This window comes from Symphalangus syndactylus, chromosome 18 (assembly GCF_028878055.3).
Source record: "Symphalangus syndactylus isolate Jambi chromosome 18, NHGRI_mSymSyn1-v2.1_pri, whole genome shotgun sequence".
Classification (NCBI taxonomy): Eukaryota; Metazoa; Chordata; class Mammalia; order Primates; family Hylobatidae; genus Symphalangus; species Symphalangus syndactylus.
Window position 1 is genome coordinate 60,740,577 of NC_072440.2, and position 113,872 is coordinate 60,854,448.

A 113,872-nucleotide genomic window follows, 5' to 3' on the forward strand; every position below is an offset into this window, starting at 1 on the left:
GCTGGGCATTTGATCCCAGAAATCCTGAAAAACCATGGATTTTTGAGACTGAAAGGGGTATGACATTGGGTTTTTAAAAATGAAGGCTGGAGCACTGGCTCACGCCTGTAATCCCAGCATTTTGGGAGGCCAAGGCAGGTGGATCACGAGGTCAGGAGTTCAAAACCAGCCTGGCCAACATGTTGAAACCCCATCTCTAATAAAAATACAAAAAGTAGCCAGGCGTGGTGGCGCACACCTGTAATCCCAGCTACTCTGGAGGCTGAGGCAGGAGAATTGCTTGAACCCAGGAAGCATATGTTGCAGTGAGCTGAGATCATGCCACTGCACTCCAGCCTGGGTGACACAGTGAGACTCTATCTGGGGGAAAAAAAAAATTAAAACAAATAAAAAAACAAAAATTAGCTGGGCGTGGTGGCGTAATGCCAGCTACTTGAGAGGCTGAGGCATGAGAATCACTACAGCTGCACCTGTAATGACAGCTACTTGGGAGGCTGAGGCATGAGAATCACTTGAATCTGGGAGGTAGAGGTTGCAAGTGAGCCAAGATTGTGCCACTGCACTGTGGCCTGGGCGACAGAGTGAGACTCTGTCTCAATAAATAAATAAATAAGAATATAGCCACATTTAGAAAGCTCTTACCATGCCAGGAGCTTTACATGCACTAATTATCACTTTCTGTGTTTTTCTGAAAACAACTCTCTTAGAGCAGTACTGTGATTATCCCCAATCTACAGATGGAAAAACTGAGGTGCAGAGAGGTGAAACAACCTGCCCTTGGGCCCACATCTAAGAAGTAGCAAAGTGGAGATTTGGATCTTTGAAGTTTTTACTCCAGAGCTTTCATTTTAAGAAATTACAAAAAAGTTATAAGTACAGACAGAAACATTTTCCCCGTAATAATTTGAGATTAAGGTGACCATTTGACACCTTATCCCCTGCCAAACACGCTGATTTACTTTCCAACAAACAAGGATATCCTTTGATGTAACTTAACAGGCAACCACGAAAATCAGGAAATTAACATGGACCCATCATTACCATGGCATCATAGGCCCCATTTAAACTTTTCCAACTGTCTCTGTAACTTCAGGCAAAAAGATCCAGTTCAGAATCATGTGTTTAGTTGTCATGCCTCTTTGGTACCCTTCAGTTTGGAACAGTTCCAGGGTCTGTCTTTGATTTTCATGACCTTGGCACTTTCTAAGATTACAGTTTTGTATACAGCGTGTCTCTTTATGTGAGTTTGTCTGATGTATCCTCATGATTACATCCAGGTTATGGATCTTTAGCAGGAATATCACAGGGATGATGTTGCAATCTTCTCAGGGCATCCTATCAAGTGCCACATAACTTCACTTTGTCCCATTCCTGACAATGGAGACTTTGATCACTAAATCAGAGCCTGCACTCTTAACTACCCCATGACAGTCCACAAAGGTCCCTTCTTCAGAAGCCACAGAGTGAGTTCCATTTGGTGAAGTAAATCCACTAGCATCAGGCCCTCATGATCAAAGTAATTGCAGCTCCATAAAATCTGCTGTAAAGCCATAAACATAGCTACAAAAAAGCCAAGCTTATGTATGCTTTTGGCTTTTGGGCTACAAACAGATGTAAATACATTCAGGCACAGACTAAAAACACTTTTTTCTCCTTTGTTTCCCTTACTCTGCTCCTGGCGGGGCTTGTAGTCTGTTAGACCCTCTCTCCCGGCCTTCAATGCTAAAACCACATTTTCTATTTCTTTCCTGAGTACATACTATGTGTCAGGCACAATGATTCTACATGTCACTAGGAATACAGAGATCATTAAGACACAGTCGTCATTCCTAAGCAGCCCATATTTAACTGGGTACACAAAAATTATTGTTTAATTCTTAACAACTACTTGATGGTAGACTTAAGTATTTGACTCCAAGTCCCGTGCTCTTTTTACATTCCAACAATTGCCTCTTGAATCTTTTCATCACATAGAGCAGAGAGAGAAAAATTAAGCAAAAATTAATAGCTAACACTTCTTCAGCACCTACTGTTACCAGGTACGGTTTTCATTGCCTACAGTTTTATCTTATTGAATCCTTAACCATTTTGCAGAAGAGAAAACAGGCTTAGATGTAATGACTTGCCCAAGGTCCACAGCTGCTAAATTGCTGAGTCAAGGTTGGAACTCCAGAGCCTGTGGACACTTAAACGTCTACAAGCAGTCCTTGGGCTAGTGAGGGCTTCCCAGGGAGGGCCCATGACTGTTCTGCTCATTGTATCACATTGGCCTAGCACAGGTGAGGGGCACTCAGTATATTTTAATTAGATCAATGAATAAATGAATGAATTTACCAACCTGCTGGAAACGAAAAGAATGCAAACAGCTCCTGGATAGAATACTTGGGAACTCTAGAGTTTGCCCATTCATTCCTTCATTCCCTCTTAAACTCCTGCATACAGGCCACTGCCCTGTGCCCACGACGGTGCTTACACCGACAGCGTCAAAGATACAGGAATCAGAGTCTTGACCTTCATTATTCCCATTTGAATGCTGTGTCCTAGGCCCCCTATTGCCTCACAGTATTTACCACAACTACCCTATGGGCTAATCCTACATCTCTATTTTACGGATTTACAATCTCAGAGTGGCAAAGTCTCCTTAGGCCAAGGTGGCTCAGCGGATTCCACACCAGTCATCACAGGCTGAGCGTCACAGTACAAAGCGGGCGCGGCAGGGAGGCCGATTCCGCGGGGAAACCACTCCCCAGCTATTCTAGGCCTTGCAAATCCACCCTTCCTATGTAAGACCCCAACCAGCCGCTCTACAGCCATATCAGCCGTAGCGTACCACGCTGCCCTGGCAGCCAGCAGGACATCCGCTGCCGACCAACGTCATTTCCGGCGCGCCGGCCACGATGCATCCGGGTTCTGGTGTAGGAACGGCGGTCTTCTCGCGCAGATTGTGAAGCTGAATTTGGTTCGCTGGACCCTCGGAGAGGTGAGCAAGGCTGGCCACAAGGGGACTCAGCGCCAGTGAGAATAGGGACGCAGGCTCAGGGAAGGCGAGCTTCGGTCCCAGCCTTTGGGGTGTGGGGAGGGGAATCCATTTCGTAGACAGCTCTGCCGAGGCACGGAGAGGGGCGGTGCTGCTTGGAGTCAACTGGGATTTAGGGCGTGGGTTCAGTTAAGAACCTGAGCCTCCTTCGCCAAACCTAGACGAGCCCGAGGCCTGACTTGTAGCACTCCTGAGTTTGAGCCCTATGAGCAGTGGAACCTAGGGTAAGTTACTAACTTCTCTGAACCTCCTTTTTCTTATCTAAAGCATGAAAACTAACGGTACCTACTTTGCAGAAGTGTGTTGATGCAGACGGTTGATAATCGGTCTCAAGCGACCAGCATGTACCTAGCTAGCATCTGCTGATGAGGGCTTCATAACTTGTGACTACTCAGGGCTTATTACCACTTACTATGCCCATAGAGACAGTGGTATTATTTAACCATATGTATTTGAGATTCCCCACCTTTTCTGAAAACCCTTCTGTCCTGAACACTCCTGGAAGAGGTTGGGACCCGCTGCACCCAACCAGTGCACCAGTGAGTAGAAGAAGGCAGAGATAACGTTTTGCCTGAGGTGACCAGAGTTTGACACTGCCTGTGGAAGTAGTGAACTCTGTGTGCCTTAAGGCTGCTTTCAGCAAGACAAGAATCACAATTGCTGTCACCTGTTGAGTGTATTATTGTGTAGTGCACCATGCTTGGCGCTTCACGTACATTTAATTCTCATACACTGGGTATCTGATAGAGTTGAATTTGAACTCAGGCTTCGATTTTAGCGTGCCTGATTTTGCAGTCACTTTGCTAAGTTTACTCCCTAGTCCCATAATAATAATGATGATTGTGATGGTAAATACTGAACGTCGACTTGATTGGATTGAAGGATACGCAGTATTGATCCTGGGTGTGACTATGTGGGTGTTGCCAAAGGAGATTAACATTTGAGTCTGTCGGTGAGGAAGGGCAGACCCACCCTTAATCTGTGTGGGCATAATCTAATCAGCTGCCAGCACGGCAAGAATATAAGCAGGCAGAAAAATGTGAAAAGAGAGACTGGCCTAGCCTCCCAGCCTACATCTTTCTCCCGTGCTGGATGCTTCCTGCCCTCGAACATTGAACTTCAAGTTCTTCAGCTTTGGAACTTGACTGGCTCTCCTTGCTCCTCAGCCTGCAGACAGCCTATTGTGGGACCTTTTGATCGTGTGAGTTAATACTTAATAAGCTCCCCTTTATATATATTATGTCTATTCCATTAGTTCTTTCCCTCTAGAGAACCCTAATACAATGATTAACCTAATCATGGGACTAAAGTAGAAGCTATCGTTTCTTGAGCACTTATTTTGAACTCATTGAATTTGCCTTATAAGCCTTCTCTAAGGTTGGTATAGTAGTTTATTCCAATTTAAGAAAGACAACTGAATCTGGTCACCCAGCTACCGTGAGGTAGATTCTATATATCAATCCCTGGACATCTGACTATTAAAATAGTGTTCATAATTACTATAGTCTTTCAGCTCATCAGAAGAAATTTATGTTTTGTGAGGAAAACTGAAAATTTTGTTTCATCAAGTAATGTATTTCAAAAAGCATATTCTAAAAAAATCACTCTCCTAGGACCACCAAGGATCCAGATATAATTCTTTCCTCAGTAATATAAAAAAGAATCTGGGATCTAAGAAGATATCTACTCATTTTCTAAGGTAATAATGTACAAAATAACCTACTTAGTTATTTTTGTGTGGTTTGTGTATGTGTGAATATGTGTGATATTTATGACTAGGACAAGGAAATATGTACTTTTAAAGAATCATAGACTGTTGGGAGTAGTATTTTGTTCACCTGTTTTAGTACTGATTGTTATCTAAAAGTAGGTTTTTAATATCTTCTTTATTGAATAGTAATGCCGATTTTAATGGACTTTGAATTTGGAGAAAGTTCTGAAGGCAGCAAGGAATAGAGACTCACAAGGAATCCTCCTACTGCTGCCCCCAGGACTTACAGCCTGTGCTCTTTTTGTCTCTTCCTTTAGTGACTGGCCATGTCATTGTCCCACTTATACCGGGATGGGGAAGGCCGCATTGATGATGATGATGACGAGCGGGAGAACTTTGAGATCACTGACTGGGATCTCCAGAATGAGTTCAACCCCAACCGACAGCGCCACTGGCAGACCAAGGAAGAAGCCACCTACGGGGTGTGGGCAGAGCGAGACTCGGATGATGAGAGGCCCAGCTTTGGAGGCAAACGGTATTGCCTGGCATGGGGGCTGCTTCACCTTGCTTTAGGGAAGAGGGGGAAGATGGACAGGAAGTGGAGGAGATACCCTGATAAGTATACTTCTCACCTGGCCTTGTTGAGACTGTTAGCTGTGACATCATCTCGAGAGGTCTGGTTTCCTCTTTAGGCTAGAGTGCTGCTCTTTCACTGATTTATTTTATTCTATTTATTTATTTTTTTTTTTTGAGACACAGTTTCACTCTGTTGCCCAGGCTGGAGTGCAGTGACATGATCTTGGCTTGCTGCAACCTCCACCTTCCGAGTTTAAGTGATTCCCATGCCTCAGCCTCCCAAGTAGCTGGGATTACAGGCACACGCCACCACCTCCAGCTAATGTTTGTATTATTAGTAGAGACGGAGTTTTGCCATGTTGGCCAGGCTGGTCTTGAACTCCTGGCCTCAAGTGATCCACCTGCCTCAGCCTCCCAAAGTGCTGGGATTACAGGTGTGAGCCACCACGCCTGGCCTCACTGATTTAATTATCAGTGTTTATTGAGCGATTACTATGTATTAGGCCTGTGCTTTAATAAACCCATTCTTGCCTTCCTGGAGCCCAGACTCTAGAAGATGGAAATAGGCATTAACAATTCAGACAATCAAACTTGTAACTATGATGTAGGACACGAGGGACATGAGGACATGAGGGAGAACACATTTTGGGGCATTTCACCTATTCTGAGAGGTCAAGGAAGGTTTCTGTGGAGAAAAGTGACCCTTAAGCTGATATGACTGACAGTAGAAGGTAACTAGGGTGGTAGAAGAGGTTCCAATATGCAAAGGCCTTTGATGGGAAGCATCACGGTATCCACAAGGATATGAAAGGCTTGGGGGCTGGAGCAGAGAGGGGGAAGGGTAGCATAGTGTGTGTGATAGAGGGTGTGATGTGGGGCTGGGTTATGTTTTGAGAAGACCCTTTTGCTGGTGTGCTCAATAGTCATGGAGCCACAGTGGAAGACTGTAAGGAGCCCAAGCCAGTGGTCCCTGCACAGGTAGTGGAGGCCTGGTCTAGGATAGTGGTGGGCGATGAGGATTCAGGCTGCACGTCTCCTCCCCAGCACAAGGTTATGTGTGCCCTGGCTGAACCTCACTCGACCAGGGTGTGCCGGCTTGGGGGTTTTTTCCTCCATGGCCCCCCCGTGGCCTCTAGGCTCCATCCTATTGAGAGTGTGCCTTTTTCTTTTTCCTTTTCTTTTTTTTTTTGAGATGAAGTCTTGCTCTGTTGCCAGGCTGGGGTACAGTGGTGTGATCTTGGCTCACTGCAACCTCTGCCTCCTGGGTTCAAGCGAATCTCCTGCCTCAGCCTCCCGAGTAGCTGGGACTACAGGCACGTGCCATCACACTCAGCTAATTTTTGTATTTTTAGTAGAGATGGGGTTTCATCATGTTGGCCAGGATGGTCTCGATCTCTTGACCTTGTCATCCGCCTGCCTTGGCCTCCAAAAGTGCTGGGATTACAGGTGTAAGCCACCACACCCAGCTGAGAATGTGCCTTTTTCAAAGGAGGCTGGGGGAGAAAGAGTATAGAGATTAGTCCAAACTTCTCATCCACAAGGAAGTCTGAAAGTGGATGACAAATAGATCAGGGAATAAGAATTCCATAATCATAAGATAATAATAATAGCTAACATCTCTTGGCTGCTTACTTGTTCTGGCTATTTCACAAGTCTGGATTAATTTTCCTTATGAGAAAGGCACCATTATTGTCCCCATTTTACAGATTAAGAGACTGAGGCTAATGGTCATACAACTAGGCAGAGACTTAAGCTAGAATCGGAACCTGGACCTATCTGACTTTAGAGTTTGGGATCTAAATCACAAAGTTTTATTACATTTTTAGGAAAAAAACTCCCTAAATTCTGTTGGTGCCCTGAGGATGTTAAATTACTAGGTTGGTCGTTTTACAAGGCATCACTTTATTTGCTGTGTTCCCAGGTTTTCTTTTTTTCTTTGAAACACAGTCTCTGTTGCCCAAGCTGGAGTGTGCAGTGGCGTGACCTCAGCTCACTGCAACTTCTGTCTCCTGGGTTCAAGTGTTTCTCATGCGTCAGCCTCCTGAGTGGCATGGGATTACAGACGTGTGCCACCACACCCAGCTAATTTTTTTTTTTTTTTTTTTTTTTTTGAGACAGAGTCTCGCTCTGTCGCCCGAGCTGGAGTGCAGTGGCACAATCTCGGCTCACTGCAAGCTCCGCCTCCCGGGTTCACGCCATTCTCCTGCCTCAGCCTCCGAGTAGCTGGGACTATAGGCGCCCGCCACCGCGCCCGGCTGATTTTTTGTATTTTTTTAGTAGAGACGGGGTTTCACCGTGGTCTCGATCTCCTGACCTCGTGATCCGCCCGCCTCGGCCTCCCAAAGTGCTGGGATTACAAGCGTGAGCCACCGCGCCCGGCCCCAGCTAATTTTTTTTATTTTTATTAGAGATGGGATTTTGCCATGTTGGCCAGGCTGGTCTCGAACTCCTGGCCTCAAGCCTCCCAAAGTGCTGAGATTATGGGCGTGAGCTGCTGTACCCGGCTCCAGGGTTTTTTATTGTAATTTTTTCTTTTTTAAACCACACAGTACAAATATATCAATTTTATTTTATACAAAAAGGACCTGAGGTTAATGGCTTAATGTAAGTGCTTGAAGCAGTTAGAGTTTAAATCAATATATTTCATTTTATAGAGTTAATTTCTTATTTCTTAGGGGACTGTAGTGTAATTTTCTTTCTTTCTTTTCTTTTTTTTTTTTTTTGGAGACAAGGTCTCACTCTTTTGCCCAGGCTGGGGCACAGTGACATGATTATAGCTCACCGCAGCTTCAGCTTCCTGGGCTCAAGCAATCCTCCCATCTCAGCTTCCCATGTAGTTGGGACCACAGGCTTGCACAACCATGCCTGGCTAATTTTTATTTATTTATTTTTTATCGAGACGAGGTCTCACCATGTTGCCCTGGCTGGAAATTTTCACATTCAAATAAATTTAATGGCTAGGAGCTTTTTCTAAGTTGGATTAATATAATTGTTACATGCTTTACATTCATATAATCTTTCAATGGGTTTTATTTATGATTATCCATCAAAATTTCTGCTCCTGTTGGATTTTTGTACTTGAAATAGTTTTCAAAACAAATGCTTTTTATGATAAATTAATTTTTAAAATGTAGGAAAATTGTATTATCACATCATATTTTGAATTTGTAATCAACGCTACGTTGATCTGGTAACTCTTCAGCCGTAGAGGAATATGTCAGGTAAAATGTTAAGTGTGACTACAGGAAGCCAAATCTGGGGTCCTTTGGATTTTCTGACACATTAAAAAATGTGTTACTTTTTTAAAAAACCTCCCATGAGATTCACTCTAAGGAGTTTTCAAGCATGTAGTTTCTGCAAAGGGATCGCTGCAGAGAAAAGAGTTCTTTACCGACCCCGTGGGGCTTTGTTTCTGTGCCTACAGGGCCCGTGACTACTCCGCGCCAGTCAACTTCATCAGCGCAGGGCTCAAGAAAGGGGCAGCGGAGGAGGCAGAGTTGGAAGATTCTGATGACGAAGAGAAACCTGTTAAGCAGGACGACTTTCCTAAGGATTTTGGACCAAAGAAGTTAAAAACGGTAGAGTCTTTATTGCAGGATTGTGACCTTAGTAATATCCTTCAAAGGTCATTGTGGCCCAAGCATTTTCTAGCCAGGGAGAAACTCATCTGGAATGCATTTTGTGAGTGTCTCCTTTTGGTGGCAGGTTTCTGTGAGTTGTGAAGTGTGTAGTGCAGTCTCTTCCTTCCTGACACACATTTTTGGTTCATATGACACTTTTCGTAGTGCTGTATAACTTAGGCCATTTTCCTGTTGGCCAAGCTTTCTTAGATTTTTCTTCTTTTTGTTTTCCATTAACTAAGCTTTGATTTTTCTTTGCAGGGTGGCAATTTTAAGCCCAGCCAGAAAGGTTTTGCAGGAGGAACCAAATCTTTCATGGACTTCGGCAGCTGGGAAAGACACACAAAAGGAATTGGACAGAAGCTTCTTCAGAAGATGGGCTACGTCCCTGGACGGGGCCTCGGGAAGAATGCACAAGGTATTGCACCTTTGTCGTCTTGCATGATGGAGGAGGGCAGGCAGAGGGAAGGAGAGGGGCATTGGGAGAGGAGGTTTGCTTTTCCCTTTTAAAAGCACTTTATCTCTCCAGCCTGGTTTGCCAGCACAAGACATTTGCGTTCCTAAGCTACCTTGCTTTATCAAAGCTCAAGTTAAATAAGTAATTGTTTCAACAGGAAGAAAAGGGTTAGGGCCTAAAACAGGCTGCAAACAGGTTGAAGACAGGCTTTTTTTCTGGTCCTGACCAGTGCTTCTAAAAACAAAAATGAGGCTGGGTGTGGTGGCTCACGCCTGTAATCCCAGCACTTTGGGAGGCCAAAGCAGGTGGATCGCTTGAGGTTAGGAGTTCAAGACCAGCCTGACGAACGTGGCGAAACCCTGTCTCTACTAAAAATATAAAAATCTGCTGGGTGCGGTGGCATGCGCCTGTAATCCCAGCTACTCAGGAGGCTGAGGCAGGAGAATCACTTGAACCCAGGAGGTGGGGGTTGCAGTAAGCTGAGATCATGCCACTGCACTCCAGCCTGGGCAACAGAGCAAGACTCTGTCTCTGAATAAATAAATAAATAAATAAATAAATAAATAAATAAATAAATAAATAGAATAAATAAAAACAAAAATGAATTCATTGCTAATATTTAAAAAACAGACAATTTCACCTAAAATTCCAGATTTTGCCTGGCAGTAGTTAGTTGAGGCAAATGAGAGCTGCTCCTGGGACGATGGACATGGTCTTCTCTTGGAGGCAGTCTCCACGGCCTCCTGTTGTCTTCCACCCCAACCCACAGGAACTTTTCTTGGTCCCACAGTCATTTGAGTTCGCCATCCCTACTCACAAGGGTTATAGTTTTGCGGAAATGGTTATTTGTCCTTCAGGAATATCAGTAAAACATTGTGCATAGCTTTTTTTAATAGCTAGAGCCATATGGCTGTAAAACTGGCTGAGCAAATCCTCCATTGGTTCCTTCCATCTTCCTCTAGTAGCCCAGTCTCCTCCTGTCTTCTCATGGCCAGCCCCACTGAGACACAGCCCCTGTCACACTCTTACCTTCTTGAGACCAAAGCCTCTCAAACCAAACAGTTGGATTCTTCCTACAGAACATTTCCCCTCTTCTTGAGCTATTTCCTATGCATGACTGCCAGGTAGATATAATCAAATATATCCTCCATATTCAGATTCCAGTCTCTAAATAATAATAATAACATTATTATTTTTTGAGACAGAATTTCACGCTTGTCGCCCAGACTGGAGTGCAATGGCACGATCTCAACTCATCTGCAACCTCCGCCTCCTGGGTTCAAGTGATTCTCCTGCCTCATCCTCCCGAGTAGCAGGGATTACAGGCATCTGCCACCATGCCCAGCTAACTTTTGTATTTTTCGTAGAGACGGGGTTTTACTGTGTTGGCCAGGCTGGTCTCGAACTCCTGACCTCAAGTGATCCACCCTCCTCGGCCTCCCAAAGTGCTGGGATTGTAGGCGTGAGCCACTGTGCCCAGCCTCTAAATAATTATTAAAGTGAAATCCAGTTTATGTGTTGAAAACATTAGGTACATGAAAAATACATGAACGTGAGTAAAGATACACTGAATGAGAATGAGGGGATAGTGTTTTTGCTTTTTGTTTTTTTTTGATAATAATGTCTCACTCTGTTACCTAGGGTGGAGTGCAATGGCATGGCATGATCATAGCCCACTGCAGCCTCAACCTCCTGGGCTCAAGCCTGCCAAGTAGCTGGGACCACAGGCACACTCTGCCGTGCCTGGCTAATTTTTTCTTTTTTTGTAGATGGGGTCCTACTATGTTGCCCAGGCTGGTTCAAGACCTTGGCCTGCCAAAGTGCTAGGATTACAAGCATGAGTCACCACGCCTGGCCCAGGGATAGCTCTTATTTAAGACTTCAGTGGAACTAAATGGAAGGGAGGCAGGGATGGAAAATTTGGAGTCGGCGGAACATCTTCATTGAAATGTTGTGGTCCTATTCGTAAACTCTTTTATGAGAAAAATAACATTTATAAAACAAGAGTTATAAAAAAGTTAAACATAGGAGATAGGAACTCCTAAGTAAAATATGTAAGGAGTCTTATATTAAATTGCAGCTTCAGTTCAGTCAGAATCAATATAATATCGGAATTATTGCATTTTCCCTAATAGAGGCTTCCAAAGAAGTGAAGCGTAGAATTTAGTATGCTGGAGTTCTCAGTTATCAATGTAGTGTTCTGTTTTCTTCCTGTCCACTAAACAATCCAAGTGGAAATGGAAATCTATTTGGGATATAAATAAACTAGTCAGCAGACTGTTCTGTGGTAGCATAAATGCTCATAAGTTTCAAATCACAAGGGACAAGAGTAGTGTTCTGAGGGCAGAGAATAGCTCTCCTTCCTGTGTAGCATGTTATTTTGTGGAAGGAGCAAGAAACTGTCATTTCACTGAGTGGCTGATTCACATACATGAATTGCTGTGATCGTAAGACTCTCTTTTTATCTTTTGCTGAAATTCCTCAGGTATCATTAACCCAATCGAAGCCAAGCAGAGAAAGGGAAAAGGTGCTGTGGGGGCTTATGGATCCGAGCGCACCACTCAGTCCATGCAAGACTTCCCTGTGGTTGACTCAGAGGAAGAAGCTGAAGAGGTAACTGGAAGTCAGGAGACATGGGTGGATGGTGTCCTGTCCATTTCCAATGGCTGTTCATTTATCCCTTCATTCTGTTAGTCCTCAGATGTTTATTGTACACGTACCATATGCCAGGTACTGGGCTGAAGGCTAGGTGCACCATGATGAGAGGGCTAGGGTGGCCAGAGAGTAAACCAGCAGCTACGGTGTGGAAGTGGCAGTTGAAATGGCAGAAGGTGCTAGGAGCTGCCTAGACAGAAAATAAGGTTGGGGGTTGGGAGGTGGTGTTGACCTACTTTTATAAATAGGCTGGTCAGGGAAACCTTTTAGGAAAGGAAACATTTCAGTTGAGACTTGGTAGAAGGGTGAGCTGAGAAGCCAGAGGACACTGAGAGGCTCTGAGCTTGGTGGTTAAGAAACCATAAAGGAAGCTCTTGTGGTGGAAGGGTGGTACACAAAGCAGAGGGGAAGGAAGTGCATTCAGAGGGGTGGGTGGTCCACATGACAGCCATTTTTAGGTGCTCGGGTTTCATCCCAAGTGCAGCAGGGAGCCATCTGCTGGCAGCTGTGCGTCCCTTTTCCCCAGTGATAGAAGGGGCCAGCTCTCTTGATTGAAGTATTACTCTTTTCCCATTTGAATTTATGGGGGAAAGCAGGATGCTGCAAAGAAACATGTTACTGTTCATGTCACTGACCTTTTGATGAAAGAGTCATTTGATAAATGTGGGATTGACCACTCTGAGTCAGGGGTTCTCAGACTTAGAAGCCTACAGGTGCCAGGCACACCGCAGAAGCAAGTAAGATGAGCTAGGTGCTAGACAATAAAGAGTGGTGGGGACTGTGGCACAGGTGAGGCTGTAGTCTGTCTAGAAGGTAAATCTTTATTCAGCTCTAAGTGATTGTTGCTTATGAGGATGTGGGCTCAGTATTGCCTGGTCCTCTGATTTTCCCAAAGTAGCCAGATGTCTAGATACTTTTAGAGAAAAAATGACAAGTCTTAACCAGTGTGAGAAAAACATGACAACCCCAAAACCAACTTCTGTGGGCTGGACTCTACTACTGTCACACTAAGAAAGTTTACGAATTTGTGTTGGGCCGCATTCAGAGCCGTCCTGGGCTGCGGGTTGGACAAGCTTGCCTTAGCTCCTCCTGTAGAAAGGTTTTGCGGAACCTGATTATAAGAGATACCTTTGCTTTGAGAGTTAGGGCCTGCTTATTTATCTTCATTTTAAAGTTAGAAACGAGGATTTGTGTACTTAGAAAATCCTTTACATTGCATTTCTAAGTTTTACATGAGGTACATTTAATAGTATAGTGCCTGCCCATAGTAGATGCTCAATAAATGTTGTTTCCTTTATTTTTGTTTCTCCCTCCCATCATCTGGTGCACCTGCCTTCTGAACCGCATTATTTGTAAGAGGGCGAAGGGGGTCAAGGAGTATCATTAGATAGTTTTGGTGTCTTGCAGGTGCATCCTTTCCTTCCTTCATACAGAGCTTGTAAATAAATCTAAGACAGTGAATGGTAATATCTGCTAATGGTCTCAGCTACCTCACCTGTTGTAAAAAGTGGTTGTTCCTTGCTGCATCTAACTGTATTCTTCTGGTTCAGGAGTTTCAAAAGGAGCTGAGCCAGTGGAGGAAAGACCCAAGTGGAAGCAAGAAGAAGCCCAAATACTCTTACAAGACTGTGGAAGAGTTGAAGGCCAAGGGCAGGATTAGCAAGAAGCTCACTGCTCCCCAGAAAGAACTTTCTCAAGTCAAGGTACAGGGGCCCTTGGACACCTGGTACAGGATCCACACCCCAGAATTAATCACTGAACATGTTCTAGGGTTTTTTGGATCTTTTAGCTAGGCTTTTTCTTTCTTTCTTTCTGTTTTTTTTTTTTTTTTTGGTACCTTTTCTCACTTATTTATGGAAGTGTAATGAATAGGAACATGCTCACATAGTATTAATATGTTCCTATTCATTACACTCCCATATTTAGTAATAGTTACAAGTTCCTTCTGTGCCAGGCACTCTTCACGGCACTACACTGGTAAACCAAATGATGTTCCTGTGTTTCTGGAGCTTACATCAGTGAATTTAATAACATTCTTGTTATTAAAAACTCAGTGCAAAGTGTTTATAATGAGCACGTAATTCCAGAGAGTGGCTGTACTGTATTATTTGATCCTACCTCCGTTGTTAGACGTTTAGCTTTTATCTGGTTTAGTTTGGGTTTTTGGCTGATTAGTTTGTATATGAAACTTTGTCTTTGTTTCAGACATTTTTTTTTTTTTTTTTTTTTTTTTTTTTTGAGACGGAGTCTCGCTCTGTCACCCAGGCTGGAGTGCAGTGGCGCGATCTCGGCTCACTGCAAGCTCCGCCTCCCGGGTTCACACCATTCTCCTGCCTCAGCTTCTCCAAGTAGCTGGGACTACAGGCACCCGCCACCACGCCCGGCTAATTTTTTTGTATTTTTAGTAGAGACGGGGTTTCACCATAGTCTCGATCTCCTGACCTTGTGATCCACCCGCCTCGGCCTCCCAAAGTGCTGGGATTACAAGCGTGAACCACCGCGCCCGGCCCAGACATTTTTTAAGAATAGACATGTACATGTGCAATCACCATGTTGAATACAAAAGTACTTAAGGCATTTAAATACTCAGAAGGTTGTATTAACTCTCTCTGAACAGGAGGGCAGGAGAGAGTCCCCAGGGCTCCTTAGCCAGCATTAAGTCTTTTCTTTTTTTAAGATAGATTAAATTTTTAGCTACTGTTACGTGCATATAGTGTATTAAGTTTTCCATTACTTGGCTGGGCATGGTGGCTCACGCCTGTAATCCCAGTACTTTGGGAGACCTAGGCGGGCGGATCACGAGGTCAGGAGATTGAGACCATCCTGTAACATGGTGAAACCCCGTCTCTACTAAAAATACAATAAATTAGCCGGATGTGGTGGCAGGCGCCTGTAGTCCCAGCTACTCGGGAGGCTGAGGCAGGAGAATGGCATTTACCCAGGAGGCGAAGCTTGCAGTGAGCGGAAATTGTGCCACTGCACTCCAGCCTGGGGGACAGAGCGAGACTCTGTCTCAAAAAAAAAAAAAAAAAGTTTTCCATTACTTTTCCAAGTAGTCAAAGAACAGTGGTGACAGTTGCCTGTTGTCATTTGCTGTAGGATATGTAGTGTGTCATAGACCTCAAAGAAAGCCTTTAGTGGGGTTCTCCAACATGTGCTGTTATCTGGACGACCTGATAAGAAATATGGGTGTCTAGGTGCCTCCCAGGAATCTTGAGTCTAGACTGAACCTCAGGACTCTTTTTTTTCCTCCAGTGATTCTAAAGCTGGTGGTTCATGGATCACACTCTTACTTAAAAAGTGGTGATGAATCATTCTGTTTCACAAGTGCAGTCCGTATTCACATTTCCTGTTTTCCTAAAATATTGGAATTAGCTCATTGTCTAGGTTGCCTTTGTTCAATTAGCCTTTTGTATATTTTATTTTGTTTTAAAATTAAAAGGCCGGGCGCAGTGGCTCACGCCTGTAATCCCAGCACTTTGGGAGGCCGAGGCAGGCAGATCACAAGGTCAGGAGATTGAGACCTTCCTGGCTAACACAGTAAAACCCCATCCCTACTAAAAATACAAAAAATTAGCCAGGTGTGGTGATGAGTGCCTGTAGTCCCAGCTACTCTGGAGGCTGAGGCAGGAGAATGGCGCAAACCCAGGAGGCAGAGCTTACAGTGAGCTGAGATCGCGCCACTGCACTCCAGCCTGGGCAACGGAGTGAGACTTCCGTCTCAAAAAAAAAAAAAATTAATTAATTTAATTTAATTAAAAAAACTTTGTTATTACAATAGCAGTGTGTAGTACATTTTAGAAAATTAGGAAATAGGCGAAAATGTAGAAAATATTTTCCATCCTTCCAAGATTACCAAATGTTAACATCTTGTTATACATCCTAGATCTTTTTCTATGCTTATGTGCATTTTTTTAATCAAAATATGATATTCTGATTGTATGTTACCTTCTTTGATCAGTACAGCTTCTACCTTTCCATTAAAATAAATTTTCACATCTACTCATACTCAGTCCCTATTTAAATTTCATGTTTCCCTAAAAAGTCTTCTCCATCTGGCTTGTTCACAGTGATCCAACCTAGAACTGCTTGCTGCATCTGATTTTGTCCCTGGAGTCTCCTTTAGGCTAGGACAGTGTGGTTCCCACTTTACAACACTGCCCTTCTCCAGCTATGTTGAATAATGTGGTTTCTACACACTTCCCCTGTCATGGGGCCTTCCCCTGGGCTTAGCTGTGTGTTTAACAGGGCTGCAGCGGTGTTAACCTTCGTCCCTCTACGTTTTCCAAGGTCATAGACATGACAGGCCGGGAGCAGAAGGTCTACTACAGCTACAGTCAGATCAGCCACAAGCACAATGTTCCCGATGATGGGCTGCCACTGCAGTCCCAACAGCTGCCACAGTCTGGCAAAGAGGCCAAGGCCCCGGGCTTTGCGCTGCCCGAGCTAGAGCACAACCTGCAGCTGCTCATTGACCTCACGGAGCAGGAGATCATCCAGAATGACCGGCAGCTACAGTATGAGCGGGACATGGTGGTCAACCTCTTCCACGAGTTGGAGAAGATGACCGAGGTCCTGGACCACGAGGAGCGGGTCATCTCCAACCTCAGCAAGGTCCTGGAGATGGTGGAGGAGTGCGAGCGGCGGATGCAGCCGGACTGCAGCAACCCCCTCACCCTGGACGAGTGTGCCCGCATCTTTGAAACCTTGCAGGACAAGTACTATGAGGAGTACAGGATGTCCGACCGTGTGGACCTCGCTGTGGCCATCGTCTATCCACTCATGAAGGAGTACTTCAAGGAGTGGGATCCCCTCAAAGTGAGTTGTTGGGAAAATCAACCTATCCCTGCCTCGGTTGGGCTTACCCTTGCTTGATGAGTTGGTCCAATGGGCAGGGAGGGCTGGAGAGCCCGCTGCCCCTCAGCTGCTCGCCTTTCTCCTCAGGACTGCACTTACGGCACCGAGATCATCTCCAAGTGGAAAAGCCTCCTGGAGAATGACCAGCTCTTGTCCCATGGCGGACAGGACCTCTCGGCAGATGCCTTTCACAGGTACCACAGAGCAGGGCTCTGCACCCCAGCTCCCTTCTCCTGGGGGGTTGGGAAGGATTGCTGAAGGTGGGGGAAGGCAGCAGTGCTGGCCTTGATTAATTCTCTGCTCATGCTGACACTGCTTTAGGAATTTAAATTCATTTGGGTATGAATTCTTTTTATTTTATTTTTTTGAAATGTTTTATTTCCATAGGGTTTTGGGGAACAGGTAGTATTTGGTTACATGAGTAAGTTCTTTAGTGAGATTTTGGTGTACCCATCTCCTGAGCAGTATACATTGAACCCAATTTGTAGTCTTTTTTTTTTTTTTTTTTTGAGACGGAGTCTCACTCTGTCGCCAGGCTAGAGTGCAGTGGCATGATCTCAGCTCACTGCAGCCTCCAACTGCCTGGTTCAAGCGATTCTCCTGCCTCAGCCTCCCAAGTAGCTGGTATCACAGGCACGCGCCACCATGCCCAGCTAATTTTTGTATTTTTAGTAGAGACAGGGTTTCACCATGTTGGCCAGGATGATCTCAATCTCCTGACCTTGTGATCCACCTGCCTCGGCCTCCAAAAAAGTGCTGGGATTACAGGCGTGAGCCACCGTGCCTGGTTCAATTTGTAGTCTTTTATCCCTCACCCCCTTCCCACCCTTTCCCCGAGTCCCCAAAGTCCATTGTGTCATTCTTACGCCTTTGCATCCTCATAGCTTAGCTTCCACTCATAAGTGAGAACATAAGATGTTTGGTTTTCCATTCTCGAGTTACTTCACTTAGAATAATAGTCTCCAATTCCAACCAGGTTGTTGCGAATGCTATTAATTCATTCCTTTTTATGGCTGAGTCATATTCCATTATATTTATACCACAGTTTCTTTATCCACTCGTTGATTGGTGGGCATTTGGGTTGGTTCCACATTTTTGCAATTGCAAATTGTGCTGCTGTAAATTTGTGTGAGCAAGTATCTTTTTCGTATATGACTTTTTTTTTTTTTTTGAGATGAAGTCTTGCTTTGTTGCCAGGCTGGAGTGCAGTGGTGCGATCTTGGCTTACTGCAACCTCTGCCTCCCGGGTTCAAGCGATTCTCCTGCCTCAGCCTCCCGAGTATCTGGGACTACAGGCGCTCGCCACCATGCCCGGCTAATTTTTGTATTTTTAGTAGAGACAGGGTTTCACCATGTTGGCCAGGATGGTCTCGATCTCTTGACCTCGTGATCCACCCGCCTTGGCCTCCCAAAGTGCTGGAATTACAGGCGTGAGCCACCATGCCCAGCCATGACTTCTTTTCCTCTTGGTAGATACCCAGTAGTGGGATTGCTGGATCAAATGGTAGTTGTACTTTTAGTTCTCTAAGGAATCTCCACACTTTTCCATAGTGGTTGTACCATTACATTTGGCCATGAATTCAGCTGACACTTGTCAAATGTCTGTTGCGTATCATGCTTGTACTAGGTGCTGGGCTTACCCTAGGTGTACAGCAGACAGCCTCTGTCTACAGTACAGCAAAAAAGGCAGATGGGAAATACGGTAGTGAACAAATAAAGGCAGGATGCACACCAAGTACAGCGATAGAGAACTGCAGGAGTGACCTACTTGGAATGGGGGTTGGCACAGAGGTCTTAGGGGAGGTGACGTTGAAATTGTGATAAGAGGGTGAGAGGCGTCAGCTCATGAATAGAAGCCCATAGGTGGGAAAGCACTTGATACCTGGGAAGAGGCCCCTGTGACCCTAAAGCAGCTCTGCCAGGTGGTTGGGCACTACCTAGGAGACCAAGGCCTCAGATTGAGAGGAGAGTCACGAGAACAAGGAAGAGGCAGGCTCAGGTCTGGCCAGTATGGTGACTGGCCTGATGGTTTCCTCTGATTGGATTTTCATGCTGTTGTATTTTTATTCCTGATTCTAGAGAGACGGGTGGTGGTGGTGTACTTTGAAACCAATCAGTGTAATTAACCAGCATGTCCTCTGCCTTTCTCCCATAGGTTGATATGGGAAGTCTGGATGCCTTTTGTTCGAAATATTGTCACCCAGTGGCAGCCAAGGAACTGTGACCCGATGGTGGACTTTTTGGATAGTTGGGTGCACATTATTCCTGTGTGGATCTTAGATAACATACTGGACCAACTCATCTTCCCCAAGCTGCAAAAGGAGGTGGGATGGGAGTCATGGGAAACAGCTGTCATCACTAACCACAGGGATTGTTCAGTCTATGTCTCATTATCTCAGTGCTGTTAAAATGCCTGGAATTAACAGAATTTGTCAACACCACTATTGACCTATAGTGTTAATTCCAGCCTTTTTCTCAGCACTTTTTCCCCCAAGCCACCCTCAGGAGGGAATTCGTTTTCTTGACTTCGTCACTAAAATTAGAATTGTGCTATTTCTGAGATGTAATCAAATGAATGGGCATATTTGTTTGGCAATGTACAAAGGACCGTGGGCCTCGGAGAGCGTGGGGCCTCCTCCAGGGGCAGCTCTTGCCTTTAGCCACACAGGGGTGTTATGTGACTGCCCCACAGGCGACATGAACTGTTTCTTCTCCCCACTTTGCAGGTGGAAAACTGGAACCCGCTCACAGACACTGTTCCCATCCACTCTTGGATCCACCCATGGCTGCCCCTTATGCAGGCACGGCTGGAGCCACTCTATTCCCCCATCCGTAGCAAGCTGTCCAGCGCCCTGCAGAAGTGGCACCCCAGTGACTCCTCTGCCAAGCTCATCCTCCAGCCCTGGAAAGATGTCTTCACTCCTGGCTCCTGGGAAGCATTCATGGTCAAAAACATAGTGCCCAAGCTGGGTAAGGATATGGGGAAAATGCATTCCAAGCCCAGCGGCTTCGGTGCCCTGGTTTCTTTGGTCAGCGGGGATGACTTAAAGCGTAGCGTTTGTGTTCATGAAAGTGCTGGGTACACAATATTCCTTGCTGTGAAAAAGGCACCATTTTGTTCAGAGGCTGAACATAAATGTAACTTGGGTCCTTTCCACTGTTTATTTACAACAGTGACTAATAGTCGACAGTGACAATATTGGACTCTGTGCCTTGTGGTTTTCCCAATTGGTTTTGGCTTCTGGTAATAGGACAGCCATTGGAGTTCTGAAATTTTTGTGGTATTTTACTCTAAATTATCAGGGAGTTATTTCCGGGTTAGCAAAAAAAAAATTTTTTTTAAGAATTGCTATGTCGGGAGCTTAAATTTGACCTTTAAAAGCAGATTAAAGCCTGAGCAACATGGCGAAACCCCATCTCTACCAAAAATACAAACTAGCCAGGTGTGGTGGTGGGTGCCTGTGGTCCCAGCTACTAGGGAGACTGAGGGGGGAGGATGGCTTGAACCTGGGAGGCAGAGGTTGCAGTGAGCCAAGATCTGCCATTGCACTCCAGCCTGGGCAACAGTGAGACCCTGTCTCAAAAAAAAAATAAAAAGCCAGGAGCCGTGACTTATGCCTGTAATCCCAGCACTTTGGGAGGCTGAAGTGGGCAGATCACCTGAGACCAGGCATTTGAGACCAGCCTGGGCAACATGCCAAAGCCCTGTCTCTAATAAAAACACAAAAATTAGCCAGCCACGGTGGTGCACAACTGTACTCCCAGCTACTCGGGAGGCTGAGGCACAAGAGTGACTTGAACCCGGGAGGCGGAGGTTGCTGTGAGCTGAGATGAAAACGGACATTGTCTTTGCTCTTTGTGCTTCTGTGGCTTTGCCAGTACTAAAGCTGTGCCTTTACAGACCGGTTTTCTCTTCCAGGGATGTGTCTTGGTGAGCTAGTCATTAACCCCCACCAGCAGCACATGGATGCATTCTATTGGGTGATTGACTGGGAAGGGATGATCTCTGTCTCTAGCCTGGTGGGACTTCTTGAAAAGCACTTCTTCCCCAAGTGGCTTCAGGTACACTTTGTTTTGCTTGGCTTTCTAGGGGAGGGATCTGGGTGGGGATTAAGTTAATTTTCTGCCAAGGCCTGACTGTAGGTGCAATTCCATAATGAAAATAAATTACATGGTGGGGTAGGAATGAGTTAGGTCATCTTCATAGTGGGCACCATTTATTGGACATTTGCCATGTATCAGAAGCTGTTCCAAGCACTTTATTTGCTTTATCTCAGCTCCTCTCAGCAACCCTATGGGGTAGGGGATATGGTATCCCTGTTGTGTAGACATGGAAGCTGAGGCTCAGAGATTTTACATGCAAGGGCACTTTAGCTACCAGGCTGACTCCAAAATCCATATTCATAAGTGCTAGACTGTTTAGCTACTATAAATCCCTGTAAAGTGGTGTCACTAGCCTGCAGGACCAGGATCAAAACAAAACAAATGGCCCCTTCAGAAATCTTGCCTTCATTTGTTGCCACCATGGGTGCAAGTAATTTTTCTTTTTGGCAGGTGCTGTGCTCTTGGCTCAGTAACAGCCCAAATTATGAGGAGATCACCAAGTGGTACCTGGGTTGGAAGTCTATGTTCTCAGACCAAGTGCTGGCACATCCATCTGTCAAGGACAAATTTAATGAGGCACTTGATATCATGAACCGGGCGGTGTCCTCCAACGTTGGTAAGTGAGAATTCCCATTTTGGATGTCCTGGCCTTGAGTTTCAGATTTTACACATGTAAATGACACAGAATCAGAGTTTTCTGGTTCCTGTAGGCAGCCTAAACCTTGGGTCACACTTTTGCACATAGCAACAGACTCTCACCCTGCTGACTGCGGTCCATGGTCGGCTGGCACCCACTGCCCAGGTCTACAATGACTGAGAGGGGCATCTTCCCTGAGTGGAGACTGACTTCAGCTGGATTCAGATGATGCTGGTCTAACCCCAGGCCCCGCCCTCTTAACCACTGTGCTGTGTGGCCTTTTAAGGCTCATTCAGGCCTGAGCATGCTGCTCAGGTGACGCATCTTACAGTGTGGAGTTCGGCACATGGTCTGACACTTGGTGATTGCTCAGCCTTAATCAGCCCCATTTTACCTGTTAAACAGTAAGATCTACTTCATAGGCTAAAAGGGAGATTGAGTTCATGCTTGTGTATAGCCTTCAATAGGTAGTGTCTGTGTTGTCAAAAACAGGCAGTTCACTGTTCGTGTACTATATCTATTTCCAAGTTCTAGGTTAAAGTCATTCTGCCTAGATCATAAGTGAGAATGTTTATGTTGTTTCTACATTTGGGAGCCTATTTCAACCAGTCCTGTGCTCCAGTGTTGCTCATTAGCCGATTCACAGCATTGAAACGGGATCGTCTAGTCTGTGTTTTACAGATAAGCCCAGCGAGGCTAAGAGCCTGTTCAACGTCACATAGTTAAAGGGTGGCAGTTAGAACTGGAATTTCTATTTCCTGAATCTTTAATTTTTGTTATTTAATAGCCTAAGCCAGGCGCGGTGGCTCACGCCTGTAATCCCAGCACTTTGGGAGGCCGAGGCGGGTAGATCATGAGGTCAGGAGTTCGAGACCAGCCTGACCAACATGGTGAAACTCTGTCTCTACTAAAAATGCAAAAATTAGCTGGGCATGGTGGCACATGCCTGTAATGCCAGCTACTCAGGAGGCTGAGGCAGAAGAATCGCTTAAACCTGGGAGGTGGAGGTTGTAGTGAGCCGAGATTGCAAGCACTGCACTCCAGCCTAGGTGACAAGCGCAAGACTCGGTCTCAAAAAAAAAAAAAGAAAAAATAGCCTATTCTGTGAAAACAGAGATTAAGTAATAAGGCAAATATACTTCTTTGCTTCTGTAATTATCAAGTTCTTTCTAAAAACTCTTCCTTAGCTACCCTTGGCCTCATGTTTCCAAAACTGTTCCCTGAATATACCCCTCAATTAGCACTTAGCATTTATGGTCTTGGTATTATCCTTTAAACACCCATTTCAGCTCCCTAAATATATGTGAACTTCTTTCAGGATGGGGGGCCTGTGTGGGTAGGTTAAAAATAAAGCCAGTGTGGGCCCTATGTTTTCAAGGTACTAAAATCTGCCTCTTTGGTGGTGTGAAGTGGAAACTCTACAGAGCAAGGTGGGAACAGAAGAGTGGCTGAGGACTCTCTGTTAATGTTTCCAGCTCTGAAGGAAGAAATCACTTGCAGATACTTCATTTTAAAATGTTGAATATTAATAATCTGGTTACTAGATACTAGCCAGGAACCTTCTGAACAGTTTTTATGTGATACTGGACAGTTGTCTAAACTTCCTCCAAAGTTGTATCTTTGAGGCAGAGCTGCCCTTCAGTGAGTGACAAGCATTCTGGCACACCCAAGACTTGAGCCAAGTCACAGTGTCAACTTCCATACACCTAGAAACACCTCTCCTCACCGCCCTGTCCTCCTGTATCTCTTAGGTGCCTACATGCAGCCAGGAGCGCGGGAGAACATTGCCTATCTCACCCACACGGAGCGGAGGAAGGACTTCCAGTACGAGGCCATGCAGGAGAGGCGGGAGGCTGAGAACATGGCTCAGAGGGGCATTGGCGTGGCCGCTAGCTCTGTGCCCATGAACTTTAAGGACCTCATTGAGACCAAGGCTGAGGAGCACAACATTGTCTTCATGCCCGTCATTGGGAAGCGACACGAAGGGAAACAGCTCTACACCTTTGGCCGCATTGTGATCTACATCGACCGGGGAGTGGTCTTTGTCCAGGGCGAGAAGACGTGGGTGCCCACCTCACTGCAGAGCCTGATCGACATGGCCAAGTGAACTGTGGCAGGTGCAGAACCAGCCAGAGACTTGCCCCTGAGAGGGATGTATTGTAAATAAATAGTATTTTAGATCACCTTCAAAAGGGTAACTTCTTTACTCAGGAGCTACTCCACATCAGGCCAGGTCACGAGGGAAGGATGTAAAATGGGACGATGCCACTTAGTGCAGGAATCTTTATACCAAGTCCTCATGTGGGGTATCGTCCTCAAAACAGGACAGCCAAGTTGATGTTCTTTCCTGGCAAAGGAGTTCTCTGTAGTTCCTCCATGGCAGCCTTCCCTTTAGTCTCCGGTGGCAGCTTCTACTTCAGCCAACACTGAGTACCTCATAGCAAGTTCAGTCAGTAGCAGAAGGATCTTCTCTCCTGTTCCTGATGATTTCTAGGTCCTCACAGTCCTGATAATCTGGTTCTTCCTGAAATTCCCAAATATCTGTGGAGAGCTGTTCTAGCTTTTGCACAGGGAACCAGTGGACAGAAGTATCATTAAATATGTCCATGTATTGTGAAGTCTGAGGAAACTCAAGCTCCTCCAGTCCTTTTAAAATCTGAGCAGAAAAATTCAAGTATAAAAACTTTAGATAGTCACAGTAATCCCCTCTTCTGGGATAAATTTCCATTTTACTTGTCATCCCCACTTTCCTTTTTAAAAAAATAACACATAGGGTATTTTGATTTAAATGCTTTTGCACAATGAATTGGGTGCCCCAAGGACAGTGGATATCATGGACTGTGATACTGAGAATAAAGGAAATAAGGAAAAAACCAAGAGATGCATTAAAGAGTCATAGCCTTCTGGAACACAGACCCATGGAGAGAGCTGACAGTACACTAGCGCCATTTAGCCCGTGAGTTTCCTCCTAACGCCTGTAAAGATAGAATTCTTCACAGTTTCACATCCTTTTCCATCCCAGCCCCTTTATTCAGATAGATACCTTTGCAATGTAGGGATAATTTTTCTGCAGAATCCTTGCCAACAACCTAGAAATTAAAAAAAAAAAAATGATTAGGAGGTATGAGGATAGTTTCATTCAACTTAAGACACATAGAAGAGCAAGATGATTGAAGCATAGTAAGAATTCAGGAAAAAACTCAAGATGTGAAGTAAACCAGTTAAATAGTTGAAAACGTGGGCCAGGCGCGGGTAATCCCAGCACTTTGGGAGACTGAGGCGGGCGGATCATGTGAGGTCAGGAGTTCAAGACCAGCCTGGCCAACATGGTAAAACCCCATCACTACTAAAAATACAAAAATCAGCCAGGCGTCCTGGTGCGCATCTGTAATCCCAGCTACTCATTAGGCTGAGGTAGGAGAATCGCTTGAACCCGGGAGAGGGAGGTTGCAGTGAGCTGAGATCATACCACTGCACTCCAGCCAGAGGGACAGAGAGAGACTCCATCTCAAAAAAAAAAAAACAAAAAACAGCAAATACTCCAGTAATTGTGCCCATTTCATCAAGAGAAATGACTGAGCAGACTCCTAAGCACGTGAAACAGAATGAGGATATGGAGCTGTAGGCAGAGGAATCAAATAGCTTTTCCCTGTTTTCAAAACCATTTCTGTGTATCATAATGGAAGGGAGGAATTCGTGGCAAAAAGACTCCTTAACTTGCTTCATAGTTCGAATCAAGGTTTGACATCTCCTGTCTTTAAGCCTTCATCCAGTTCCCTATGGAAAAGCATTTCCCCAGTATGGAATCGTCAAGGAAACATTTTCTGCATGTGGGTCAATCTGAGGTACGGGCTTCACCTCAGGGCCCGACACAATCTCAGCATTCTCAGACTTACCTCTCCTCAAGTCCTTTGAAACTGTTCCCAATGATGACCATCTTAGAAAGGGCATCTACTGACCAGTTACTCCATAAAAGATTGTTGTACAAGGCCGTCCCACAATGGAGCATGTAAAAGATGGTAGGCTCCCCGCGAATACTCCGTTTCCCTTCCTGGGGATATGATATACACAGGTGTAAACATGCCCACAACCTATTCTTTACAGAAGGTGAGGGAGAGGTAAGGATGAGGATAATCATGAGACAAACTAAAGGATCAAATGGAGAAAAGCTCATTTTGTGGAACAGTTACACTCGTATATGAAATCTATACAGTTACAGGACTAAAGAGTCAGGAAATCATGATGTCCTGAAAGAACTCATGTTTACTTAACAAATGTGTGTCTCATGAACACAAAGCCCTGCACTGACGGAGGGGCTTCCTGGGTCTATGACGGCAAGAACAGGAGGGATAGTGATGTTACTTACCCCACATATTTCCCCTATGTTCAGTAATCCACACTTCCTGTGTCACTTCCTGCAGATGTGCATAACTAAGTCCTCTTCCAATGTCCCTGAGGCACAATCACCCCTCCTGAGAACCACTGCTCTACAGCCAAACTCTAGCAGGGAACATAAGGCCCTCTGTCTGACCCTTGCCCACCTCTGGCCTGCCTCTCCTCTCCTTGCAGCTTCCCTTGTGTTAATAACAAACTGGCAGTGGTTTCCTGAACAGCCAGCACTACACAGCTACCTGCAATCCTGGTTCTGTCCCACTAGCAAACTCCTGGTAGACCTTCAAAGCCTAGCTCAGACCCAAGAATCCTTCCTCCATCCCTCCAAACACCTCTCTTGTCTCAGCTCCTAGTACAAGGTTCTGCCTCACTATTTCATTCCTCATTCACTTGTTTACAGGTCACATGCCCTGATGTGACCATGGGCTCCCTGAACACAGGGACTGGCTCCCACTTTTCTTGGTCTCCCCAAAGCTCCCTGCCTAGCACAGAGCAGGCACCCAGAAAGATGATCTGAACTGAGTGACAGTGTTAGGACCTTGCCAATATCAGGGAATGACTCTTCTCTCAACTGAGCCAAATTTTCATACATAATAAGCAATAAGATGGCAGTTTCAGCACACACACAGGAATCAAATGATTCTAATCCCCAAGACAATACAAAACCGAAATCGGAGGGATTTGCTCATACTGGCTTTGGCCCTGTGCTTGAGGGATTCATTTCTTTATTCCACAGGTCTCAGAAATGTCAAATCCCAGCTATTTTGGGGGGTGCAAATGTGGGCAGAGAATTAATCCACAACTCACAGCCAGGTGCTAGGGTCTGACTAGGTTATAGCATCAAAGAGGAATGCTGCATCCCCTTTTATTACCTCCCTGGGACAGGGTAAAAACCAACCACAAAGACCTTGCTTGAGGCACCTAGACTTTTATGTTTCAGTAGCAACAGCAAATACCAAGTTAGCATAATTTCCAGACAAGTAATTCTCACAAAAGCGGTGCAGACCTAACATGTTCTGGTTCATGCTATCTGTGTAATTTTTTTCTGATGGGTACAACACAAGCCAAAATTTAGGTAACTGATTGACTGGTTACATCGTTCAGGCACTACAAAAGTGAGCAGGCGGTAAGAGAGGAATGGCTGCCACTGCAAAGAATGCTGGTGTCCACAGGCAGAGCCTGGGGTGAGTCTGGTCAGGATTTTTACAGTTCTGTCTTCTCCCCTTTACACCACTTACCTCGTTCTCACTGAGAACAGTCACACCAAGGGTGTTAAGTACTTCAATTTCAAGTTGGCTAAACAGAGGGTCATATACCCAACAGTGACTTCTGGGAATCTAGAAGGGAAGAATGAGTTGTTTACTTCAACCCAAACATCTGTGTGCACCCATGTATAGGACCAGAGGAGGAGGAGATGAAAATGAATCCAAAAATGTACCTGGCACTTTTCCAACAAAAGCAGCAAAAACGTTAGCTGGTTTCTAGCTATGATGCAGGTGGCAAAGTTCCCAATGCCGTAACACACACACTTCAAATGGCAGGTTCCTGTGACCAGGGTCTCTCTTGGGATAGAATCAGGGGCCACATCTGACTCCTCTGGCAATGAGTCAAGATGCAGGTTTCCAAAGATGTCCGAAAGAGTCCCCATAGGGGCCTTCAGTTGTTCCAGATGTTTTGTGAGACATCTATTGATGGTTTCTGAAAGAGCAGGCCCCCAAATGCAGTTAGAGGTCATGCTCTGACCCTGTGAACCAAATCATCCACAAAAGAAGTTCACACATTTGGGGAGAAAGAGATCAGGGCAGTAAAAGGTTTCAATTCTTCAGAGGGAGAGAAGCTGCCGGCCTCATTCCCAAACATGCCTGGACATACAGTCACATTCACCACCAACTGACAAACTGTCCCAGTCCCTGGACTCCCATGGTCCAAAACCCAAGAGCATGTTGCAAGCAGAAATTGGGTTTCACTCAAGGGCAGTTTCCATCTAAACCTCTAATGTGAACTCATTCTAATTTAACAAGAGGCTCCTAGTAAATGTCGACTATGCTCTGAAATGCATACTTTTAAAGTTGTAACCAACCAGGTGCGGTGGCTTACGCCTGTAATCCTAGCACTTTGGGAGGCCAAGGTGGGTGGATCGCCTGAGGTCAGGAATTCAAGACCAGCCTGGCCAACATGGCAAAACCCCGTCTCTACTAAAAATACAAAAAATTAGTCGGGCGTACTGGCGCACGCCTGTAGTCCCAGCTACTTGGGAGGCTGAAGCAGAAGAATCACTTGAACCAGGGAGGTGGAGGTTGCAGTGAGCCGAGATCACACCGCTGCATTCCAGCCTGGGCAACAGAGCAAGACTCCATCTCAAAAAAATAAAATAAAGTTATACTCTGTTTAAGTCTTCTCATGTAGAGGTAGGTTCTCTTGTCTCTCCTTTTATTGTACTGGTACTGAATTTAGCAAAACAAAAAAACCATGCATTCCAATAAGATACCAATTTTTCACTTAAGAAACCAGCAAAGGGCCAGGCGTGGTGGCTCACACCTGTAATCCCAGTACCTTGGGAGGCCTAGGCAGGCAGATCACTTGAGGTCAGGAGTTTGAGACCAGTCTGGCCAACATGGTGAAACCCCATCTCCACAAAAATTAGCCAGGGGTAGTGGCGCACACCTGTAGTCCCAGCTACTCAGGAGGCTGAGGCAGGAGGATTGTTTGAACTCAGGAGGTGGAGATTGCAATGAGCAGAGATCACACCCCTGCACTTCAGCCTGGGTGACACAGTGAGACTCTGTCTCAAAAAAAAAAAAGAAAAAAAAAAAAAGAAAGCAGCAAAGACATCTTTAAACAAGACCCCAGGCCAGGAAAAATTGGCTCTTCAGGTCAATTTTGATAAAAGAATTGGTGAAAATTTTCTGGATAACTTGACAATAGATATCAAGTTGGTCACCGCCTTTCATTTAATTCCACTTTGGGGACTATATCCTAAGAAGATCATCCTAAGTTTGGTAAAAGCTTTATGCATAAAGTTGCTCATTGCAAAATTATGTATAATAACTTAAAAAGGCTGGTTGTGGTGGCTCATGCCTATAATCCCAGCACTTTGGGAAGCTGTAGGCAGGAGGATCACTTGAGCTCAGGAGGTACAGGCTGCAGTGAACTATGATTGCACCATTGTACTCCAGCCTAGGTGAAGAGTAAGACCCTGTCCTAAAATAATAACTGAAAAACAACGGAAGAAAACTAAATGTCCCACAATAAAAATGATACCTATGGTACGTCCACTCCATGCATAAATATTATGTTGCCACCCACACGCTATGTTCAGGAAGAGATTATCACTGCATGAGGAAAAGGCTACATTGTAATATCATGGAAAAGGAACAGGACAAATATAAATTTCAGCAATAATAATCACAACATTTATTGCCTTGTATACAGCATGCAAGAATTTAACTAAACAGTTTCAATTCTCAAAACTACAGGATATACACATCCCCATTTCACAGATAAAGAAACTGAGGGTCAGAATTAAGTGCCAAAAGACACACAGCTGTAAGAGGCAGGGGGCGTTAGAACCCAGCAAGTTATCCCACTGTGAAGCAAAATGTCCTCAAATGAGGACTGATTCTCTTTCCTGCCCCGCGATCCCTACCCTTGGCCAGGTGGTACCCACCTAGTGCTGAACTCCAGAAATCAGAGATAAACAGGTCCTTCCTGTTGAGAAAAAAAATGTCACAGTCATGTCCCACTCATTTCAGGGCTGCCCCAACAGTAACTTTCCTGATCATGATCCGAATGCATAGAGAATGAGGTGCCCTGCAATGCAGGGCCCACCCTTACCAAGTGATAGGAGGGGGATATATGTTGAATATGTCCAGAGCCAGAGCACATACTACTGGGGCTCAGAGACTGCAGGAGAGAGGATGCTGGAGGAGGTCCTTGATTCCCAGAGAGAGGTCTAGGTCTATTCTCGGTCTACAACAGAGCCTAGTATAGAATTGCAGCTCAATAAATGGTTAAGTGCTCAGAATTAGCCTTTCTGAGCTTTAGTTTCCTCATCTCTAAAATGGGGATAAAAATCATTCCCAACACGGAGGAGTTTAGAGGCATAAAATGGGTTAACATTCTTAGCACAGTGTCTGGCACATAGCAGGTACTCAATAAATGGTATTTGTTATTATAAATAGTTCTAAGGGGAAAGCAAAGAGACAAAACCAAGTGTCTGGGCTTTCTTTATTCAAGTCAACTGGTTTTACAGACCCAGAGCAAAACAAAGTCAACAGTGAATTAAAATGAACTGGATTTGAACTGACAAGCCACGGCCAGAGACAGTGATTATGGGGTTTAGAAAGGAGTACAGAGAATTGAAAGTCGGCCCAGAGGCTGCGGCACGTTTCTCACAGAGGTTAAAGGAGAGAGTTCTGATGTACACAGGAATGCTTTATGAACTGGCAAATGCATACATAGATAAGCGTGTAAAATGCTGGCCCAATCTCTACTCAGAGTGATGGTGACTGCACCACACTTGGGTGTTGGGAGAAGCAAGTAGCTCCTGGGGAATACTGAAGCAGTTGAGGAAATCGTGACAATGTCAAGGGATACGAAAAATGCCTTGAGTTTTCCAAACACCCAGGCACATTCACTCTCACTGGCACCCTCTGAGAGCTTAAAAAGAATCGCAAGTGCTTTTTATTTAGGCTCAGCCAATTGATCAGCAACTTTCTCTTCAGAGGTAAACTCTTGGGACATTACTGCCTCTTGACCCTAATTCTAGAGGAGAGGAGCACACAAAATTAATCTAATTTCTCCCCTTGTGATGGCCCTTCAGATGCTGATCTTAAGTGCTAACTAAAGCTGTTATTTATTAAGCCTAAACAGAACTGCAAATAAAGATAATAATACTAAATAACAATAATAGGTAACATTTATTGAGTGCTTCCTCTGTATTAGGCACTCTCTACGTACTTTCTAAGGTACGGAGCAAGGTATGGGAGAATCTGGGCTGGGATAAGCAACCAGCATAATGGAGAGCTGGAAGCACTGGTTTTTGTCACAAAGACCTGGGTTTGAAATCTGGTTCCATACATTTTCTTTGTCTCTTTGAGAATCAGTGAGCTACCAGGGTCCTAGCGTGCCTGCAATGTTTAACATAAAGTGTGTAGAATGATTAAGCTAATGTCAGGCACATAGCAACTGCCTGATGATAGCAATCACCTGTTCATGTTGCTGCCCTCGTGTTACCACCACCAATAATACCAACATCGGCATAATATTAATAGCAAACATTGGCACAGTGCTTTTCACGTGCCAGAAAATGGTTTCCGTTTCCTAATTCATTGAATCCTCAAAACAAACCTATGTATGTACTATTTTCATCCCCATCTCACAGATGAGAAAACTGAGGCACAGAGATTATAAATTGTTCAAGGTCATGCAGCTGTAAACGTAATAACAGGGAAGACAACCTTTAACTGAGCGCTTACTATAATCCAGATCTTTAATGAGCTCGTTACCTACGTTAAATCTTCACAATAACACCTGAAAGTGTGTGCATTATATCGCCACTCTACAGATGCGGAGACTGTGGCTCAGAATTGCCCACGGGCGCAAAGATTCCATCAGGGCCGACCCCGCACTCACTCAGCCTCCCAGATGCGACGAAGCACGACTCCGCTGTCAGACTCGAACTCCGCCTCGGGGCTTCGGGTCGCCGCCTCCCTCCGCCGCGGCCGTCTAGCCGCCGAGCGCCTCTTCCGCGGAGCCGCCGCCTGCCAGGATTCCAGCGCCGCAGCTGTGGCCGCAGCCATTGGTCTCTGACGTCAGCGGCGCGCGGCGCCCTCGGCACATCATCGCCGCGCGCCGGCTCGCCAAGAGCAGGAGGGGTAGGCAGGGCGGCGCGTGATTTGGGGCCTCTCTGCCGCGCGCGCAGGTACGGGGCCGAAGTCGCAGGTGCACAGCTGCCGCCCACATTTCTGGTCCAGAGTCCCGAACCCCGAGCACTGGGATACCTGGCTACTCCGGTGGGTGGGCGGTGCTCGGAGCGTGGGGATACCGAGGGGCGGGCCCCCAGCTTAGAGCGTGACCCGACCCTGCCTGATCCTTAGGCCTACGCCCACCATTTCCCAGTCCCCTAGAGCTGGGGCCAGACACCGCACAGCCCTAGTGCTGTTACCAATCGCTGCGTGCGCCCCGGGGGCTGTGCCCAGCAGCTTCCTGGCCCTTCTCCAGCCATTAGCGTCCGTTTTCCAGCCCTGCTGCCTCACTGAGGCCCCTTCCCCAGGTTGTTACTGTTACTTCCCAGGCTATCAGATCCTTTTCTGCTCACGTTCCGACGTCTGTCCCTACGCCAGGGCCATTATTGGTCTCTTCTGGACCTTTCAGAGATAAGAGAGGACCTCGGTAGTGTAGGGCCCAGTCCTCTGGGAACAAGGGATGGGGAGTTTTAGGCTGCTGTCCTTGGTTCCAGGAACAGAGATACCCCCTCCACAGGCACCCAAATATGCTCCATAGAATACAATGAGTATGCTCCTATGGAGGCCCAATCCAAAATATCTAGAGCTGAGAAGAGATAGAGATTTTACAGGCCGTCAAATATTCAATGGGAGTCGTCTCTAGAGACTTTTAACAAACCGTTTTTGTGTACCCACAGATTGCAGAATGGTGAGCAAGCATTTGAGACCATGTTGCTAGAGCATTAAGCTTGGAGAAAGTGACAGTAAGAATTAGACAGTAGTTTTGAAGTGACCAAGAGGTTGTCACATGGAAGAATTAGACCTTGTTTTGTGTTTTCCTGCAGAGCGTTAACCAGACTAGCCAGTGGGAGGCAGATGTAAAATCTGGAACGCAGATTTTAGTTTGTTTGAAGGAGAAATGTAACATAGTGAACCACGTATCTCTGGAGGGTGTAAAGCAGAGACAGCCAAGGTAATTTTTGGAAAAGAGTGCGGGAGAGTACAGTAAATGATGCCAGAGTTCCTTCCGACTCTGAAATTCCATGATACACTGAGCTGTCTTTCTCTCGTGGAAGTTCGGAAGCCATTTGATAAAGTTCTCTTGATTTTTTAGAAACTTGCCCCCCTCTGGAATTCTGCATGTTCGGGTTACTTTTGGACTGTCAAGATGACAGTTCCTTAATTTGGGTTCCATTATTACCACAGCAACTGGTTTATTTGTATAGCTGTCCACACCTAGAGCATTTTCACCCTGTCATTTGATTTTATCTTCCATGAAGCTTGTGGTGTGTTTCCCTTAACTGTTCGAGAAACTAAAGCCCTTACTCTGAAGTCTCTGCAAGCCTCCCTCTTTGATTTTGAAGCATGATTGTCACCCTCACAGAAAGCTCTTTTGAAATATACCATTGGTTTAATCCTGCTGGGTCACATGCTCTCTCACGAGTTTCTGAAATATCTATTCCTTGTGTTTATTTCAGAGCCAAGGCACTGATGTTTGAACTGGAAACTTCAAAACTTTTAATAAGAGTCTTCAGGATGGGTTTGAACTAGACAAGCTAGAAATTTCTTTAGAACACCAGCTCCAGCATGCATCTCCTATTTTTGGCTTTCCTGGAGAGGAGCTTGAAGAGGTGGTTCTGCAGACAGCCACAGTGACACTCAGGAAACCAGAGGAATGGATTTGAGTTTTCTGCTAAGATTCTCTTTGTTATGGTTTCTCCCTGAGTTGTAAGAGGCATAGAAATATACATGAAACTGAAGAACCTGCAAGGAAGGGAAGTGGCACTTTCCATGCTGAGTGAAAACTAACCAAGTGGCAGTTGTGACTGAAAACACTGAAACCTACCACGTCCAGATTCACTGGATTGGGGAATAGAGGAACGGTCACAGCTAGGAAGAAAGAAGTGATACTGGAAAAGAAAACCTAAATGAAGAGAATGAGGATGACTGCAAAGTAGATGGCCACCTCTACCTCCACAGAGACAAAGTCAGCCTCGTGGTGAGTAGCAAGGCCTGCCATGGCATAGCTTTTGCTGGGCTGTTGGATAGAGTTTTGGGGTTAATTGAAAATCCCCAGCCAGATTGTGTTAATTTTATTAACGTAACAATAAAAATGCCATTTTCCTCAGAGCAGCTGAATCAAGCATGTGAGCCATTTCTCTCTAAAGCTAACGTGTTTTAACCTTGTAAGCCTCTCCCAGTGTTTGAATAACTCTGGCATTGCTGGGAGATTGTAGAAAAGATAGCCACAGCCTGATCATGCAGCCAGCTTTGATGATAATGTGACTATTGTAGTCTTCAATTTGCAGAGATGAGGTATGCTTGCATTTGAGAATTACACCATGAGGAGAGGTTTGGCCAGACTGGGTATTGAAGGACATTACTCAATGTCTGTCTGAAACCCAGTTCCCTTCTCAACCCTAAATGCGTTGATCCTTTCCCATAATTAGGTTTAGCAAACATCAGTCATGGAGGAGATGAAGGTGAAAAGCAGGTTTAGCTAGAATTAGCAGGATTTAGTGACTGATTATTTATGTGGAAGTCAGAAAGATGGAGGGAGCAGTTCAAAATGACACCCAAGTTTTCTTTCGTGTGCCTGCACAAGCAGGGATGCTTTCACCAAGAGAACGTGGGGACAGGGGAGGATGGGGTGCACTTGGAGTTTCTGAGTTGGCTTTGAAACTTTTTTGAGGCTTTTTGATCTGAGCTTACCCTGCAGCCAGTTGTACATCCAGCCTTAGGTATTGGGAAAGTGGACAGTGCCAGAGACCAAGTTGGTGCTTTATTTATTTATTTATTTATTTATTTTTGAGACAGGGTCTTGCTCTATCCTCCAGGCCAGAGTGCAGTGGCATGATCTCAGGTCACTGTAGCCTTAATCCCCCAGGCTCAAGTGATCCTCCTACCTCAGCATCCCAAGTAACTGGGACCACAGGCACACCCCACCTTGCCTGGCTAATTTTGTCTATTTTTTGTGGAGATGGGGTTTCACCGTGTTGCCCAGGCTAGTCTCGAACTCCTGAGCTCAAGCAGTCCTCCTGCCTAGGCCTCTCAAAGTGCTGGAATTATAGGTATGAGCCACTGTGCCCAGCCAAGTTGGTACTTTTTCATCAGGAAGGCAGGGTGGGAGCCATGGAGGGAGGCCTCAGAGAGGGCATAGATCCAGGGAAGAGAGCAGATGACACATTGGTCCCATTGCTGCTTTATGCTGTAGCCTCATAAATGTGTTCTCAGAGACTTAGAAGTAAAACCGGTCCAGCCGGGCGCAGTGGCTCACGCCTGTAATTCCAGCACTTTGGGAGGCCAAGGCAGGATTGTTTGAGTCCAGAAATTTGAGACCAGCCTGGGCAATATAGTGAGACTCATTTCTACAAAAAATTTTTAAAAAAATAGCCGAGCATGGTAGCACACTCCTGTAGTCTCATCTACTTGGGAGGCTGAGGCGGGAGGATGGCTTGAGCCTGGGAGGTCGAGTTTGCACTGAACCGCAATTGCACCACTGCACTCCAGCCTACAGGGCTACAAAGTGAGACCCTGTAAAAACAAAACAAAACCGAGGCCTGGCCTTTGAGGTGTTTGTTTTATGGTCTTAAAGAGCTAATCAGATAATAACATTATGTAATATAGTTATACTGCAGTGTAGTTTGTAAGAGTCTTTGGGGAAGAACAGAGGGTCATGGAAATTCAGAACAAAGATATCTCTGGGCCGAGGGAATCAGGAGATGGTTAATGAGGAAGTGTGCTTGAGTGATACTTGGTGAGGTTTGGCATGGTAGAGAGGAGTTCAGAGTTTCTCTGTAAATTCTCATAGGCCCCTGTTTTTTCTCTGTTACGGACTTATGGACTCACTATCGTGCATTGAAACTGTGTTTGCTCAGCAACCGCGGAGCACATTGTGGGCCCTCAGTAAATGTTTAAGTGAATGCATGAATTCCTGGTAGAAGGGCTGTTTCTGGAAATCTTTGTGCTCAGCACTTATGAGGAGTGCATCTAATACATCTCTAATTTATTTTGTTATCAGAGCCTTAAAAGACAGTGTATCAGACCATGTGGTTGTATAGTTAAGGTTCAGTGTTTCAAATAAGAGCAGTCATTGTGGGCGCCTCGTTTTTTTTTTTTTCTATCTACTCATGTCTTCTCCAGCAGATGGTCTAACGGCTGGATAGAGGCATATTTTTAGTTTGAATTTCCTGCGCTTACAGAACGGTTTTATCTAATTTGTAGCTACTGGGGTTCGTTCTTCTCTGGGGCCACCTGAAGGCTTTCAAACACAGTAATGAGCCCTCCTTGGGCTGGGAAATAGGAAGCTGTGTTTTAAATGCCGTGATCACCGGATTAAAGGAAACATGGCTCCATTCTGTTCTCTTGCCAGGTGGAATTATTTTTTTCTTTATGATGGTTCCAAGGTAAAGGAAGAAGGCGATCCAACAAGAGCTGGCATTTGTTACTTTTATCCTTCCCAGGTAAGCCACACAACATTTTATTGTTCAGTGAGGATCCCAGTGCCTCCAAGTGGTGACTTTTCAAAAGTATAGGGTTTACATTAGGACAGTTTGGCTAATCCAGACAATGACACTTCTACTGTCTTATTCTTAGTTGTACTATTTCTTGTTGTTCTGGTCTTAAAATTTCCAGGCAGCTCAGCATTTTCATCGTCTTTAGCTTTCTATTTCCATCATGATTTTTGTCTGCCTCCCTCTACCCCCGATTTTTTGATCAGCTCGGTTTTTAAAAGTTAGCGTTCGACTGGGCACGGTGGCTTACGCCTGCAATCCCAGCTCTTTGGGAGGCTGAGGTGGATGGGTCACCTGAGGTCAGGAGTTCAAGACCAGCCTGGCCAGCATGATGAAACCCTGTCTCTACTAAAAATCCCAAAATTAGCTGGGCGTGGTGGCATGCTCCTGTAATCCCAGCTACTTGGGAGGCTGAGGCACGAGAATAGCTTGAATCCGGGAGGCAGAGGTTGCAGTGAGCAGAGACCGCACCATTGCACTCCAGCCTGGGCAACAAGAGTGAAACTCCATCTCAAAAAAAATAAATAAATAAGTTTGTATTCAAACATATACAAAAACAGAGGCAAGTATCATGAACCCTCATATGCCATCAGTAGCTTCAACAATTATCAATACTTTGCCAATTTTTTTTTTTTTTTTTTTTGAGACGGAGTCTCACTCTGTCGCCCAGGGTGGAGTGCAGTGGTGTGATCTCTGCTCACTGCATGCTCCACCTCCCAGGTTCATGCCATTCTCCTGCCTCAACCTCCCGAGTAGTTGGCACTACAGGCGCCCGCTACCACGCCCAGCTAATTTTTGTGTTTTTTGTAGAGACGGGGTTTTACCATGTTAGCCAGGATGGTCTCGATCTCCTGACCTCGTGATCCACCCGCCTCAGCCTCCCAAAGTGCTGGGATTACAGGCGTGAGCCACCGCGCCCAGCAATACTTTGCCAGTTTTATATGACCTGTCTGAACCTCCTCTTCTCTCTCTTTTTTTTTTCCTGGAGCAAATTCTAGATGTTGCGTCATCTCACCAGTATCAAGCAACATCTGTAACTGAAAAGGGCATTATTTTGAACATTACCACACCTAACGAAAGTTACAGTAATTAGTAACAGTAATTCCTTAATACTACCTGATACCCAGACTGTATTCAAATTTTGCCTTAGTGTCTTGGATTTTACTTATTCTGCTCTTCCTTCCATGCACCCATACTTCCATCCTTCTATTTCTTTTTCTTTTTCTTAATAAGGATCCAAACAGCATCCACACATTCTATCTGGTTATTTTGTATTTTAAGTCCTTTTCATAACAGTCCTCACCCAGCCACTCATCTTTTCCCCCCTCCTCTATGCCATTGAATTATTGAAGAAACCAGGTCATATGTGTGGTAGAGTGTTAGAATGTCCCACACTCTAGATTTGGCTGATTTGTTCCTCATGGTGGTGTCATTTAATGTCTCCTATCCACTGTATTTCCTTTACATTAGTAGTAAGATCTAGAGTCTTGGTTAGGTTCAAGCTCAGTTTTCTAGGTAAGAATTCTTCATGGGTGGTGTGTACATTTCCTGTGCATCCCATACTGTCTGGCTGTCCTGTGCTTTAGTTAAGGCTAAGGTTGATTAGGAGATTCTGTATATTCCCTCCTGTGACTGTGCTCTGACATGGATAGTTGGGGTTAATCTGCGTCACTCTGGCCACTCTGTGTGGGGGATTTGAGTAGGAGTGACAGGCTCATGCTTCTGCTAAGCATATGCCTATAATCCTAGCAACAGAAATGCAGTTCTGTGCAATCATCTCATGTGTTCCTGCTGGGTGTTCTCTTAGGGTTCAGTCCTCTCAGATAGGGGTTGGCAAACTTTGTAAAGGGCCAGACGGTAAATATTTTAGGCTTTGCAAGGCACGTAAGGTCTCAATCACGTGTTCTTCTTTATTGTAACCTTTAAAAAGTGTAGAAACCATTCTTAGCTTACAGGCCATAGGAAAACAGGCAACAGACTGGATTTGGCTTGCAGGCTTTAGTATGCTGTAAGAAATGACTTAAGAGTTCAGGAATTTCAGCTTCCTACCTGGAATGTGCTCCTTTCCCACAGACCGTGCTTGACCAACAGGAGTTGCTTTGTGGACAGATTGCTGGAGTTGTCCGCTGCGTTTCTGACATTTCTGACTCTCCTCCTACTCTTGTTCGTCTGAGAAAACTGAAGTTTGCCATAAAAGTTGATGGAGATTACCTTTGGGTAAGTTGAATGACGGAATCAGTGCTGAAGTGTTGCAATGATAAGTTTAGGAAGTTATGTTGTTTCTGAGTCTTGAATTTAGAATTATCTGCACCCCCCAACCTCATCCATGTACTGTGTTTAGTAATCACCCTCGCTTCCTGTGGTACTCTCTGCAGGTTCTCATCATCGAGTGCTTTCCAAAACATTTCTAACATATCCTGCATTGCACACAGCTGGTTTCTCCTTTCCTTTCAAAGACTTAGGCCAACTTATGGAAATTCTGTTTACTCTGTGTTGTAAATTGAGTTTTTATCATCATCTTTTCTTCTCCATGCTCTCTACACTTACTGGGTAAGTGACCCAGAGAAAACACTGATAGATATGTGTTAGGTTTCAGAGAACCCATTTTAAAAAAAAAAAAAAGAATATTGCTTGAGTCCAGGAGTTTGATATCAGCCTGGGCAACATAGTAACACCCCCGTCTCTACAAAAAAAATTAAAAAATTAACCAGGTGTGGTGGCTCATGCCTGTGGTCTTAGCTACTGGGGAGGCTGAGGGGAGGATTGCTTGAGCTTAGGAGTTTTAGGCTGCAGGGAGCCATGATTGCCACTGCACTCTAGCCTAGGCAACAGAGTGAGACCCTGTCTTAAAAAAAAAAAAAAAAAGAATAAAAATCATTCCTTTACATTCTAATAGTAGCATATAATCTAAAGTGCTATTTCCCATGGCTACATTTATTTTAAGGCTTCCTGAGGTAAAGGGATGCTTAAGTGTGGGATGCTATATTCACCTTTGTAGTATTATTTCCAACATTTTATTATGAAAATTTTTAAAAGTACTGAAGAGTTGAATTTTACAGTGAATACTCATATACCTCCTCAATTCTACAATTAGCATTTTATTATAGTTGTTTTATTACCTATCTATTCATTCCTTTATGCCCCCCATTAATTCAAATTATTTTTATTTTATTTTATTGAGACAGGGTCTCAATCTGTTGCCCAGGCTACAGTGCCGAGGTGTGACCTTGGTTTACTGCAACCTCCACCTCCCAGGCTCAAACGATCCTCCCACCTCAGCCTCCTGAGTTGCTGGGACCACAGGCATGCACCACCATGCCCAGCTAATTTTTAAAATTTTTTCTAGAGGCAGAGTTTCACCATGCTGCCCAGGCTGGTTTTGAACTCCTCAGCTCAAGGAATTCTCCCGCCTTGGCCTCCCAAAGTGCTGGGATTACAGGCGCGAAACACTGTAACCCAGCCCCAGATTATTTTGTTACAATTTTCAAAGTAAGTTGCACACATTAGTGTACTCTCCATGCAGATACTCTATCATGCATATCATCAACTAAAATTTAATGTTTGGGGCCGAGCGCTGTGGCTCAGGCCTGTAATCCCAGCACTTTGGGAGGCCAAGATGGTCGGATCACCTGAGGTCAGGAGTTCAAGACCAGCCTGACCAACATAGATAAACCCTGTCTGTACTAAAAATACAAAATTAGCCGGGTGTGGTGGCACGTGCCTGTAATCCCAGCTACTTGGGAGGCTGAGGCAGGGGACTCGCTTGAACCCAGGAGGCAGAGGTTGCAGTGAGCTGAGATCGCGCCATTGCACTCATTCCATCCTGGGCAACAAAAGCGAAACCATCTCAAAAAAAAAAAAGTTTAATGTTTGTTTGTGGTTACATGCCTTACAGGCGTCTGTCTTGCCACTTAACACTTGTGAAATTCGTTCATATTGTTGCATCTATCAGCGTTCATTCCATTTTATTATCAAACAGTATTCTGTTGTCTGAATATATCACAATCTGTTCTTCTTTTAATGGACATCTGAACTGTGTCCAGTTGGGGATATTAAGGATAAGGCTTCTGGAAACATTCCTATACAAGTATTTTGGTGAACACATGTTTTCATCTCTCCTGGGTAAATATCCAGTCCTGGAACTGCTGGGTCATAGAGTAGGTGTATGTTGGATTTTATAGGAAACTGTTAGACCTTTTCCTTTAGTGGTTGTACCATTTTACATTCCTACCAAGAATGTATGAGAATTCCAGTTACTCCACATCCTCATCAGCATTGAGATTGACAGTCTGTTCATCTTAGCCATTCTGCTGGATGTGCAGTGGTATGTTATTGTGGTTTTAGTCTTCACTTCCCTGATGACTAATGATAGTGAGGCCTTTTCATGTGCTTAATGACCACTTGAATATCTTCCTTTGTGAAGTGTCCATTCAAAGCCCTGCCCATTTTTTAAATTGGGTTTTATTTTTTTAATTGAATTGTAGTTCATTTTATGTCCTAGATACCAGTTCTTTGTCAGATACATCTTTTTAAAATAATTTCTCCCAGTTTGTAGCATGCCTATTAATTTTCTTGTTGTCTTTTGATGAGCAGAAATTTTTCATTTTAATGAAGTCTAACTTATCAATTTTATCTTTTTATGGTTATTGCTGTCTGTGTCTCACCTGAAAAAACCACTGCCTACTCTATTGGAGGAGATAGTCTCCCTTTTTAATTTTTGTAAGAATTTGATAGTTTTAGCTTTTAAATTTAGATCTGTAATCCACTTTGGGTTAATATTCGTGAATGGTGTGAATAGAGGTCAAGGATCTTTTTTTTTTTTTTTCCCACCTGGATAACCAGTTCTTCCAGCATCATTGTTGAAAACATTTTCCTTTCCCTATTGGATTTCCCTTTGGTTCTTTTGCCAAAGATCAGATGACCATTTAAGCGTGGGTCTATTTCTGGACTCTCTTCGGCTTTTCCACAGATCTGTTTGAAGATTCTGTGTGAGTACCACACTGTCTTGATTTCTATAGCTTTATAGTAAGTCTTGAAACCAGATAGTATAAGTCCTCCAACCTTATTCTTTCTCAAGATAGCTTTGGATATTTCAGGTTCTTTGTGTTTTCATTGTACAATCAGTTTGTCGGTTTCTGAAGAAAAGCTGGTGGGATTATTATTGGAATTGCATTCGGTCTGTTCATCAATTGGAAGAATTGAACACTTCTTACATGCCAGACTGTTGTAAGCTCTTGGATTACATGTGAGAACAAAGCAAAGATCCTTGTGCTACTGTAGCTTACATTCAGAGGGAATTTTTGTTTATTTGTTTTCTGTCAGGGTTTACTAGTTTAAATATCTGATGATTCCCTTGGGACAGATTCCTAGAGGCAGAATTACTACATCAAGTAATAGGAACTTTTTCAGGCTCTTTAAACATATGACCAGATTACTTTCTAACTCAGCAAGTACTTTTTTTTTTGAGACAGAGTCTCGCTCTTTTGCCAGGCTAGAGTGCAGTGGCACAATCTCGGCTCACTGCAACCTCTGCCTTCCAGGTTCAAGCGATTCTCCTGCCTCAGCCTCCTGAGTAGCTGGGACTACAGGCATCCGCCACCACGCTCAGTATTTTTAGTAGAGATGGGGTTTCACCATGTTAGTCAGGATGGTCTCGATCTCTTGACCTCGTGATCCACTTGTCTCAACCTCCCAAAGTGGTGGGATTACAGGCGTGAGCCACCGCGCCCGGCCAAGTATTAATCTTCTGTGGAACTAACCACTAGGCTCAGCATTTTGGAGATCTAGGACTGGGAAGATCGCGGTCAGTTCTTGCTCTCAAAGCACTCTATCCAGCTGGAGAGACATGATGGCCATTCATGAAGGAGTTTGAGTCCTGTCTGTTGTTTGTAATGGAATCCAGATTAAACATCCACTGTCCAAATAACAGTCCTAACAATGCAAGGGTCAGAAAAAAGGTCAGCATTATTGGCTCGAGGTAATAGAACAGACCTCATGGAGATACTGAAATCGGTGGTGGGCACTGAAGGTTATGAGTAAGTTCTGGGGAAATGAACAATAAGGAATAGGACATTTGGGATTGGACAACATGAACTGAGGTACAGAACTTACTTGTCCGTGGAGATTAACTTGGCCAGAATGGAGGGTGTGGACTCACGGACAATAGAAGATCAATTTCGATGGGCCAGTGAAGTCAGATAATTGAGAGCCCTGGATGCCAGGATTCTGGGCTTGGACTCAAAGAGAAGGAAAATGCTTGTCTTCCTGGTTTCTCTCTTTACAGGTGCTGGGCTGTGCTGTGGAGCTCCCTGATGTCAGCTGCAATCGGTTTCTGGATCAGCTAATTGGATTCTTTAGTTTTTACAATGGACCTGTTTCCTTAGCTTATGAGGTACGAGTATGGGATTGAGGAGTCTTACATTGGGCCTCTTTATAAAAACCGATATTGCCAGAATGCAGCACTTACTCTGGGGTCTTGTATACTTCATATAAACACATTGTGTCTGGGGACAAGGTCAGGAGCTCTTGGAGCCCCCTCATATGCCTTTGGGCCTAGTGGCATAGGTCACATTTATTCCAAATGTTTATCCCCATCTCCTTCCTGGGATGTTTAGAAAGCGCAGGCCCTGCTTGCCACCCCCATGCGGCAGGCGACGTGGATCTGTGATAGGGTAGGTTTAAAACAGGTCCTCCCTTCCGGTCAGTTTCCTGTGTGAGGAGCAATTTTTGAGGTAGTTGGGACTCTGGCCAAAGAGTCTGTCCCTCAAAATCTCAGATATTGACCTGAGGCTCTTTCTGTTTTAGAACTGTTCTCAGGAAGAACTGAGCACGGAGTGGGACACCTTCATCGAACAAATTCTGAAAAACACCAGTGATCTGCATAAGATTTTCAATTCCCTCTGGAACTTGGACCAAACTAAAGTAACATTTTCATCCTCCTCATTCATTTTGTATGTAAGACTAGGGCTTCTGGATACTTATTTTAATATTCCTGAAGTGAACTATATCTGGAAAAGTGAGTAGAATGTCACTTCTGAGGCAGGGCCATGACACAGCAGGTCACCTCTCAGCCTCATTTCCCTCATCCAAAGAATGGTGTCAGCATACCTGCCTTCTAGAACCAGTTTTTTTTGTTTGTTTGTTTGTTTGTTTTTTTGTTTTTTTTTTTTGAGACGGAGTCTCGCTCTGTCGCCCAGGCTGGAGTGCAGTGGCGCAATCTCAGCTCACTGCAAGCTCCTCCTCCCGAGTTCACGCCATTCTCCCGCCTCAGCCTCCGAGTAGCTGGGACTACAGGCGCCCGCCACCACGCCCGGCTAATTTTTTGTATTTTTAGTAGAGACAGGGTTTCACCGTGGTCTCGATCTCCTGACCTCGTGATCCGCCCGTCTCGGCCTCCCAAAGTGCTGGGATTACAAGCGTGAGCCACCGCGCCCGGCCCTCTTCTAGAACTGTTTTGATGATCAAGTGAAGCAGTACCTCAAATGATACCAAGTAAATGCTCAGTAAAGGGAATTATTATTTTATTCATGCCTCTGGAGTGTTGAACTCAGTAATCTGAAGGCCGCCTCTCTTGATATTCATATCATATGATCTGGTTATTCTCAGCATCAAAAATGCCCAGCATGAACATTTCAAAAACAAGGTTGCTGTCTTTGAGAGAGAATGGTTGGCAACTGTTTTTGTATCTCTGAGCCGCTCCGTTTGCGGTTGGCACTCAGTGAAACCTAGGTTGCTTGTGTGGCTGGCCTGACCACCTGTGCTGCCCCATTAAGAGCCAGCTACCTGAGCCCTGACTCACAGCCCTCTCCTGTGTCTCACTGTGATAGTAAATAGTGTCCCTATAGCAGGGGTGTGGTGCTGTGACTCAGCCTTCACAGAGCATGACTCCACCAGACATGGGGAAGGGTTTTCCCTGCTCCAGTCTGGAAAACTTCCTGTAGCTGGCCCCAAAGCTTTATAGAATGGCTGGCTGGGACGGCACAGTCTTGAGGCTATGAAGAATAAACTTCTTAATGTGTCAGCAGCTCCGGAGGCTCCATTAACACTAGTTCTAACAGCTGGTGGATACTTGCTGGTTCTAGCTGGCAGGTGGAAGTCTGAGGAGGCTGCTGGTTATTGCTGGCTCTTCCTGACCAGGTCCAGATGCTTTTGTTGTATTTTTAGGGACTTCTAGGCCCCTGACTCCATACAAGGAATTTGGAACTGAGGCATATTTCCCCGAGTGAAAGAGCATGATGTTTTCATTTTATGTGATGGAATAGAGTCATGGAACCTGGTTCAGACATCAAGCCACCTGTATCACCATGGGGATTGTGCTTCAGAAGGAAGGTGGAGGATAGGGTAGGTGGGTTTGACCTGGTACCATGACATGTATTTATAGGATACACCCTCCTCTTCTGCTGCCGTCAGGTCTTAGCATTCTCAGGGTAGATAGGGTCTCCCAGGCCATCTACTCTGACCCCTTTGAATAGCCATATGCCGTATTTGCTGCACCTTCTAGCTTCTGGACAGGCCTCCTTGTTCTAAGAATTTGGCATTTAGTGGTGTCAGCAGTTCTGAGTATAGAGAGGTAGAATAGTCCCAAGCCGTGGCACAGCTTTCGCTGTGTGACGCATTCTCCTTTTCCAGGCTTTGAGCTACACCCTGTCCAGCTGTTCTGTACAGCCCTTTCCCCTTTTCTCCCTTCCTGATTGTGAGCATGCTGATGGGTGGGCATGATGCCTCTTGCCCTGCACAGGTAGAGCCCCTGTTGTTGCTGAAGGCAGCCCGCATTCTGCAGACCTGCCAGCGCTCGCCTCACATTCTCGCTGGCTGCATCCTCTATAAAGGACTGTGAGTAACTCCAGACCCCTCTCCTCCAGCCCCATTCCCCTGCTGCACAACTGACCATCAGCCACCTCCAGATCACAGTGGGGAGCCCAATCTCTGGCCAGTTCCAAGTGGGCTGGTTTGGCAAGTATCAGGTAGTTTAGATTTGACTTAGTTTAGAAAGACAGGTGTGTACCTGTCTTTGAGCAAAGCGGAGAAATTGGAAATAGTTGTGTTCAGAAAAGAGTTAAGAATGTACAAGGAATCCCTATAATTCTCAGTATGGGGCATGCTGGAATAGTTGTCAGTTTGCAAAATGCTAATGCAGAGTCCCCAGCATTGCCAGCAGCCAGCACTGTAAGTCAAGAGGCATGGAAGGGGCCTGCTGTGGCCCTCCTCCTGCTGCCCAGAGACCCTGGTGTGCTTGCCTCAGCTCAGCTCTGCAAAGCAGCCTTACAGGCCCTTATCCAGCTGCCTTCCAGCCTCTTGGCTGGGCCTGTGTCTTGGTTGGCCTCTGAGAATTCACTGCACTTCTTCATGTAGTTGGAGGGCTTCTTCGTGAATCTGAGTGCCCAAGAGCCACTCTAGGTCATCTAAGGCCTCTCTCCTCATGGAGGGTTTGCTGTCACAGCCCAGGGCAGGCAGGGCCATTGTGCTGTGCCGGGAGCTTCCTGAGGAGCAGGTGACTACTGTGCAACTGGAGAAGCACTCAGGCTCTTGCAGGGGCCCTTGGGCCAGACAGGCTGGGCCCCAGATCCTACCTTCTTTTGCCAGCCATGTGGCCTTGGGCAAGTTGCTTAGCCTCAATTTTCTCTTCTGGGAAATAGACCTCCCTTGTGAAGAATGAAATGAGATGACGGATGCGGAAGAACCGAGCATAGACCCTGGTGGGCTTTGCACTCTTCTTCCTTGCCCCGGTTCTTATCATGGTGGTTCTGAATCAGCTGTGGGACTTCCAAGTTCGTCAGCGACATACCCACCAAAGAGAGTATTTTTTTCCCCTTTTCTCATTTTGCATTTCTTGAATGTATATATATATATATATATATTTTTCTTTTCTTTTTTGTAGGGACGAGGTCTTGCTATGTTGCCCAGGCTGGTCTCAAACACCTGGCTTCAAGGCGATCCTCAGCTTCCCAAACTGCTTGGATTATAGGCATGAGCCACTGCACCCAGCCTGTATTTAAATTATACAGCTAATACATGAATACATTTTCACTGTAAACAAATCAATCAATAGAGGAACACACAGAGCACAATTTAAAAGCCCCCCTTCTTTCTTCACTGTTTTTTTTCTTTGTTTGTTTGTTTGTTTTTGAGACACAGTCTTGCTTTGTTGCCCAGGCTGTAGTGCAGTGGCATAAACACAGCTTACTATAGCCTTGACCTCTTGGACTCAAGTGATCCTCCCACCTCAGCCTCCCATGTAGCTGGGACAACAAGCACTTGCTACTACACCTGGCCAAGTGTTTGATTTTTTTTTTTTTTTTTTTTTTGTGGAAATGGGGTCTCACTATGTTGTTCATGGAGGTCTCAAACTCCTAAGCTCAAGTTATTCTCCCACCTCAGCCTCCCAAAGTGCTGTGATTATAGGAGTAAGCCACTGTGCCCAGCCTCTCCCCTCACTCTTAACCTGTCCTCACCACTGGCAGTTTGGTGGGCATCTTGCTCTTTCTGTGTGTTTGTCCCCACCGGTACATGTATGCATATATTGATTTTGTTTATTTTGGTATCTCCTTAAATAGGATCACATGGTTTCTCAGTGCATACAGTGAAGATTTCTTTACCAGTTCATATGGGTCCACCTCATTCTTATGAGGGCTGCACACATTTTGGGATTCTGGCTGTGTTGTGCTTTACTCTCTTGTTGATGAACATTTTGATGGTTTACTCATTTTTTAATTGTTTTTACCATTCTCCCTGTAATGAATATTCTTACGCACACATCTTGGTACAAGCTGAGTCAAAGGGTTTGGATATTTTAAATGTTGGTAGGAACTGCCAGAGTGCCCTCTGTAAGGGTTTTACCAGTTGAAACTCTCACCAGCCAAGTCCCCAAGATCCTCGTCAACACGGGCTGTTAGGCACCTTTAAAATTCAGAGTGTTTTGGTGTATTTCTTCTCATGGTGTTCTTGTTCTGTGTGTGACCTCCTAGGATTGTCAGTACCCAGCTCCCGCCCTCCCTCACCGCCAAGGTCCTGCTTCACCGAACAGCACCTCAGGAGCAGGTATTGTAAAGTCCACCCACCTGGCTGGACGGCATGCCCCAGAGCACCGGTCACCAAGCCTGTGGCTGGAGGGATCAGGAGCAGAGGCCGCGGAGCAGTTGTTTCACTTGGTCTTGTCAGGACCCCGAGTCCTCCAGTGTCATTCTCCTCAATAGTGAAGCCATTGGCCAGGCTGAAAGAAAATGTTTTCTTCCACAAGCTAGGCCTGGATAGTTGTTTTTTCTTCAAACCAAGTAAATCTGTGAGAATTCGACTTCCCATAAGAATTCGATGTCTCTTTATGTCAAAGAGATGTTAGACTTTTCAGAGACAGACTGTAAAGGATGTGTCTTTAGAAAGATTTAGGGGGTCGGGCACAGTGGTTCACACCTGTAATCCCAGCACTTTGGGTGGCTGAGGCGGGCAGATCACTTGAGGTCAGAAGTTCAAGACCAGCCTGGCCAACATGATGAAACCCCATCTGTATTTAAAGTACAAAAATTAGCTGGGTGTGGTGGTGCACACCTGTAAATCCCAGCTACTTGGGAGGCTGAGGCAGGAGAATTGCTTGAACCTGGCAGGCAGAGGTTGAGGTGAGCCGAGATCGCGCCACTGCACTCCAGCCTGGGTAGCAAGAGTGAGACTCTGTCTCAAAAAATAAAAATTAAAATAAGGAAAACAAACTCTTCTAAAATACTTCCATTTTATATTTATTTAATTGTTTTTATATTGAAAAAAAAGTCATGCATACTCATTGAGAATAAAATTGCCCATCTTTGAACTGTACAGGGATAACCACTGCCAGCATCTGGCATATCTCCTTCTAGTCCTTTTTTTGTTTTGTGTATGAAGCTGTGGTTTCCAGTGGCTCTCTTTTTACACGTATTAGATAAGCAGGCATGTAAAATGCTGGTGGGGCTCTATTCAGCCTCCTCAGCCACTGTTGCTATAGGTGTCAATTTGAGCAGCCTTTCTGGGAAACACTTGGATAATGAGAACGTTAAGGATGCCCTTTATTTTTTTCCTAATAATTTGACTTCTAGGAATGTATCTTAAGGAAATAATGTAATTGCTGCAAAAAATTTATACTCAAAACTTGATCACAACAAGCTTTATGAAGGTGAAAAATCAGACAAAACTTGAATGCTTAAGGTAGGAGGTGGCAAATTATGGCCTGTGGGCCACCTGCCTACAAATGAAGTCTTATTTGGCTGCTTTTGAGCTATAATAACAGAGCCGAGTAGGTGGGACAGAGACCATATGCCCTGCAAACCCAAAAATATTTACTGTCTCGTCTTTGGCACAGAAAGTTTACTAATTACTGGTCTAAGGTAAGTAAATGATTAATTTACTCAGATCATTTAAACCTTCATAAAATTTTAATCAGCCGTTTAAAATGGCGAAAGATGTTTTAATGGCAGGAATTGCGTGTTACTGTTTTAAGCAGAAATATGGAATTTTATATAGTGTGGTCTGAAAAGTATAAAAAATGCATAGGCTTAAGGAAAAAATACCCAATATTAATAGCACTAGCTTGGGGGTGAGGGATTGTATGTGATTTTTTTTTTTCAATGCTTTGTCTAGGGTAAATTGAGGTTAGGCTTAGTAATCTAAAACATGAATTTTTAAAAAATCATCAAAAAAGAAAGAACACCATATCATTCTAAGATTGAAAGTCATTTTGGCTAGAAGAGCAGTTCTTGTTTGGTTTTGTTTTGTTTTGGTGGGTTCTTTTGGAACCCTCAGATTGAGATAAGAGATGTTTTCATTTTTGAGAAAATAATCAGGTTTCAGGCCCTGATTGTGAACCAGAACAAACAAGAGATCTGGTATAGCATTTTGTTTAGGTCAAATCCTTTATAGTGAGAGTCACAGTACTTTGACATTTTTATTATAATGGAATTTATGTGAATTCTACATCGGGGCTGTGGCAGATGTGACTGTATTCTAGAATACGAGTTCCCCAAAGGTGTAAAAGAGAACACGAATCCTCAGTTTTGTTCCCAGAAGGGAGAGAGACTGAGAAAATCAGAACGTAGAGTGTGACGTGAGTTTGGGTGGAGCTGCTGCCTTGCAGCCTGTGTGGGCCCAGGTTCTTGCTTCATCCCAGCCATAGTGGGAGCCAGCAGCTTGGGGGAGCTTCTGTTCCATCTGCTTGGCTCTTAGCATGTGGTTGGGACAAGCTTTCTGGGCCTGGCTAAGTTTCATGAACAGATGGCACAGCAAATTCCTGATGGTTAGGTCAAGAGGAGAATGTGGTGCCCAGCGCCAACTTCTGTGTGTGTTTGTTTCCAGAGACTCCCAACGGGAGGGGATGCCCCACAGGAACATGGTAAGTAGTGAGGCACATGGTTGCCTCTTGAGAATGGCAGTCTTTTGTGCCACCTATCCCTGTACAAGTTATGTGAAGGGCCGAGCCATCTGCATGTTTATTTCCTCTGCTCATAATAGGAAAATGGATGTCATGGAGCTTCAAGAATCGAGTTACCCACCAGAACCCTAATGGTAAAGCTATGATTTTAGGCATGCTGTCACATCCCTGCTTTCAGACCCTCCTTAACTTCATACTGTGAGACTGCTCGGTCAAGTGCCAGGAGATTGTGATTGGGAGAGGGTAAGACAAACAGCGACTGCCAGAAAGACCTTTTGCAGGATGTGGAGGCGTCCTCAGGAGAGTTATTTCGATTTATTCTGAAGCCTGAGTTGGAGCAGATCCCTTTCTTAGCTTATATCTTCTTCTTGTAAAAGTGCTTTTCAACTTTTCTCTCCCGAACATCTTCCTTCTCCAAAGCTAGGAGTCATGTTGCCTGCAGGGACTCTTTCCTTACTGGGCCCAGGAGTTCAAGCTGCAGTTTGGCAACCTGTGTCCTGGCTGAGGAATGCACTCACAGCACCCCTTTCCGAGCCCGCATGTGGGTTGGATGCATCACGCCAGTGCAACTATTGCCCGTCTGCCCTCTCTGGCTCGGGGGAAAGCCCTGTTCATGTTGCTTTGCAATTCCAGGAGCGGCATTGCCCCCGAATGTCCAGATTATCCCTGTTTTTGTGACCAAAGAGGAAGCCATTAGTCTCCACGAGTTCCCAGTGGAACAGATGACAAGGTAAGGGAGTGCACAGAGAGTTAACCTTACACCACACCTGAGGGACCCCATCGCGTGATTGGTTGAAAAACAAATCTCTGATACATCCCATCCTTCCTTAATTCCATCTTCGCCACGCCCTGCCTTGTAAGGGAGCATCTGGATCTTGAGTTCGTTAAGAAACAGAGTGGCATAGTGAGATGACATTGGCTTTCACATCCCAGATCTCTTACTTATACCAGTATGGGACCTTGGGCAAGTCCATTCCCTGCCTGAGCCTCAGTTTTTTCATCTGAAAAGTAGACACAATAGTATCCCTTTCATGAGTTCATTGTGACACTTGAAAATAGTATATGTACAGCACCTAGTACAGGGCCTGATGGCGTAGGAGACCTTCCAAATGTGGGTCAGTCTTATTCAGTGGGCTCTGCCATTTTCAGTAGGTGAGCCTGGTGTCACTACGTGAAGCTGTGAAGGCCAGATGTTGCTGTATTTTTACTCCTGTGATTTAACTCTGGTGGCCTCTTAGGCTCTGTGGCCTCAGGCACCCCCTTGTCCTTGATGCCTGTGCTTTACTCCTCACTGTGGAAGGGCACTTGCCCTGCAGTCTGTCGACGTGCCCCTTCCTCACATCTCTCTTGTTTGCCAGGTCTCTAGCATCTCCAGCAGGACTCCAGGATGGTTCAGCCCAGCACCATCCAAAGGGTGGGAGCACATCTGCCCTGAAAGAAAACGCCACTGGCCATGTGGAATCCATGGCCTGGACCACCCCAGAGCCCACATCCCCTGATGAAGCTTGTCCAGATGGCAGGAAGGCGAACGGATGCTTGTCTGGCCATGATCTGGAGAGCATCAGGCCCGCAGGACTGCACAACACTGCCAGGGGTGAGGTTCTTGGCCTCAGCTGCTCCCTGGGGAAGGAACTAGTCTTTCTCCAAGAAGAACTCGACTTGTCTGAAATCCACATTCCAGAGGCTCAGGAAGTGGGAACGGCCTCAGGTCATTTTGCCTTCCTACATGTGCCTGTTCCAGATGGCAGGGCTCCTTACTGCAAGCCATCTCTCAGCACCTCCAGCAGCCTGGAACCCACGCCTCCTGAGGACACAGCCGTCAGCAGCCTGCGCCGTCCCTCTGCTCCTGAGATGCTCACCCAGCATGGAGCCCAAGAGCAGCTCGAAGACCATCCTGGCCATAGCAGCCAAGCCCCCATTCCTAGAGCAGACCCTCTCCCCAGAGGGACCCGCAGGCCCTTGTTACTGCCTCGCTTAGATCCAGGGCAGAGAGGAAACAAGCTTTCCATGGAGGAACAAGGCCTGGATCAGGATGTTGATGGGGTCTGTGAAAGCCACGCAGCCCCTGGTCTGGAATGCAGTTCAGGCTCAGCAAACTCTCAGGGTGCTGGCCCCTCTGCAGATGGAATCAGCTCCAGGCTGACACCAGCAGAGTCCTGCATGGGGCTCGTGAGGATGAATCTCTACACTCACTGCGTCAAGGGGCTGGTGCTGTCGCTGCTGGCTGAGGAGCCGCTGCTGGGAGACAGCGCAGCCATAGAGCAAGTGGTGAGTGTCCTCAGACCTTCCCCTGCCCCTCTGCGGCCTCTGCTGATCTCCTAGGCTTCCCTCACAGCACTGTGCCGACACCCAGGGAAGGGATAAAGGCTCAGCCCTCAGTTGTGTGACCCTGGGCAAGACATTCTTGTTTAGACGATGGAGGTAGTACCTCCCTCTGGGTTTTTGTGAGGGGTAAGAGTGAGTCAAGCACATAGCACTGGTGGTGCATTGGCATCCAACAAGTGTTGGTTCTCTTCTTCCATTGCTTCTAGTTTTGCAGAGCGCAGGCCTTGGAGGAAGGGAAGGCCTGAGATGGAATCCTGGCCCTTGTCCTCTAGCTGTGTGAACTTGCCCACAGACCTTTGTCCCCTTGAGCCTTGGCTAACTCCTCAGTCCTATAGGGGTGGTGGTAGACCCTCCTGTTCCAGATGCAGTGAGATAATGCAGGCAGAGACTGCACGCATACGTGCACGGTCACTGTTGTGCCACCCCTGCTCATGGCCTCATTTCCTAGCCTGGACAGCTCTAGGTTCCGTGTCGGCTGGAGACTCCTCTGCAGTGTGTCATAGCCTGGGTTGGGAGTTCCCCGGAAACCCAGTGTTTCCCTCCATAGCCCCAGCATCGTACCTGATCTGAAGCTCCTTCCTAGAAGGCTGGGACGTCTGAAATCCTACCTGGTTCTGGAGGGCTCTTAAACTATTCCAGCCCCTTCCCCGTTTAGAGGCTTAGAGTGGTAAACTGACCTTCCCTGGGACCCACGCTGGAGATTCGGTTGCTATAGTAACAGCCTTGCTTTAGTAGGCAGGGAAAGTGGTAGCAGCAAGAACAGCAGGTTGAAATTGCTGCAGGGTAAATGGTGTCTTGGGGCTTTCCTTGTTTTTATTCTTAAATGTGTATTATTCTAAGCTGATCTGACTATCATGCAGGGCTTGTGACCCTCCATAAATGAGCTAGTCACCTTGAAATACAGAAGAAAAGATAAGACTGCACAGCAGCTTCCCTGCACAGAGCTCCTGGCAAGAGAATGCTCTCTGGAGCTGTCAGGCTTCTCTGTCCCCTTTCCACAGACCCTGGATCACTGAGTTACGGCTCATTTGCTTCCTGTATCTCCATTCACCATAGCTAGGAGTGACTATCGGTCTCCTTCTTATAGCAATGCAGGGAGTTGTGGCTGCAGTGTTAAACGCCTCATCTCCCTGCCGATGCCTTGGTTTTCATGGTCTATTCTGCACAGTGTCGAGCCTTAGAAATGTCATTTTGAAGGGCCCAGTGCTTGAATGCTATAAAGTGGATATAATACCTTTCTTTTTACCTTCCCCCACAAAAAGGAAAAAATAGCCCAGGCTGCTCTTTGAGATGTATTCTGCACCAACTATATGCGAAATACTTTGCATCTCTTGTTTTAGCCAAGCCTTAGAACAGTTCTGGGAAGGAGGCATTGTAACTCCCATTTTACCAGTAAGAAAACAGCCTCATTGAGATGAAAAGACCTCCTGCAAGTGGCAGGTCCAGAATTCTTGCTTGTTTCTGGTTCCCCACCCCAGCCTCTCTGTCCCCCGACTGCCCTGCCCTTGCGGTGATAGCTGGGAAGCTGAAGAAAGGGGGTCAGTGTCCTGCCTTCTGTGGGTTGTGCTCTATGGCCATATCCCCTGGTTTGTCAAGGTCTATCCATGCTGTTATGACATCAGCCTCCATGGGCTTCTGTGGAAAGCAGGGTTTGATGCTGGCTAGGCCTTGGGAAATAGACTGCAGTTTTATGGAAGGAAAAAAAGCTAATATTTTCTTTTTTTTTTTTTTTTTTGAGTTGGAGTTTCGCTCTTGTTGCCCAGGCTGGAGTGCAAGGGCGTGATCTCGGCTCACTGCAACTTCCGCCTCCCCGATTCAAGCAGTTCTCCTACCTCAACTTCCTGAGTAGCTGGGATTACAGGCACGTGCCACCAGGCCTGGCTAATTTTGTATTTTTAGTAGGGATGGGGTTTCTCCATGTTGGTCAGGCTGGTCTCAAACTCCTGACCTCAGGTAATCTGCCCACCTCAGCCTCCCAAAGTGCTGGGATTATAGGCATGATTGCATCCAGCCCTGAAAAGCTAATCTTTTCTAGTATGGAGTGACTAACTTTGATCAGCCCACTGGTTTGAGAGTGGGTTTGTTAATCAGACCCAAAGGATTTCTGTTTTATAATCTGGAAGAGGTGTTTGATTGCCTTTTTGTCCCAGACTAGCCTTGAAAATACTTTATCTGATTTCCCTACAGCCCCTCTGCTACTGTCTAGAAAAACCAAATACCCCCAGTTATGGTGAGCACACCCCTTTTGCAAGGGCTCCTTAATGATGTTACATACTGCCAAGCTGCCCTTGTGTCATTTGGCTGTCTTGTCTTTGGGTGGATCAGCTTCCGCAGGGAGTGGGGGTAGGGTGAGGGGCAGCAGGGCTTGGGATGGTGGAAGGAGCTGTGGGTGGAGCAGCCAGGAGGGTTGGGGTTGGGGCTGGAATTCCCTCAGAGGGAGTGGAATAGGCTCACACCAGGGGGCAGCATAGAGCCACTGATAGTCCATTACTCAAACCCCAAGATAATCTCATTGACCTTCAAACACAGTGATCAGATTAATTATTTATCACTACAATAGGACATAGAGCTTCTGTGTACAGTACATGAGGCTTGAAGTTAGTGTGAGAGTGTTGCCATAAAACATTTTATGAAAAAACACCTTCCCCCAACTGGGAAACCGGTATCTCTAAGTGAATGTGTGTTCCATGCATTGCTCCTTCTGCACGCTGTGTCACACACTGACATTTGTGCCACTTGCTTTCGTGTGCACTAGAAGTCAGAGGACCCAGGAATTAGCCTCAGCTCTGCGTCGCCTAGGGCTGTTGTGAAGATCACATTATGTAGCAGTATATATCGGGGGCTGGCAAACGTTTTATCTAAAGGACCAGAAAGCAAATATTTTCAGCTTTGCACAGCTTTTCAGCTCTGCTGTTGTAGTACAAAAACAGCCATAGACAGTATATAAATGGTATGACTGTATTCCAGTAATTATTTATGGACATGGAATTGGAACTTCATATAATTTGCGCATGTTACAATATTATTCTTTTGACTTTTTTCCCCAACCATGTAAAAAAATATAAAAACCATTCTTAGGTCTCAGGCAAAGAATAGGCAAAGGGCTGGCAAAGGTAGGCAACAGGATGGATTTAGTTTATAGGCTAGAGTTTGCTGACCCCTGCTATGTATGAAAGCACTTGGTTATCAGTAAAAAATTATCCACACATCATCTGACATAGCATCTTGTGATTAACTGTGTTTTTATAGTTAAGTGATCCTATCTTGAGTGCAAGTTAGGCAGAAGATTCTGGAAACAAAGCTCAGTGCCTGTGGGGAAACAGTTTTTGGCATGGCTCACTCTCTGTTCCTATTGTTTCTCCTCTGGACACCAGCTCAGCATGGAAGGGATAACTGTTAGCAGGTTCTTGAGGTCCAAAAACTTTCAGTGAGGCTGTGGTTTGACTTCAGGTGAATGCTTATGTGTGCCCGTGCATATGTCAGCACATGCACACACACACATCTGTTCAAATAAGTGGCTCAGTGTTAAACGCAGTGTTGGTGAGGCTCTCTCAGTGATCTGATCATGAGATACTGTGATTGTCTTTCCTGAGCACATATCTTTTTACATAGCTCTGTACCCTTGGTTTAAACCAAATAGCTCATAAATTGGCAGTGCTTGGCATTGGATGTGTTCATTTATTCATTCATTTAGTGGATTCATTTATTAAGCACCTACTAGGAGTCAGGCACTCTACTAAGCATTGAAGATACAAAACTGAGTGCATAGAAAATAACTTTGTATGTCACACCTATTGACTTGAAATATCATTTCTGAGATTTTCATACAGGAAAACTGATTTAACACCAATATACTCCCAAAATAACATGTAAGCTTCATGACATTTACTTCAGAAGCATTCTGTTTGCATCTCTGAACTTTTTATATGCACTTATTTTTCTTACATAGCTGTTGAAAAATAGTCCACAAATTATCTGTGATCTCTAAAGAGATACCATTTCTTTTATATGATTATTTTCATTTCCTTGACTCTATAAAAAGACTCTGCCTCAGGATAGCACTTTAGAGTTTGCAAAGGACTTTTGGATGTGTCATTTCATTCAGGTCACTCAATAGTCCTGTACTGTTCCCATTTTGCAGATAAATAGAAAAATGAGGCACAGAAAACTTGGTAACTTGCTCCTGGTCATTTGACTAAAAAGAGGCTGAACTTGGGATGTTTTTTACCTGGGAACTGCAAATGCTTGGGGACAGTGGCCTTCTTTCTTGTGGCTGAAGCAGGCCCAGGAAACCCCATTTCAGACCAAGCCTATTACAACGGGCCTGGCCTACTGAGTCAAGCCCTCAGTGGAGCTTGAAGAACACCACACAGCCATTAAAGAATTATATGATAGAATATTTAAAGATGAGAAAAACAGTTCATGCTATGTTGTTAGGTTAAAAAACTATCAGTCATTATTTATGATTTGATCTCATTTTTATTTTACAGAAAAAGTTACACAAAACAGTATAGTCCAGTGTTTTCAATTGTACTTAAACTTTATCTCCTTGGAGATTTGTAAAAATACAGGTACTTGAACCCATCTCTTTGACAGTCGTCCTCAACTGTATTCCTCCTCTGAACCATCAAGTGCAGAAAGCTGTTTGACTGACACTTAGTCCTTCCAAGAAAGCCAGGACCGTGCTAGATGTAGCAGAGAGAAGTTACCATGTTACATCCAGTGAGGGACTTCTGTACCCAGGGCCAGTGAGAAACAATGCCGGATGGTCCCAGGCTGTTTGTATTGTGAAATCTTGCAGCCTGGGTAGGAAAGCCATGGTTAAAATAAGATACACCACAGTGGTGACAGTGGCTGTTACTGGATGGTGAAATGATGGGTAGTTTTTCTTATTTTTTTGCTCATCTCTTTTCTAAATCTCCTACAATATAATCATTAATTTTAAAAACATTAGAACATAAGGGTGAAAGAAAAATGTTGGTGAGAGTCCATTTTGCTGGATCAAGTAGGAAGTAAGATACTCCATGAATGATTTTTTTTTTTTTTTTTTTGGAGACAGAGTCTCACTCTATCACCCAGGCTGGAGTGCAGTGGTGCGGTCTCGGCTCACTGCAGCCTTGAGCTCCTGGCTCAAGTGATCCTCCCGCCTCGGTCTCACAAAGCACTGGGATTACAGGTGTGAGCCACTGTGCCTGGCTGGAGGATTTTTTTTTTTTTAACTAAGTCTGTGGTTAACTAGCCCTCAGAAGGCTTGCTGAGGTCAGCCCTACAAGCCCATGACCCTTTCCCCTTTTACAGTACCACAGCAGCCTGGCGTCGCTGAATGGGCTGGAAGTCCACCTGAAAGAGACGCTGCCCGGGGATGAGGCAGCCTCCACGAGCAGCACCTACAACTTCACACATTACGACCGCATTCAGAGCTTGCTGATGGGTAAGAACTAGCCAAGGGGCCTGGGGTGACGGGGATGCCAGATTCTAGAGACGGGTGGAGGTGAGAACTTGAGCCGCAGCGTGGTCATGACACGGCTGTGCACAGAGTTGTCTGACCTGCGTTCAGGGCTCTCTCCTCACCGGGAGCCCACTCCCACTGAGTGTGGCGTTCACTGGGCAGACGCTTCTCTGATGTCTGTTTTTGGCATTTCCCAGTGTTTTGAGAGAAGTTGATGTTCATGTATCTGTGATAGGTTTGTCTCAGAATGTCGAGATCCACACGCAGAAACCGGGTGCTGCATCGCATGGTGGCGGCAGCAGAAGCCCGACTCCCCGGGCCTTTGTCTCTGCCCCAGGCAGCCACACTCATGGCCTTGAGCCGTGCTCAGTCCCCATGTTCAGTACCGGGCTTCAGGGGGTGGGAGGGCGGAGGGTAACTGTCTGCTCTTCACAACTCTGTGTCCTCTTCTGGAAGCAAACCTGCCGCAGGTGGCCACCCCGCAGGATCGCCGCTTCCTCCAGGCCATCAGCCTGATGCATGGCGAGTTTGCCCAGCTGCCCGCGCTTTATGAAATGACTGTCAGGTGAGCCTCCGTGAGTCGCTCCTCCACCTACTCTCCACGGTCCTGCTCATGGGAACCACCTGTGGGGCCCAGGCAGCGCCTTATTCCTAAGTAGATGAAAAACATTCTAGTTACTCTCCTTAAGGCCTTCCTTTGTCTGTTCCTATTGCTGCCATCATCCACTGTTGTGCAGTCATGTGCCATGGACTTTCTGGTTCCCTTCCTACTTTAGACGCTTGGGGTCCAGCAGTGAAGGAACCTGAGGTCCTCACCATCATGGAGCTACACCCATTACTAGGGACGGCGGCTCCATCTCCTTGCTAGAAACAATGTTGAAATATTGTTGTCTTTCTAATTAAAAAGTAATATGGCTGGGCACAGTGGCTTACACCTGTAATCTCAGCACTTTGGGAGGCAGGGGGATCACTTGAGGTCAGGGTTCAAGACCAGCCTGGCCAACCTGGTGAAACCCTGTCTCTACTAAAAATACAAAAAATTAGCTGGGCAGGGTGGTGGGTACCTATAGTCCCAGCTACTCAGGAGGCTGAGGCAGGAGAATCACTTGAACCCGGGTGGCATAGGTTATAGTGAGCTGAGATCACACCATTGCACTCCAGCCTGGGTAACAGAGTGAGACTGCGTCTCAAAAAAAAAAAAAAAAAAAAACATGCTGATCATACAGTCATGCAGAATGCTTGGAAATCTATCAAGTAAAACATTTTCCTCTCTCCATCACACACCAAGAAATAACTACATTTTATAGTTTGGTATATATTGCTCCAGGTTTTATTGGTTTTTGGTTTTTATTTTTTGCACATATAGATAAATTGTATTTTTAATTATTTTAAGTCTTCTAGAAAATAGGATTCTACTAATGTACAATTTTACAGTTGTCTTTTTTCACATTATGGCATAGCTTGAACACCTCCATGCCAGAAGAAATATAGATCTATTAATGATTATTGTAATTTACAGTATTAAACCAACCGAATTTGTTTTTTTCTTTCTATATGCTTCTCTTATGAAACCAGAAAGGGAGTTTGGGCTTTAGAGATCACTTTATAAAAGCCTTAGGAGGCTGGGACCTGAGAATTTGGCTGACAACTGGTAACAGAAAATAAAGCAAGTTAGCAGGTCAAGGGCAGTGCTGGCAATGTGTATATTAGTCCACATAGCCCTTGGAACCATCTGGTCAAGGGCATTATTTTTTATTTATTTATTTTGAGATGGAGTCTCACTCTGTCGCCAGGATGGAGTGCAGGGGCTCAATCTCGGCTCATTGCAACCTCTGCCTCCTGGTTTCAAGCAATTCTCCTGCCTCAGCCTCCTGAGTAGCTGGGACTACAGGCGCCTGCCACCATGCCCCGCTAATTTTTGTATTTTTAGTAGAGATAGGGTTTCACCATTTGGCCAGGATGGTCTCAATGTTTCGACCTAGTGATCCGCCCACCTTGGCCTTCCAAAGTGCTGGGATTACAGGCGTGAGCCACTGCGCCCAGCTTCAAGGGCATTTTTTAAATCCTCATTTTACAGATGAGAAAATTGAAGCACAAATAGGATAAGCAGCTTGCCCAGGGTTATATTCTTCTTAAGTGGCATGGCCAGGATTTGAAGCATTTTCTCCAACTGTTAAGCACATGTATGACGTTTCCACACACATTTCAGTGTCAGGGCAGTGTGGTCCAGTGCAAGGGGCATGGGTGGTGGACTGACAGGGAGCCTGGGTGGGTGATTAGGATGGTTCTGATGCCCTGTCATCCACCACACTTGAGCACCAGGTGTTCTGCTGCCTCTCACCATCTCCAGCCAATATTTCAATAGATCTTTCTGTCAGAAATGTGTCTTCTCTGGCTTTAATTCACAGCTGCCCCAGGCTGGCAACCCAGAGGCAACTTGCATCTACAGTCACTGGTTTGGGAACTGGCTGTGTTGGGGGTGTGTGTGTCTGTTTTGTGGGAGGTGGAAACAAGTAAAATGTCAGCATCTGCTCCACCAACCACCTTGTGGCCCTGCAGTATGTCACCTTCCTTAGAGCTGAGAGGGGTTTAGTGTTGAGATACATAGCTCAAGGCATTTGTTGAGAGATTATTTCAATAATAGTAATGGAAACAACAGCTACCATTTCTTAACCACTCACCATGTGTTAAGCACTCACTTAATCTCATTCTTTAAAACAAAACAAAACAAAAACACCAATGAGGGCACATACTGTTGCAACATCCACTGTACAGATGAAAAAGTTGGGACTCAGAAATGTTGAATAGCAGCCCAGGACACTAGGAAGTAATAGGGCTGGGATTAGCACTTGAGTATGTGTGACTCAGGTCCATGCTCATAACCACCTGGCCTCAGAGCCCTCCCCCAGGGCTGTGAGAAGAGATTGTCTTGCTGGGCCAGTGGGTGCAGGAGACACTGAAGCTTGGAATAGGGTGGGATTTTTCTCCCTTACAGGGAAGGAGAGAATTGAGTGAGGGGAGCCTTAGCAGTCCCTGACTCCACCCTTTCTCACTAGATTTGGGGGAAACTGAGGCCCATAATAGTTGGAGAGGCAGGATCCAGAAACCAGGGGAGTTTACCTTGGCCTGGAGTTGGCTCCTCCCAGATGGCTCCGCCTCTGTGTAGTGCCCTCATTCCTCCCTCTCTGTGTCCACAGGCTTCCTGTCACTTCATGTCATGTCCCACTCCTGTCCTTCACTCCCCCTCAGTCTATCCAGCCACCCCCAGTGTGGAGAGCAGACTAGACTCCTTTCTTGGACACTGCCATTGCCTCATCATAGAGGCAGGGCAGCCCCAGCTACTCACTCTGAGCCTCAGGGTCTTTGTCTGTGAAACAGGACCATACCACCACTGCAGAGCTTATGTGAGGGGCAAAGCAGAGACTGTATGCAGAGCACATTGCATAGCTGCCAGTATATCAAAAAAGCCGACCCTCCACAGTTCCTTTATGCAGTACTTATAACTCTAGGCTCTGTGGCTGCTGCCACTGTGGATGGTCCCGCCACGGACTCTTCCAGCATCTAGTGAGCTGAAAGGAGGGAAAGATGGTATTGGCACTGAAGCCTGAAACTCAGCTGAATAAATAGAATCCCGTGCCATGACCGCTGCACATGCCACATTGGGTATCCTGGGTCCTCTGTGACAAGAACCTTACTGAGGTCTCTGTGTAGTCTGAGATTAGCACCAGCAGCATCGGACTGTTGTCTTCTTTCTTCCTCCAACAGAAATGCCTCCACGGCCGTGTACGCCTGTTGCAACCCCATCCAGGAGACGTATTTCCAGCAGCTGGCACCTGCAGCACGGAGCTCTGGCTTCCCAAACCCTCAGGATGGCGCCTTCAGCCTCTCCGGCAAAGCCAAGCAGAAGCTGCTGAAGCACGGGGTGAACTTGCTCTGAACTGCACCCAGGAGGTGACTGGGAAGGAGAAAACCAGCAAAGGAAGCTCTGCCTTTTATAATTGAAAAGGCCCCTCTATTTTATTTTTCTTGAAAACATTCCCTTTTTTAGGAACATAATGATATTTGAGTTTTTGTTATTCCTTTTGCAGATTGGGATGTGTTTGGGGGGCAGGGGTTAGTTCTTCAGGTCAGCAGACCCAGAGCACTTGACAAAGAACTGTATTTCATTGGTGATATTGGGGCCGGGACAGGCTTGGCTCCCTCTCTGCCATACTGAGCCTGAGGTATTTCATATCTCCTGCTGCTGTTCCATCCCAGCTTGAACTGGTGCCACAAGATTCCAAGTTGGCATTTTTTCTAGAACCTGATCGCCACTAGCCCAGAGTGTGTGTTCAACCCCCATACCAGGTGGTGGTGGGCAGTGTGACTGCACAGCGAGGTGCTGGATCTGTGAGCAGGCCGACTCCACGCCCACGCCACAGGTAGGTTTCTCCAGTGCAGTCCTGCTGGGAGGTCTGGATCATTCCTGCAGGGAAGCGGCAGCACACGGAGACCGCCTGGTTGAATTCTGTTGGAACCCTACTCAAATCCAGGGGCGTCTTCTTTGGACCCACAATGGGGGCAAGCCTTAATAATATGGAAGGGAGTTTGGGCTTTTGAGATCCCTTTATAAAAGCCCTGGGGGCTGAGCCCTGAGAATTCAGTGACAACAGGACCAACCTCCCTGCCTTTGACTACAAGTGGGCTGTGCAGCTGGTTCCTCTCGAGCGAGTGTCCCTAAATAGGAGTTTACAAGATGTCTGGGGGTAAAAGCAACTGTGCTTTTCAGTGGTGGCTGCGTGAAAGGGAATGACATTCAGTTGTGTGTTCCTGGACTTGTGTGGTACTTAAAACGTCAGTTCTATTACATTATAGTCAGACTTTTTTTTGACAGTATGAGACAGATTGCAGGATGAAAATATTTGTCAAAATCTTAACTGAATGTTTACTGGAAGTACTTGAGATTCCATTTGAGAGTTGTATTGTTAATAATTTCATGTCAGTGAACTGATATCTGATGTTTATGATATGGTGTCTTTTTCTTGAAACAAGCTTCCAAGGACTAAAAATAAAATAGCCAAAAAATGCTAGAGTTCTGAGTAATTAAATGGCAGCAATTTTTGTGACAAAGGTAAGGGTTAAGACAGTGTGTGTCTGTGTGTGTGTGTGTGTAACGTGGGCACATCCCTCTTTTCCTTCCCTGGGTTCAGTGTGGCTGGGTAAGGACCGTCTGTTTGCAGGGGTGCCAGGCTGCAGCCTGCTGCTCCAGGGAGCACCAGCTGCAGCTGATCCAATACACCAAGCCTGTGTCTCCCTCTTCTGTCACCTCTCTCCAGGATCTCTCCTGTCTCTTGGATCCCATCTGCCTAGATGGAAGAGGATCCTATCCGAAGCTAGGATAAATGTTGTCTTACTCCTCTCCTATGTTCTCCCAGAAAAAAATCATTACAAGTTCTCTGCTGTGATTGCTGCAGCTCCAGGAAGCCCCCGCAATGTCTCACGTTGTCTTTGACCAGTGGTCCCCAGTACCAGGCCAGAGAAGACAACTTTATAATGTCATTTGTGTTGTGAAAATTCTTCCACTGACCCAAAATGGAACCGTACAAAGCCTATCCGTGTATATGGAAAAGTCTCATCCACCTGGATTAACTCAGAAAAAGTAAAGTCCTGAAACTTTACTTTGCAGGTGCGCCCCTTTCTTTCCTCCTTTGATCCTGCTTAGTTTCTGCAGTGGAGGTTCTGCTCAGAGCCCCAGGGCACTGGCAGCTGCAACCGTCATCTCTAAAGCTTGGTAACTGTGGCCCAGAGGCTGCAGAGAAGAAACAGTTAGCTCGCTGTTTTCCCATTTTTTAATATTTCAGAGGTTTCAAGGGGTCACTCAGGACACAGTTTATCCCACAGCCCCAGGCCCATCCCCTCAAAATTAGCACCCCCAGAGTACAGGCCCAGCGACGGACAGCCAAGCAGCATGTTCTTGCTGGAATGGGCACCACAACCTCTTAATGGCCACGTTTCCCAAGGGAAGGCAGTGTGCAGGACAGCCTGCCCACCCTGGACTCCTAGTTGACACTGAGTGCCACTGTCAGTGATCCAGGGCCACAGATTCTAGTGACTCTTGAGGGCAGAAAAGCCTCTGTTTTGGCTCTGTCTGTACCAGCCATCTGTCACCTGTGAACTGTAAGGATAAAGGTCGCATGAGTGATTAATAGTGGTGTGTTAAGTCCGTTCTCATGCTTCTAATAAAGACATTATAAAGGAAAGAGGTTTAACTGACTCACAGTTCTGCAGGGCTGGAGAGACCTTGGGAAACTTAACGATCATGGCAGAAGGGGAACCAAACACAACCTTCTTCACATGGTGGCAGCAAAGAGAAGCACAGAGTGAAAGGGAGGAAAAGCCCCTTATACAACCATCAGATCTCGCGAGAACTTACTATCACAAGAACAGCATGGAAGTAACCACCCCCATAATTCAATTACCTCCCACCAGGTCCCTCCCACGACACATGGGGACTATGAGAACTACAAAATGAGATTTGGGTGGGAACACAGCCAAACCATATCAAGTGGCAATCAGATTCCTACTGGGAAAGGACCCCTAGAGGGGATGTTTGAGCCTAATCAAACTGTCTCTCCCATGGAGGGAAGCATCTAGACTTCTAGGCCGTTGTCACTTCCACAGACAGAGGGTGGTAGCAAGTGGAGCCCAGGGGCTTTGTTGAAGTCGCCCTCCATGGTGTCTGTCTTGCATATATGGTGGTCTTTTCCAATGTGGCTAAGATGTACTTCCCATGCTGCCCAGTTACTGCATTCTTAACACCCCGCCCTGCTGGGAGTGGGTGAGTAGCAGCAGACCCTTCTCTGGTGTGAGCCTCCCTGCCAGAGGCCACTTCCCTGTGTGTGCAGTGAGCTGAATGGTGGCCCCCAAAGATCAGGTCCCAATCCCCAGAACCTGTGAATGTTGCTTTGTTGGATCAGATATTTGCAGTTGTGGTTGAGTGAAGGATCTTGAGACGAAGAGATGATCCTGGCTTATCCCGTGGTCCCTAAATGCCCTCACAAATGTGCTTTTAGGAGAGGGGCAGGGGGAGGTTACTCACACAGAGAAGACCACGTGAAGATGGCAAAGACTGGAGTGATGTGGCTGCCAGTCAAAGAATGCCAGCAGCCACCAGGTGCCAGAAAAGGCAAGAAGTGGATTCTGCCTTAGAGTGTGCGGAGGGACTGTGACTGTCAACATACTGAATTCGGTCCCATGAAACTGATTTCAGACTTTGGCCTCCAGAACCGTGAGAGCGTGGGTTTGTGTTGTAAGCCTCCAGGTGTGTGCTCATTTGTTACAGCAGCCACAGGAAACAGATCCATTCCATTCTCCTGCAAACTCACTTTCTCCTTGTGATGCCCAGTTCCCTCTCTCTCAGTAGCGCCCAGCCACAGAGCACGGGTAGGGCGTGAGAAGAGCTGGGGCCCCACGTGAGGTTGCCATGGCGTGGGGCACAGGGGAGCCTTCAAGTAGGGGAGTGGGATGGGCGCAGTGTCACGCCTGTATAATTCCAGCACTTTGGGAGGTCAAGGTGGGTGGATCACTTGAGCTCGGGAGGTCAAGGTGGGTGGATCACTTGAGCTCAGGAGGTCAAGACCAGCCTGGCCAACATGATGAAACCCCGTCTCTACTAAAAATACAAAAATTAACTAGGTGTGGTGGCGCTTGCCTGTAATCCCAGCTACTCGGGAGGCTGAAGCAGGAGAATTGCTTAAACCCAGGAGGTGGAGGTTGCAGTGAGCCGAGCTGAGATTCATTGCACTCCAGCCTGGGCGACAGAATGAGACTCTGTCTCAAAAAAAAAAAATGCAGGGGAGTGACTTGAGCTGGTTCTCATGAGGAAGGTCTCTAGCTCCTGAGTAGGGGATAAGCTGGGCAAGAGTGGAAACCACCAGGAGGCTGTGGTTGTCCAGGTGGGAAGCGGAATGGCTGAAGCAGAGAGGAGGCCAGATAATGGGCAGATGAGCCTGGGCACAGATTAGGTTTGGGGCGGGGAGGGCCAGCCCCAGTGGAGAAGGCAGCCAAGGAGATAGATTCCTGCCCTGAAGGAGCTGGCGGAGGGAGTGAGCATGAAACCCACACTAATACTCTCAGCCTGTGCTCCTGACACACACACGCCTGTCCCAACCCCTGAACCCACCGCTGCTCCTGGGAAAAGGGCAGTGGGTGTGGGAAAGCACTTGTCTCCTGCTTTGCTTCTTGATTCTGACTGCCACCCGGCTCTCTGTTAGGAGATGGGGGAGGGCAGGTGTCAGACCCACGCTCAGCATCCTAGCTTAGAAATAAAACATACTCTAGATCTTTCTTTCTTCAGCATATTTGTTGAGTTTGGGAAGCTTACAGTGAAGATTCTAAGGGCTTCAAGGTGAAAATAGGGCACCTTCTCTGTTGATCCAGGATTTAAATGTCCAAACCTGAAATTAGCTGTACTTCCCCTGAGAATAAAACCCAGAGAGTGCTTTGGAATCCTGTCAAGAGCTGGGAGGTGTTTTATGATTGCCTGTGCATGCCGAGGTACAAGCCGAAAAGTTGCAACCCTTCTCCCCTGCCCTGCCTCGCTGTCGGCTGGGTCAAGCACCCCAAGGAAAGGGCTTGAGACCCTGGCTGCCAAACCCATGGGGAGGAGAGGGAGACAAGTCCTCTACCAAGTGTGTTGCTAAAAGGCACCTTGTGCATCCTTCCTCCCCACCCAGGCTGGACTGGCTCCTATGGCTGTGGCAGGAGCACATGGGCTTTGGTGTCAGACAGCTGGGTTCAAATCGCAGCTCTGCCACTTACTGCTGGAAATCAGGGCAAGTTGCTTTTCTGTCTCTGAGCCTCAGTGTCCTCTTCTTTAAAATGGACAGGAGAAGGAAATGGACGTAAGGACTTGGCCTATCATGGGCCCTCAGCAAATTGAGGGTCCTGTTGAGTGTTCTGAGAAGGCAGATGGCCTCCCAGGACAGGGAGAAGGACCTGGGGGCCGGAGGGGTGTGGTCCTTCTGCATGCTGAGGAAGGGAGGCCTGGATGTGTGTCCAGACTTCAGAAGATGCACTGTGCTGCGAGGCTGGATACCGGCTTCCAATTCCAGCTCACCCTGCAGCTGGCCGCATGACCTTGTTCATGTCAGCTGCCCGCTCTGAGCCTGTTTTCTCATGTATTAAATGTGCAGTTGACAAGGATAAGGTAGGGGAAGGAACCTCGTAGGGTGCACAGTGCTCTCCATGCTCAAAGAAGCAGGTGCCCTCAGTGAACTTGAGGGTGGCTAATGTGTGGGAAGTGGGGAGATATGGGGAAGGGCAGGTACCCAGAAGTTAGAAGCAACGTGTGTGCCTGGGAAAGAGGCGGAAAGTAGACCAATCCGTGTGTGTGCTGCCTCCTGCCTCCTAATGCTGCAATCTGCTTGAGTATTTTCCCTGCCATCTGTTAGCAGTTCTAAAATATGTGGCCTTATTCTGTCCTGTTCCCTGTGTTTACATCTGGTTAGCAAGATTCGGCTGGGGAGTTAAATGTTATGGAAGGTTGCTGGCAGCAGGCATGATGGTCCTCAAAAACCTCATTTTGTGCTTAGCCTCTGCTACTCATATTTACATCTTGACAGTGCGTATGGAGCACCTCTCCCATCCACCCAGACCATGACATAATAGCATCTTACCAAAACCTCACTTGACACTCACAGAGTGGATTAGGTCTTTTGGTGGCAAGGATAGAAACCACAACCCAAACTTGGCTTATGAATAAAAAGCGTGTTTATTGACTCATGTAACAGAAAAGTCCAGAGGTAGAGCTGGTTTCCGGCAGAGCTGCGTTCAGGACTCACGTGATCTCCCCAGCGCAGGCCCCGCTTGCCTCCGTGGGTTTCTCTCTCAGCCTCTTTCCCTTCACCTCCCACCACCACCCCCACCTAATAAAAAGTGGCCTTTCACAGTGGTCCCAGAAAAAGAACTTGGATCATGTGCCCAGCCCTGACCCAATCTCTCAGTAGCCCAGAGTTTGGAAGACTGATTGGTCAGATCTGGATCATGGGCCCAGCCCTGGAGACCCAAGGACTGAGCATGGGGATGTTATGGTCTTGCAAGGGGCTCATACTGTTGGCAGGATAGGGTTAAAAGCAGTGGCTGCCGACCAGGCATGGTGGCTCACGCCTGTAATACCAGCGCTTTGCGGGGCAGAGGCGGGCTGATCACTTGAGGTCAGGAGTTCGAGATCAGCCTGGCCAACATAGTGAAACTTTTGTCTCTACTAAAAATACAAAAATTAGCCAGGCGTGGAAGCAGGCACTTGTAAGTCCACCTGGTCACAAGGCTGAGGCAGGAGAATCACCAGAAGGTGGAGGTTGCTGTGAGCCGAGGTTGCGCCACTGCACTCCAGCCTGGGCAGCAGAGGAGACTCTGTCTCAAAAAAACAAAAACAAGACAACAAAAAACAGTGACTGTCCTCTAGAGACCAAGGTTAGGTGGCCTGCCCGGTGTTACACAGGGCCATAGTTCAGACTTTAACCTCCAGGCTGAATGGTTTCAAAGGCCTTATCATTCTTGCTACTCACAGCAGCGACCCTCAGCCCGAGCTACACATTAGAATCATGACTGGAAATGAGTTTAAAACAAAGACCGGTGCCTGGACCCCACTCTCAGAACAATGAAAAAGGATGCTTTGGGAGTGGGGTGTGGGCTTCGGGGTTTCCAACAAGTTCCCAGGTGACTGCATCGTGCAGCCACAGTCAAGGACCAGCACACCAGGATCACTCCTCTCCCCCACGGTATGCTATGGAGCACTCAATGTTACAAGTTTAGTCGTGTCACCAAGGACAGAACCCAGACAATCTGGGTGACTCTAGGGGCTGATGAACAGGTGTCTGGGAGAAAGGGTTTAGGATCAGAAGACGTAGGGTGTGACCTTGTACAAATAGTAATTGGGCTGGCCTTGAGTACGTGGGAACAGAGGGAGCTTGAGGCCAGTCCAGGCTGTCTTCGGGTGGAAGGCAGGATTCCTGTTTGCAGCCGGCTGGCTCCCCTTTCTCACCTTGAGCCTCCAGAGCTACAACATGTAAATTAGTTTAGCAATGCCTAGTTGGCAATGCACACATGAGGAGGGTGAGAAACATCACGATCCCAGGTGAGTGGTGCTCTTCCTTTCCGCTCGCTGTGGCAGCCTAGCCAGGACGGCTGGCTGGAACCTCGCTTGCAGGTGAAAACACGTGGCAGCCCGGCTGCTTCTAGGGCTCCTGGCTGGGAGACCCCCTGTCTCCCTCTCTTCTAAAGGGAAAAACATGAAAAACAAAGCTACTGAGGGACATGTTTCTTCCTCTGTGATTAGACACAGGCAATTAAAAGTAGCCACTGGCTTCTCTGGCCACACCCACTGCTGTCCCGATGTGTTTTCCCATCTCTTCCGTTTGGCAGCCTTCCTCTTCACCTGTTTCTCTACTCCACTGTGGCAGAAAGGGGAACAAGGCTGTTCAGTGCCTTTTATATGCCAGGTACTGCACATACCCACAGAGGAGAAACTGAGGCTATGAGAGGCTAAGGGACTTGCCCAAGATCCCGAGGGTGCAAACTCCTGGCACAGAGTCCTAAATCTTCAGCTTTTCTGAAGCCAGAGTCCTCGTTCTTTGCCCAGTTAGACATCTATTGCTCCTTCACATACCCTAGATGTGCTCTTGTTGCCCCCACCCCACTAGTCCCATTACTTTGGGACATTTTGCTTCATTCACTATCCACGATCAGTTCTAGTGACCCACCTGTCTCTGTGACATGACTCAAAACACAAGAGCCTCAAAGTCACTTACCTCCTTCTGCCTGGCAAGTCTTTTTTTTTTTTGGACAGGGTCTTGTTCTGTCATCTTGGTTGGAGTGCACTGGTGCGATCTAGGCTCACTGCAGACCCCGCCTCCCAGGTTTAAGTGATCCTCCCACCTCAGCCTCTCAAATAGCTGGGACTACAGGTGTGCACCACCACACTCAGCTTGTTTGTTTGTTTGGTAGAGACAACGCCTCACTATATTACTCAGACTGGTCTCAAACTCCTCGGCTCAAGCGATCCTCCCCGCTCAGCTTCCCAAAGTGCTAGGATTACAGGCGTGAGCCACCGAGCCTGGCCTAAGTCTTTCTTTACAACAGATGACCTCATCACTTCACTCTGGTTTTTAGCAAGATCCTTTATTTATCTTCTGTTCCCCATTCATGTCCCCAGATGTGTCACATGAATGCAGGTAGCTAGGTACCTGCGCAGGCTGTTGGTTTCGTAAACGCAGAGCAGAGTAGTCAGGATGTGTAGAAATCATGCACCTCAGTGATTCTTTAACAAGATACTTAATGAGTAAAAAGACTTCAGGTGTGTTTGAAATGTCTGCCTTTTCCTGCATTCTCGTCACTGACAAATATCTGTGTAGACATTTTACTCAAATGTAGACGTGCTCTTTGCACACTTGCTAGTACCTGCCTGGTGCATTTCAATTGTGTTTTCTTGCGACAGTTGTACCTCTTAGAAGCTGCTGTTTTCCATTCAGATCTAAACGCTGGACCTGCACCTGTGACCAACTGTATATTCCAAACCACTCCTCGGCTTTATAAATCTGACACTGCTCATAATACATTATTCAGAAAAGGCATCTCTAGTGTGGCTGGCCAGCTACGCTTTCACACATCAGCTAACACAGGCTATTTCTAGACTGAGTGCCTCAAACTGGTCTCCTGGGACCTTTTCCTTCGGGAAGAGATCCACATGTTCTTCACAGGAGACCAGAAAACCAGCACAACGGCCACGGGTCCTCTGGGCATGTAGGTCTTCTCTGTCTCACTAGCACACACTGGCTTGGGTCATCGTCACGCAGTGCACACCTTTGTGCCGTGACAAAGACACAGGGCCAACTCTTCCACTATCTCCGAGTGTAGTGTTTGAACATTTATGTACAGACAAATAAATGAAAAAAAAAAAAAAAAAAAAAAACACAGGCAACTGAACTCCAAAGCAAAACAGAAACTTTGGTCAGATCTATTATTCCGGTTTTGCCAGAGAAAGGCTTTCCCCGAATGTCGCTGGGTGAGCGTGGTCTTATCCCCCTACAGCTCCTATCAGCCAACCTGGTGGTCTTAACGTTCATCACTGTGGACTCAAAACAGCTAAAACTGGGAATTTTCCAGGCCCAGTTTGGCAGTAGGGCTTCTGTAGGCAGTGAGGTAAGCGGATCACACGTTCCGTGGCTGATCTGTGTGAGCCGCAGCTTGGTGCTGGGGGACACCAGCTTCAGCTTTGCAGGAAAGCCGTGTTTAAAGAGTAGCCTCCAGTCCTGCTGGCCCAGTGCTTTTGCCATCAGGGACCTGACAAGGTTTAGGGTGAGGTGAGCGATGGTGACAGTATCCCTGGGCCTGGATACTGTGCGCCGCCCTGACCGTGTCTGGCAGCCTCTCCACCTGGCTACTGAAGCCAGTCAGGTGTGGGGGCTGCAGACTGTCCTCCTGCCGTCGGGTGGCTGAGGGATCCCCTGTGTGCCAGCATCAGAGGCCAAGTTCTCTAGCTCTCTGGTTTGCAGTTTTTAGTTTAGTTTTTTTTTTTTTTTAAGATGACCACAAGAAGTTTTACATTATTATATTCAGACAAATAACCATTTAGTTACTCTATTTCAGAGCACTGAAAAAACCAAGTAGCAACAGAAGACAGACTTACAAGGGCACTAAGTCTCTGGTCACTCAAGGACCAATCAAAGGAATGTGCTGTTAGGCCAGAAAGGAGTCTCTGAAGCAAATGATTGGAAGGAAAACAAAAAATCTAAGGAAATACAAGCTGAAAAGTTTCCATTTACAATAACCAAGGGAAAGAAGGACCCGACATGATATAAAATCCCAAATAAGAGCTTTCCGCTGAGGCAGGTTTCTGAGCATGGAAACGTAACACTGGTAGGGACTGGACCGGACCACAGTCTGCCCAGGCCCCGCCTCGGCCCTTCTCGCCGACTCCAGCACGGGAAATACTCTCATCGTCCCGGAGCAAAGATGAAATCAAGGGCCTGCCGTTCGGCCGCTGCGACGTTTGGATGCCACAAATCCACCATGAAAACCACCCGTGGGCCATCCTCTGCTGAACCTGTTGGGGGAGGGAGGGGTGAGAGGAGAGGTTCAAACCACCCTGGAGTCAGGACCCAGGATCCAGGCAGGGCTGGACTCTATGTGCTCAACTTCGGGGCAGGGACCCCATCCTGTCCCTCGGCTCGGATCAGACCACCTCCTCTCTCATTGAGAACATAAACCTGGCTTCATGGGCTTCTAAGCAGGGTGGACAAAAGGAAATGGGGAGACGGAGGGATCTTTAAGTGGGAATTTTTAGGGCAGTGAAACTACTCTGTATGATACTGTCATGGTAGATCCGTGTCATTATCCATTTGGCAAAACCCACAGAATGGATGGACAACACCAAGAGTGAACCTTAATGTCAACCATGAACTTTAGGTAATAATAACGCGTCAATACTGTGTGTGTGAATATGTGTTATGGGGTGATATGAAGGGGCCTCCTTGGTCCTTTCTGCCTGATTTTTCTGGAAACCTAAAACTTCTCTAAAAAAATAAGTCTATTCATTGAAAAAAAGGAAGTGGGAAAGGCAGCCACTCACCTTCATGGAACGCAGCATGCAGGAAAGAGTCATCAAAGAGAAGGCAGCGCCCTTCTGCCCAGCACTGGGGCTCTCCCCCCACCACCAGCTCACAGCCATTTGGAGTTTTCAGACCTTGTAGGAAAACCAGAGAAAGGAGAGTGAAGGCAGGCAAGATTCAGGGAAGGCCAGGAGGTAGGGGGTGATTTGCCTTAGTGAGAGTTTTTGACTTCTAAAGCAACTGACCTGCCTCATCCCTCTGGAGCCCGTGCTATGGTCTGAAGGCTTGTGTCCCTGCAAAATTCCTATGTTGAAACCTGACCCCAAGGTGATGGTGTCAGGAGGTGGGGCCTTTGGAAAGTGATCAGATCATGAAGGTGGGGTCCTAATAAATGGGAGTAGCACCCTTATAAAACAGGCCCAAGGGAGCTTCTTTACCTCCTTTTGCATCTTTTTTTTTTTTTTTTTTTTTGAGACGGAGTCTCTCTCTGTTGCCCAGGCTGGAGTGCAGTGGTGTGATCTCAGCTCACCGCAACCTCCGCCTCCCGGGTTCAAATGATACTCCTGCTTCAGCCTCCGGAGTAGCTGGGAGGCACTGGAGTAGCTTACAGGCACCCGCCACCTCACCCGGCTAATTGTTTTGTTTTGTTTTGTTTTGTGAGACAGAGTCTCACTCTGTCGCCCAGGCTGGAGTGCAGTGGCACGATCCTGGCCCACTGGAACCTCTGCCACCCAGGTTCAAGTGATTCTCCTGCCTCAGCCTCCTGAGTAGCTGGGATTACAGGCACCCGCCACTGCGCCAGGCTGATTTTTGTATTTTTAGTAGAGACGGGGTTTCACCAACTCGGCCAGGCTGGTCTTGAACTCCTGACCTCGTGTCCACCCGCCTCGGCCTCCCAAAGTGCTGGGATTACAGGCGTGAGCCACTGCGCCTGGCCGAATTTTTGTATTTTTAATAGAAATGGGGTTCCACCATGTTGGCCAGGCTGGTCTCGAACTCCTGACCTCAAGTGATTTGCTTGCCTCGGCCTCCCAAAGTGCTGGGATTACAGGCGTGTGCCACAGCACCTGGCCTGACATCTTTTTTTTTTTTTTTAGATACAAGGTCTTGTTCTGTTGCCCAGGCTGAAATGCAGTGGTTCCATCATAGTTCACTGCAGCCTCCACCTCCTAGGCTCTAGAGATCCTCCAGCCTCACCCTCTTGAGTAGCTGAGACTACAGGTGTGCACCATCATGCCCAGCTAATTTAAACTTTTTTTTTTGTAAAGATGGGGTCTTGCTATGTTGTCCAGGCTGGTCTCGAACTCCTGGCCTCAAGCTATCCTGCCACCTTGGCCTCCCAAAGTGTTGGGATTACAGGCAAGAGCCACTGCTCCTGGCCACCTCCTTTCACCATGTGAAGTCACAATGAGAAGGTGTCATTTATGAACCAGAAGTAGGCCTTCACCAGACGCCAAATCTGCTGGCACCTTGATCTTGGGCTTCCAGCCTCAGAACTGTGAGTTCTATATTTCTGTTGTTTATAAGCCACCATCTAGATCCTCACTGCGCTCTTGGCAAAAATTCATTCCTTCATTGGCTTCATCTATTCTGGGTCATGGATTCCTTTGATGAAAGTCACAGACTGACATTTGTACTACACTCTGAAGCCCAACCAGGGAACCCCCAGAAATCCAGGGAGGTTGGGTTTAGAACCCTGCCTTACCCAGTAACTGTGTTTACTGTAGTCTCCCCTCTAGGACTATCTCAGTTGCGATTAAAGAATCAAAGGCTCACACAGTGTTCTCCTCCTTGGGTTCTAGCCTTTTAATCTGTTTTGAGGCTGGAGGATGGCGTGCTCTTCGTCTGCCCTCATTCTGGGAAACTGGAGGACACTTCTAAGGTAATGGCTTAGGTTCAAGAGGAAACAGACTGGCAGCTTTGTAAGAAGCCATATGCTTGGCTGGGCATGGTGGCTCACACCTGTAATCCCAGCACTCTGGGAGGCCGAGGGGTGGGCAGATCGCATGAGGCCAAGAGTTCGAGACCAGCCTGGTCTCAAACATGGTGAAACCCTCTCTCTACTAACAATCCAAAATGAGCCGGGCATGGTGGTAGATGCCTGTAATGCCAGCTACTCGGGAGGCTGAGGCATGAGAATTGCTTGAACCCAGGAGGCGAAGGTTGCAGTGAGCTGAGATTGCGCCACCGCACTCCAGCCTGGGTGAATCGCACCGCTGCACTCCAGCCTAGGCAACAGAGTGAGACTCTGTCTCAAAAATAAAATAAAAATAAAAATAAAAAAGAAGCCGTATGCTTCAAAGGCCAGTGGGGTCCGGTTGGAACACTGCCATGTGTGACCCTCAGTCGCCCTTTCCAACACAAGGGTCTGCAGAAACACGTGGCCCCCATCACTACCTTGATGTCCAGAAAAGAAGGGGCCACTGTGGCTGTCTAACGATTTCAGAAGGGGTCGGTCAGCCCAACAGCTCTCAGGAAGGCCCACCCAGGGGGAAGCAGAGTGCTGGCAGAGGAGCTGGGATGGGTGGTGGTCTCGTCTGTCTTCAGTGACTCACTGTGACCACAATGACCCTGGGCAAGTTGGCATTCCCCTCTGATTTAATATCCTTTAGCATAAAAATGAAATAGCTTTCCTTCCAGCAGCCAGAGTATTTTAATGTATTCTTTGAACCAGAAATAATGGTTCCAGGAAGTACGTTCAGAGTAATAATTCAAATAAAGAGGCCACATGGAGGAGAGAGAAGGACAGAGGACTTGGGGACAGAAGACTGGTTGTGACCCTTATGTGCTGTGTGACTTTGGGCAAGTCACTCAGCCTCTCTGAGCCATACCCTCACCTGTAAAGAGGGGACATTAGCATACTGAACCTTCCAGGGCTGCTATGGGACTTTTATCCTTGTTACCAATAACTGAAGACCTACTGTGTCTTCCTACTCAGCTTTGTGCTAAATACACACTTAACAGGCATCACTTCACCCACTTTCCAGATGGGGTAACTGCAAAGTTAAATGACCTGCTAAAAAGTTACCATTTAGTGTTGCTGAGTCAGCCTGACTCCAAAGAACAGGCTGTTATAAAACTGGACATGATGGTATAAATGCTAGTTGTTATACTATTAACAGAGGAATTAAAGTGATTGTGGATTTTTCGATTTTTCTTTATTATTATTTTTTTGAGACAGAGTCTCGCTCTGTCACCCAGGCTAGAGTGCAGTGGCATGATCTCAGCTCACTGCAGCCTCTGCCTCTCAGGTTCAAGCGATTCTCCTGCCTCAGCCTCCCGAGTAGCTGGGATTACAAGCATGCACTATCATGCCCGGCTAATTTTTGTATTTTCAGTAGAGATGGGGTTTCACCATGTTGGCCAGGCTGGTCTCGAACTTCTGACCTCAAGAGATCCACCTGACTCGGCCTCCCAAAGTGCTGGGATTACAGGCTTGAGCCACTGTACCTGGCCTGATTGATGATTTTCTTGTAGTTAACAAGTGTGATAGTTAATACTGAGTGTCAACTTGATTAGGTTGAGGGATACAAAGTATTAATCCTGGGTGTGTCTGTGTGGGTGTCGCCAAAAGAGATTAACATCTGAGTCAGTGGGCTGGGGAAGGCAGATCCACCCTTAATCTGGCAGGCACAATCTAATCGGCTTCCAGCAAATATAAAGCAGGCAGAAAAACATAAAAAAGTGAGACTGGCCTAGCCTCCCAGCCTGTATCTTTCTCCAGTGCTCGAAGCTTCCTGCCCTCAAACATCGGACTCCAAGTTCTTCAGCTTTGGAACTTGACTGGCTCTTCTTGCTCCTCAGCTTGCAGACAGCCTATTGTGGGACCTTGTGATTGTGTGAGTTAATACTTAATAAACTCCCCTTTATATATATATACACATATATATATACATATCCTATTAGTTCTGTCCCTCTAGGAGGACCCTAATATATTTCAACTCTCAATAGTACATTTCATTAAATCAGCTGAGACCGCTCATCCTGACAGAAGCCATGATTTCCCGCTATGGTTAACAGCAGCTGGGGGAGTCAGGGCTGTAAAGACGCCCAGATGGAGGGACTCAGAGGCTACGTTTTCCTTTTGCGTGTGCCCCTACTGGCTGGTTCAGGAGGCGAAGGCCTTTAGGAATGGGCAATTCTCTGCAGGCACAGACACCCCAGGGTTTCAGAAAGAAGCTCCCCTTTCTCTGGACCACTAAATGATTCATCGCCAGGCGCCATGGTGCGATAGAAAAAGGGCCTGGCCTGCTGGCTTGACACCCCCCTGCTTCTTGTTCTCCGCCTCCCCTTCATTCTGCTCCTGCCCCCATTCCTGCCTGTTGCCCACAAACCAGCTTAGTTGGCAGAAAAGCTTAATTCTTCCCTAAACAGATCATTCCAGTGGCTCTTGGGGACAGTGACAGGTCCCACACATGGCTTCAGATAGTCCCATACGCTCCTCTATGGCTCCAGTTTTGCTGCTCTGTCCCTACCGAGCCCTGAAGGAGGCAGGAAGGAGGGTAGAGAAAGGGCTCTGTCCACCAGTGGCCCCCACTTCAGGCGGCTGGCAACCGGGCACTCAGGGTGGGCAAGGGGAACATGAGCTGATCTACTGTTACCACCTGGCTAGACCACCTAGAAATCTGATGACACGCAGAAAAGAAACAGAAGAGTCTAATTGTGCTTCTTTAGATAGAATTTGCTGAACATATTCATGCATTTTCATGAAGTATCTGCCTCCCTGGTAACATCTGCCTGGTGAGTTTCAGAGGAGTTTCAGAGGTGGTTTTCTGGAAGTTTGTGGCAGTGCAGTTGGAATATCCCAGCATTGTGTACGATGCTGAGTGGGGGGTGGGCCTGAAGCTGTCCTGTGGTCCCATATGAAGTCGGGACTGGGTGATGCCACCTCTAGAAGTAGCTCACAGCAGGGCTCAGCAAATATGTCTCGAACAAATGGGCTGTGTTAGTGACAAGCAGTGGCTGGGGCTTCAGTGGTCCACAGGGACCATTCCATCAGTCACAGCTCAGGCAGAAGGCAGAAGAAAAGAAAGCACTGGCATTTCAAGAGCACAGTTCTGGAACTGCAGGTGCCTTCACCTTCAGCCAGGTAACCAGCAGAGGTGTGGCCACCAGGTACACACCAAGCTTATCCTGCTTCTGACTTCATTCTCTGGACTCCCTCTCTGTCAACACACAAGGTCACATAAATCCGACACACCTTTGTTTCCTTCCTGGGTGGATATTAATGTGGGCATGACAGTGTAAAGAAGGAAACGCTGAGAAAACCCAACCAGGGAGCTCGCCTTGGCCATGAAGAACAAGCCACACCACAGTGGGACGTCTTCCAAAGTTTCCTGCCATCTACGGGAACGTGGAGGGCCTACTTTTTCTGGCAAGTACCTAGCTGAGCTGAGAAGGGAATGACAGGCCACAGGCCACAGTGTGAGCCAGCGTGGGCATGTTTTACACACACACACGCACACACACACACTCATGCATGCATATCATACAGATGAACAACAAGCGTTAATCTACAGAAAGCAAACCCCAGATTTTCCTTGCTACCATCGCTTCCTACTCACACCTGTTTGAAATTCTGCCACATCGGTCCTCAAATGCCCTTCCCCAGATGTCATTCTGAAGTTTTAAAACAACACATAAAGGCAAACCTTTCAAAAGAAGAGCATCACTCCCCATTGCCCACGGCCTCCATTCTCAAGCCTGGCATCAAGGGCCTCTGAGGTTTGCTCCCACCTGACCTGTCCAACCTCAGCCCACACTACTGGCCTCCCCAGCAAGCCTAGACCCGGCTTCCCCAAGCCCCAGGGGACGACTCCACTCCCTCGCTCCACCCTGGAGGCACCTGATTTCTGTGTGGGGATCCTCCAGTGTCAGACCTACCTCCCCAGGGCACCCTGTCTGCAGCCGAGTGAGGCTTGGGGCCTCACACAGCAGTTTTGTTAATGACCATCACCTGGATTATCATCCCATCACTTAGATTAGCTTACTGTCCACTGCCCTCTACCTGCCAAGCATTTTACACATATTACTTCCCACTCCTCAAAACAGCCCGCAAGTGGGAATCATCATCTTTGTTTTAGAGAGGAGAAAACGGAGGCTTAAGGAGGTTCAGAGCCCTGCCCAAGGTCACTCAGCAAATGGGGCGAGGCCAGAACCTGAGTTGAGATCTGTTTGCTTCCAAAGCCTGTTCCTTTCCCACTGTTTCCTGGGGGCAGGGTCCATGTCTTATGGATCATTTTTCACATGGTCCAACACAGTCCTTGATAATAGCTCCCATTCATCAAATGCTGTCACATGCCAGGCACCCTGCCAAGGGGCCATGTAAGATGCCACTCATTGAATCCTCTCAACAATCCTGTGAAGTAAGTACCATCTCCCCATTTTACAGATGAAGAGGCAGGGAGAGACTCAGTGACCTGCTCGAAGTCTCACGGCTGATTGCTGACCGGGAATTCAGGCCACCTCCCCCAGAGCCTCCACCCGGTCCGCCCTTTACTCTTGAAATTCCTACCATGTCAATTGCTCAAATCTAGTTATATTTCTTTCTTTTCTTTCTTTTTTTTTTTTTTTTAGTGCAGTGACATCCTCCATCCAAACCACATCTTACTCAGAACCCCCACACAGACAGCAGGAGAAGCAGAGCTGCTGAGGGTGAAGAGGGCTCGGGGCCCCCAGCTCCGGCTCTTTCCCAGGCAGCCCTGAGGCTCCTCAGCAGAACATGGTTATGAAACTCCCACTCCAATCCATGCACAAGGTTCCTTCTGCTGCTCTTCCTTCCTCCCTACTGAAGCTGAGGCAGCGTTGTGAACTTTCTAAAGCTGGACGCTACCGAGGATGTCTCTGCACACTCTAATCTGAGATGCTAACCGGTGATGCCACCATCCCAGAGACGAGCTTTTTATCGCCACTCACCAGGAATAAGGCATTCTGGGGAACTAATATCTCCATGATCAAGTTGTTTTAAGCCTGTGTGCATTTTTAGGCTCTGTGTGCATATATACAATACACATTATCTGATTTGATCCTCAGAATAACTCTTTAGGGGAAGATCTTTTTACCTCCACTTCCCAAATGGTGAAATTGAGGCTCAGAGAGGTGAAATGACTTGCCTACAGTAGCACAGCTCGTGGTGGGGCCAAGATGCAAACAAAGGCCGTCTCCAGACTTTGTTTGCAAAACCACAGCCACACACACAGTACGCATAAGACCAATTTTCTCAGAATCGGAGTAAAACAAGCTTATCACCAAGGATCATTTCATCCTTGATGACTGCAAAGATGCTTAAATATCTTTCACAGCCTCCTGGACATCATTATGAAGCTCGGTAATCATTTTAACAAGTCTTTGGCTCTAGAATGACACTGTCCCCATACGGTAGCCACTAGCCGTATGTGTCACTGCTATTTAAATTAAATTAAAATTTAGTTCCTCAGTTACAGGAGCCACGTTTCAAGCACTCAATTAGTCACATGTGTCTAGTGGCTACCATTTTCGACAATGAAGGTGGAGAACATTTCTGTCACTGCAGAAAGTTCTTTGCACAGAGCTGCTGTCAGAAATTAGGTTTGCACTGATCACAAGATTTCTTTTTGACTCAATCTCTGCTGTCAAAATTATTTACATGCAATTCATCGGTTTTTGCTAAAAGTGAAAAATGAGAAAAGGCACAATTCTGACCATTTGAGCTTTCGCAATGCTTTGATGGAGAGGGGCTGAGCTTGCAAATGTGCATGCCGGGAGACCCCCGTCCCTGCAACATACCTAAATGGCATCGGATGCGGATGTTGGTGGGTCCATAGTGCTCCGTTATCACAGTCCCAGGGCTCAGCACAGAGATGCACGCGTTCCCAAAAACATTGTTCCCAATACAGGTCCGAAGGCTTCCGAGCAAGCGGTACGTCCGTGGGCACTTCCTACAGTTCCTGGGAACACAAACCCCCTGATTGACCAAGTAAAAGGTGAACCACTCCCCGCTGGGTGTGCTGTTCATTTTCCATCCTTGCGGGAGGCTGCAGTTTGAGAAAGCTTTGTAGAGCGTCTCAAACTCGCACAGGATGGTCTGGAAGTTCCGTTCCAGCACTTCCACGTCATGTTTCTGTGCGTCCCGGGAGAAATAGGGCGTGGTGGGCAGGTCGGGCAGGAAGAAGACCTCGGGCTTCTGGATGGAGGGCCGGCTGTTGAGGTACCGGCCCTGCTCACGGATGCCCTTGTGGATGCGGCCCATGCCAGACCAGGAGTAGCGCTTGGCGTACTCCTGCAGGTTGTGGTACAGCTTCTGGTTGAGGCCCTCGTTGTGGGTGCAGCGCACGCACTCGGGGGACTGGCAGTACACGTAGCCATTCTGTAGCCCGTTGGCATCGGCAGCCTGCATGAGGGAGTTGACGGAGACGTAGGGCCGGGGCTGCTCCCTGCCCACGTGATAACAGTACCACACGAACAGGACCAGGAGGCAGGCCACAGTGATGACAGCGGTGGTGTCGCAGTCCCGCACGGACTGGATGCCGGTGGCGATGCAGTCCCTCAGGCCATCCAGCGACCAGCTCCAGGCCACCAGCCACTCGAGCGACATCTTGGGGGAGTCCTTACTGGGGGTGTGAAGCAAGATCAGACAATCAGTCCTCGGGGGTCCCAAGGGTACCCACACCATGCAGATTAGCGTGGGGGGGAAGGAGCGGCTGGGGCAGGGGGAGGCATGGCTGCCACCAATCCTCAGATCCTGCCAGGGGCGGCATTGATGAACGACAAGGTTGGCCGTGCCCACTGCTCCACTTTCAGGCAAAAGTCACTGCAGTGGGGTGGAAGAGGCTGGTTTTTGTCACATTATCAAGTGCCGTCGGTCCCTGTGAAAGGATTTGTTTAGGAAAACCAAACCTGGGATGAAAAAAAAAATCAACATAAATTTTACACCTGGAAAAGTCCTCAACTGAAATGTAAAGTGTTAGATCGTTCTGTAGGATCCTAGTTGGTGGGGGTCACACTTTGCAATCTTGTGTATTCCCTCCCCATTCTACTGCCACCCCCATTTCCCAAAAGGCCAGTAGTATTTCATCTGCATCAAGTACTGCTTATAATTACAGTGGTCCCATCTGCTTTGTGCTCTCCATAGGAGGTGCTATTATCCCCATTTTACAGATGAGAAAACTGAGGCTCAGCGAAGTTACATAACTCACGAGAGTTATACAGCCAGGGCAGAGACTCAAACCCCATCTGACTTCAATGCCCATGTCTATCCATTTTGCTGTGCTATTTCATCATAGGTATTTAATCAATGCTTATACTCCTGTAATCGCTGTACCTTTAATTCAAAAGAATCCTGGACTCAAAAGCATCTTAAAAATGGCAAAGGGACTTAAAAATTGCATATTCTCCATTTCACTTTCTCTTTGCAAGCATTTCATCATCCTTATTTCATTCTGTTGCCCTTCTAACAGAGGTTGGGCTAATATCAAGTTGGAAGAGGAAGTAGGCACTCTTGAGGTCATGCCTGCGGCAGACAAAGGGCATTTTCTGTCTACCCACTTGCAGACTACCTATGGCCTCACCCATAGGGTCATGAAAGGAAAACAAGGGAAGTAGAATGAAAATAAAAGCCCTTCCAGGCCTTTGCCTCAGTTTCCCACAGCCAACAGCATCTCCAAAACAGCCAGAAGCGCTTTGCCACTTACCTAGCTGGAGGTTAGGGACAGGGCCCGGAACCCTCATTGTCCTAATAACCTAAAAGGGCCTGAATGTCATGCTGCCTAAGTCTCTCAAACCCCAGCCGTGTTTCCCAGCATTCTCCAAAACCTTTTGTTCATCCTGCTTCTTCTAATATAATGAGAACAGCCAGGTCTCTGCTTCTACAAGTCTGATACTCAGGGAGCACAATTTCGAATATCTCTTTCGTACTCTACCGTCTCACAGCTTAAAAAATGGAAAAGTTGTACCCTACCTTTACCCAGGGACTAAATTTGGCCTGAAAATTCTTGCAGCATCGTAGCAGAGAGGAGCCAAATTAGAGATGGGCCCAGTTGAGGATTCATCCCAACCTTGGGCAGATCACTTCTCCTAAGCCTGTTTCTCTTCTTTTGAGACGGAGTTTCACTCTTATCACCCAGGCTGGGGTGCAATGGTGCCATCTCGGCTCACCACAACCTCCACCTCCCAGGTTCAAGTGATTCTCCTATCTCAGCCTCCTGAGTAGCTGGGATTACAGGCATGCGCCATCACGCCCAGCTAATTTTGTATTTTTAGTAGAGATGGGGTTTTTCCATGTTGGCCAGGCTGGTCTTGAAATCCCAACCTCAGGTGATCTGTTCACCTCAGCCTCCCAAAGTGCTGGGATTACAGGCATGAGCCACTGCGCCCGGCTGCCTCAGTTTCTTTATCCATGAAATGGGGTTTGTGTTCATCTCACTGGATGAAGATGAATGATGGCGGATGGACAGCACTTACGACCACATCATAATGAGCACCCAATATATGCAGGTGATGGCTAGGATGGGTGGCATCCCATAATGAATAGCTAGCGTTCCAAAGGTGGGGCATGGGAGAAAGATATCGCAAGACTCAGAATTCCAACAGTTAAGGGTAAATCCTGGACACTCTTGTTCCCTCATGTATTGAGTGGCTTTTTTGTCCCCAGACTTGCTAAGCTAAAAATGAAAGGGAAACCTTAGGTGCTCATTAACTGCCTACTTGCTTTTTCCCAGTTTCGGTTGAATAATCACTTGACTATAATGTTTAGTAAGTCGAAAACACACATGCTGAATATTCATGGAAATTTTTTATGTTTCTAGGAAAAATACAAGAGTGGGGAGGTTAGAAGCTAAGTTGTTTTTTGTTTGTTTTTTTTTTCTTTCCCACACATTCTCAATTTCTTCTCAGATTCAGGAGAAGAGGAAAAGGCTATGACTCACTGGAGGTTAAGAAACCCCTTCATCCCCCTGTTTCTCTCCTTGTTAGACCATAAACTGGCAGCTGTTACCTCTTTAGGAAAAGGAAAGAAAATCCAGATGAAAGATGTTTTGTTTGCAAGCCACCTCCCAAACAGAATCCCAGAGTTCCTGAAATTCAGTGTGAAACAATCATCTATGTGATACCAAGCACTTTTACTAAAAGGATTTCCCCCATCACTGAGCTAAACCCCTAACTGGAACTTTTCAACTGAGTCTGTCAGGAGGAAAGGTTTTTTTCTTAAACGTTCTAAGAGTGAGATGGTGATAATTTAACAAGCACCTGTAAAGTGTTAGTTCCCATCAGCCCTGCTAATCACTTAAGTCAAGCAAAATGCAGACACAGAAAACAGGGTGGATGATGGAGAAACCTCTCCACTGGACAACCCAGCCCTGTACTCTTCTCAGGAAAGCCTCCCTCTGTACTAAGCCAGCCATGAGCCCTCTCTAAGGCTGAGCTGTAAGCAAAAGAATGTAAAAGATTCTGAACCCCAGCTTCCGACCCTCCTCCCAAGATCATAAATAGCACTGAGAGCTCAAGTTAGGACTTTTCATACCTGTCAGTCACTTTGAGCCAAAATATGCCAATAGGCCCCTGCACCCAGAGGTGGATTTACAAGCTCAAAACTGAACTATGACAATAAAAGAAACACTTACATTTGCAGAGTGACTGGCAGTTTATTAAGCACTGCTTCAAACATTTGATCCTCACAGCTACCTAGTGACAACTCCCCATTTCCCCAGTGGGGAGAGGAGAGAGTCTCCCCTGACAGCTCCTTGCCCAGTGACCACCGTAGCTTCCAGCTTCCTTCACACATCTGTTCATTGTCATCTGTGTTATTTCTTTCCTCATCAGGGATGGGGACATCTCATTGCAGCTCTACACTTTAATAATATGCAACCCCAGATCTTCCAGCTCAGTTGCCTCTGGGGAATTGAGTCCAAATCCATGGCTAGTTGGAGAGCAAGTCCAATCCAAGACAACTTCTCACACCATGAACACCTGGGAGAGCCGGTCTCAGGCCTGACCTGGTCAGCCTAGTTCAGATGTCCGTTCCCAGAGGCTGCCTAATGCCAAAGAGTGTCTGCTCACCCTCAGGATGAGGCCAAGTCACCCTGGAAGACCCCAGTGAGCAGCACTGGGCAAGGTGTGTGATGCCTGTCACCCTCTCCACTCAGGAGCCAGAGAGATGCCGTGGGGCCAGCCCTTCCCGGTGCAGACCTGGGGACCTTCCCTCTCTTGGCCAGCTTCTCAGCACCCACCTGCCCTGGAGAGTGGGAAAGAGGGGAGGGCTGAAGATGGGTTAGCACAGATGGTGACCACCAGGAGATCAGGGGAGGAGGGGGATGGGATGATGGAAAGGTGATGTTGCCAGGAAAAGTGGACGATCAGCTCAAGATTGTGGAACGAGGTTTATGGCGCCTGATAATTCGTGGGACAGAGGAGGAGGGTCACCACGTGAAATATGGGAAGTGGGTGATGCTGAGGGCTGGGGGAAGGGACAGGAGGTGAGGAAACAGGGGTCACAGGGGAGGAGGGAGATGGAGGAAGAGACCACGATGGGGCAGGGAAGAGGAGTAGGAGAAGGTCTAGGGAGGGTGATGCCCGGCTCCGAGGCGTTGGCGCTCAGCACGTACGAGCGCTGGCCTCGGCCGGGCCGGGATGCGGGCGCCCGGGTCCCGGAGCATCCTCGGCGGGGGCGGCGGCGGCGGCGCCGGGAAGGGAGGGCCGCGGGCCTGCAGCTGCCGGGCTCCCGCCTCCAACCCCTGTCCTGGGGTCGGCCCGGCCGCGCCGCCCTCCCGCCCCGGCAGCCCCGGGAGACGAAGCTTACCTGCGCCCGGGCACGCGGACGGCTGCCGGGACCCAGGAGACGCCGCCGCCCGAGGGCGCGGACCCGCGGACGCCCCCTGCCCTGCGCCGCGGAGCCGCCGCCCGGCTGCTGCCCAGCCCACGCCGCGGGAGCCCGAGCCGGAGCCCGAGCCCGAGCCCAAGCCGCGCCGGTGCCCCTGCCGGTGCCGACGCCGCGCTGCGCTCCGCGGGGCCGCGAAGACCACAACTCCCACAATGCCGCGCGCGCTGGGCCGCCGGGGGAGGGGGGCACGGGGGGGCGGGGCCTGCGGGGCGGGGCCGGGGACCCCCCTGCACCCGGCACCTGCCCTCGCAGTGCGGGAGGCGACCCGAGGCCGCGCCCGCCGCCGCTCCGGAGGATCCTGGCAGTGCGCCCCGAGACGCAGCGCCCGCCCAGCCCGAGGGTGCGCGCAGGCGGCAACGGGCGTGCAGTCATTCATTAAGAAAGGCTCGCGTCGCTTCCTTCGCTCTTTCGTTTTTCGCTGTGTCTTTCTCTGTTCTCCCTCCCTCTGTCTCTCTGTTCCTCTCTGAGTCGCCCTCGTCTCCATTTCCTCCTTTTCATTCTCTTTCACTTCCCCCCACCTCACTTCTTCTCGCCCTAACTCCTTCTTTCCTTTATTGATGGACTCAACACGGACTTCTGAGGCCCTCAGGCACTTGGAATGAAACCGCAAATCAAACCGGATTCTTAGTCTCATGGAAAACTCATTCTCTCAGTACAGTAATGATGGGCCAGCCTGGGTCCCCGTCCCTGCCTGCTGCGCTGAGCGTGCGCGGTGAGCGCTCAGGCCCGCCCTGCCCTCAATGTGCCACCGTCTAGCGGGAGGGGACCCTCACCCCCAGGTAGGGTTTAGGAGGGGAAGCACAGGCAGGACGGTTGTCTGACCAGGGGACTGATGAGCTGCGAATGGAGGCCCCAAGGAGGCTTCTTGGAGGAGGTGACGTTTGAGCTAAGACCTGGGGGAGACAAGCTAACAGTGGCTACGGGATGTGTTAGGGGCGCCAGGGAAACTGCATGGGTGGGTTCTGGGAGCATAGAGTAGGATGGCTCGCCCACAATCCATCTGTCTCTGTCCCAGACCCACCTCTCGTGTCCCAGAATGTATCTCTAACATGGCCCAGAAGCCACCTCATGTCTGTCCCGGAATCCATTTCTCATCCCTATTCCAGAAGCCACCTTCACCCTGTTCCAGAACCTACCTCCTTCCTGTTCCAGAACCCACCTCCTCCCTGTCCCAGAACCCACCTCCTCCCTGTCCCAGGACCCACCTCCGCCCTGTGCCAGAACCCACCTCTTTACTGTTACAGAACCCACCTCCTCCCTCTTCCAGAACCCATCTCCTCCCTCTTCCAGAACCTACCTTCTTTCTGTCCCAGGACCCACCTCCACTCTGTCCCAGAACCCATCTCCACCCTGTCCCAGACCCCATCTCCACCCTGTCCCAGGACCCACCTCCACCCTGTCCCAGAACCCATCTCCACCCTGTCCCAGAACCCACCTCCACCCTGTCCCAGGACCCACCTCCACCCTGTCCCAGGACCCACCTCCACCCTGTCCCAGGACCCACCTCCACCTTGTCCCAGGACCCACCTCCACCCTGTCCCAGGACCCACCTTCACCCTGTTCCAGAACGTACCTCCTTCCTGTTCCAGAACCCACCTACTCCCTGTGCCAGGACCCACCTTCACCCTGTGCCAGAACCCACCTCCTTCCTGTTACAGAACCCACCTCCTCTCTCTTCCAGAACCCACCTCCTTCCTGTTACAGAACCCACCTCCTCTCTCTTCCAGAGCTCACCTCCTCCCTCTTCCAGAACCCACCTCCTCCCTCTTCCAGAACCTACCTTCTTTCTGTACCAGGACCCACCTCCACCCTGTCCCAGTACGCACCTCCACCCTGTTCAGGAACCCACCTCCTCCCTGTTCCAGAACCCACCTCCTCCCTGTCCCAAGGCTCACCTCCACCCTGTTCGGGAACCCACCTCCTTCCTGTTCCTGAAACCACCTTCACCCTGATCCAGAAGCCACTTTCCCCCTGTTCCAGAACTTACCTCCTTCCTGTCCCAGAACCCACCTCCTCCCTGTTCCAGAACCCACCTCCTCCCTGTCCCAGAACTCACCTCCTCCCTGTTCCAGAACTCACCTCCTCTCTGTCCCAGAACTCACCTCCTCCCTGTCCCAGAACTCACCTCCTCCCTGTCCCAGAACTCACCTCCTCCCTGTTCCAGAACTCACCTCCTCCCTGTCCCAGAACTCACCTCCTCCCTGTCCCAGAACTCACCTCCTCCCTGTTCCAGAACTCACCTCCTCCCTGTCCCAGAACTCACCTCCTCCCTGTCCCAGAACCCACCTCCTCCCTGTTCCAGAACCCACCTCCTCCTTCTTCCAGAACCTACCTTCTTTCTGTTCCAGAACCCACCTCCTCCCTGTCCCAGAACCCACCTCCTCCCTGTTCCAGAACCTACCTGCTCCCTGTTCCAGAACTCACCTCCACCCTGTTCCAGAACTCACCTCCACCCTGTTCCAGAACTCACCTCCTCCCTGTTCCAGAACTCACCTCCTCCCTGTTCCAGACTCACCTCCTCCCTGTTCCAGAACCCACCTCCACCCTGTCCCAGAACCCACCTCCTCCCTGTTCAGGAACCCACCTCCTCCCTGTTCCAGAACCCACCTCCTCCCTGTCCCAAGGCTCACCTCCACCCTGTTCGGGAACCCACCTCCTTCCTGTTCCTGAAACCACCTTCACCCTGATCCAGAAGCCACTTTCCCCCTGTTCCAGAACTTACCTCCTTCCTGTCCCAGAACCCACCTCCTCCCTGTTCCAGAACCCACCTCCTCCCTGTCCCAGAACTCACCTCCTCCCTGTTCCAGAACCCACCTCCTCCCTGTCCCAGAACTCACCTCCTCCCTGTCCCAGAACTCACCTCCTCCCTGTCCCAGAACTCACCTCCTCCCTGTTCCAGAACTCACCTCCTCCCTGTCCCAGAACTCACCTCCTCCCTGTCCCAGAACCCACCTCCTCCCTGTTCCAGAACCCACCTCCTCCTTCTTCCAGAACCTACCTTCTTTCTGTTCCAGAACCCACCTCCTCCCTGTCCCAGAACCCACCTCCTCCCTGTTCCAGAACCTACCTGCTCCCTGTTCCAGAACTCACCTCCACCCTGTTCCAGAACTCACCTCCACCCTGTTCCAGAATTCACCTCCTCCCTGTTCCAGAACTCACCCCCTCCCTGTTCCAGAACTCACCTCCTCCCTGTTCCAGAACTCACCTCCACCCTGTTCCAGAACTCACCTCCTCCCTGTTCCAGACTCACCTCCTCCCTGTTCCAGAACCCACCTCCACCCTGTCCCAGAACCCACCTCCTCCCTCTTCCAGAACCCACCTCCTCCCTCTTCCAGAACCCACCTCCTCCCTCTTCCAGAACCTACCTTCTTTCTGTCCCAGAACTCACCTCTTCCCTGTCCCAGAACCCACCTCCTCCCTGTCCTGGGACCCACCTCCTCCCTGTTCCAAGACCCACCTCCTCCCTGTCCCAGTACCCACCTCCACCCTGTGCCAGAACCCGCCTCCTCCCTGTTCCAGAACTCACCCCCTCCCTGTTCCAGAACTCACCCCCTCCCCGTTCCAGAACTCACCTCCACCTTGTTCCAGAGCTCACCTCCTCCTTGTTCCAAGACCCACCTCCACCCTGTCCCAGTACCCACCTCCTCCCTGTTCCAGAAGCCACCTTCACCCTGTTCCAGAATGTACCTCCTCCCTGTCCCAGAGCCCACCTCCACCATGTCCCAGAACCCACCTCTCATCTCTGTCCCAAAATCCACCTGGTCCCTGACCTAAGAATCTGCCTCTGCTGTGATAGCCTAGAATCCACCTCCTCCCTGTTCCAGAACCCAGTTTGTCATGTCCCAGAACCCACTTCTTCCATGTCCCAGAATACACCTCTCCCATGTCCCAGAATACACCTCTTCCATGTCTTAGACTCTACTTCATCTCTGTCATTTCTCCCCTTTTCTCAACTCCAAAAGAGGAAGAACATTTTTTCTTTTTTATTCTACTAAAATAAACCAAAACACATACATTGGGAAACCATAATATGCACAGATTTGCTCAAAGTGTGGATAATCAACACAGGCATCAGATTGAGAAACATTAAACGGGATGTCTCTCTTCACTGTCAGCCTAAGAGTGGTTGAGCCTGGGTGGGGTGGAGAAAACGGGGTGGGGGGTATTTGATTCATCTCACATTCAGAAAGTTGCTCAAACTTAGAATCCTCCAAAGGCACTCATACATTCTATCACAGTATTATTCTGGCAGGTTTGAAAAAAAAAGATATTTTCTTTTTTTTTTTTTTTTTTGAGATGGAGTCTTGCTCTGTCTCCCAGGCTGGAGTGCAGTGGCGCGATCTCGGCTCACTGCAAGCTCCGCCTCCCGGGTTCACGCCATTCTCCTGCCTCAGCCTCCCGAGTAGCTGGGACTACAGGCACCTGCCACCACGCCCGGCTAATTTTTTGTATTTTTAATAGAGACGGGGTTTCAACGTGGTCTCGATCTCCTGACCTCGTGATCCGCCCGCCTCAGCCTCCCAAAGTGCTGGGATTACAAGCGTGAGCCACCGCGCCCGGCCAAAAAGATATTTTCATATTGTAAATGTGTGTTCCATTCCTGCACCATCTTATCTGTACTGTATTATGAATTAATATTGTCTATTAATCCTATAATTGTCCTTGACCAGTGCGATTATATGATATCTGTAGACCACTGCTCTGCATTTGTTAGTATTTATTTGTTCAATGGCAATATTACTATAAACGCAATTTTGTTAACCTTGCTTACTATTTCTTCATCTTTTTAATTAGCTTGGAGTCTCAATAAATGGAAATGACCTGGGCCTCTGTCAACCCCTGGGAGACCCTAGTAGGTGAATTCTGCAGAAAAAGATATCCATGCCTTTCACAGGGGGATTTTGGGTGAGAGCTCCAGATAAATTGTCACTGTGCTCATGGACAGGCGGAGAGGAGGACCAAGGGCATCTGAATTGCCTGCCTTCAGCTTGGCTGCCACCTGCATCCTCCTGCTCTTGCTGCCTTCTTTAGCGCAGTCATCCTACCCACTCTGAGACTACACAACCTATCATTACACCGTCTCATACACTCACGGGGTCCACTCAACTCCCTCCTCCTACAGATAGGAGCCCAGAGAGAAAACATGCCTTGCTCAATCAAGGTTGCAGCAAGTCAGTGGAAAATGTGCTTGCGGCCAGCTGTGGTGGCTCACACCTGTAATCCCAGCACTTTGGGAGGCCGAGGCCAGTGGATCACCTGAGGTCAGAAGTCCTAGACCATCCTGATCAATGTGGTGAAACCCTATCTCTACTAAAAGTACAAAAATTTTTGTATTAATTTTTGTATTAATTAACTACAGGTGTGGTGGTGCACGCCTGTAGTCCCCGCTACTTTGGAGGCTGAGGCAAGAGAATTGCTTGAACCCAGGAGGCAGAGGTTGTAGTGAGCTGAGATTGCACTACTGCATTCCAGCCTGGGTGACAGAGCAAAACTCTCTGAAAGAAGAAAGAAAGAGAGAAAGAGAGAGGGAGGGAGGGAGGGTGGGAGATGTGCTTGGGTGCATTAAAGAAACTGGTATGATCACTTTGGAGAGCAATTTGGTAGTATTCCTTAAAACAACAACAAATGTGTATACACTGAAACCAACAATTTCGCTATGCTATATCTAACCTAGAGGGATTCTGGGATAGATGAAAGAATAGTTGTTTTTTCATATTACATAATACTGTGAAGCTATTAAAAGCAGGAGCTAGATGTATATATAGCAACGTGGATAAAGCTCCTAGATAAATAATAGGGCAAAAATTAAAAAAAGCAGAATTATGATTGTGGTATGATTTTATCTACATAGCACACACCTGTACACATGTGGGTATACACATGTATTTATATAAAAGCAGGGAAAGCACTAGAAGAACACACTAGTATGTTCTCCTATATAAAATGCAAAATAATTACATGTTTGTAAATGCAAATAATATCCCTCAGAGGAGGCATACCAAATTCATAAGAGTTGTAACTTCAGGGGGGGACCAAGAAGGAAGAAGGAATTGGGAGCAGTAGGCAAGGGAAACTCCAGCATTTTTTGTGATGTTTTAATTTAATATTTTCAATGGTGTTTAAATACTCTGGAACAACATGCAGAAAGTTGCTGGGACCACGTCACTCTCCTATCCCTCAACCACTTGGTTTTCTTTAGTTAAGACAGCCATTATAACAAATTTCTTATTCATCTTTTCAGGAATACGCTTTACATTTGCAAATATTTGGAAATAGCTTAACTTTTAACTTTTAAAAAGTAAGTTTAACTTTTAAAAAATAAGTATTAGTATGTTATTTGTGATATTAAAATGGTTTTTAAAGCCGGGCATGGTGGCGCACACCTGTAATCTCAGCTACTTGGGAGGCTGAGGTGGGAGGATTATTTGAGACTAGGATTTCAAGACCACCCTGGGCAACATAGTGAGAGCTTGTCTCAAAAAAATTTTAAATAAAAGAAAAATTTTATTCACATTAAATGCTATTTTTCAAGAATGTAGAATTGTTCAACATCAGAAAGTATTTTAATAGAATTCATTCTATTAACAAAGTAAAGGAGAAGAATGACACCATGATCTCAACAGATGCAGAAAAAGCATTTGACAGAAGTCAAACATCCATTTATGATTAAAACTCCTAGAAAACTGGGAATATAAGAAAACTTTAGGCCAGGCACAGTAGCTCACACTACAGGTGTGGTGGTGTACACCATAGCACTTTGGGAGCCTGCGGTGGTGGATCACCTGAGGCCAGGAGTTTGAGACCAGCCTGGCCAACATGGTGAAACCCCATCTCTACTAAAAATACAACAACAACAAAAAATTAATTGGGCATGGTGGCAGGCGCCTGTCATCCCAGCTACTCAGGAGGCTGAGGCAGGAGAATTGTTTGAACCTGGATGCAGAGGCTGCAGTGAGCCCAGATCACGCCATTGCACTCCAGCCTGGGCAACAAGAGTAAAACTCCATCTCAAAAAAAAAGAAAAGAAAACTTTAAAAAATTGGATAAAAGGTATCTGTCAAAACCTACCATGCTACAGGTTAATATTCTTCATGAGTACAGACACATGCATCATTAACAAAATAATAACTAATCAAGCAACATTAGGAAACATAACATGTGTGTATAATGAAGAATTTAGCTTGTCTTTGTCCCCAGTTCTTAACCCCTAAACCTTTATAATTTCTTGAATAATAAGTGTGTCTTTGTTATTTGTGCATTTGTGGTAGACCTCTCAGGCCCTACTTGATAGTTTGTAATAATGCGATAACTCAGGATGGGGGTTGGCCACACCAGAAAGACCAATCATGTGATTAGAGGGTTGAGACTTTGAGCTAAATGGTATCATCTCAAGGGAAGGGAGGGGGACTGGAGATTGAGTTCAATGATATAGCTGGTGATTCAGTCAATCGTATCTACATAATGAAGCCACAATAAAAACTCTGGACACTGAAGCTTGGGTAAGCTTTCCTGGTTAGCCATACTTTTAGAGTATTGCCACACTTTGATGCCCAGAGATCAATGTGTCCTTTATGTTTCAAACCCTCTCAGGCTTTGTTCTATGTATGTCTTCTTTTGGCTGGTTCCAATTTCTATGCTTTGCTGTAATAAAACTGTAATTGTAAGTATATTGCTTTCCTGAGTTCTGTGACTCGTTTTTCTGAGTTATCAAACCTGAGGAAGTCTTTTGGGATGCTCAAACTTGTCACCAGCTAGTATGAAATGAGGATGGCCCTAGGGACCCCTAGATGTGCTGCTGGTATCTGAAGTGAGGGCAGTCTTGTGGAGAACTCTGCCCTCATATTTGCAGCTTGGCACTCATTGCAACATCCTATGGCCAAGTGGGGCTTATCTCGGGAATGCAAGGTTGGTTCAACATTTGAAAATTAATTATCGTAGTTTACCTTATTGACAGAATTTCTTTTAAAAACCCCTATAATCCCCTTTTGGCTTTCTGAGCAGCACCATGGTGGTTGGCAAGAACAAGCACCTTATGAAAGGTGGCAAAAAGGGAGCCAAGAAGAAAGTGGTTGATCCATTTTCTAAGGAAGATTTGTACAATGTGAAAGCACCTGCTATGTTCAGTATAAGAAATATAGGAAAGACCCTAGTCACCAGGACCCAAGGATCCAAAATTGCATCTGATGGCTTCAAGGGTCATGTGTTTGAAGTGAGTTTTGCTGATTTGCAGAATGATGAAGTTGCATTTAGAAAATTCAAGTGATTACTGAAGATGTTCAGGGCAAAAGCTGCCTGACTAACTTCCATGGCATGGATCTTACCCATGAAAAAATGTGTTCCATGGTCAAAAATGGCAGACAGTGACTGAAGCTCATGTTGATGTCAAGACTACCAGTGGTTACTTGCTTTGTCTGTTCTGTGTTGGTTTTATTAAAAAATGCAACAATCAAATATGGAAGACTTCTTATCTTTAGCATCAACAGGTCCACCAAATCTGGAAGAAGATGATGGAAAACATGACCTGAGAGGTGCAGACTAACGACTTGAAAGAAGTAGTCAATAAATAGACTCCAGACAGCATTGGAAAAAACATAGAAAAGGCTTGCCAATCTATCCTCTCCATGATGTTTTCATTAGAAAAGTAGAAATGCTGGCTGGGCGTGGTGGCTCACGCCTGTAATCTCAGCACTTTGGGAGGCTGAGGCAGGTGGATCATGAGGTCAAGAGATCGAGACTATCCTGGCCAACATGGTGAAACACTGTCTCTATTAAAAATACAAAAATTGGCCAGGCATGGTGGTGCACACCTGTAGTCCCAGCTACTCGGGAGGCTGAGGCAGGAGAATCACTTGAACCCGGGAGGCGGAGGTTGCAGTGAGCCAAGATCATGCCACTGCACTGCAGCCTGGTGACAGAGTGAGACTCTGTCTCAAAAATAAAAAATAAAAAAGAAAAAGAAAAAAAAAGAAAAATGCTGAAGAAGCCCAAGTATGAATTGAGAAAACTCATGGAGCTTCATGGTGAAGGAAGTGGTTCTGGAAAAGCCACTGGGGACAAGATAGATGCTAAAGATGAGCAAGCTGATGGATGTGAACCACCAGTCCAAGAATCTGTTTAAAGTTCGGACTTATAATAAGTGGGAAATAAAAAGTCCTATTTGTGAAAAAAGAAGAATTTGACAAAATTCAACACCAATTCTTGATTAACAACTCTCAGCAAACTAGGAATGGAAGGGATATGTCAACCTGGTAAAAAGAACTATGATATACATTATGAGAAAATTTCTGAAAGTGTAGTAAGACAATTGTTTTGTGAAACTTTGTTTTACTTTGTGTGTGTGTGTGTGTGTTGCACTGGGTCCTAGAGAAGTTTTCAGAGTAGATACATGCACAAGAATGTTTGTTGCAACATTTTGTGAAAAATTTGAGGCAGGATTCATAAAAAGGAAAATGCACACACAAATTCATACAACAGGCCGGGCGTGGTGGCTCACGCCTGTAATCCCAGCACTTTGGGAGGCCAAGGTGGGGGGATCATCTGAGGTCAGGAGTTCAAGACCAGCCTGACCAACATGGAGAAACCCCATCTCTCCTAAAAATACAAAATTAGCTGGGCATGATGGCACATGCCTGTAATCCCAACTACTCAGGAGGCTGAGGCAGGAGAATTGCTTGAACCCAGAGGCGGAGGTTGTGGTGAGCCGAGATCACGTCATTGCACTCCAGCCTGGGCAACAAGAGTGAAACTCTGTCTCAAAAAAAAAAAATTTCATACAACACAATATGATGTAGTAGTTAAAGTGCATGAGCCAGAGCTAAACGCATCAAGATGGATAAATCTCCAAAACATAATGTTGAGCTAGAAAAGCAAATTGCAGATTGATGTTTGTAACATTATTATTTTTTGTATGTGTGTGATAGGGTCTTGCTCTGTTGCCTAGACTGGAGTGCAGTGGCATGATCTTGGCTCATTGCAGCCTCAACCTTCTGGGCTCACCTGAGCCTCCTGAGTAGCTGGAACTATAGGCATGTGCTACCATGCCTGGCTAATTTTTTGATATTTTGTAGAGATGGGATTTTGCTATGTTGCTTAGGCTGGCCTTAAGCTCCTAGGCTCAAGCCCTCCTCCTGTCTCTGCCTCCAAAAGTGTTGGGATTATAGGCATGAGCCACTGCATATATACATATTCTCACTAGGGGAAAATGTACATATTAATATGTATTTATAGGAAAAATCTTTCATGGGGATGATCAATACGAGTTCAGTTTAGTGGTTATTTCTGAGGAGGAAGGAAGGAGGAAAGGAGAATGAGATTTGGGAGGAGCACATAAAGGGGCTTCAACAATATTTGTAATATTTTACTCCTTTAAAAATAACCAAAACAAAATGTTAAGATTTAATAAAGTTGAGTGATGGGTACATAAATATTTGTTCTATTTTTCTTAAGGAATGTTGGAAATATTATGAGATTATAAATTATAAGAAGGCAATTTGACACGGTAAAATTAACCGTTTGTTTTTTAAAGTTTGAGTTGTGAGTTTCCAACACAGCTTGAGCTATTTGTAGATTTGCCAGTGCAGCTGTTTCAAGTGTGTTTCCAGAGGTTCCTGGTAGTCCCCGCACGTTGGCAACGAGAGAGGGGCAGAGGAAATGACCAGGTTTCCCAGTTCTTCCCTCTGATCTGCTTGACCTTTCTCAGCTTTATATATTGGCCTCTGTATTTGGAAGCTATTATAAAAGATCCTAGGACTAAAATAACTTTGTAAGCCACTGCCCCAAATAAAAGTTGGGAAGCTTTGCTCTGGGAAATATGAAGTTAAACCTGAGTCACAAATTCTAGGGAATAAGTTTGCCTAGAATATTATTTCCCTAGAATAAATGAAAGGGAATAGCCCTCCAAATGGGTTTATCACATTGGATGATTTAATTTAGTTGGTTGATACATACACATGAGTAATTCTATCTGTCCAGAAAGCAGAGCCACACACATGTGTTATAAGATGATGAATGTGTTCCCAGAACAAATCGAAATCACCTTGAGCTGATCCAATAAAGTGCTGCTAACATCTATTTAGCGTTTGAACAGACGATGAACTTCCTGCTTACGGTGCAAGTAGGTGGAGCTAGACACGAGCCTGCTGTTTGTGAAGCCTGGGGAAAAGCTTGCTTTTATACACTGAGGAAAGTGAATTAGTTAGAACCTCTTCCCAAAGCCATCACCTGTTTCCACCACTGCCTTCCACTGGGTCACCCTGCACTTGTTCCACCTCGTGACCTTTATCCGGATGTCTCCAGTCATTCCATGTTCTCTAGGAGCTTTGCAGGAGCTTTGGCTGGGCATGGAAACTAGGTGTGAGAGCCTGTATGTCTCCCAGATGGAAAAACAGAAATGAGAAGCGTGGCCAGGTTCCAATAAGAGATTTGAGAGAATCAGCCCTCTATAAAACCTGGAATAGAATTCAACACCTAAGTGAACTAGATCTTGTTTTGACAACACGCATCATTTCCCACCTCCATGAGCCTTTCTTGGTGGTAACAAACTATGACCAGTAATAGGTTTCCATTTCTGCACCCAGTTGGGGGTGATATTACAATTACTTAACAATCTGTACACCATGGTGCCAACCATCAGAACGGATGCTGGCTGTAAAAAACAGACATGGCCATGTCATTACTTACTGATTCATACACCAGCCCCAGTCTGAGTGATACAGAAATCTAATCTTCAAGAAATTTCTGATGGGTTGCATCTGAGTCCAGGAGCAGCTATACCTTAAAGCTTCCAGCTATAATGGAGAAGCTTCTTCCTGTTCTGAATCTACTTTTAAAAAATGTTCCCAACAGAGGGGAGATGAACTACCTGTCAGCTACTTCTAAATGCTGAGAAGTCAACTGGGAAGGCTATTCATTTATTCAACACATAATTATTGAGCATATACTATGCTAAGCCCACTGAACATACATCAGGGATTGTATACCAGCAGCCTCTGCGTTAAATCCAGCACAAAGATATGCTTAATGTGGCCTGCAGAGGGTTTTAAAAATTGCCAACATTTAAAAATTAGGAGACACCATATAAAAATCTAGATTTTCAGTTTCTCTTGGAAAACAGCAATATCTGGTTACCGTGGGTCAGATTTCTGCAAAACAGCAAATTGGCTGGTGTGTGGTCTGCTGCAGTGCTCACCCAGTCCCTCTTGCTCTCCAGCTCCAGTGACAATTGTCACTTGCCATTCTCATCCTCTTTGCACTGTGTATGAGTACGTGTATGAGTGTGTGTGTGTGTGTGTGTGTGAGTGTTTATAGTAAGGAAATATTTCTCTGCTCCCACGTCTCTGTCAAAAGGGGAAAAACAAAAGCCAGACCAAGAAGGCTGAATGATTTTTATTAGTCTTGGCCCCTTCTCTTGTTTCTGTTACCTGTCATGTTCCAAAGACACTTGAGTTTGCAGCTCCTGGAACACAATGACGCCAAAAACCAAAAAAAACAAAACAACAAAAAAAGAGTCTGCCTCAGGGAGTTTGCAAGAGGAAGGATTAAACTTGACAACCTAAGATAAGCCCTCACCCAGGACCCAGTAGCACGCAGAGGGAAGGAAGAAACTGCAAGTACAAAGGCTTATATGTGTGAATAAGCTTATAAGCTTGGCTTCAAGCATGGCAAAAGGCCAGTTGTGGCTGGGACAGACCAGAGGGAGTGTGGAGGGAGAGGAATTTGGAGAGCCAGCTCGGACCTTTTAAACTATGGTAAGGAACTTGGGTTTTATTCAAAGTGGCATGACATAGTTTCTGCTCACCTCTCCTTAACAAGGCTTAGATCTTGTTACTTCATGTAGCTACGGTAATAGCAATAGCAGGAGAGAGGAGAGGCGGGTGAGGTTTGCATCTACCTAAACTATTAGTATTGCTCAGGTGTCCAGCAGTGGGGAAATGATATGCTTCCACATTGGGTCCTTTGAAGAGGGCTTGCTATTTATTTATTATTTATTTATTTATTTATTTATTGAGATCAGGTCTCGCTCTGCCACCCAGGCTGGAATGCAGTGGTGCAATTATGGCCCACTGCAGCCTTCAACTCCTGGGCTCAAGTGATTCTTCAGCCTCAGCCTCCTGAGTAGCTGGGACCGCAGATGTGTGCTATCATACCTGGCTAATTTTTAAAATATTTTGTAGAGCTGGAGTCTTGCTATGTTGCCCAGGCTGGTCTCGGAACTCCTAGCCTCAAGTGATCCTCCTGCCTGTCCTCCCAAAGTGTTGGGATTATAGGCGTGAACCACCGCATCCAGCCTGAAGAGGGTTTAATAAAGGGATTGAACAGGATTGAAGAAAACTCCAAGGAGGATATTGGTACCCCAGACTAGTAACAGACTAGTAACAGACTAGTAACAGGGGGAGACTAGGAACAGGGGAGATGTCATCCCCTTGGGCCTGAATGGACAAAGGAAGGCTACCAGAACCTAGAGAGTGGCCACCAGAACCTGGAGAGACCCACATTGTTTAGAGAGGGCTGGATTATTCTCATAAGGGACACAGTCAGCTTGTGGTGACTCCACAAAGAGAAAGCCAGGAGAAATGACCTCACTCCCCTCCCACCTTTTTATTTCCTGCCAGGGCTGCCTGTAGGGTATACCCAACTAAAAGCCAGAGAGAGGATGCTCATTGATGGCGGCTACACAGTTTTAGCCTCTAGGAACCTAAGACAGAGAGGAGGTGCCCATAGAGTGGCTTTTGGAAGGGCACAAGATACTCTATTCACCATCCAGGACACAGGACAAGAAAACAGCATCCCTGTTTGTAGTAGTAGGGATAAGATTCAGGTGTGGTGTCTGTAGACAATATTATCCAATTCCTCCAACTTCCGGGGAGAATAACTGCCCGGTTTCAGGAAGTCCAGGGGCCAAAGCAAGGAGAACCTTTGGGATCCGGCAAAGGATCTGAATAGATAAGCTATTCAGATGCCCACTCGGGGCTGCCAAGATGGTGCAAGAGGCACCTTCGATTGGTAGGGTGTCCCTCGAGAGATATTCCTGATCTGCTATTACTGGAATTTGCAACTCCTGTAAAAAGCTGCCTGGGGCATGAGTCACCCAGTCGCTGTCCAAACCACTGCCTCTGCAGCACACCATCCCATTCCCCGATTCTCCTCTCTCTGCAGCTGCAATCCGAGAGGCATTTGTTCCCTCCAGGGAGGGGCCCCAGGACCTGGAGCCAGCACCCTTCCCTGGCCAGCTGCCTTTGCACACTGCAGGTAGTAGGAATTTTCTGAGTTCCAGGGAGAAAGAAGCCTGTCTGAAGAGCCCAGACAGTATGTCTCCTCATCACCTGGCACATACCTACAGGGAACAAGGTGAGCACTATAACTGGGAGTCACCTGGATCAATGTTACAAGCTCAGGCATGGTAAATGAATTTAGGACAGCTCCAAGGAGCTAAGTTTTCTTTGCATTTCTTTTTTGTTTTGTTTTGTTTCAGCCTAAGACAGCATCCAATTCTTTGCATTTCTTAATAATTAGTTTGATCTGAATGCATCTGGTAGTTTTGCAGAAGCCTCAATCAGATGCATTAGGGGTTAGTTCAGTTTTTTTTTTTTTTGGTTTTTCTTGCAAGCTTCCTTTTTGTTGTCTTTTTGTCTGTATTTTCCCCTCCCTTACACCTGTCTAAGGTAGTTATATGTCATCCCTGCCAGATTCTATATAGTTGATTCAGCAGTGGAGTGGGAGAGTGTTCAGGTCACGATGTGACTGTTATAAACTCAACCTACTGGCTGACACATATGACCTACCTAGAACTGAGAGGCTGTGTACTCAATGTTCCTCCGAGTCTTTTGCTGGCAAAGTCATCATGATTTCTGTTAACCCAAGAGGCACTGTTCAGAATTTTTGCCTTTACAAAGTCTTACTTCACTTGGTGGAAGAAAACAAGAAGCTTTAGTCTCAAATGTAGGTTTGAATCCCCATTTTACCCATCATTGGCTATGCAGCCTTAGACATGGGTTACTGAAGCTCTTGGAGCCTCAGTTGTCCATCTGTAACAATGGGCTTATTACCAACCTTACAGTATTGTCGTAGCAATCAAATGAGATAATATAAGCAAGCCACTTACACACAGTCTGACTTAGGAGTACCCAACAATTTTTAGTTTCCTCCTGTGCTCAGCCTCTTTATCCACCAAAGCACACACATTCTAACCATTTTTATTCAAGCTACTGACTCCAGGATCTTGCTTGACCACAAGAAGAGTTAGCATGAACATGAAGAACTGTCTCGTTACTCACAGCTTTCATTACCCCTTGTAGCTCCCTTGACCCAGGCAACACAGCGCCCTCATCAAACCTTCTGCTAGCTTGTGTCATATGAAGAGTGTGATGTTTGATGAACCATGTTGATTTGGGAAGTGGTAGATTCAGAGCAATGAACTAGAAATGCAGGCCGGGTGCGGTGGCTCACGCTTGTAATCCCAGCACTTTGGGAGGCCAAGGCGGGCGGATCACAAGGTCAGGAGATCGAGACCACGGTGAAACCCCGTCTCTACTAAAAATACAAAAAATTAGCCAGGCATGGTGGCGGGCGCCTGTAGTCCCAGCTACTCAGAGAGGCTGAGGCAGGAGAATGGCGTGAACCCGGGAGGCGGAGCTTGCAGGGAGCCGAGATTGCGCCACTGCACTCCAGCCTGGGCGACAGAGCGAGACTCTGTCTCAAAAAAAAAAGAAAACAACTAGAAATGCAGAAGGTGGGTGGTCAGGGATCATGGAATGTAAGGGCATGCCAGGGACTCAGGGGACTTGAGAGGGGCTGTGAAAAACTGTGGGACTGCTGAGAATCCTAGGGAATGAAATTTAAGCCTCCCTAATGGGGCCCTGCAGGAGATATTGGACAGGTTTGCCTGGCACACAAGAGGCCCTCAATTAATATTGGTGAATGAATACATTTGGAGGATTGGGTGAATGGGCAAACCATTGGTGGTCTCAGGGAACTTAGAAGAATTGGGATCCTGCTTAAATGCCCCTTATCAGAGAAGCCCTCTTTGACACGCACAACAGCATTCCATCAGTCCTTTCTCACAGTGCTTATTACCATATTGCATATTTATTTATTTATTTTTTCTTGAGACAGAGTCTTGCTCTGTCGTCCAGGCTGCAGTGCAATGGCGTGATCTCGGCTCACTGCAACTGCTGCCTCCTAGGTTCAAGTGATTCTCCTGCCTCAGCCTCCCAAGTAGCTGGGACTACAGGCACACACCACCATGCCTGGCTAATTTTTGTATTTTTAGTAGAGATGGGGTTTTGTCATATTGGCCAGGCTGGTCTCTAACTCCTGACTTCAAGTGATCCACCCGCCTTGGCCTCCCAAACTGTTGGGATTACAGGTGTGAGACATCACGCCCAGCCATATTGCATATTTATTATACACTTATTTGTTTACTGTTTGTCATATCCACTAGCATATAAGCCCTATGAGGGCAAGGATGCGGTCTCTTTGGGTCTGTCCTGTATCTTCAGTAACTAGAGTAAAGCTTGGCACCGAGACTCAGTAAATGTGTTTATTTGTTTATTTATTTATTTTGAGACAGGGTCTCACTCTGTAACCCAGGCTGGAGTGCAGTGGTGCACTCATGGCTTACTGTAGCCTCTACCTCCCTGGGCTCAAGTGATCCTCTTACCTCAGCCTCCTGAGTAGCTGGAAGGCTACTTGGCAGCCCAGCTAATAAAAAAATTAGCAGGGCTAATATTTGTAGAGATGGGGTTTCACCACGTTGCCCAGGCTGGTCTTAAACTCCTGGGCTCAAGCAATCCACCTGCCCTGGCCTCCCAGAGTGCTAGGCTTACAGGCAGGAGCCACCACGCCTAACCTTCAGTAAGTGTATTTAAATAAGTGATTGTAGACACGAGAGCTATTACAGAGGTGGGTGGGAATGAGAGTGCCTGGGAGAAAGACTTGCAGTGCTTCTCAAACCTCAGTTGCCTGAGACTCACCTGTGGTTGGGTTGAAACTCCTGACCTACTCAGTCAGAATCTGAATCAGGAACATGGAGGCCTGTATTTATCAGCTGCTCTAGTAGTTCGAATGCAGATGTTTTGAGGACCACATTGAGAAATACTTGCCTCATAGAAATGGATGGATTTCCCCCAACAATATATCTCCCTTCTGGAGTAGACTTTTCCTCTCTACTTATCTCCGAATCACTTTGCAACATCCAGGCACTTAATCTAATAGCTCTTCACAGCTTTATAGATCGCCTTGGTGAAGGCCACCCAGAATAACTTGATGAAAAGGAAGAGACAGATTTCTCCAAACAGCTCCATTCAAAAATGATGCTCCAGGTCTCCCAAAACACTCCTTCCTAAATGCCCCACTTGCTTTCACATTATAAAGATATGTATTTATTTATTTTTACTTTTAGCCCGTTAGTGTCCATTATCTAATAGTCTCTAGTCTCTTATTTCTAAACGATCCTTTGTGTTTGGATTGCTCCTTTTAGAAAGTAACCTCAAGGAATGAAGATTGCAACTTCTATTTTCTATCTTCTCTTAGTGCCAGCTGTTCAAGAGGATGCTCGCTTAATGCTCTTAACTCCTGGACCAATTAACAGTCACAGCAGGGCCCTGAGTAGGGGCTTGAAACATGAAAATGAGGACAAGTGAAATACTAATAATAACAGCTTGTTAGAAATAACAGCTTCCAAGTTCCTCCCTTTCCATAACACCAATGACTTGATGTAAGGAAAGAGGAATTTACCTTTTCTCTTTTTTTGAGACACAGTCTCCACCCAGGCTGGAGTGCAGTGGCATGATCATGGCTCCCTGCAGCCTTGAACTGGGCTCAAGTGATCCTCCTGCCTCAGCCTCCCAAGCGTCTGGGATTATAGGCACATGCCACAATGCCTGGCTAATTTTTGTATGTTTTGTAGAGATGGGGTCCCACTATGTCATCCAGGCTGGTTTCAAACTCCTAGCCTGAAGTTATCCTCCCACTTCAGCCTCCCAAAGTACTGGAATTACAGGCATGAGTCACTGTGCCAGGCAAAAAAGGAATTTTTATATTGCTATGTAACTTTTACTTTTTATTCCTTACTCTTTTGCTTTCTTTCCTAACCCATCAAAATTATCTGGCTCCAAAGGGAATTATTCATGTGGACTCAAGAGTTTACAGTATGGATTTCTAGGTTAACACAGAGAGATGGGACTTTGCAGGATGAACAAATGGGGATGCTAACAATTTTGCTGTTGCTGACTCACCTTACTTTTAAAGCATAAATTGTGGCTCATGCCTGTAGTCCTAGCACTTTGAGAAGCTGAGATGGAAGGACTGCTTGAGCCCAGGAGTTCAAGATCAGCCTGAGCAAGATAGGCAGACCGCATCCGTACAAAAAATAGAAAAATTAGCCAGGCATGGTGGTGTGCACCTGTAGTCCCAGCTGCTCAGGAGACTGAAGTGCAAGGATCGATTGAGCCTGGGAGTTTCAGGCTGCAGTGAGCCATAATCATGTCGCTGTATTCCAGCCTGGATGACAGAGCAAAACTCTGTCAAAAAAATTAATAACGAGGCATATGTTGGCAGGACAGCTGGCTCTTGCCCTCTGAATTTGTGGAAATGTTATTTTACTCCTGTGCCCCTCACTGATGATAAAAGCAGTGGTGGGAGAATGAAGGCTGGGACTCACTTGATTGGCACCTATTGCTGGTGGTGGTGGTGATAGTGATAATGTGTATCTGTGCATGTATGTTGCAGTAAATAATCTCATCTTTTATTAAAATGCTTCTGATGATTCTTCAGTCCTTACTTCCAGCTCTAAATCTGAAATCTTTCCATCTTTTCCTTTTCAGTTACTGACCCTGCCATTCTCCCAGAGCCCTTGTTTTGAATATTAGAAGCCAACTTTGATCCTTTTCACTTATAAATGCTTGCTACATCCCGTACAGTCTAACTCCCTTGTCTTTCTCACAAGCATCTCTTTCCCATTCTCTTTGCTACCATGGTAATTCCAATCTGCACAATTGCCCAATCTGTACCCTCTTCCCCATTCATCCTACATGTCATTCATGGTTTAAGCCTCCTAAATGAACAACTTGGTTTCAATGGCTCTCAGTTAACCAATGGAAAAGATATACAAACTCATCAGCCTGGTTGTCAAGACCTTCCACAAGAAAGCCCCTATCTGGCTAAGCATATCCCCTATACTCTGACATTTTCCTCCTTTAGGTATTTGCTCAGGCTGTGTCCATGTCCAGGAATGCCTTCCTTAGGTGTTGTGTATCTGTAAAAATCTTTTTTCACTATTTGAAGCCTCATGAAGTGCCTATAAATCAGCCCTTTGGTTTAGCCAATCTTTACTGAGTTTTAGGCATAGTGCTAGGTACTAGGGAGGACAAATAAATAAAGCATGGTCCCTGTTCTCGGAGGAGTTCACAGCCTGATAGGGAAGAGGGACAGAAGAGCAGATAATTCAATAAAGCTGATAGTTCTAAGGATTCAGATTTCTGTGGAGTACTGAGAAGGGGCACCTGACTTAGACCTTTTTGTGGGATGGGAATGGTAAGAGGATAGGGAAGTTGATACTTGGGCCAAGTCTTAAGGGGTGAGCAAAAGTTAGGTGAAGATTGCAGGGCAAGGCATGAGCCAAAGATGGAGACGGAACAAACATAAAGGGATGGGATACTGAGCAAGCCACAGCTCCAAGAAGAGGCACAGCCAGTTGCTCAGTCACGTGGGACATCTCTGAGCAGGCTGTAGAGAAACACTGTGCCTCAGAACAGTTCATCAAAGAGAGGAAGAGAGATGAATTTTTCCGTTGTTTCCTCTTGACTCTTGACTCTCATTAATTAAAGTTTATTTCACGGAGCATTAAGTCTCCACACTTAAACTAGCATTTCTGGGAAGCTGCTGGGAAGGCCAGATCCCAGCCTCTGTTGCATGGTGCTTCATCTAAATCTAGACATCATGAGCAGAGTCAAGTCTCCATGAGGCTGGTGTGGTCAGGAACTTGGGTGTCCAGCTGCTATGGCTCCTGCCATGGTAATGCAGTGAAGATTGTGTCTGACCCCAGCCTTATCTCAGAGAAGGCAAGAAGGTCAGCACTGGGGCAGTGGAGGCTTTGGCTGTGATAATGGTGTCTGGGCTTTCCAAGAGGGGGAGCATCAATTCTGACTGATACAGTCCACCCCTGGAACTCCTCAGCTATACTTATGCCTTTTTATGATATCCAGCTTTCATACTATAATATCTGGCCTCAATTTTTGGAAAACAGGGCTACTACATGGAGGGTGGATCTGAGGAGGGCAAGATCAGGAGCAGAGAGATTAGCTAGGATGCTACTGCAATAGTCTTAGCAAGCATATCAACTGGGACAACGATCGTGGCAATGAAAAGGAGCAAGAGAACTTGAGAAACATTTAGGAGATAAACAAAAATTGGTGATGGATGGATGTGGGGGTTAAGGGAGAAGAAGGAATCCAGGTTGAGTCTCAGCTTTCCACCTTGGGTAACTGGAAGAAGGATAGTGATTCCAGCATCTGAAATGGAGAAGTCAGAAGTTTTCCATTAACTATTAGAATCATGGATAAAAACCAAAAGGTTAAGGTCATAGTTTTCTAATGGCTCAAATGAAGTTTACCAGAAAAATAAAGGCCAGAATGGGACCTTTGTCAGAATAGCTAAGTTTTTATATCATAACAGAGAAACAAAAATTTTAGTTTCTCTATTTTTTTTTGAATCTATTTTTTAAAAATAAATTGAGTGTTCTCTTTAGAAGCTCTCTTTTGAAATTTCATCTTATGGTATGTTAATCTGACAGCTGTTAGAAGACGCTATTATCTTTCATTTCGCATTACTGCCTTACAGAATGGATTTAAAAAATAGATATACTGTATAATCACACAAGTCGGGGAGCTCTTTTTTAGCCCTGAGAGTGGGAGGTAGATTGGCATGCAAGAGATGCTGGGTTCATTTTGTAAGCGTATTCACAGTCATGTTGTTGCATTGACCTGTCAAGATTTAAACTCTGAGAAGAACAAACTGGTTTCTTGCCCATAATAAAATCATGTCTGAAGTCAGGTGCCTGCAGATCAGCAGGTCTGCTTCACCCGATAGCTGCCCAGAGCTTGTTTTTAAAAGGACAGAAAAATCCAGACAGGATGTTGGGATCTAGAAACGGTGTCAAGCCATTCTTATGATGGTTTGTTTTCCTTTGTCCTCTTTGCTAAGTTGTGCTATTGTTTCTCTTTCACATCAGGTCTTAGAAAATATATGGCAGGGTAGTTCTGGACATCTTGACTTGAAATTTCCAGCAGCTCTTCCAGCAAGTGCTTTTTGTCACCATGGAAACCAACAATGTTTTGAAGAGGTGGTGACGGGTAGAGCACATATGAGCTACCATGGGGAGTGCATGTCAGTCTATCGGTTAAAGTCAATGGCAAAATACCCACAGTTCTGGGGCTTTCTCCGGCACACCCAACTTGACCTTCCGAAGGAAGAGAAGCAGAATGATGAAGGTGAAGTCATTTTTTCCCCCCAGCATTTCAAGCCTATACACTGGTTCCTCTTTACATCACCAAGTCATTGTTCCAATTCATCTTCAGCACTCCCACTTTTAAGCCACCAGTGGGGCAGATGCGGTGACTGACGCCTGTGTGAATCTTGTGATCACAGTGCTAGGGAGATGGCTCTGGCAAGGGGAGGCTACTTTTCCATTGGCTGGTATTTCCTCGCTTGTGGGATTCATTCCCAGGAACCCTAGCTTTTCTTACTAGTAAATTTCAGGTCGGGGCAGTTGCTTTAAGAATTCTTGGTTTTCACATATGCATGTGTGGGGGAGAGAGGAGCATGCATTTTTCACAAACCCTGGGATTCTTCTGGATTTGGGGAGACATTCCTGATTGATCCGTAGAGGCGGGACCCACCTGCAAAAATCCAATTACTTGTAGGCCAGGCATGGAGCACTATCAACAGGAGAGCAGTACTGACCTTCCACTCCAGCTTCCTAATCAGCTGGTAATGATACGTTTTTATGGAAACAAATATATGTAGGGTGGGTGTGGGGGCTCATGCCTGTAATCCCAGTGCTTTGGGAGGCCGAGGCAAGTGGATTGCTTGAATACAGGAGTTTGAGACCAGCCTGGGCAGCACAGCAGAACCCTGTCTTTACAAAAAAAAAAAAAAAAAAAGTCCAGGCACGATGGCTCATGGCTGTAATCCTAGCATTTTGGGAGGCTGAAGTGGGAGGATTGCCTGAGCTCAAGAGTTTGAGATCAGCCTGGGCAACACGGTGAAACCCCGTCTCTACTAAAAAAATACAAAAAATTAGCCAGGCATGGTGGTGTGCACCTATAGTCCCAGCTACTCGAGAGGCTGAGGCAGGAGAATCGCTTGAACCCAGGAGGTGGAGGCTGCAATGAGCCAAGACTGTAACACTGCACTCCAGCCTGGCGACAGAGCGAGACTCTGTCTCAAAAAATAAAATAAATAAATAAATAAATTAATTAATTAATTAAATAAGCTGGGCTTGGTGGTGTGTGCCTGTAGTCCCAGCTACTTCAGAGGCTGAGGCAGGAGGATCCTTTGAGTCCAAGAGGTCGAAGCTGTAGTGAGCTGTGATTGTGCCACTGCACTCCGGCCTGGGCAACAGAGTGAGACTGTGTCTCAAGAAAGAAGAAGGAAGTGAGGGAGGGAGGGAGGGAGGGAGGGAGGGAGGGAGGAAGGAAGGAAGGAAAGAAGGGAGGAAGGGAGGGCGGAAGGAAGGGAGGGAGGAAGGGGGAGAGGGAGGGAAGGAAGGAAGGGAGGGAGGGAGGGAAGGAAGAGGGAGAAAGGGAGGGAGAGAGGATGGAGGAAGTAAGGAAAGAAGGAAGAAAGGAAAGAAGCAAAGAAATGTAATTTTCAATAAGATACAGCAAAAACACTTCACTGCTCTCACAAATGCAAAAGGAGAAACTTATATATATTTCGCTCTGGCTTTTACAAGCCATTTGACTGCAGAAGAGGCACTCTTGTTTGTCTCATCATACACTCTCATCTTAGAACTTGCAGGAGATGCCACATATGCCCTTGTTCTTGACCACTTATGTGCACCTGTGTCCCTTGCCTTGAGGGCTTTCTCTGGAGACCTCCATTTGTTGACACAGGGGGCAGGCCTGAAAGTATCAGGGATTAACATCCCCTGAGAGCAGCCCTCATACAATGACTGCTGAGAGCTGGAAGACAAATATCTCTACTCCTTCACCATTTGGAATAGGAAGACCAAAATGTGTATTCTCCACTGGCCCTCTGGGGTCCCCAGAGGGATGGAGCTCCAGTCGCCCACAGGACTAACTCGCTCAATGTACTTTTTTACTAACCGTCGCCTCTTCCCTGTCTTATTTCTCTACTTTCCTATAAATATTTCCTGGGAGGGCTTCTTATGTATTTATTTTTGCTTCATTTTCCCATCAACTTTTTTTTATTGAGGTGAAATTTGCGTAACATAAAACGAACCTTTGCAAAGTAAACAGTTCGATGGCATCTAGCATAGGCGCAATGTTGTGCAACCCCACTGCTAATTCCAAAACATTTTCATCACCTCAAAAGAATACCCTGTACACATTAAGCAGTTTCTCCTTCTTTCCTACCCCTAGTCCCTGGAAACCACCAATCTGCTTCCTGTCTCTATGGATTTGCCTCTTCTGGATATTTCATATTGATGGAAGTATACAATATGTGATCTTTTGTGTCTGGCTTCTGTCACTTACAGTAATGTTTTCAAAGTTCATCTATGTTACAGTATGTATCAGTATTTCATCTTTTTTTTTTTTTTTTTTTTTTTTTTTTGACGGAGTTTTGCTCTGTCGCCCAGGCTGGAGTGCAGTGGCGTGATCTCAGCTCACTGCCAGCTCCACCTCCCGGGTTCATGCCATTCTCCTGCCTCAGCCTCCCGAGTAGCTGGGACTACAGGCGCCCACCACCATGCCCGGCTAATTTTTCGTATTTTTAGTAGAGACGGGGTTTCACCGTGTTAGCCAGGATGGTCTTCATCCCCTGACCTTGTGATCCACCTGCCTCGGCCTCCCAAAATGCTGGGATTACAGGTGTGAGCCACTGCACCCGGCCCATTTCATCCTTTTTCAATGGCTGAATAATATTCCATTGTATAGGCCACAATTTACTTATTCTTTTGTCCATTAATGGACATTTGGGTTGTTTCCACCTTTTGGCTGAAGAGTGCTGCTTTGAACGTCCACGTACAAGTATTTGTTTGAGAACCTGTTTTTTAAATTCCTTTGAGCATATACTTAAAAGTGGAATTGTAGCATCACACATGGCAATTCCATTAACTTCTAGAAGAATCGCTCAACTGTTTCCACAGCAGCTATACAAGGATTGCAGTTTCTCCCCATCTTTGCCAATGCTTGCCATCTTCTGTTTCTGTTTTTGTTTTTATTATGGCATACTAGTGGGTGTGAAGTGGCAATCTCTGTTTCTGTTTGCATTTCTCTAATTATTAGTGATGATAAGCATCTTTTTTCTTTATTTTTATAGGCAAGGTCTTGCTCTGTCGCCTAGGCTGGAGTGCACATGACCATAGCTCATTGCAGCATCAAACTCCTGGGCTCAAGTGATCCTTCCACCTCAGCCTCCTAAGTAGCTGGGATTACAGGCATGCACAACCACATCTTGCTAATTTAATTAATTTTTTTTTTTGGTAGGGACAAAGTCTCACTATGTTGCCCAGGCTTGTCTCAAACTCCTGGGCTCAAGTAATCTTCCTGCCTTGGCCTCTCAAAGTGTTGGGATTATAGTTGTGAGCCGTCACACCCAGCCTAGGCATCTGTCCTACTAATTCGTTTTTATTTTGAAAAATTCCAAACACACTGAGAAGTTAAAAAAAAAAAAGGACACAGAACACCTCCTGTGTATACCCTCCACTTCTAACTGGGCATTTCCTGCAAACTAGAAGTTTTGTGTAGAGGCTTGAATAGGTTCAGGTAAAACATTTCAGCTTGGCATCTTTAATAATATTAGCAGGCGAGAGTACTGAGTGTTTTCTATGGGCCAATTGTCTCACACCGGTATTCTCATGGAATCTCATAATGATTCTGGGTAGAAGATGCAGTGGTTGCTTCTACCTCCCTAGAATCCACAGCTCTCTCTCCTGGTAATGACATTTTGATTTTCCTCCCAGAAACCACTCATCCTTTGTCGATCCACCTGCTCAGATGAGGCTGACCTCAACTTCCAACCCCACAGGTGCATGTGACTGAGGCATTACAACTAGAGACGCCATAATTGGCCAGGGAGAGGCACGTGACCCAAGTTGGGCCAATAAGAGCCAGCCTCTGAGCTACCATAGATCATTGAATAGAAGGTACATCTTTGTAGGACTCACTGTTCTTTTATATATGCTGAAGATGGTGCTGCCAAGTAGTTATAAAATAGCATCAATTGTAAGATATATCCTAATTTCAGAAATGTTCATATGTGAAAGGATAGAAACTGTCTTAGATTGCTGGACTGGAGGTCATCTCACCTTCCCTGGAGGACAGTCTATCTGAAGAGTTGAATAGTGTTTACCCCACCCCCTATTTTTTTTTTTTTTAAGAGATGAGGTCTCTATGTTGCCTAGGCTAGAGTGCAGTGGATATTCACAGGCTTAATCATGGAACACTCAGCCTCACATTCCTAGCCTCAAGTGATTCTCCCACTTCAGCCTCCCAAGTAGCTGGGACTACAGGCTACAGGCACCTGCCACCATGCCCAGCTTCCTGGTTAACCCTCCACACCTTCCTGCCCCTTCTCCAGTGGCCCACAGTCATGCACTAGGAAGCTACTGGCTGGAGCTCTGGATGCTCAAGAAACGGACCCCCAGACCCCACCCCCAAAGGCTTGCTGAAAATGCCCTGTACTCACTTACCCATCTGCCTTGACAACCAGGGTTGTCTTTGAATTTGCAGGACTGCATGGACTCTATCCACTCCAGTGAGGGGCCAGCACTAAAGGCAGTTACACAGCTTCCAGAGGCAGCTGGATGATGGGTGAAAATTCCACTGGGAGTGACCATGGTGGTTAGGGCACTCAGAGGTGAGGTGGGGAGTACCAGGAACCAACATTCCCCCCACTCAAAGTCTCCAGGTATCGGGCCGAGGAATTGGACTGTTCAAAGAGTAGACCACTTAGCTGCATAACATTGGATGAGTTAGCCAGCCTCTCTGAGCTGCAGCCAGTTTGCCATTTACAGGATTGCAGGGAAGATTAAATGAGATCATCTTTACGGAGCTTATCACAATGCCAAACACATTGCAAGTACTGAACACTTGTTAGCTGTCAGTCTGCCCAAGGTTAGCCAGCCCTTAAGTGTTCTGGCCAGGCTTGAACCCAGGGATGTCTGGCTCAACTGCTGAGCTCTTAACACCTCTTCAGGATCTTTTCACAGCCTTACCCTACTCTCCCTTCTCCTGACTCTTGTCACTCTCTGAAGCTCACAGCTAAATTGTAACAAAAGAGGAATTTGTGGCTAATGGCTCAGCAGGATTAGGAAGCAACTGCTGGGCACATCTGCTGTGCATGTTGACAGATTCCAGAACACAAAATTGTTACCAGCTCAACTCACTTTTATGTTCATGGTGGGCACTGGGGTAGTGGGGAGCACTTCACTTGGAGGATTGGTTGTGGGGTAACTACCACTGAGGGCTTCCAGGGGTTCCCATACCCTCGTGCTATGTGTCTTTCAAAAACACAAAGTTTATTCTGCTTCAGGCAGCAGAGACAGAAATAAAATAAAAAATAATCACAAAATGTAGGAATGAGGTTTGTTTTTTCCAGGCACTGCTATTCCCTGAGGCCATTCTATGGTCTTTTTATTTGAATCTCAAAGGACAAAAGATTTTTTTTTTTTTTAAGTAGAGGTGGACGCAGGAGAAATCTAGCTATGAGAACGTGCGTGGCAGGTTTCAAGGCAGCCCACGACGTGAGCGGCCTGACAACTTGGTCCCTGCAAGAGGAGGCTGGTGTGGGTGGGATACAGACAGAGACCAGGAGAGAAACAGAAAGTGAGAAAAAGAAACAGAGAGAAAGAAACAGAGCCACACAGAAACACACACACACACACACACACACACACAGAGAGAGAGAGAGAGAGAGAGAGCGAAATAGACCATAAGAAAAGAGAATAAGAGAAGAGAAACACAGAGAGAGGCAGGGATGGAACTAGAAGAGACAGAGACAGAAAGACAAAGAGACAGAATCAGGAGAGAGTGGCTAAGAGAGGCAGGACCTCAGGTCTTCTGGGATTTAGCCAAAGGCACTGCCCACAGCTTGGCTTTCTCTTGACTTCATTCATTCATTCAACAAATATTTAAGACTGCTAGACTTGAGTGGCAACAAAGGCCTCCATTTCTCAAGCATTTTCCATGTGCCAGGCACCGTGCTAAACATTTTACCTATATTATCTCACTTTGTTCTCACTAGCAACTATATAGAGTAGTTATCATTATTATAGATCCATTTTACAGATTGGGAAACTGACACCTCTGGCCAAAGTCCCAGGGATATTAAGTGACAGAGTCAGGTCTGCCTGCCTAGATCTCTCACTGTGCCATTAGGCCATTCCAATCACTATTGCCCTTCCTCCTTCCTCCTTCCTCTTTCCGCCTTCCTCTTTCCTCCTCCTCCTTCTTCTGCTTTCTTTCTTCCTCCTCTTCTTCCTCCTCTCCTCCTCCTCCTCCTTTTTCTTCTTTTTGTTTTTTTGACACAGAGTCTCACTTTGTCACTCATGCTGGAGTGCAATGGTATGATTTTGGCTCACTGCAACCTCTGCCTCCTGGGCTAAAGCGATTCTCCTGCCTCAGCCTCCCGGGTAGCTGGGATTACAGGCGCCCGCCACCACGCTCAGCTAACTTTTTGTATTTTTAGTGGAGACGGGGTTTTGCCGTGTTGGCCAGGCTGGTCTCAAACTCCTGACATCAGGTGATCCACCCGCCTCGGCCTCCCAAATTGCTGGGATCACAGGCGTGAGCCACCGCTCCCGGCTCACTATTGCTCTTCTAAATGGGACAGGAGACAGAAAGTGAGGCTCAGCGGGTAGGGAAGGAGCATCTGCTTCAGGAATTCTTCTTGTGGGCAGGGAGATCGCAAGGAGCTGAATTAAAACAGTAAGAAGGCTGTTCCACATAAATATAGGGTTTTTAACACCATGGAGGGATGGGCAGAATTGGCAAGGAACAATAAATCACGCCCCTAAAAGCACAACCTGCCTGTGTCCTAGGAATACGACGATTAGAAGAGTTCAAAAATTCACAAACTGATGGCAATTACAATATCAGGTATAAGGAGCTACAGGGTCTTGGGAATTTGTTTCTTTTTTTAACAAGGCGCTAACTCACCATATCAGGTGACTTTGCAGTGAGCACCGCTTGCTTGGTGTGTGGAATCCTTTAGAACAGGGATTTTTAGTCTGAGGATGTGGGTGGACTCTGGTTTGTTGGGAGTCTCCTGAGTTTCGATAGAGCTTTCCTGGTTTGGTTCTCTGGAAGCTGACCCTGAGTCATGGATTCCTCTAGAAGTGGCTCATTTGGAAGCGATACCAGAATGCACCAGAAAAGGAACAGAGAAGTGAGGCTCAGAAAGGAAGAAAGCCAATAAAAGGCATGTTACTGAGCGCTGTGAACAACCGAGGCCCCGATCTCCCTGGGAACTCTGAGGACGGCGCAGAACATGCCTCAAAGGTGTCCCTCCCAAGGAAAGGGGGAGTTGGGTATTTACCCCTCAACCCCATCCCTCTTTAGCTGAGGTCCGCTTCCAGGCATATCTC

General features: G+C 46.7%; 5 protein-coding genes and 2 long non-coding RNA genes across 28 annotated transcripts; 4 read left to right on the forward strand and 3 right to left on the reverse strand.

The window, feature by feature from the left end:
- Positions 1-811: 811 nt before the first annotated feature.
- On the reverse strand, positions 812-2,853 carry LOC129468478 (uncharacterized). Its single transcript, XR_008652678.2, has 2 exons — positions 2,339-2,853; positions 812-1,959 (listed from the first exon to the last, which is right to left on the reverse strand). It is a non-coding gene; the product is annotated as an uncharacterized lncRNA (long non-coding RNA).
- A 13-nt stretch (positions 2,854-2,866) lies between these two features.
- TFIP11 (tuftelin interacting protein 11) lies at positions 2,867-23,846 on the forward strand. 9 transcript variants are annotated; one of them, XM_055254054.2, is made up of 16 exons: positions 2,896-2,980; positions 3,199-3,261; positions 4,162-4,238; positions 4,651-4,736; positions 5,066-5,283; positions 8,749-8,902; positions 9,206-9,362; positions 11,887-12,014; positions 13,607-13,759; positions 16,347-16,874; positions 17,001-17,107; positions 19,069-19,237; positions 19,640-19,883; positions 20,833-20,975; positions 21,468-21,633; positions 23,406-23,846. In XM_055254054.2, the coding sequence occupies exons 5-16, from the start codon at positions 5,075-5,077 to the stop codon at positions 23,759-23,761; spliced, it is 2,514 nt and encodes an 837-aa protein (XP_055110029.1). In that variant the 5' UTR covers positions 2,896-2,980; positions 3,199-3,261; positions 4,162-4,238; positions 4,651-4,736; positions 5,066-5,074; the 3' UTR covers positions 23,762-23,846. The 9 variants fall into 9 exon arrangements, with proteins under 9 accessions (XP_055110031.1, XP_063478771.1, XP_055110027.1 ...); XM_063622701.1 differs by lacking the exon at positions 3,199-3,261 and having other exon boundaries at positions 2,883-2,980; positions 4,204-4,238; XM_055254052.2 differs by lacking the exon at positions 4,162-4,238 and having other exon boundaries at positions 2,889-2,980.
- Positions 23,840-31,913, reverse strand: SRRD (SRR1 domain containing). The gene is made up of 7 exons (XM_055254068.2): positions 31,681-31,913; positions 29,714-29,754; positions 27,485-27,744; positions 27,285-27,383; positions 25,551-25,705; positions 24,698-24,743; positions 23,840-24,310 (listed from the first exon to the last, which is right to left on the reverse strand). Exons 1-7 carry the CDS (start codon positions 31,845-31,847, stop codon positions 24,101-24,103), a joined length of 978 nt encoding a protein of 325 aa, XP_055110043.1. The 5' UTR covers positions 31,848-31,913; the 3' UTR covers positions 23,840-24,100.
- Positions 31,875-62,735, forward strand: HPS4 (HPS4 biogenesis of lysosomal organelles complex 3 subunit 2). Of its 13 annotated transcripts, none has more exons than XM_055254058.2 (15): positions 31,884-31,969; positions 33,470-33,990; positions 36,364-36,454; positions 38,579-38,722; positions 42,789-42,896; positions 43,310-43,426; positions 45,243-45,337; positions 47,470-47,542; positions 49,817-49,853; positions 49,973-50,026; positions 50,526-50,622; positions 51,251-52,160; positions 57,516-57,648; positions 58,123-58,231; positions 61,432-62,735. In XM_055254058.2, exons 2-15 carry the CDS (start codon positions 33,950-33,952, stop codon positions 61,601-61,603), a joined length of 2,181 nt encoding a protein of 726 aa, XP_055110033.2. In that variant the 5' UTR covers positions 31,884-31,969; positions 33,470-33,949; the 3' UTR covers positions 61,604-62,735. The 13 variants fall into 13 exon arrangements, with proteins under 13 accessions (XP_055110035.2, XP_055110036.2, XP_055110033.2 ...); XM_055254057.2 differs by having other exon boundaries at positions 31,886-32,060; XM_063622704.1 differs by having other exon boundaries at positions 31,889-31,969; positions 50,313-50,622.
- An 8,504-nt stretch (positions 62,736-71,239) lies between these two features.
- On the reverse strand, positions 71,240-85,247 carry ASPHD2 (aspartate beta-hydroxylase domain containing 2). 2 transcript variants are annotated; one of them, XM_055254065.2, is made up of 5 exons: positions 85,024-85,247; positions 83,849-84,459; positions 80,019-81,128; positions 72,275-72,388; positions 71,240-71,749 (listed from the first exon to the last, which is right to left on the reverse strand). In XM_055254065.2, the coding sequence occupies exons 3-5, from the start codon at positions 80,902-80,904 to the stop codon at positions 71,640-71,642; spliced, it is 1,110 nt and encodes a 369-aa protein (XP_055110040.1). In that variant the 5' UTR covers positions 80,905-81,128; positions 83,849-84,459; positions 85,024-85,247; the 3' UTR covers positions 71,240-71,639. The 2 variants fall into 2 exon arrangements, with proteins under 2 accessions (XP_055110040.1, XP_055110038.1); XM_055254063.2 differs by lacking the exon at positions 83,849-84,459 and having other exon boundaries at positions 85,024-85,196.
- Positions 73,644-77,701, forward strand: LOC129468477 (uncharacterized). Its single transcript, XR_010116928.1, has 4 exons — positions 73,644-73,752; positions 74,057-74,136; positions 75,979-76,093; positions 77,497-77,701. It is a non-coding gene; the product is annotated as an uncharacterized lncRNA (long non-coding RNA).
- Positions 85,248-93,109: 7,862 nt separating the features above from the next.
- On the forward strand, positions 93,110-93,486 carry LOC129467854 (small ribosomal subunit protein eS1-like). Its single transcript, XM_063624006.1, has one exon. It carries the CDS (start codon positions 93,110-93,112, stop codon positions 93,365-93,367), a length of 258 nt encoding a protein of 85 aa, XP_063480076.1. The 3' UTR covers positions 93,368-93,486.
- The last annotated feature ends 20,386 nt before the right edge of the window (positions 93,487-113,872 follow it).

Excerpts from the sequence above, each read along its gene's own strand:
- TFIP11 (XM_055254056.2), top strand. The coding sequence starts at position 5,075 with ATGTCATTGTCCCACTTATACCGGGATGGGGAAGGCCGCATTGATGAT. Across the intron at positions 5,284-8,748 it reads CCCAGCTTTGGAGGCAAACG|GGCCCGTGACTACTCCGCGC; the intron begins GTATTGCCTGGC and ends CTGTGCCTACAG. Across the intron at positions 21,634-23,405 it reads GGCGGTGTCCTCCAACGTTG|GTGCCTACATGCAGCCAGGA; the intron begins GTAAGTGAGAAT and ends TGTATCTCTTAG.
- SRRD (XM_055254068.2), bottom strand. The coding sequence starts at position 31,847 with ATGGCTGCGGCCACAGCTGCGGCGCTGGAATCCTGGCAGGCGGCGGCT. Across the intron at positions 29,755-31,680 it reads CGTCGCATCTGGGAGGCTGA|GAAGGACCTGTTTATCTCTG; the intron begins GTGAGTGCGGGG and ends TTTTCTCAACAG. Across the intron at positions 27,745-29,713 it reads TTTCTGGAGTTCAGCACTAG|AAACCATCAATAGATGTCTC; the intron begins GTGGGTACCACC and ends CTGCTCTTTCAG.
- HPS4 (XM_063622704.1), top strand. The coding sequence starts at position 33,950 with ATGGCCACCTCTACCTCCACAGAGACAAAGTCAGCCTCGTG. Across the intron at positions 38,723-42,788 it reads TTGATGGAGATTACCTTTGG|GTGCTGGGCTGTGCTGTGGA; the intron begins GTAAGTTGAATG and ends CTCTCTTTACAG. Across the intron at positions 52,161-57,515 it reads GCGCAGCCATAGAGCAAGTG|TACCACAGCAGCCTGGCGTC; the intron begins GTGAGTGTCCTC and ends CCCCTTTTACAG.
- ASPHD2 (XM_055254065.2), bottom strand. The coding sequence starts at position 80,904 with ATGGTGTGGGTACCCTTGGGACCCCCGAGGACTGATTGTCTGATCTTG. Across the intron at positions 72,389-80,018 it reads CCGCATCCGATGCCATTTAG|GTCTGAAAACTCCAAATGGC; the intron begins GTATGTTGCAGG and ends TTTTCCTACAAG. Across the intron at positions 71,750-72,274 it reads GCATGCTGCGTTCCATGAAG|GTTCAGCAGAGGATGGCCCA; the intron begins GTGAGTGGCTGC and ends CTCCCCCAACAG.
- LOC129467854 (XM_063624006.1), top strand. The coding sequence starts at position 93,110 with ATGGTGGTTGGCAAGAACAAGCACCTTATGAAAGGTGGCAAAAAGGGA.